This window comes from Momordica charantia, assembly GCF_013281855.1.
Source record: "Momordica charantia cultivar OHB3-1 chromosome 2 unlocalized genomic scaffold, Mcharantia_2.0 BLBB01000002.1, whole genome shotgun sequence".
Classification (NCBI taxonomy): domain Eukaryota; kingdom Viridiplantae; phylum Streptophyta; class Magnoliopsida; order Cucurbitales; family Cucurbitaceae; genus Momordica; species Momordica charantia.
Genome location: NW_028275160.1, coordinates 4,758,275 through 4,867,447, shown reverse-complemented (window position 1 = coordinate 4,867,447; position 109,173 = coordinate 4,758,275). Strand labels below are relative to the sequence as shown.

Below are 109,173 nucleotides of genomic sequence, written 5' to 3'. Positions count from 1 at the left end.
TGAGCTTTTAGTTATTCTCCATCTATTTTAGTTGCCCACCTGTTGTTGTATTAATTAAAAACAATTGGTTAAAAAAAAAACCATTTGTATAGGGTTCTACTTTATTGATTTTATTGTTTATTAAGTTTTTTTTGGAGTTAAAATTCAAATTTCCAACTTTTAGTCGATGAAATGTGTAATGCCTAAGCTATTTAAATATTATAAAAAACAACTAAAACCAAGAGAGTAGGCATAGTTAAAATTTAAGTTAGGTAAGGGTAGTGTCATTAATGCCATCAATATTTTAAAATTGGTAATTATTGAGTCATATGAATTAGGTTAAGTTAATTTGGTTTCATACCATCTAAAATGGAAAGATATTTAATTACTTGATTGATCTCATTTTTAGTTAATTTCAACTGGCTTGTTCATTTCATTTCATATCAACGAAATTGATATATACTTCTTTCTTTTAAAGATCGAATGTCCAAACTTCTATACCTCTAATTTTAATCGGAGTATAGGCAAATATACACTTCAATTTTCATAAATTTTTAATAAATAGCTTGACAAAATGTCAGTCCAACTTAACTAAAAGAATGATGTCAAACCGAACCGGCCTCGAGGAACCCATTACCTTTTGACCACACGATGAGGTCACCAAAACACTAACCTATCATTTTCATCCTGTTCCTAATGTAAAGGCGGCTTGTGAATATAAAGACTCTTCAAAAAAGTAGTTGGTTTACTCATCATTTGCTTACTTTGGAGCCTTTATTGTCGGCTTGTTGCATCAATAATTTGGTTCTGTAAATTAGTCCACTTTTAACAATATTTCTAAATTTCAACATTATCTGTTATAATACCAACAAAAACCTAAACCTCCTACGAACGAAGTACGGATATGGATACATGGTGTACAAGGATACATGGTGTACAAGGATACATGATATACAAATTTTGTACGGACACTTTAAAAAGGTTATACAATATTATGTTTAAAAAGATGAGTTCGAGGTATTTCACTCTCAAAATTTAATATTTTATCTTATTTTATCTTATATTACTATTTATATCTGTTTCCTTAAGGAGTGCAAGTGTTGATTCCATTTACATTGTACAACTGGCATGTAACATACATCCATTAAACTTACAAATATCAATACGTGTCCCAAGTGTCGGACATGGACTTGGTGACCTAAAATCAAGTGTATGTACCTCTTGCATATAATGGCCACACAAAAATTTCATTCCCTTCACAATTTGATATCTGAAGATCTATGAAGTAAAAATAATTTGAGACTAAATTTCAAATGAAAAATCTGCGGACTCCAAAACACTGTCCACCTTTAACAGAAATGAAGAGTAATAGTTCGTTAAAAAACATATGCAAATAAAATAGTCAAACATTACATAGCAATCTTCTCGAAAAATAAATTAGAACCTCTCAACTGCGAATCTATAAGCGCTTCTCAACAATTACGCAACCACACGAGGGATTTACAGCTTGTCCTCGAACTCAGACAATGGGGTCATTTGTTCCTTTAATCCCTTCCTCTTGCGGATATCTGCAACTAGCTGCGCAGCCTGGGAACCAGACTCCAATGGATCCGACGACATCATGTCCCAATGGTCAAAAACGCACTGTGGGAATGCCTGCCCGGAAGTTGCAGCCCTCAGCGTGCTCGAGAACCCAAAGGACTCAATAACGGGGAGATATGCCTTAATGTTGTAAAGAGGGGTGCCGGGCCTCTGCATCTCCTCGAAGACATGTCCACGCTTCTGGTTAAGAACACTGTAGATACCACCAAGAGCTTGCTCGGGAGCCTGAATTTCCACCAAGTAGACTGGCTCAAGAAGTCTGGGTTTGGCTGTGATCTGAGATGCGTATATTACCCTCCTGGCAGTGGGAATCACCTGACCACCACCTCTGTGGATGGCATCAGCATGGAGAACCACATCGCACACTTCAAAACAGATGCCTCTCATGTTTTCTTCAGCCAACGCACCTTCTTTCGACGCCCATTGGAAACCAGCAACCACGGAATCCTTGATTTCGTTCAGATATTGAACTCCCTTACACATATCAACCACCATATTAGGTCCAAGAGTCTCAGGGCCAAAGCACCAGATCTTCTTAGCAAGATCTTTATCCCAACCAAATTCCTCCGATAAAATTTTGGAACGCACTTTAGGATCATCTCGTGGGCCAATGCGGCCATCGTCAATAGCCTCTGCCAGTCCATCCTCCAAGGGGCGTGCTTCCATGTACAGACGATTGTGTTTGTTGGGGGATTTACTCATCACTGTGCGGCAGGACCTCTCAAGGACAGTTTCACGGAAAGAGACGACGGGATCAGATTTTATGATCTCAGCTCCACCCATGAAGTCGTCTTGCAAATCCTTGAGACAGATCTCAAGGTGAAGTTCTCCAGCACCGGCAACAATGTGCTCACCAGATTCCTCCATGGTACACACAACCATAGGGTCTGATTTCGCCAGACGTTTAAGGCCTTCCACTAGCTTGGGAAGATCAGATGCCACTTTGCACTGAACAGCCACACGAACAACAGGCGATACAGAAAATTTCATGGCTCGAATTGGATGAGCATCAACTTCCTTCTCGTTTGTCAGAGTGGCATTCTTGGTGATAAATTGGTCCAACCCAACCATGGCAACTGTGTTACCACAAGGCACGTCCTCCACCGTTTCTTGCCTCTTTCCCATCCAAATGACAGTTCTCTGGACACTCTTCACGTACAGGTCTTTCTTTTCTCCAGGAACATAGTTTGGACCCATGATTCTAACTTTCAAACCAGTTGAAACTTTCCCAGAAAAGACTCGACCAAAGGCAAAGAATCTACCCTTGTCTGATGCAGGAATCATTTTTGAGACATAAAGCATAAGAGGTCCCTCCGGATCACAATTTCTAATGGCACTAGCGTAAGCGTCATCTAGTGGACCCTCGTACAAATTCTCAACACGATATTTTTGGGCCTTTGCAGGGGAAGGAAGATGAAAGATCATCATTTCCAAGAGGGCGGTGCTAGCTGGAAGCCATGTTTGCATCACACGCTTCATTAGTGCTTTACCCATCAACTCCTTTTCATCGGACTTCATGACAACTCCAAGCTTCTGCAACATTGGCCATAGCTTATCCTTCTGATCATTCATGCAAGTTGCAATTATCTGCTTGATAGGTTCGTAGCAGAACTGGACAAATCCACGTTTGCATGTTCCAGAGCCAGTGTTCTTGCTGGTCCATTTCTTGGTCGCAGGATCGAAGAAATTCTCACCCCAAAGTCTCTCCATCATCTTTGACTCATCTACTCCAAACTTGGAGGCATACATCTTTGCGAAGTTAGTCAGGGTAAACGCCCAACCATGCAAACCAGCAGAGAAAGCTACTGTTCCTTTCTCTGGGTACACTTGCACGTCACCAAGAAGGGGATCTTCATATGTGGCCATAATCACATTAGCATTCTCTATAACCCTCTGGAATGTTTGGTAAGCCTCTTCTCCATCCACTTGAAGTTCAAGGAAGCACCTGTCCATCTTGTTAACAGTCAAGACAGGTCTAATCCTCTCTCCCAAAGCCTGACGAAGCACGGTCTCTGTTTGGACACAAACACCTTCAATGCAGTCCACCACAACAAGGGCACCATCAGTAATACGTAGAGCAGCTGTAACCTCAGATGAGAAGTCAACATGTCCAGGTGAATCAATAAGATTGATGAGATATTCATTTCCCTGTCTCTCTCCCTTGTAACTTTTCAATGATTCATCAGACATCTCATAATAGAGGGAGATGCCAGTAGATTTAATGGTGATACCACGCTCTGCCTCATCTTGGCGAGTGTCTGTCATCCGCACATCACCAGCAACTTCTTGTGCAATGATACCCGCAGCAGCCACAAGAGAATCTGTAAGTGTCGACTTTCCTGAAACTCAAAGAAAAAAGACAAAAAGAAAATAAGGACTGAACAAGATATATAATTGACAGTGCATAATTAGTTGGTAGGATCAAAAAAGGTTGTATTACAGTTTCAATCAGTTAATAACATGGTAATAGCCTTTCAATCAATGAAATCGATGAAAAATAAGAGAATAAAAGTCCAGGCATGTAAAAATATTGGCCAACGGTTATGCTGCATGAGAACCTCTCAACTAAAAATTATTTGGTGCGTAAGTGAACTAGTAAAGTTGGTGCGCAACTTGAATTTAACATATGAGATATCTCTCAACTACATATATTTGGTTGAGTATAAGTGGACTGGTATAGTTGGTCCGCAACTTGAATTTAATGTCCAGCAGAAGGATTTTTTTTATCGTGTGAACTAACATATGAGATATCTCAAAAAGTAGTCCAGAATATAAGATAAATGAATGAACAAAATGTCAATTCTCGAACAATAGTCGGCCATCAAAGAGTAAACTTGTAAATTACCATGATCGACATGAGCAATAACAGACATATTACGAATGTTATGCTTGTAGTCCATAATCCGACGAAGCTCCTCTGCTGTAAACTTCACCTGAACACACAGAATTTTTAAAATACATTAACTCATAAGAAAAATTATGAAAGTGAAGAAGCACTTAGGACATCACTCAATTAACATCCTCGCGAGGAGAGTATACTGACCATCTTGACAGGTCTTCAAACTTCACAACGTCCAATTATAAAAGATAATTAACTGCAGGGAAAAAAATTACTGTTAAAACGATCAAACAAGCAGATCAGCGTAGCTTCGAAATTTAAAAGTTATTTTCAACATAATATAAATAGAACGAATCTCAACACGTGCTTAGCTTCCTCGTCAGCTTAAACGCCATTGATTTAACGAATACAATTGTTTCGACACTTGAACGAAATGACTTTACTCATACCGTACAACAATATTTCTTCCGATTATTCAATCCATCGAATACTGGCGACTACTAAATAGATCTCGTAAGCATTAACCGAATATAAGTGAGTGAGAAAACAGATCTTAAAAGCGCGCGGGGACGACAATACACACGGCCACGGATAAATTCGGCGGAGAGAATGCTTACAAGATCAGAATCTACGGAAGAAAAAGAGTTAGAGATGAGAAGGAAGAAGAACCTGAGAGTCCAGAAGAGAGTTACAGGCAGGCACCGAAACAGCGTGCGGAAGAGGAGGAATAAGAGGTGGTGGGAAATGATAACAGCGCTTAATATGCGGTCTCAATGAGGTATTTCCCTCTGCGCCACCTAGGGTTTGCGTTTGGGCTGGGCCAAGTCAACGGACCTCGGATTTTGTCCACATTAATTGTAAAAGTAGCCTTCTTTTTTTTTTGAAGAGTAGCCTCCTGGAAATTATGTTTACACGTCTGATTTGAACGAAAAAAAGTAATAATAATTATAATTGAATACGGTTAAATTACAATTTTAGCTATCAACTTTTAAATTGATGTATAATATACTTTTTAAGTTTAAAATTCTTAAATAAATCTCTAAACTTTTGATTTCATGTATAATACTTCCTAACCTAATCAACTTTTGTTTTAAATAACAACTCTATTGAACATAAAAATAAAAAGAAAAAAGAAAAAATTATGTCTAATAGAATCTAAACTTTTAATTATGTATTTAATTGATAAACTAAAAGTCGAGTGACCTGTTAGACACAAAATTAAAAGTTCAATAATCTATTAAACACTTTTTAAATATAAACTTAAAAATTTAATGGTAATAATTGCTTTTGGGTATATTTAGTGACAAAATTAAAAGTTCAATAATCTATTAAACACTTTTTAAATATAAACTTAAAAATTTAATGGTAATCATTGCTTTTGGGTATGTTTAGTGACGGATCCAATAACTTGTTCATGGAGGCTTTATGTATATAATAAATATTTATTTCTTGCCAACTTGAATTTAACTCAACATATTTTGACATTTGTGATATAGGACTTGAACCCGGCCACCCACGGGCTTGGCGTCCTGATCCACTATTGAGTATTTTCAGACCGGCGAAAGTATGCTGTGAATTTCTTTGGGACGTATAATTAAATTGTTTATAAGATGATTTTACATTGAACCAATATACTTGTAATCCATGAACTGCCATATATATATTTCAAATACGATTCAGAGCTCTAAAGAATGATCCCGACAGGTAAATTAATTTGAAAATTGATATTAATAATCGCCAAGAAACTTCCACCATACTCCATAGTAATAAATTTCCATAGAATGAAGAATAACATGGAGAGAGGCAATCAAAACATTTGGTGAAAATAAAAAATTGAATCATCACCACACACTTACCCTTTGGAGTATGTTGGAGTCACTCAATTATTCTTGAAAAAAGAAATCAAATCAAATCAAGACTAACAGAGACAAATATGATACATCAAAATTGTTATTAAATAACGAAATAGACTAGAGGAGAAAAGCATAGTACATTTGCTCGAGTAGTTAGACATATAATGTCTTCGCTACTCTTAAGTTCAAATTCTCACCCTTCATTCTAAGGACTTTCAAGAAGCTTCGAACTTAAAAATCTAACCACTTGGTGTAGTACACGCATGTTCTAGGCGAAATGACGCCGTTTGGCGTACAATGACTAATCCGAGGACAGACTCCACAAGGAATGGAAGCCATGGCCCCCGTTTTTGGCTCCCCTTTGACACCTCCTTTGGCATAGCACTTATAACAGATCTTCCCAATAGGGATAAAATCAAATTCCCCTGATCCAGTGCTCTTCACCTCCATGACTTCATTGTCCAAAACCAGAGCATTTACAATCTCCTGAATTTGCTCTCTAGACAAGTCCACCTTGGACGCTCCACTCTTTTTGAAAGAGTCCACAATCCCTTCAATTGTAGCCACCTTCATCTTTTGTATCATTCTTCCACAGAATCCTTTAAGAGTATTGATGTATTCCCTGTCGAGCTTCCCCTCGCTATACCAATTACCGCCCGTTAGTTCTTTCGATGGCTCGAAATCTTTCGACAGGTAGAATTTCTTCCCTTTGTTCTGATAATGTTCAACCAGTTTTATCATGCCTTTGGCTTGGAGGGCTTTGAGTGATTTAGTTACTATACTGTCAGCATACTTTGTTTCTCTTTTAATGTCTCCAATCCAAATCCCCATGCTTTGTTTGCTGCAAATCAGATCATAGAGCACTTTTTCATGCTCGATCAGAGCTCCTCCAGAGCTTGAGTCTGGCCTTTTTCTTTTAAGTGATGAAGGTCCTTGTGATCTGCTCATTCCTATAACATTAAATGACATAAATATACACAATACAATTCACTACAGAAGATAATGCTTTCATAAGATTGATATTGAAATTTAAATTTTTGAAGAGATGTGAGGCCAACGTGGCTTGGAAAAAATGTCATGAGAAATAAGCAACATATCATCACTTTGTTCCAGCGATTCATAGGCATAACTGCATAAGACAAGTCAAAATGATATCGTTTTGCAAGCTAAAGAACTTTTCAAATCCAATGCCAGATCTCAGTGGCATGTGTCACTATGAACAATAATCCAAAAAAAATCATGGAGTTTAGTCTGCAGTACAAATTAATGGACCATTGCAATTTATTCTTCTAAAAGTGAGAGATGGATAAAGGGAGAGTATGTGAATTTTGATTGGCAGAACAACTCAATAAAAGGGCCTTAAGAAAAATGATTGATTGGTACACTATCAGAAAAAATGAACAAAATACTCAACCCCCCGCCCCTTATGTGTGAAAATCATCTATATTTACTTTGAGATACACTAAATAAATGAACCTCAGATTAAATACCCGAGTAAACCTATGGAGAAATCAAGCAAAATACCTGACCTGAAGGTCTACGAGAAGCGCACTAGAGGCTAGGGTTTAAGCAATCCGGAGGAAACCAACTTGAGAGACGGCGGAGATAGGGCGTGCCGGCGGAGACGTGAGAGGCCGAGCGGCGGCGATATTAGTTTTGATCGGAAAATAGAGAGGGGACGAGGGGAACCCTCAGTTTCTCTAGGCCGAAGGGGTGGTACTGATGCCTATTCCATTGGGTTTTTTTCCTTTACCCACGCTCGTGATGTAATTTCGAAAATGCCATTATGTTGGTAAACCGTAAATGCAGTATGTAACTTTTTTTCTTTCTTTTTTTAGGTTAGGTAGCCATTTCACCGTGTACTCAAAAAGAGTGTATATATATATATCTGAAATTATTTTTTTTAACTACAATATGTGGACGTGGATGGATATCTGAACTCTTTAACCTCATGATTTGATCCTATGTGATTTAACCCACTAAACTATGCTCTAGTTGGCTATACGTGTGTAAATTGTAAACTGTATTTACACGCATGTCAATTTAGTTTAACTATAACTTAACCTTAAAAATATAAATATATGAGTCGTTAAAATATATCACTGATGTTATTGCTTTTCAGCTCAAATAGATAGGGGGGAGAGGTCGAAGTTTAACTCAACAGTTGTTGGAGGCCAATTATCGACTATCACGTGTCAACATCAAATGCCACCTTGAGCAAAATAATGAGGAGAATCAATTACTCTTTTCATATTGATTCAAGACTTGACAGCTTGGCAAGTGGAGGACGAACCGAGCAATTTTCTACCTCTAGCCGACCTTGAAGAGCACCTGCATACGTGAAGACAACAAGGATGTTCACCAACGACGTGCCACATTTCTCAGGCAATCGGAGAGTCGTTGGAGAGCTATCAAAAATCCTGTCAGAAGCTCACCTTTATAAATAAAGACCCTCACCTCCCACGCAATGTACATGAAACTATTTATCTCTAGAGGAATAGATCGGACTGTGTACTGGCAAGAACGTCGGAGTGCTAACTTTGTTTTGTATGTACTTCGAACTTCGATTCACTTCATACGAGCTTCGCATATTCGAGTTTGGTTGATTTTTCAATTAGACATCTTGTTATTTCTCTAGATATAGGAGTTTCAATCATCTCCATCCCAACATTTGTCGTACTCGCCAATAAAAAAAATGTGGATATTTAAAAAATTGTAAAGTGTTTTAACTATGTGTTTTGTTCGTGTTGACATGGACATTGTTATTTTGACCTCAACATATTTTATTACAATTTACGACACAAGTTATTCCATATTGTTTTATAGTGCTTATTGTTGATATTTTCTGGTTATTATTTTAAGAAGTCTTAAGTGCATAATTATCTTATTTGTGGAATGACAAATAATTGCATTAGGGAATCTTCCTCCTTCATATTTCAATCTCGCATGTGTGAGGTGACATGGACAGATGATAGAATTAGTGTTACTTACTCAAATGGAACTTTTGACATATGTGCTAGATGTGCATGGATAAAAAATTACCATGATAATTTAACTAAATGAAACATTTATATAAAATGTCAACGACGACAATGTTTGTTTGTAAAGGATAAAATTGTTGTTTGTCGTTTGATCATTCATTTGAACACGGTACAGTAAAGATAAATGTGGATACAATTTATTACGAGCGAAGAGCACGTTTGAAATCACGAGTGGTCATTTGTGATCTTTAGGAGAACAAACTAGCCATTATAAATAAAAGCACGTGACATACCACTACTGTCTTTGCTTTGAGATTCTTGCAACTAAAGTGGGTATGAAACTTGAGACTCAATTGGATATTTCATCTATCTTGATTGGATTAAATTTTTGTAAAGTGAAAACTATGGATCGGAGGAGGAACCCACGTGGTTTTAATAAGATAAATGTTAATAATGTCGATATTAAATTATTTAGTTACTTCTATAATTCACAGGTAGAATTTAAACATTTGATATTTTGATAAATAAACCTATCAATTAATTACTCAAATATCTAAAATTGATTTACATATAAAATTTAACGTTTAATTAGATATAGTCGAAACACTTATTTCCGACCAACAAGTTATGAGTTGGAATCTCACTCATGCTATTAAAAAAAAAGTGTAGGCAAAAGTAGTTGTTCCAGAAAAGGAAAAGAGGGCAAAATAAACAAGACACATTCACTTCCATGGAAATATCATAATATAAACTGGGAAGTTTTTGTTTGTTATTGTAGTTTTCGGAACCTTTAAGAATACTTTTTTGTTTTTGTTTTTGTTCTTTTGGAACTACTGACAATTGTCAAGACGAGAAAAAAGTGAAGCATCGACGAACACAAAAGGAAAGGGAAGAGAATACGGATCTCTGCTTCTTTCCTCTCTGGATTCCTCCCACACAAACTACAGTTGAACTGTTGAACATACAAATTTCATACGAAATTAGGGCTACTCTATACCAAAGAACTTGTTCATCTCATAGACCGGATTCATCCAGGCAATGCAGTAGTAGCTTCGTATAGGTACTTGATCTGTTTATAGCATTTCATTTGTTTCTCTCAATTTTTAACGTCCAGAAAAAGCGAAGAAAATATCGTCAGGTTTTTTGCTGAATAGTTTGTTTTGACCAACTTTATGGTCGCATTAGATCTTAGCACATCACATTCACTCTGAAGTAACCAGTTGTGAGCTTCGATCTGTTTATGGTGATCGAAAGTTTTGGCTAACAGCTTCTATTTGAGTACTTGTGTGCTATGTTCATTCGGATATTGGCTGAGAACTGATGGTTAAACTGAAACCAATTATTCGACATGCTTAAAGGAGCTTCGTGTCGCAGGCATGTTGGCGACAGAAACATAACATAACATGTTTTGGAATAGAGTACAGGAGAAGCTTTTATTCGAGGAAAAGGCATGGGTGGATGATTTATATCCTGGATAATTAAATGGTTTTAATAATCTATAACTTTTCAGTACGGATTGAAGTGTTCTATCGATAAATATATTTTTGTTGTATACTTGCATTTTGCTCACCTGGTAAGAGCAATAATGCTATCAAGTTTAATGGGGTGGCTGTAAAAGTAGAATCGCGTCACCCCTGTAGTAACTTAATGTTAGTATGACTTAAGATTTTTCTTTATTGTGAAATTGACTGTTTATTTAACTCGTGAGGCCAGGTACCAGTTGTTTCTGCAGCTCAGGAGGACCATGTCGAACAAGTTAGCTATAATGACAGGGTTGTATTGTGGAACCTACGAAATGCAGACTTCTTAACTGACTTCGTACAAAGGAATGCCCAGTATGGATGTTGAGAAGTCTAATATTATGCGTGCCGAAGAAATTAAATGCCTAGCCAATGAAGCATTTACAGGTAACACATGCTACTTTGCTTAAATACATGGTGTATATTTTTTTATTTGTTCTTGTTGTTGTTGTTGATGATTGTTTAATTTTATTATATATATATTTTCTCATTTTCCTTTTGCTTTGACAAAGATAATAAGTGATGAGTGATTTGAACTCTGATTGAATTATCTATGCCAATTGTCAACTGATTTTTGTTAGTTAGGTTGTTATTAAGAGACATTTGTTTATAAATCCATACCATAATATATATATTTCAGTTCATGATGTTTTTGTAAAATGGACTTCCATTCATGACATAAATGAGAAAAAAAAATTGTCCTTACCCCAGACAACAGATTTTTCCCTCTTCAATGATATGATTGACAATAATGCACGTATACAGCATATATTATTTCTCACTCAATTAAGACTATTTCTTCAATAATTACATTTTGGTGATTTTATTGTAAATACGCTTTCTGTCGGTTGAGCTGTTCTAACCTTGTTTTGAATTCCAGCTCACAAATATGTTCAAGCTATTGATCTATATACGCAATCAATTGAACTCAACAACCAGAATGCTGTATATTGGGCAAATCGTGCATTTGCACACATTAAGCTAGAGGAATATGGCAGTGCGCTAGAGGATGCATCAAAAGCTATCGAAGTTGATCCTAGATATTCCAAGGCATAGTTTTAAGATTAAGCTTTAGTTATTTTTTATGCCCTTTTCTTTCACATTAATAATATTATTTGCATGTATTTTGAATATATACTTGTATATTGTAATGTCAGGGTTATTACAGGCGTGGTGCTTCTTATCTTGCCATGGGGAAGTTCAAAGAAGCACTTAAAGATTTTCAGCAGGTGCTTTTAATTAGGGTTCTTTTGAATATTGCAACAATATATTTCTGTCTGCTTTCCTTTCCACGAGCTGTTCAAAGTTTTTTTTTTTTTTTTTTTTTGAATCAAAGGTATTCAAAGTTGATCTTGTATGCTCAATTTTTGGATGTGCATGCTGCAGTACTTGAATTGTAACTTATACAAACTACCTGGTTTGTATCATTGATCAAGCCTTCAATATTAAATCATGCCACTTTTTACACGATAGTTTTATAATATTTTGTTGCAAGTTAGATGCATCTTTTTGTTCCATCATTATATTAATTATAAGTAGATCAGTTTGCATTCTTTCATAGAATGATTTTCTTTGATTTTCAGTTCTGCAAAGAATGATTTTATTTGATTTGCAGTTCCACAAAGGATGAGTTTCTTTGATTTGCAGTTCTGAAAAGGATCATTTATGATTCAGCATCAAGAATTACTTTGCTGTTATTTTATCTCTTTCTATTGTTGCATTCTTGTTCATGTATCTGTAACTTATTTTTTGAGTTGAAACCTTTGTTCTCATAGGAAAAGGTATCCATTGCATGTAAGCCTGAGATCTCCTTCCTAAACATCTTCCTTTTGACGTCTCATACGAAAATATATTAATCCGTGATATCAATTGTTCTAGCAGAATTTTGATTCGTCAGTTCCTATTAGCTACATTTATGCTATTTAGTTTTTTTTTTTTCATCACTTCCATTTATAGTTGCAATGATCAGAAAGTCTGGCAGGTGAAAAATGGAGAAAATTCATTCGAAGGTCTCTCTTGTTTGGCACTTGTTGTTTAGACATTTTAGCTCCTGGTTGTATTTTACCGGAAGCCATTAGTTCAGTCCCCGAGGCTTCTCAGATTTGTTGCATGCTGTGTGGAGGACTTCCTAATTTTTAAAGGCATACTTGAATTGCAGCATCCTGGAATTGACTTCTTTTTTGTTTTTTTTTTAATATTAATTTTTTATGAACTAAAGCTCAAGAAGATGTGCCCTAATGATCCTGACACTATCAAGAAGTTGAAGGAATGTGAGAAAGCGATTATGAAGCTTAAGTTTGAAGAAGCTATTGCTATTTCAGTTCCTCAAAGGGATGCCGTGGTCAATCCTATTGATTTCCACACTGTAGGTATAATTTTCATTCCCATATTTTTTAGTTTATTCTGCAATGCTTCAGAGTTTTTATCTTTATTTAACGAGCAATTCCACTGGAGCTAAGTTGAATATTGTTGCCATTGAATTTTATTTGATATTTGATCGTAGGATGAATTTTGGGGGTATCAACTAATTAGTCAATGACTTCTTTGAGAGGAATGTTGAGGAATTTCTTGGTGTAAGAAAAGATGACGACATACGACACATTGACAATACATTTCAGAAATTTTAAGTTAACGAATACTTCTTTTTAGTCAGCATCCTAGGTTTGCTGCTACCGTTCTATTTTGATTTTTTTAAAAGGAAAAATATTCGAAAACCTTTTTTAAATTTAATTAATTAATTTATTCTTATCAATATTAAGAATTGAGAACTCTGGCAGAAGACAGAATATCAAGTTCATTTGCGTTTAAAGTACAGAGCATCTCTATGATTATCCATGTTGGTTATACTTTTTTCTTTAATCCATCATTATAGGAGTGAGCCCAAGTTCATCATCATTTACTGTCCAAATGGCTATAGTAGCAGCAGCAGTAGCAATTACAGCAATTGCAATTGCAACTCTTAGCACAGAAGTTGCCGCAGTAGTAGCTGCAATAGCAGTGGTGGTGCTGGTAATCCTGGTCACACGATGGTGGGGTGGCAGTGAAGTCAGTACCAATGCAATGACTCTAGGTTTTTTCTCTTAGAACTGTCAGAATCTCTTGAGTTTTAGAATTCATTAACTTGATTTGAAAACTGATGAGCTCATGTTTTAGTAATGCACTTCTAATCGAAGACTTTATTCTAGACTATATTCTTAACTTTTTCAAAATTTATTTTAGTGATCAAGTTACAATGTAGTAGAAGTTCGCCTATTTTTTAATATATATATTTAATAATTATTATAAATTTATTGCACCAAGAATTGTTGTTTTATGCATTTCAGTGAGTGGTGAGAAGTAGGTTAGTTCTATTAATGGATTTTTATCTCATATTCAAAAAGCAGTCAAAGAGGTATAGAATTAACTAATTAATGCATCAATAGTATTTGCATTATTTGATTTGCCTTTACTGCTTGTTAATATTAATTCTTCTTGTAAGAGTTCATCATGTGTAGAGGATTTATTAGTTGCCTTCTTCCCTAGGCACCAACTATAGTTCCATCTTTTTTCCTTAAGTGTAGATGTTGATCCTCAATATTCTGGAGCAAGAATAGAGGGAGATGTCATAACATTGGATTTTGTGAAGAAAATGATGGATGATTTTAAGAACCAGAAATCCTTACACAAGCGGTATGTGTTGCCCCTCCAATAATAGGTAATAATTACTCTATTTAGTATGCCTAGTGCGCTGTGTTGTTTTAATGATACATTTTTCTTTAGATATGTATTCCAGATTCTGCAGCAAACAAAAGAAATAATGAAAGCTCTTCCATCTTTAGTTGATATAACTGTTCCTGAGGGTGAGGGCAAACATCTCACAGTTTGTGGTGATGTGCATGGTCAGGTCAGTAGTACCTTCTTTTAGAAATGCATATTCGATTCTTAGGTTTAATGTCAATTTGAACACACAAACCTAAGAAGGGACATCTTGTCCCTTGGTCCCCTAGTTTGTTGTCCCTGCTTTGGGGTTTTTTGAATGGAAGTGTTGCTCTGCTTTGAATAAAAAAATAATAAAAAAATTGAACACACTAACAACTCTTTATGGCCTAGGCAACTGGGCCTTGACCTATGACCTAGATGGCGATTCTCCATAATCACAATTAACGGCTTAATTTTTTTTTTGGAGCTTTTCTGAACAAACTTTTAGGTAACCTCTATGCATGTTTCATTGACACAAAAATAGAATTATGGATTCTTGCATTCTGCAGTTGGCGAGCAGTCAAACACATATTACTGTAATTAGAGTCATATAAGTGCAGTCAAAAGATCCTATCCAAAAAAAAAAAAAAAAGTGCAGTCAAAACAGTTTTGTAATTATTATCTCTTTTTAATCCATGCCAGTTGGATCCTTATTCGTAATTTCCTTTGGGCTTGTAGGGTGTTAGTGAAAGTGCTGGTTTTGTTTTCTTATCATTTTCTGTAATAAGTTGCATCTCTTGATAACGGAATTATCACGACCTTTTTAATTCCTGATAATGATGTCTTGCAGTAATCTCCTCCACCATAGATGTGGTACTTGAACGGTCTGTTTGTTCTAACAATTGAATTGTTCTAAGAGCAACTCCAACAATTTTATTCGCATCAACTTTTTCTTTCGTTCTTCTGTCTGCATGTTTTTAGACATTGGCCTCCCTCATGCTTTCATCTTTTAATTCTTGCAGTTTTATGATCTCTTAAATATTTTTGAGCTGAACGGTCTGCCCTCGAAAGATAATCCATATCTGTTCAATGGTGACTTCGTGGATAGGGGATCATTTTCTTTGGAGGTCATCCTCACCTTGTTCGCATTTAAATGCATGTCTCCATGTGGTAAATTGAATACAATCCCTATTGTTCTGAGCCTCCATATTTTGTATTTGAGGTTGGACTCTGCATATTTACTCTTATAGCAGATATTATATGATCATGAGGTTTGCATCAACCAGTCATATTGTTTACTTTATATAAACTATGTCTGGGATTTGCGTGTTTTTGAGTTCAATATAGCAAGTTTCTTTAGTCTGAAATAAGTTAAGGGAGTTGCGCAGTATAAGATAATCTACTTTTAGTTGTCAAAGCGTTTCTGGTGCTTTTATTTCGTGATAATAACTATTCCCGACATTTTCTTTTATGCTCACTCTTTTAAGAATGACTCAGCAAATTCCACCATCTAATTGATCCTGTTTGTCTTACTCAGCAATACATCTCACTAGAGGAAATCATGAGAGCAAGAGCATGAACAAAATGTATGGTTTTGAAGGCGAGGTTATGATGAAGCTGAATGAAACATTTGTGGAACTGTTTGCAGAAGTATTCTGTTGTCTGCCTTTGGCTTATGTCTTGAATGAGAAGGTTTTTGTAGTTCATGGAGGCCTTTGTGGTGTTGATGGGGTAAAACTCTCTGACATTAGAGCAATAAACCGTTTTTGCGAACCTCCCGAGGAAGGTAAGTTGATCAATTGGTATCCTTTTATGCGGTTCCTTCCATTTATGTTTTAATTATGTTGAGATGGAACTGGTAATCATATTTTTGCCGAAAATATTTCTGCTGTATCATACTTGGTAGTTTATTCCATCAGTGTTTGATAGCACTTCCATTTCCTTTGTTGGCGGTCTTTGCATAACCTTTGCTACTTACTCTTATCAAGGCAAAGGCTCTGTAATACAAGAGCCTTACGTTCTCCGTATTGAAGTAATGGATTACTAATTTCCTTGTCCATTTTCACTTAAGGATTAATGTGTGAATTGCTATGGAGTGATCCACAACCTTATCCTGGACGAGGCCCTAGTAAACGTGGTGTAGGTATTTCCTTTGGCCCAGATGTAACTAAAAGATTTTTGCAGGAAAATAATTTAGGTAATTATGGCTTAATTTTATGGTTTAGCTTGTCTATTTAATGACTTCGCATACTACATTCATTTTATAACTTGAGGATCCTTCACTGAAACCAGACTTAGTCGTGCGATCTCACGAGGTGAAGGAAGAAGGCTATGAAGTTGAGCATGATGGTAAACTCATCACCATATTTTCTGCTCCAAATTATTGTGATCAGGTAAGTCGTTTTCTTTAAAATATGTGAATGTTATAATAGGTAAATACAGTAAAAATTAAAATAACTTGGATCTGATCACTCCACTTGTTAGCCTTGGATTGCTAACCGTGGGACTGAAAGTTAGAGCCACATTGGAGTATTTTGTTATGTCTCGGTTTTCCATACTATTTAATGCTTTATTTTAATATCTAAAAATGCAAAACGGCAATAGGATTAATAGGTTTAAATCTTATTTTGATTCTATTTTTCTCCTAATATCTTGGAATGTTATTTTCTAACATGATGCAAGATTTTGTAAATGCACAACAGAAATTGAACGACAAAGGATCAAAATGGAGTTTTTATACAAAAATCAGGGTTCAAAGTTTCATTTGGAAGTATTAGAATCCAAATGAAATAAATTTAAGAGTTTAGGGATTAAGTTAGTATTTGAATCCTGCTGTTCAAGGATTTAATCTGGTTGGCCCTACATCTGTCTAACTCTTCTAGTTCTTTTTTATTTTTATTTTTATTATTTTTTTAATAATGAAACACTAACTATTAGAAGAGAAAAAGAGAGAGGTAGATGAAGTATGTCCCAAGCCAACCAAGGAGTAACGAAAGGGTTCCCCAGGTTTGAATGACTAAGTTAGAATAATTACAGGTTATTTTCTCTTTCTTTATAGAACATACCAAGAAGAAGCAACATAAGTCACTAATTCCCATAATTCAGACCAACCCCTATACTTTCTTGGAATGTTCCTCCTCGACTTAGGGAACTCAGGGCATGTTTGAGACTGATTTTAGTATAGCTAAAATCAAATTTGTCATTTTCTAAAGTTTGTTGTATATCATTTTAAAAATTACAAAATTTAAGTGGAAATGATTTTGACAATGATGAAAAGTGATTTTAGTCGTGCTAAAATTGCTTCCAAACATACCCTAATGTCAGACATATAAGTAAATGACAAAAGTGAGTCTAGCGATGCCAAAAGCTCTCCCAAATATATTCTTTGGTATAAGAGGGGTTTGCACATGTTAAATCATGGAGCATTCCATGGCCTCTGATGACTGATCACAGTAGCTTATGATTGCTTTCTGCCGTAGAAGTTAAAATGATCATCCCTCTCATATTCTCGGGAGATGCTGCTGCTGCTGCCATATTTGACTATTATATGTGAGAGCATGATGATCCATAGTTTGGTTGACATTGATAAGCTATCTTCATATGGCAGATGGGTAACAAAGGTGCTTTTATTCGATTCAAAGCACCCGATTTGAAGCCAAACTTCGTGACGTTCTCAGCTGTGGTCAGTTTCTCCATCCTCCTTCGTATTCTCCTCTAGCTTTCTTTCTCAACTCGGCATTTTCTTAAGGGTAACGTGATTTGACTGTTGATTTTCTTTGGTCCAGCCACATCCTGACGTGAAGCCTATGACATATACAAACTTCCTCCAGTTCTTTCAATAGCTGACTTTAACTGCTTTTACACCCAGATTTTATGTTCTACACAGGAACCCTAGAAGAAGCTGGTGCCAAAATGGCAAATTCAGTACAATCTATTGATTCTTTTACATACATTAGTTTTTAATTGTTTTACTTCTGACTTGTAGTTCGGGGTTTCCCTTTATTTTCTGGCCGAGTTGGGTTTTCCCTTCATTTTCTGTCATTCCTTTGAATATCACAATCTTGTGACTTGTCCTATGATATTGACGGCAGTTTATTTAGTTACAAAGTTCAGGAGTTGGTTTGCAATTTTGCCTGCCGAAGAAAGTCATCTTTGTATTGTATTGAGTTATTATCATATATTACATATGTCTGTAATGTATTTTATTATTGATGATAATAGAAGATGGTGAAATCTTGAAGCCTCTCCCTGACTGGACCAACCTCTTTCTCATCAGCTCAGCACGTCCCTACGATCAAAATATCATCTTATCATCTGCTCTATCTTTTGTTTCAAATCGTTTGTTTTCGTCTCAGTACATTAAACTTCAGTTTATTTTAGTTCTTGTATTTTTAAAATGTCTATTATGGTCCCTATATTTAAAAGTGATCAATTTAGTCTCTATTTGCTTAACACAAATTTTATATACAATAAAATAATTAGTACAAATTTTTAATTATATTTCAATAAATTTAATAAGTAAAGCGTCGTGTTAAAATTACGATCAAATGAACCAAAATAGTATTTAACTTTTCAAAGCATATAGAACTCTTTTTGCAGGCAAAACTTAGGGTGGTCGGTCTACCATAATTTAATAGTTGGTTAATGTATCTCAACTATCCTTGAATGCAAGTTTGGTTTTTTATTTTTGTACTTGTGTTGCAATATATATATTTCTTTTAAATGAGAAGTGCTTCTAATTTTGCATTATTGACTAACATAATTGATTTTAGTAAACCATTTTACCATCATAAAAAATTAGAGGTCTATTCCTTACACTTTTCACCATTTCAATTCAATTCCATCAGTGTTACATGAGAATCTATTTTGGTCCATAAATCTTATGATATTACATGACAAGCATTTATTTTATTGAATTCAATGAAAAACAATTTAATAATAATGATCAGACAAATTTTATATAGATTTTTTGTAATACAACAAATTTTATATAGATGGATCAATGATAAGACATTTCAACATATGATAAAAATGAAATAAGTATGAATGTGGGTGCACTAATATAAGATTTAAACATACTATATAATTTTTAAAGAGATAATTTTGTAACAAGGTAACGTGAAATTTCATTAGAAGTAGCTCTCTTCACATAAATAAATCAGTTTCACATAACTAAAATTATCAATTGTGGGTTTCTTTAAACAATTATATTAAAAAAAAAAAACCCCCGGAAAGTTTGCATTTGCTGAAAATTAAACAGAAATATTGCTAGAGCAAAATAAAAAGGGGTTACACGCTTCTGACTCTGCCACGTGGCCATTCCCACCCACGAAAACGGCATATATTAAAAAAAAAAAAAAAGTGAAATTAGAATTTAGAAATTTTAGAAATTAGAAATTAGAATTTAGAATAGTATTCTTATACAGTCGTTATCCAGGCTCCTACGACGTTGTCCTCGTCGTTTCGAGGGTTTTTTCTTTTTTCCATTCGGTGCGAGGTCGTCTCCGTCGTCGTTTTGGGGTTACTTCAGCAGCCAGCCAGGTTCCAACGCCTTCCCTCCCTTTTTTTTATGCTTCCTTTAATTTTCCACACCATTTATATTCTCTGCCTCTGCGTCACTCCTCCCACCTAGGGTTTCCTTCCCTCTCGATTTCTCCCTTTCTTCCCTTCGATTCATCTCTTGCAATTCTGCGCGCCAAACCCAGTTATAAATTGTTAAGGAACGTCTATAGAGATCCAATTCCGAGGATGTTGCGTTTGCGTATTTGTCGTCGAATACTGAATGAAGCTCCACTTCCACTGGTGAATGTTTTGGCCAGTCCTGATTCCCAGGCAGACGCTCTGGGATCTTTTAGTTATGTGTTGGTTGTCTTGGTATTATTTATAATGTTGATCAGGTCTCAGGCGCGTTGTTCTTTGCAGTATTTTAATCTTGCTCCGTTAGTTTATGTTAAAGGATTGAATGAACCGAGCGCATTAATATGTTCCCCATGCGTATTTGTACAAAATATGATCAAGCTGGGATTTTGGTTAGTTCTTTCTGTCTTTCTAGCTGTGTGGTGTGGTCGTACTTAGTGTCGTGTGAAATTGTTGATAGTTGGACTTTAGTTAAATGGTTGGTGTTTTTCTTTCATTTTGCTGGTTCGATTAGTGGCAACGATGGAGGTATCATTAATGGATCCTTATGGGACCAATCCCGGACCAATTGAGAGCTTGGTGCTATATGACCAAGAGAAGCATGTTTCTTCAGCGGTTTGGGATGGGCAGGTGCAGTTTATTATCAGATAAGCTTTATAATTGTTATTTGAATTTGCCATTTGTTCGTGGTACTTCTTATTTTAGTTTTGAAGATTATAAATAATTTTTCAGTCAAACTAATACGTGTACAGGAGCGTGGTGCACTTAGGTGTCATGAGCACACTTCCAAGCTTGATCAGTGGACACTTACGGCCAAACAAATTGAATTAGTAGAGAGAGCTGGATTTGGGTACTTGAGATTGATTCCTGCAATTAGTCTGGATAATCCACTCATCTCCGCTTTGGTTGAGAGGTGGAGAAGAGAAACAAATACCTTCCACTTGAATGTTGGGGAAATGACTGTAACCCTGAAAGATGTCGTTCTCTTACTGGGACTAGAAATTGATGGAGATCCTGTTATTGGTCTAACATATACAACCTGCCACTCTGTCTGCGAAAGGTATCTAGGCAGAGCACCGGATCCTGGCTATACAAGTGGTGGAATGGTGAAGCTTAGTTGGTTGAAAGAGTTCTTTTCTCGGTGCCATGAAGATGCTCCAATGGAAATTGTCGAACGCCATACGCGTGCTTACCTTCTTTACCTCGTAGGAAGTACAATATTTTCCACCACAACTGGGAATAAAGTACCTGTCATGTACCTTCCTTTGTTTGAGAGTTTTGACCAGTGTGGGAAGTTTGCTTGGGGAGCAGCTGCACTAGCATTTTTGTATAGAGCTCTTGGGAACGCTTCCTTAAGATCACAAAGTACCATCAGCGGTTGCTTAACCTTATTACAGGTTATCTGAAATGATTGGTTCCCTCCTCCCAATCCCCTACTTCGTTATGTGATTTGTTTAACTTTTTTAGCTGCATTATCCTTTATAACTGAATGTTATCTTTTTTGTTTTGTACTTCTCAGTGTTGGAGTTACTTTCACCTTAATATTGGGCGTCCGAAGCTAAATCAAGATCCAATGCATAATCGCTTTCCATTTGTGCTTAGATGGAAGGGCAAACAAAGTGGTCCAACAGCAAACCGTGATGTAGTATTTTATCGCAAGGCTTTAGATTCCCTGAAACCATGTGACGTAATTTCTATATCATTCCTTCTGTAATTCTAGATTCAGATACCACTATTTGTAATCCACAAAGTGTGACCAGATTTGTATTGGTTTTGTCCTATAGGTGGAGTGGCTACCTTATAGAAACATGGACAGTATGCTAATTCCAGAAGATATTAAAAGTTCTTTGATACTTGGGAGGGCGAAGACAATGTTGATTTCTTTTGATAAGGCAGAGAGGCATCTTCCTAACCGTTGTTTAAGGCAGTATGGTATGCATCAGGCAATTCCAGAAGATGTACTGCGGTGGGAGAGAAAGAGCCGGGGTGTTGATGGAGGGGTTGACTTGTCAGCGAAGATGGAAGTTGAGCTTAACGAATGGAAGGAACGTAGACTCCAGATTGTTGATGGTGATGATAGTGTAGATGAGAATGAATACATGCAATGGTATCTGAAGATTACTCGTAGGTTTGTTGGGAGGCCTATATCTCTCTCATCTGAGTTTCAGAGGACGGTAAGACCATAATTCTTAGATTATTATGCAACTTGCTTGAATTTGTTGTTTAGTTTTAATCTTTTTTAAGCTTTAACAGAATGCTGGTTTGAGGGATATTGCACACATAGCAGATACTTTCTCAACCAAAGGGTTGGATCAGCAACAAATTGATTTGATTTCAAGGATAAGATACATTGCCCATGAATGTTTAAGAGACCAAGTCGGAGGCCCAATTATTTTGTCCTCCACCCCCCAAATTGAACTTGGGAAACGGGTTAGGGGAAAGGAGAGAGTCAGAAGAAAAGGTACTGGAAAGCGTGGAAGGAAGGAGGATCAATTGCAATACAACGCAGTTAGTGAGGACGAACAATCTCATTTTTGTGATTCTGCCATTGAGGTTGATCAATTACAACTGCATCACATGGATAGAGAGATGGAGCATCCAGAGTTATGTTCTGTTGATACGGAGGTCAATCATTTACCGCTGATTCATGAAGTTGACGAGGACGAGAACATGCAATTATGTGATGGCAATTTAGGGGTTGACCATTCTGACATGATCCATAACGCAGCTGGTGGAAATATGGCCGAGTTAAGCCATGCTGATATTAAACTCGATGAAGCAGAACTATGTGATGCACATAAGGAGGTCGATGTCCTGCATTTACCTGATACAATCAGTGAAGTTACAGATGCCCAGATTTGTAGTGCAATGGAGGCTAGTAATCCACATCATTTCCCTACATCTAAGGAAGCCAAGGACTCACAGATTTATCATTCAACCGAGGAAGTTAATGTGCCAAAGTTTCCTGACACAGCTAACAAGGTTGAAAATTCAGAGCTTTACCATGGCTCTATTAAGAGCTCTCCACATACAGGTGAACTGGTTGCTGAAATTGTTTCAGAGTCATCTTTTGTACCTCATGAGGATATAGTGCAGAAAGGAAATAACAATGTTTATATAAAACAGAGGTATTATTATTTTGACAAGCTTTGGTCCGTAAAATTTGCAGTCCTAGTATGCTGGTTGACTTTGTGATGAACTGTATGTGATGCTGATACAATCGTGGTGTATTCAATTTCTTTCCTTTTATTTTATGGGGTCCTCCTTCGGTCAAAGTTAAATCTGCTTTCATTTTCTTTTCTGACAGATGAATGTGCAGCCCAAAGCTAATGCATAAACTTCACGATGGATGATAGGCTTGGTCATCTGAAGCTGTCCATTTGATGACTTCTGGATGTAAATTTTTATATTGCATATTTATAGGTTAAAATATTTTGATTTGCCCCATTATTCAAGTGACATTTAATCTTTGTTTTACTTTTTTTATTTTTTAAAGTTTGGTTTCATGATAAAATATAATAACCATTGAATTGACAAGTAACTTCAAACTTTCCCTTGTTACAGAGCACGCTTGGAAGTACGTGAAGCAAGTAGGGTAGCCCGAAATGAAACAATCGTTTGCTACCACTGCCGGTGAGCAAATTTTTCCTAAAGAAGCAATAGTTTTCATCTTATAGTCACTGTATGCAATATCTAGTTGAAATTATTTTCTGCTCCTATTGCCGAATGTTTTCTGAAGAGCTGCAATAAACAGCTGGTCCAGTTGAGTTATGGCAATCTCTGCCCAATTTTGCTGTTCATTCCAGAAGTTTGATTCCCTTTGTTGGCTTCCTAATATTTCACCTCAATAAATATTTAAATATATATACATATATAAATAATACATTCATGGCTTTCATATTTGATTCTTCTGGTTTTCACTTGTCTTTGTATGACTTTAGACCAGGAAAAAGTTAAGACCAAAGGGACCCACGCATAAATCTGATTGCAAAAGGATTCTCAGTGTCTGATTTATTTCTTGGTCAGATTGTAATAACCCTGAATTAATTTTGCATCTGTTTGAGGCAAGTTCTCTTCAAAAGACCAATCATGTTTTTTCTCTATCCTGTTCTCTATGTTGTCCTTTCACTCTCCAAGAAATGCGGTAATAATTCTTAGCCATCCGTGTTCTTCTCTCTCAGACCGAATTCTGCATGTTTTTCTTTTTCAAACCAAGGTGTATTTGCTTGAGCCTTCTGCTCTAATAAGCTAAAAGTTCGTGGCCCACTATCTTACTGTAAATAAGATCTGAAATGTTGACGCATAAAATTATGTAAGATTTTCTCACTGTTCCAAGTAAGCAATTTATGTCATTTGAATATCGACCCTTTAATTATCAAAATTTAATAATATATCATTCTTTAGTTATTTATGTTCAAATTCTGAATATGAACTCGGATATTCATTAATTTCTCATGCCTTTACTGAGCTGCATGAAATTTGAAATACAGCTTTTCATTTTTATATTAATGACCATGATTTTCTGTGATGTTTTAGGAATTTTTTAGTGGGATTTGGAACTTGAGGTGAAGAAGAGACAAAAATCACAATTAACTTTTAAGGGGGTAAAGTTCCAATGTGTTGGATGCTGCCAGTTGACATGAATGCCCCTTTCTATGGTGAATCCAAGAGTGGACTCAAAAGGGCAGTGAGGGAAGAAATGACCAGAAAAAGAAATGAAAACGAGGCGTCTGCCGTCTGTCTTGATTATTGGGGCAAATTTCTAATGCTCTGTTTCTTGGAACTACAATAAAACTAATCATGATTATTATTAGTATGAATATTTTTCACATGATTAATCAGATTATAATGATGTTTATTTGATCTGAAGTCTAGTGAAAAAAGGTCAGTGACATAAATTGCTTACTTGGAACAGTGAGAAAATCTTACATAATTTTATGCGTCAACATTTCAGATCTTATTTAGTGAAAAAAGTCATAAATCTTTGACGAAATTTAGTGAAAAAAGGGTGTTTCACTCACGAACTGAGTTTATAGAATCTGAAATGAGGCTATTGAGTCTATATTATTTAGTATGGGGATTTCTTTATCTTAAGCTGTGTTTGCAGATTTTATAGAATTAGTAGGGGAATGGCAAATTGATCAAGTAGGTTGTGTGTAATGTTAAGAAATATTGTTCATTTTATCCTTCTAGTTTTTCCATGGCTAGGATTTCAAAGATCTATTGTAACTTACAAATCAAACACTTCACATAAAATTAAGTTTTTGTAACACAATAACTTTTGAATTCATTATCTCTTTGATCGGAGATAGGTGTTTTAACCAGTTGAGTTATGTTCAGATCGACTGTAACACAATAATTTATACAATCTAAATACATTACATAAATTAGGACATTTCAATCAATTCTATACTACACAAACTCAAATTTATGGAGTAATATCACTTTGGTTTAGTTTGAACTCCTTTTTAATCTGATAAAAGTTTAAACAAGAAAAGAAATTTGTGTCCAAAAAGCTGAACACACATGTTATTCTCTCTCTCATCTTCTGTTCTTGTGGTGAAGACCCCACCTTATTTTCATATTCCCAATCAAAATGGATGTCACAAAACACTAATTACCACTACCCCACCAATCACTTCAATCACATCTTCTCCTCAGCCCCCACTCCCTCCCCTCGTAGACAACCATTTGAAATGAAATCATTTTCCATAACCAACCAAACAACTCCCTCTCCCACAATGTACTGTTTCTTCCCACTCTTTCTGCTTCTTCCTTCTCTGCTCTCACTTCCCTCTGTCACTGCCATGTTCATGCCCCCCTTTGAAGCTGAGACCCTCTTCAAGATCATGGATTCCATGTCCTCTGATCAAAATTGGAGGCTCTCTCATCCCAATCCTTGCAAACCAGGCTCCTCTTGGCCTGGACTGGAGTGCAAACCAGCTCCCAATGACAATAGTCTTCTTCATGTCTCAAGGCTTGACTTTGGAACCTCCCCAAATCCCTCTTGCAACCCCACTGCCACATTCCCTTCATTGATTTTTGATCTTCCTCACCTTCAATCTGCCTTCTTCTTCACTTGCTTCACTCACACCAAGACCACTCTCTCTGTTCCCCCCACAGCCATCTCAAATTTTTCCTCACTGCAGCAGCTTAGCCTTCGGTCGAACCCGGCACTGACCGGTCCGATCCCACCTCGAATTTCTTCCCTCAAGTCCTTGAAGATCCTCACATTGTCTCAAAACCGCCTCGAGGGCGCGATTCCGCCCGAGATTTTCGGCTTGGTGTCCTTGGTGCACCTTGACTTGAGCTACAATTTGCTCACAGGCAGCATACCAATTCAGTTGGGGAACCTCAGGAGCCTTGAAGGCCTGGATTTGAGCTATAATTCGCTCTCTAGATCAATCCCAAGCACAATTGGCCAGTTGGGTCTGCTTCAGAAACTTGACTTGAGCTCCAATTCGCTCACAGACAACATCCCTGATAGCATTGAGAAGCTGAATTCCTTGGTTTTTTTGGCCTTCAGCAGCAACCAACTTGGTGGGCACTTCCCAAAAGGCTTGGAAAAGTTGCAGAATTTGCAGTATTTCATAATGGATGACAATCCCATGCAAATCTCTCTGCCTCTGGCATTTGGAAAACTAGTGAAACTACAAGAACTCAGGCTTGCTAGTTCTGGCTATTCCGGCACCATTCCATCAAGCTTCTCACAGCTAAAAAACTTGACCACTTTATCTCTACAAAACAACCATTTGACTGGAGAAATCCCAGTTGGATTCAGTGGTCTTTCTCGCATATATCACTTGAATCTCAGCAGAAACTCCCTGAGTGGCACTGTGCCTTTCAACTCAAGTTTCTTGAAGAGGATGGGCCAAAACTTGGATCTCAGTGGAAACCCAGGTCTTTGCTTGAGCCCTTCTGAAGCAACCGGCCAAAAGTTTGGAGTAAATGTCTGTGGAACTGATGAAGAAGGTGCCTCATTCTTCCAACCAATGAACAAATCTCCACCTAAATCAAGTTTCTGTTATCTATTTGCTTTCCTTCCTTGTTTGGTAATGCATCGTATATTGTTCCACTATGATCTCATTCTTGTTTAAATTGATTCAATCTTTTTGCTTCTGTATTGATTTTGCTTTAAAAGGAATCAGTAGTTTGGTCCTAAAATTTTTAACCTGTGCCTATTAAATAGGTTTTAAACTTTTAATATTATAATTAAAAGTGGGTCAAAGTTGGAATATGCGAAGGACAGTAGAGGGAAAGAGTAGCTCTCAAAATCCCAGTTCCAGTTCCAGTTTCACCATAGTGATAAAGCCAGTGTTGATTTCAAAACGACATGTCGCTCTCAGTGCCATTATTGAAGATGGTGCAAAGGGAAACACCCTCTGACAATTCATTTGAACACACACACACACGCCTGGAGCTTTCCCAATTCAAGTTTCTGTGATACGACATCGTTTCGTCTTTTATCTTATGAACATCAGGTAATGTAGTTATATGACACAAAATGCAATCTGCTTAATGGTAACTTTGATGACGTAAATCTACTATTCTGTTAACATATGTACTTTCATTTTGAAGCGAGGAAATCAAGGAACTTAACGAGGTTCATAAGTGTGACGCCCGACATCCGAGTAAAAAGAAGGGGTAACATGAATGTACCAATACCACATCTGAATGAGAAAGATCATGAGATCATGGAAAACATGATTAAGAAAAATTTAAAAGAATTGATAGTTACTACTAATACTAACAAAATGCACTTTCCTTTTCGGTGGTTCAATTATAAGAACTCCGAAGTTAAGCGTACTTGACTTTGAGCAATCTTCAATTGGATGGTTTCGTAGTCCATATTATGAAGCATGTGAATGAGGATAAATCATGTAAAAAGAACTCGTGTTGGTCTGTAGGAAAAGTCTTTACTCTTCTAAGTAGTTTAGATAAAGACACTGTTGCAGCGGAACAACGAGACAATTAGGTGCCAATTTCAAATTCCGAATCTTGGGCCTGCGGTGTTACAATAAGCTACTTCTCTCATTGCAAATTGATTTTGTAGGTAGTAATAAGATCATATGTTATAAGCTTTTAAATTACACAAAAGAAAGAACAGGGTTAAGAGGGGGAGAAACAGAGAAAAAGAGAACTTGAAAACAATTGAAAAAGCAAACAAGTGGGGACAGAAACAGTAGAGGTGATGAAACAAGACCATCAGAAAAAAGGGGAAAAAAAACTGACCCCAAAAGGACACTTGAAATACTGTAAGAGCTGGAAAGCACCCACCAAACTCAAAACAAAATTTACTTTAACATTTCAATTTTCACAACAGTTGTAAAAGAATAGTGCCATATTCCACTGCTACTCCTCCACTGTAGTTTTCTTTTTTACTTTCTGAAAGTTACCTCTTTTTTCCAGCAGAATTTTCTTTTGCTTTTATATACCATGTGCCCAAAATCCCATTTTTATTCATTTGGGTTTTGATATTGTTGAAAAGTTACCTTCTTTCTTTCCATGGCTATGGAATACGAGTAATATGACGGTGAATTGATTTTTCATATTCATAGCATTTTGATGGGTGCTGTTCAAAGAAAAGGAAAAAAAAACAGTTTTCTTTGTGTTTTTCCCCTGTACTTGTTTGTTCTTGTCTTGTTCAACAGAAGCAGATGACATTTCAAACATTTTTCCACTAAATACTTTATGTTATTTTGTTGCTTCTCAAATGAAACTGCCACTTTTTTTTGGCCTTCCAAGAAAGTACATTGGAAAAATGATGAATAAAATTATTTTATTTTTATAACTCTCTGAGCATATCTCACTTTTAACGGGAAAAAAATATTGCTTTTGTAACTGTTTGAATGACCAACAAAAATATATGTACGTAGGATTATGCTCTTTCTTTTTTCTTTATGATTACTTATTCCTCGATTAGCGTGCTGTGTTCATAAAAGCTATATTAATCCATTTGATTTCTTAAACTAATAAATCAGTACCTAAATATAGTTTAAAAGAAAATGATAAAATAATAGTTGTTGATGCATAAAATGGGTCATCCCGCGCTAATCTTTTTTAAGAGAGGCATGGAACTTGGAAAATAATGAGATTGTACATCATCCACGCTTCAATACTTAAGTTATAATCGAGTCTGTTTGTGTAGTAAGAGACCTCTTATTTACACAGAGAAACTCTAAAATCTTCTCGATTCCAGAGACCTCCACTAAAGAGCTAGACAATTTAGTTTAGAAGATCACGCTAGCTATGCACTCACTTGACCACTAGAGCTTAGCTTTTGGGTCTTCCTTGGCCTATTCGTCCTCGGCAATTTTGCCCAATGGTTCATGCCTCGCCTTTGCCTAACAAGGCTCGACTTATGTATTAGTTCTTGAGAGATTCGTGTTCAAGGACTCGACTCTTGAATCATCCTTTAGCCGAGGGACATAATAAGATACTTTTTCCTATCTATAATAATAGTAATAGATATTTTAGATCAAATAATACATATAGCATTTCGGTTCACTCATATCTAACCTTTTAAAAGACAAAATTATTGGTGGTTCCTTTTTAACTATTAATAGAGGGAACACAAATGGCTTTGAAGAAACCAACTTTTTGCCCATGTTTGTTTTGTGTGATTGGTTTTGCTGTTTTAAAGCTGAGTCCTTCAAACAAAAAAAATGCAGTATTTGAGACCACTGTGAAGAAGAATCAGTAGGCAAAGAGAAAAATCTACCAATTTTTGGAAGAAGAGAACAAGCAAGAGAATCCAAGGGGGCATCCATTATTATAGATATTAACCCCACAGAAATCCCCAAAAAGGGAAAGCAAAAGGAAATTCACTTTTTCCATCAGTCACAGATCATTTTGCATATATAGAGATATAGAGAGCTAAGGCTGAGCCCATTTATGAACCACTTTGATAAATTAGAGCCTCTTCCACTGTGCTTTCTTCCTCAATAAGGAGTAGGAATAGGATATAATAGGTAGTTGCTTTCCAAATATACAAGAGCGGAGTGAAGAAGAAATAAGACGTCGCCTTAGTTGTCTAACGTTACAAAATAATTATCTAGACAAATTAAGATTTTAATGTTTAGAATAGGAAGATTATACGTATAAACGGTTGGAAGGTAAGATTTTAGCCCCTGTTTTGAAAATATTTTGTAGTTCAAGCACAAAGCAAAAGGGATTACTTTTCTTCGTACGTTAAAGATAACATATTTTAGTTTCTTTAGAACAATAAATGGATTTGAACTTCTGACGGGAAGAGGATGAATAGATACTTTAGCTGTTAAGCTATATTAATATTGGTTTGTTAAGAATTCAGGTGAGGGGCGATAGAGAAAAGCCATTTTGATGAACTTTAAGAGATGTTGGTAAATGAAAAGCATTACAATAGTGGAGAGAAATTCTCTAAGATCAAAATGGTATACTTGTGTCATTGGTTGAAAATTACCTAATATGTAGATGCGTAAATAACTCTATACCGTGGTTGTATAAACGACAACAACGATCTATATATCAATGATCCATTTACTACCAACTTAATTGTTTCTCATTTTAAAAAAGTAATAATATTACATCGGGTTAAAAATTAAAATCTATATGAAAAGGGCGAAGGAAAAATTATATTGCATTATATTTGTTAACATCTCTCGTTGTTATTGAGATGCAAAATGATACTTTAAAGTGGTTTTTTTTTTCAATACAGCACAAATTGTTTCAATCATAGTAAAGATGTCAATTTTTTTAAAAGACAAGGAAAATGAGTTAGGGGATGAACAATTATTTACTATGGAACTTCAATTAATAATAGAGTTTAATTCATTGAAATAGTAGATAACATGTGATGGAAAAAAAGGTTAAATGATTGACCTCGTGGACCCTATGATATTGAATTTATCCTTATTATTAGAGTACTTAGAAGAAATAATACAGTAGTAACAATCTCCATATATGCATCCCACGTACAAGTTTGGCAGCGTTTGGTACGTTAGGTTGAAATGGGGTGGGGTTGGCCTCGGGTAGTCCACCGCCACTTTCCTCTTATTCTTAACAATTACTCATTTTCGTACGTATACACCATGAGTATGGCTCAACGATTAAAACATTTTATTTATTCTTTTGAGTTTGTAGGTTGAATCTTCCATCTCCATATATTAGAAAAAGAATTACCTCTTTCTGTCATCTATCTGCTCGTCTCTACTAATCTCACAACTTCCCTTTTGTGCCCAATTATTCTCCCTGAACAATCACATTCTCACCAAAATTGTTAAATAAAAAAAATGTAAGATTATATTGAATGGTTCGCTAAACAATTAAAAATAAAGCTATCGAAATCTAGGCTATAGGCCCCAAACAAAGGCTTATGTTACACAAATCAGGATACACGACTCCCTTAGACTTAACATTTCCAAGCCAAACACCTTCCCCAGATATCCGTTAATGTTTTGTCAAAGTGAGATATTATCTCACAAATTTTCACTGAAGAATAGATGAAAGGAGACATGTTTTCGCAGCAATATTTTTTTAGTACAACATGTGAGTTGAAAAATCGAATTTACAACCTCTTGGTTTGAGATATATGTCAATTACCGTTGAACTGACTCGTTTTGACAAAAAAAAAGATCGATTCAATTTGTCCACTTAATTATGCTAGGATTGATGATAGATGAACCATTTAGGACTTTGATTACATGAGGCATTTCAATGAGAAATATTGACAAATCTCTAAATACAAAAGATATAAAAAATAAAAAATAAAAAGATTAAGCTTCAGAGATGTTCAATATACACCGCAACACTAATTTTTACCTGTCATCTAATTACAATATAGTTAATAAATACAGTTCTAATTTTAGGGAAATCCATTTCGGAAAACAGTTTTAATTGTCGGTTTAGCTTCGGTTCGATTCTAAAATCGAGCCGATTACACCCCTGTGGTCGTGGCGGGAGGCGAGGAGAAAAGTGAAGTAAATTTGTTATTTCAAGATGGTATGAGGGGTATTTTAGTAAATGTAGAGGGTACTGTTACCATATTAATTATTATCAACAAATGACAAAATGCCTTAATCTTTAATGAATAAGGTTATTTCCCCCCAAAAACATCCCCTTCCGGTTTCTCTCATGGCTTCCAATTTCCGCATCAACCTGCTCCGAGCTCTGTGCTCCACCGTCTACCATGGCATCGGTAATTCTCATTACCTAAATGCAAATCGAGCTCCGCAAGCTCTGTACCATTTCAGGCACTTCTCTGATGCACCGTCTCCGACGATCGCTACCGCCGGCTCTTCTTCTGCACCGCCTCAGAATGCAGCGGTGCAAAGTACGGCTCGACCTAAGGAAATAGTCAGAAACGCTTCTGCTGCCTCGTCTGTGAATCAGCTCGAGCTTGCTAAATTCTCCGCCATTGCCGACACCTGGTCATCTTCGAATTCTTTGAGAAAATAGAAAAAAAAAACGCATTGGTTAGATGATTTCTGTTGATTGAATTCTTTTCAGTTTTCAGTCGGGATGGTTTCTGAGGAAATTAGGGTTGGGGTAGGGCTCGATTTTTTTAGCAAATTTATGGAGCATGATGTTTAGATAGTTGGAGATGTTTTGAGGTTCCTCTCCTTCATTTTCCTGGAAATTAATCCTTCCTTACTTTGTATATCTCTGTGCAACGAAACTTCCACACCTTTTATCACTAACTGTCGAATCGACATGCTCGAAGGTTCTATGTAGATGACGTATATAACTTTTATCAAGGCTTACTCTCATATATATAATTCAAGTCGAGACTTCTAATAAAAAGGAAAAAGAAACCAATTCACATAGAGCCCTTTGTTCTGCAAATGTTTTCATGCAAGTGCCTAAGAATGAAATTTTGGTGGCTATCCAATAGATACACCGTTTGAATTGGTATACATTGGTATGGTCGCGTGTGCTTTTTTTTGGAGTGTATCTTGGTCGTGCATTCCTTTGATATTCAGTGTGTCTCAGTCTCTAGCCTGGAGAAGTAGGAAAAAGTATACGATGGTTTTCAGTTATTTTATTTGTATTAGGCGTCATATATGTGAAATATCTCACCTGCCGAAATAATATGTGAATTTTCATGGTGTGCAGCATATGGATTTTTGTGAATTGTGTCTAGTATCATCTATGTCTTGCTATCATTTTTGTTCATGGTCAGTGCCCTTTGAGTACTCATTCTAGAGTGTAGTTCATGCCATAGTAAGGATTACAGCACTCGGTAAATTTATAAAGACTGAAGCTGTGGTTTTCAGGTGGGACTCAGAAGGGCCATTTAAGCCATTACATGTGATGAATCCTACAAGACTCTCCTTCATCAGATCCACTCTTTGCCGGCATTTTAGGTACCCCCCACCAAATTTTATGTTGGGTCTTTCAGGCACGTATAAATGTTGGTTCCAGTAACTATCATACTGGCTGACTCCTGATTCTACATTGAACTCTTTTCGTTTTACCCCAGCTATCTAGATATGCAACCCTTTTTGGACGAACTAACTACCATTCTATATTGCTGGATAGTCAGTAATTTTAATTAATAATAAGGCAATTGTATGGATAGCAATGCAAATTCCTATACTCCGAGGCTGATTACATTATTTTAATTGGATACATTATTTGTAGGAATGTACTTGTTATTAAATGCATTAGTTATTTCTAAAATGAAAGATTTTCCTCAAGATTATAAGACTATCCATTTTAAACATGTTAGTAGTATTCAAAATCTGATTGCGTGTTGATGGTTCTGGTTCTTTTAGAGTTATGTAGAAATTATGAACCAGAGATCCTCCTAGAATTCTTATAGTGAAATTATATGTTTAAGTAGTATTGAGCTGCAGTTGGTGACAACAAAAAAAAAAGAAAAAAAAAAAGTATCGAGCTGCAGTTGAGACGTGATATGATATTCATTCTGGTATAACATTTAGCATGTTGTTGGTTCCTGGAATGTAAAGTTTACAATTCAGTGCAATACTAGCGAGATGAATTTTTTTCACTTGATATGTTCTAGGAATTTTGAAATCTTTGTTTGATTAAATATCTACAGGAGAGACCCTTATTCAGTTAGACCTTTTGAAGGACTGAATATTGCTGACGTTGGTTGTGGCGGTGGAATTCTCTCTGAGGTATGTAGTTTTCCTTTTTGGGTCTTGTTGCACTCTTATTAGGAAGTGAAATGTTTACTGCCAGGTGCAACTTGCATGCTTTCTTTTCTTCATAAATACCATTTGTCATGTTCGCTGAGTCTGAAATTTTCCAAAATGATTTCTACCTTAAATCTTTTTTCAACTTATTAGCTCAAAAGGCACACAATTTCTTAGTGTTCTAAAATCATAGGATCAAACAGGTAGTATAGAACTTGCACATCATATCTACCGAAGAAGCGCAATTTTTTTTTCTCCTCTATACCTAGGGGCACCTGCGCTGGCCTAAGCCCAGACCCCGAAGACATCAAGGGTTTTTGGTATTAAGCTCATCGGAAGGTTCGGACTTGAGACCTTTAAGCCAATATGATCAAGAGACTCCAAGCCTTTGTCAACTAGGCTGACCGTTGGGGCAAAGAAGCGTAATTTTTAAAGCCATTCCATTCCTTATTTCTCCTTTTTGGTCAAGGAATTAGATGATTATAAAGTCCAGTAATGTAGCACGGGAGAGAATGACGCCATCCTGAATAAGCCCTCTTGTCTTATAGAGTTGCAAGCAGTCAAATAAGTAGAGCACAAAAGCTTTCTAATTTAATAATTTATTGATATACAGCAGAGTTCGGTGGTAAAGAACCTTATATGTCATTTCTGTCAACATAGATCATCTACGACGTCCTTCCCCCTTTTCCCTTTTTTGTCAATTATAGGGACACAATTGATGTCCCCCACATTCAATTGAGGTTACAGGAGAGCGAGCAATACAATGTGTGAGCCATAAAATGATATTCGCCCTCTATACTAACTTCTAAGAAGCTCCAGTCATGTAGAAAGAAGATAGCCAAGTCGTCCCATATATTTAAGAGAAAGAAATGCAGTCAAGAGTGCAGTTCAATCATTAACCTGTGCACTAATTTGGTGCAGTTCAATCACTGACCTGTGCATTAATTTGTAGGCTTGAAACCATACTTTATAAGGCCATTCTGCTCTCTTTGATTAAATTATTTTTCTTAGTTCATGTAAACTTTTGGAAGATGTTCTTAATCTAATGTTCACTAGCTTTCTCTCTGTTCTTGTAGCCTTTAGCTAGAATGGGTGCGAATGTGACGGGAATTGATGCCGTGGAGAAAAATATCAAGATTGCACGTCTGCATGCTGTATGGTTATTATTCTTGAAGTCAAACAAATCGTTTATTTGGAAAGATCTATGCAGAATTTAACTTGGTGGTCTGGACATGCTTGTATATGCAGGACCTGGACCCTGTGACATCAACAATTGAATATTGTTGTACCACAGCTGGTACATGCAAAAACTTGATTTTTCCTGCACCATCAAACCTCTGTTATTTTGCACCTATTATGTCCAACTTCAAATGTGCTTTACGTGTGGTTTTACATTTGAAAAATTCAACAAAAATCTATTCTACTCCCTTGGAGAGTGCTATAAAGTATTCCAGCTGCCTATATTTTGGTTGACTACCTCCAATCTACTTGTTCTGCGCATTTCAAATTTGCATTACACTTTCTTAAAAAGAAAAAATAAAAGGGGGCAAAAGAAGTGCATTACATTCTTCTTATAAGGGGAAAAAAGGTGCCTATGCTCTTTTTCGAGATACACTTTTTTTCCCACCTTGTTTGCTGTATGCTCAAAAATATTTTTTCCGTCGGAAATACTTTATTTTTGCCATGAAAAATTCAATGCTTATTTATTCTTAAATATTGAATATTCATACGATACTACTTTGTCACAGAAAAGCTGGTGGAGCAGGAAAAGAAGTTCGATGCTGTCATAGCTTTAGAGGTTTGTTCTCACTCTCACCGATGTCTGGTTTCAAAATGAAATTATAATGCGAGTCATTTCACTTTGGAGGTAACTTCTATTTGTTAGCCTGATCATACCAATCGACTGAAACCGAACTGTTAGATTTTTGTCCAAGCTCTTATAAGCAAAACATTTCACTAGGTAATTGAGCATGTGGCGGATCCTGCTGGATTTTGCCAGTCCTTAGCAGCATTGACGGTGCCAAATGGAGCTACAATTATTTCTACGATCAACCGTTCTATGAGGGCATTTGCAACTGCCATTGTTGCAGCAGAATACATTCTCCATTGGGTATGCCAGATCATACAACTGCTCTTATTTGACTGGATACTTCAAATAGAGAAGTCAGTGATTCAGTTGAGTCTTTACTATTTTCTCAATTCTTACAGCTCCCTAAAGGTACGCATCAGTGGTCAAGCTTCCTTACCCCTGAAGAATTGGTTCTGATTCTACAACGCTCCTCTATTTCAGTAAGACCAATGCATAAATATCCATGTTCTTATGTTTTTTCTAATCCCTTTTTCCAATGGGCACTGTCTTCTCTTGTTGTAATGTAATGGCCGCTCTTTTCTTCTCTGTTTCAGGTGGAAGAGATGGCGGGATTTGTGTACAATCCCTTAACCGGCCAATGGTCCGTTTCAGATGACACCAGTGTAAATTACATCGCCTTCGGTACCAAGAGTAGCCAGCAAACAGAGTAACAGAGGTGTAATCTTAATTCTCACTAATTTTGCCCCGAAAACTGAATAGTTACACTCTCAACACCCCCTAAAACTTGTTTTTCTTTGTGGGATATAAGGCTTTCCAATCTCATATACTTGGAGCAAATTTGCTTTGAGCTTTATGATCTTGGCCGACTCCACTTTCATCTTACTTTCTTCAATAATTCTTTATTTTGCCCTCGAAAGGTAAGAAAACATGGTTCTGAATTTCATATCACTCTTAATTATTACCATGAATTATTTGGTTTGGCATGGATATTGAGTACTGGATGGGAGTTGGAATCTGGTTTCTATACTTTTTAAGTTTTGTTTATTTTAGTCTTGAATTTTCGGAAGGTTCATTTTGGTCCAAGTACTTTAATATAGTGACAATTTTGATCGATTCATTTTTTCTTACCTTATTTATTTCAATAAAAAAGTTTAACATGACATTTATTAAATTTCTTGAAATTGAGTTATAAATTTGAATTAAATAGTTTTCATGGGTATAAAATCTGGATTAAAATTTTGTAAGTAAGAATTAAAATGGTTAATTTCAAAAGTATAGGAATTAAAACATATATTTTGAAAATATATGCATTAAAATAAATAAAGAGTTCAATATGATTAAAAGTTGAAAATAAGGAGACGGTAAACATTTTGGTAAGGATTAAAATAATTGTATTTAACCCATGGAATTATATTACGTTATCATCTTGTTGAGTTTCCCAAGATTATTATCAGCGGACCCCACTTCTTTCAAGAGATAGCTCCTCGGGCTTCGGACAACATCAGGACCGTTGGTTAGCTAGTTGATCATGTTTCCATCCGAAAGATCGGCCAATCACAACCGTTCATAGGTAGTAAGAAAATGACCTCGTTATTCGGTTACCACTTGCCGCGTCTTTCTTATGGCAACAGGTTCCTCTTGCGGCTTGCTCATATCTTTTCTTAGCCAAATATATAATTAATACTAAATTAACATAATTATCAATAATAATAAGTTGAGGTGTGTAAAATATTTGTTGATTAATTCAATTCTTTTTATTAAGTTTCTTGGTTTTTTAACAATACTTTTAGAACTATTGGTCAATGTCAAATGTTTATTAATATTATTATGGGCATTTTTACAACATTGAGATTTTGATATTTTTGTATTGTCCAGAAGTTACGTGTTTGACTTGCTTAATAAATTGCACAGCCGGAAATTATTTGGATCCCGTTTGTAGAAAGCAATTTCCCAACGATTGTATTTTATGTAAAGTTTAATTATTTCATATGCTAGGTAATTTATAAATGTTTAGGGTTTAATTAAAAATCGAGAATTTTATCCCATCAATCGCTATAATGGATCTAAGATCTTAATTTCGTGTTTGGATGCCGAGAAAATGAAGGACGAAAATTATTGATTTACCATTAAAAAAGAGGAAAATTTGTCTTGTAAGCGACCGAAGGAAAGTACACGTGGCATGGGCTTACAGTTATCCGATTGCTAATTTGTTGCAATTAGCTAGAGGTTTCTTACCTCTTTAAAACGTGAGCCATTTTCAGCGAAAGGGCGGGGAAGAAGACGAAGATCTTCCGTGAGAGAAATTGTATCGCCTTTCTTTTGACAAGGCAATTAGCAAAATTCAGGGAAGCTACGACTCTGAATTCTCGTTAGATTATTTGTTCGCTGTTCTTCTCTTGTTTGGTTGTAATCTCGATCGTTTAGAATCTCAATTCCATCGATCGGAAAGGGAAGTAGATGCCGACCGACATGGAAGTGTCGCCGTCGATCGTTGCCCGTGGCCGCTTGGCCGTACTGGCAGCACATCTGGCCGCGGCGACCTTGGAACCGCCGGAGATGGCTTCGTCCCTCTTGCCTCACTGCGTGTCGTCTCGGAGCATGGTTCAGCCTCCTGAAATGCTGAAGGGCTCGTTGAAGGTCGTGGATGAGAGGACTGGGAAGAGGTACCAGGTACAGGTATCTGAAGAAGGCACGATAAAGGCCACTGACTTGAAGAAGGTACACGAATTAATGGAACTGTAACATATTTGACAATATTGAATCGGTTTATTCGTTTATTTCACATTATTGCTTTAACTTAGGCTCGTTGGATTGCTTGATGTGGCTTTTGTTGTTAATCGTGGATACCGATTTTAGTCTGATGGACTTGATCGGTGATATTTGCAGATAACCACTGGACCAAATGACAAGGGGCTTAAGCTGTACGATCCAGGCTATCTCAACACGGCGCCGGTTCGGTCATCGATCAGTTATATTGATGGTGATGAGGGAATTCTCAGGTATAGAGGCTACCCGATTGAGGAATTGGCTGAGAGTAGTACCTATGTGGAAGTTGCGTACCTCTTGAGTAAGTTTTCGAGGAGCAATCATTGTATCAATTCTGTTAGTCTAGAATCACTATGGTGGTGTATGGTATTTATCTTCTGGTCATTGATATGATGTCTGATTTGTTCCAGTGTATGGGAATTTGCCTTCTCAGAGTCAATTGGCAGACTGGGAATTTGCTATTTCTCAACATTCCGCTGTACCACAGGGAATTTTGGTGCGATTGCGTTGTCATATTACTATCTTTTTGTGTAAACTTCAATAATTCTGAAACAGACTTCTTACTTATAGAGTCGATCCTCTCTCTATCAATAGGATATCATTCAAGCAATGCCTCATGATGCACATCCAATGGGTGTGCTTGTTAGTGCAATGAGCGCTCTATCTGTCTTTCATCCTGATGCCAATCCTGCCCTTAGGGTAAGTTTATGTTTTCGGTTCTCAGTTGTTTTTTATGGCATACTGCAGCGAATGTGGCAAAAGTTCCAGTTTTTACTTCCTGTTGCAATGAACACTTATTGTGTTCATTTTATTTCCTATTTGCTTTAACTGCATATCACTTACTAATACTAGTACGCCTCATACTACTTTCATTATCTTTCGATAAAGCATATTTTTTTAAAAAAAATGGCAAACGATATCTATCCCAAAGAAGAAAAAAACCTTCATTTAAGGAAATTTTATAGATTCATTGAGTTTGGCTTTGTATAGCATTGCAAGAAAAGTGGCAGTACTAGATGAAAGCTTCAGTATTCAATTTTTCAACTTCATTGTTACTACATGCATCTGTCTTTTTGGGCTTTGTGACTGATGTGAAAGGACTTTTTATTTAGTTGTGCATCATTGTTTTGTTGTAGGGACAAGATCTTTACCGGTCTAAGCAAGTGAGAGACAAACAAATAGTACGTATTATAGGGAAGGTATGCTTTCTATGACCATTTTGCCGGTAAAGATTATTTTATTATTGTTCTTATGTTGTGTTACTTTATTGCTTGCTTGCCAATTTAATTCTGTGTAATGCTCATTATAGTTTGAGACTTCCAGTACTTCCATCTAGATATATGAAACTACTGACTAATTTTATGGTGTTTTCTCTTAATTAATAGGCTCCCACCATTGCAGCCGCAGCTTATCTTAGATTGGCTGGAAGACCTCCAGTTCTCCCTTCCAGCAACCTTTCTTATTCAGAGAATTTCCTCTACATGCTTGATTCATTGTAAGTTGCCTAGATATCTTTTGTTTTCAATAATATATGATATGACTCAGGACAGGTTTTAGTTTCTATTTGAAATGCTATCTTCTTTACCTAGCTAAATTGATACATGTGCGAGTTGGATAGCCTTGTATTCACCATCATATTTCAAGAGAAAATATAAACTGAATTTATAAAGTATGAGAACCAAGGCTTTGGGCCTGAAAAAGAACGATACTATTTGCAGAGGTAATAGGTCTTATAAACCCAATCCTCGGCTTGCTCGAGTCCTAGACATTCTATTCGTCCTTCATGCAGAACATGAAATGAACTGCTCTACAGCTGCTGGTCGCCATCTAGCATCAAGGTAGACAGCATAGTACCAATGACCTGACTTAATTTTTGCAACTCTTATCCCTGTCTCATCCTGGTCTTTTTGGCTTTTCAGTGGTGTTGATGTGTTTACTGCACTTTCCGGAGCTGTTGGAGCACTGTATGGGCCTCTTCATGGAGGTGCCAATGAGGTATACAAACAGCAATTTTTCCCTTGAGCCAGCTTCCAAAATGACTTTATTACGAGACACGACCACTGGGCTCTTTTATGGGCATTATGGATTTGTTTGGTTCCTTTCTTTTATTTTCCTGATGATTGTAAGCTGTGATTAAAATTCTTCCTTCCTTTGCTTTTTCCCTGATTGTAGGCTGTGCTTAAGATGCTGAGCGAAATTGGAACTGTTGAGAACATTCCAGAATTCATCGAGGGTGTTAAAAACAGGTAATTACAACTTTGTTCCAATATGTTAAATTTTTACTTGGTTGATCTCTTACTGTAGTTAGAAAGAACAGCTGAATGAATTTCGTTCCAAGACATTTTGTTTGAATTAAGAATGCTAGTTAGATTGCTCACATCACTTTGTTCTCCAGGAAAAGGAAGATGTCAGGTTTTGGCCATAGGGTGTACAAGAATTACGATCCTAGAGCTAAGGTCATAAGAAAACTGGCCGAGGAAGTGTTTTCCATTGTTGGTCGGGATCCTCTCATTGAGGTATCTGTCTTGCAACTGTTTCCAAGTGAACGTGCAATTGATCCACACCTTCTTAGATCATTGCTACGGTTCCAGTTTGAAAATTATTTAACAATAATTCTCATGCCATATAGGTGGCTGTTGCTTTGGAGAAGGCTGCTCTTTCAGATGAGTACTTCGTCAAGAGGAAGTTATATCCTAATGTTGACTTTTACTCCGGATTAATATACAGGTAGGAAGGTGGATGTTTCCTATTGAAGAGGTGTGCATGTTTTTCCTCTCGAGGAGATAACTGATGGATGTGTTTGATCAGGGCTATGGGATTTCCAACAGAATTTTTCCCCGTATTGTTTGCAATCCCCCGAATGGCTGGATACTTGGCACATTGGCGAGAATCCCTGGATGATCCTGACACAAAGATAATTAGACCGCAACAGGTTAGTTCTCTTCTCCACGCCACCCGGGAAGCCGGGACCTCTGTTTTAAGTTGGGTTAAAGTCTATCTGTACACTTACTTTTCTCAGTCTGAAAGATTGGTCTGCATCCCTTCTTTAGATAGCATGAAACTTCATATAATGCTAGCAATTAGTTTGGTTAACTGTATCTTGGTGCATTCATGGAACTCAGGTCTACACTGGGGAATGGCTGCGGCATTATATTCCACCCAAAGAACGACTTGTACCGGTTAAATCAGACAGGCTCGGTCAGGTTTCCGTTTCGAATGCCTCCAAGCGCCGACTGTCTGGATCCGGGATCTAGACTATTTGGATCACATAAATCAAATGCAGGTAAATAAAATTATGCAAGTTTGCAAGGAAGCGAAACTTGTTTGTTGCATGGTCCAGTCGCTGCCAGAATATGGACAAAGTTGCAAAGTAGAATGTTAGAGAAACAAGATAGACCCTCCATAAAGAATAAAGGATTCGTCGCCATTTGCATACAGTGTGCAAGTTTCTTGTTTTATTAGGATGTGATATTGTAACTTCCAGTACTCTGGATGAATTTATGTTGTACCCAATATCATATTTTCATTCTTCTTTCCAGTTGTAAGATGAAAAATGGTTCTAAACTTCAGTTTAAGGCTGCAGATAACAACAAATTCTGAGCTGAATTTAAGGCAATATCCCTCTTTGTAAACATACCTTCTCTGCGAATTTTTCATCAGCAGAGCTGCAACCTGCTCTCAATTTCCTTCTTGTAGCCCTGTGTCTTCTTCAAACTGAAGAAATTTTCCCTCCAATTCCCCCTTAATGTAACTAATCGTGTTCTCCAGCCTCGGTTTCACGACATTCTCCAGACTCCAGAGCCTTAACTCTTCATTTTTTGGTCTTGATTGCCTCATCAAGTGTCGAAAAACGATGTCTGGAGAGAAGCAAGCTCAACAAGAACCTCAACCGCCTTCACCCACACAAGCACTTCGACATAGTTGAACTTGCTACCCACCTCTGGCCAATCCAGTAAGGTCATTCTTAGTTTCACCATCGGCAAAGTGCTCGATTCTCTTGCTGCTATCGAACTTTAAGAGATGTGTTTTGGATGTTCTCGAGAACTATATGTCTCACATTCTCTCCTGCAACGTACCTGGCTTCAGTCGGATCAAATGAAGAGGATTTCAAGACCTCTCCCATTGATTCCTTTGTAGAAATAATCTTCTTTAGAATCTAACTAAACTGTACAGTCAAAGCATCACTCGCCTTCTTCTCGTGGCTCCAACACGACGTGCTCTCATAACTCCGAGCATTGTCACCGTCAGAACTACATTCAAACACCGGCTTTGGCCAGGCATAAAAAAATAAAAGGATTGTTTGTGGCATTATATTGTATGATCTTAATGAAAAATCGTAAGGAACAGAAGTTACAGCACTTATAAAGTTCTGCCGGCCAAAAAATCAACGGAAATCATAAACATGCAATCAATTGTTGCCACAACTCGACCAGAAGGTTGAGTACAGAGTGCATGGAAAGGAAAATTCTGATCAAACCGCAATGCAAATGAGAAGTATAACCCAAAAGGAATCAAAATATTTTGTCCTAGGAAGAACATTTCTTCCAGAAAAATGAAAAATTCTTCATAGATAAGAGATAGATCAAAAAGGGAAAGAGGAAGAAGAAAACGACACAAAAAAATGGCAATAATTCAATTTGTGGTATATGAATGCGATGATGATTAATTTGTTGAGCGGTGTCGTCAAAGCTCCAATCGATCTTCCCGCTTTATCTTTAACCTTAAAATTTTCTCCATTTTCAATTTGAATTATATTTTCATTTTTGGTATCTTTAACTATTGCCAAATCAAATAATTCACCTTTAAGTTCAATGTTTAAATTTCTACCCCACGATTTTGTTATATTATTAAAGAAAATAATAAAACTTTAGTTTTAACTTGACCTTAAAAATTCAATGAGTATTATCAATTACACCCAAAAAGAGATCAGCTCTAACCCTTTTTCAGGTTGAAACATAGCCCTATGACATCACAAAGTTCATTAGATAGCTTACCAAACAATATTGTATGCATTAAAGGTGAGTGGGGAGAACAGATCCTTGTATAAGAAACAACATTTCATCATGATAAGGGAAAACAACTATAAATTATTCATATATGCATCATAATGCATATAGCGTTTATGAACAGGGGCTGGCTTTTCAGAAGTGTCCTCTGGACGGGGGAGGGGGGAAGAAGCAAATTATCAAACCATGTACTAACTAAGTAGAAGATAAGACAGAGCCTTGGCGCTGAGTGGGGAGAACAGATCCTTGTTTTTGGTAAAAGAGCAAAGCCAGTGGAAGTGCTACTATCTTCTGGCCATATGAGTGGTAGTATGTTTAGAAGTTGAAGCAGATTCCCTTCCAGCAAACATTGGCTTCTTTGTGGAAGAGACACTGCAGAAGAAAGGGACAAAGTGAACGTCAACGTCGAGGTCGTGAATAGGTGGTTCCGAGAGCACTGAGAACAACACTGCAAACAAATGTAACTTACCCAGGACCCTTTTGCACTGCGTTTCTCCGCCAGGCTTTTATATTTTTCATCTCTTGACTGTTCAAGAATAGGAAGGTATCAGTACTGGAGCCATTTCATTGAACACACATGAAAAAGGGCTTTGCTTCAGGCATGGAGAGGTAGTAGATACAGTTTATGAAAGAAATTAGAAGAGAGTAACTAGAAATTGTCGGGTTGGGTTCTGAAGAATATGAGGAAGGGTCTATATAGACATGCTTCCATGATTAAATTACAAATCACCCAGTTATAAGGACCAACTATTTGCTTCTGTTCTGAAGCACACAAAAGAAATGCTCAAGAATTCTATTGATAAAGAAGAGCTTTAAAATAGATGGGAAAAGCCATCTCATTTATTAATTTACTTGAAAGTGATTCCGTGATTAATTTATTTAATCTGTGCTCATGCATCAGATTCTAAGCGGAAAAAGGTCCAACTTTAGGTGCTCTCGTGTATAATTTTCATTTAAGGCATATTAGATTTTAGGCAATGTCTCTTAGTTAGCAACAAGCCATCAATTGTATGAGACCATTTTGTCAATCATAGCTATGCACAATATTTTCAGACTGGCCACTCTCAGGCATCAATTTAATAGTTATACCTCTGAAGCACTTCTATCTTTGCCTTTTTCAGCAAGTTGTTCTTAGTGTTGGACACATTGTAGCCAAACCCGGTTCCTAGGGAAAATCAAGAGAAAAATAACATGTAAATCATTTTTCTTTGCAGAGGGTGCCGGCTGCAGTATTTCCAGAATTAGAATCTATTGCCCAAAACAATTGTAAGGAGCAATAAAGTTTACCTCCAAAGCTTCTCTTATTGCTCGAAGGGGGAACCTTATTACAGATCTGTATTTGACGCTTTTGTTTTCCTGAAAATTCATGACTATCTTCAGAATCTTATATACTAAAAAAAATCTCTGCTTGAATTAACAAAAATATTATCAATACCATCTACACATAAGGATAAGAATAATACATTGGTGGGAATGGGAAATAATTTCCAGATAACATACATCATATGATCTAGCTATTTGTAAGTTTAAATTTAAAATTATGCCGAAATCCAATAGATAGTATGAACAGTATAATAGAACATACGAGCATCTTCATTTTTGTAGCATTGTTTAATTCTATCTGCAACTATGCTCTCATTCTTTTCTAGATCCTCCAACTTCGCCTGAAAGTAGATAGCTTCAGTTTAATGGTAATTTCTCAGAGAAATCATTATCATGCTAAGAAGTAAAATGAAATCCACCTCATATAATTGCAACCATCTAAATGACACTTTTTTCTGCTGCATCCTCGCAATTACAGCATTAGTACTATCTTTACCAAACTGTCTTTCGTAGAACTTTTTCCACAATTTATCAGTTACTGGAGTCAGATCTCTTCCCTAAAAGAAGTTCATATTTAATTTAGCATATACAATAAAGTGAAACCAGATAGTATAATAAGAAGCAAATCCATCTGATCTTACTTTTGAACTTTTCTCCACATGCATCAACTGGTCAAGAGTGCAATGTGGCAAAATACGCTCTAGAAGGTGTATATCAGTTTCGCCAACATCCCCAAGAAACCTCAGATTGTCTATAGCCGTGTTCACACAAAGATCAACCAGCGACGGAATTTTTCTTGCACGAAACATGTTTGTTGATCTCTTCTTTCTCAGGTTGCCACGCTATGAACAAAGAAGAAAAAGACCATTCAATTCAAACAACTGCGACATCTTTGAACAGCAGACAAAATACTAATTTGATAAATCAACTGGTATATATAGCTTAAGGTAACCAATTGCTCTACAAGAAAAATCAGGTGTCTCACATTCAAGCACTTCTTTCACCAAAAATTGACCCAGAGGTAACTAAATTCAAGACACTTCAAAAAAAAAAAAAAAAAGTCATGAATCTACAGCATCTTACGTAGTTCTTAGGTTTGAGCTACCAATCAAAATATAAGAGAGTGAAATAATTCCCCTAGGGTTTCACAAAAACAATAATTCCAAACTTTTCTTCTCAGCTAAATCATTTTGTAATTCAGGACAATAAAAAATAAGCATCGAGTTCAACAACTCCAGAAAAAGCTCGACATCAATGCAGACAATCCTAAATTCATTCAATAGATATTATAACGGAATAAGGAAGCAGATCGGATAAATTACAGAACTCATGATTAGAGAAATCATATTCGATCGTCCTATACAGAAAACAAAAATTAAAAAGAAATAATAACCCAAAGGAAGAAATCGATTCCATCTCTATACAATACGATCTGAGATAGATCGAGAAATTTAAGATCTTGATTGAGGAGCTTACCAACAGTCTGAGAAGACGGAGACGAGAATCGTTGAACCAGAGCGATCGATGAACTAGTTACCGATGCAATGGCCTGCAATCTTCATCCGAACACCTTATTTTATTTTAATTTCTTTTTCCTTTTCCTTTTCCTTTTCCATTTCCTTTTCTCTTTCTTGTTTCTTCTATGTTGCGGTGTTCATCTACAAGAGGCTATATTGCGCCGTTAATTACAAAAATCCTATAGATAAAATAAATAAATAAATAAATATGAAGAGATTCATTTTTTACTGCTTATTTAATTTAAATTTAATTCATTTATTTCAACTTTAAAATTTCCAGCTGTGGATTTGGGTAGGTGATTATATTTTGATAAGACTTTAAATTATAGCGTTTCATATTAACTAACCAATATATTAATGCTGTGTTTCCAAATGTATTTTTCAACAGTGAAAATCTAATTAAGGAAAATAGAAGTATATGCCAATGCTAATTAAAGGAAAAAAAACATAAAACAAATATAAAATGAGCTTCCTTTATAATCCCTTTGTTTTTTTTTTTTTAAATTAAGCTTAGAGATATCCTATCTGTTTTTTTATATAATTTTTATTCTTTTTAAAATCTAGACAAATTTTAAAAAGGAAAAAGTGATTTTCAAAATTTACTTTTGATTTTAAAATTTGAATCAAAGTTCAAATATATTTTATAGATAAGTTAGAAACTTATTAATAAAATTATAAAAATAAACAAACATAATTTTTAAAAACATAAAATTAAAAGCAGAATATTCATCAAACGACACCTAAGCAAAAATTAAAATAATTCCATCAATAGTTTACATAGAAACCAATGTCAACAAAAAAATAATAATAATAATAATAGAAATACGCCAAGGTATTGCCATAGAAACAAAAATACCTCAAAGTTTTGACTTTGATATGGCCTTATTTTAACCAGTGAATTAGAGAGAGTAATTTTTTTAAAACAAATTTGTACTACATTTAGAGTTTATTTTATTTGATATTATTTTTTGTGAGTAACAATTAGTAATTTAATTCAAGAACATATTATAATTAGTTGCGCAGTTAAACTTTCATATAAGCCAAGGTATTGCCATAAAAATTCAAAGAACACAAAAAATTCTGATAATTTATATGGAGTCAAAATAAGTTTATATGTTTTAATTAGTTGTAAATTTATTATTATTAATTTTTTTACAACAACAAATATTCAAACTACAACCCTAAATAAACAATTGAATTGTACTCATGTGGTCAATTTTAATAAAAGAAATAAACAATATAAGTTGATGATAAATTTGTATACAAAATTGATCATAAATTTTATTAACAACGTCTATTAGATTCAGAATTTCTGTTTATTACCCTAACAACTAGTTAAGTTTTCATGTTAAATAATTTCTTACACTTTTTTTCTAGAATAGTTTTCGGAAAAATGTCACGTGCAAGGTCTTGTGATAATATGATTTTACGGTAATATGGTTTTAAGATAATAATACTTTTGTTTCATATAATAATAATAATAATATATATATATTTTGGGATAAATGTCCAGTTTTTTATTTTTTATTTTTTTTTAAAGTCCAATCCATCAAATTTTCGTAGTAGTATATACCTTTTTTATTGAACTCGACCAATTAGTATCTCAATTTCAAAAGCAATGTCAATTACGAATCACTAAATATATAAAACAAATTTGTATTAAATATTGAATTGAACATGAAAATTTTCTAATCCCACATGGATGGGATTGAATCAGTCAAAGAAAAAGGTGTCTTATAATAATATATTTGGAAAAACTAAATAATATTTTTAACATAAAAAAAAAGGGAAAAAACCGTCTACCTAGCTATGTTATATATAAATAGGTTCATAATAGGTGATAGACTTTGCCATTTTATTTTTTTAAAACTCTATCCTGATTTTGCACTTTTATATATATGTGTATATGTGTAATATATACATATGAATTATGCATATGTGTGATGTGTGTAAAGGGTTACAGGAAATTTTATCTCTCAATTTTGTCATTTTATTTATTATTTTTATTCTTGAATTAAATAAATTTATTTACCAAAATTAATTTATGCAACCTTCCTGTTTGGAAAAAAATAATGAGGAGAAAAGACAAGAGCTTAATTAATTTTTACAACTTTCAATTTCATTAAATTGTATCTTAAACTTGAATAAACATTACAGTCTTCACTCTGAACTTTTAAATAATGTTGCACTTATACGTGCAAATGAATTATAAAACATTTAATTACTATTAAATTGATAGAATTCAAACAAAAATTACATTAGATTGATTTTTTTAATTTAAATTTGTAAGTATTGACAAGGTTATATAATGGTTTTGGTGCACCGTTCCAACTTAATTTTGTGCAAAACTTACTTTCCATTAAATTAGTAAGTTATTGAAGTTTTCTATTTTTTTTCTTTTCAAATTAGTAGTTGAATTAATGGAAACGAAGTAAAGGATAAAAACTGCACCACTTATCTAAAGTTAGAATTAAATTTACTGAAATTAGAAAGTTGATAGTAAAAATGGATAATAGTGGTCAAATTGAGAAGTAAAAATAATTTTCACAAAATAATAAATAAGGAAGAAAAGGTTTGAACTTACGCGACCGATGGAAAAGACTGTTTAACTCTGACTATCACAATCCGCAATTTTATTCAACAAGAAAAGTCAAAAGCTCAGCCTTATTGTCGTCTTTTCTTTTTAATTATTTGCTTCAATTATTTTTAGCTGCTCAAACTCCATCCAAAACCATCATTCAAAAATAAATTTAAAAAGTGCTCCATTATTTTTTTTTACAAACAATACAGAGATGGAGAATTGAGCCACAACTCTTAAAAAAATTAGTAAAATAGGTTGAACTAAATTTATGTTTTTTTTGAAGCAACTAAATTTACGTTGACAAAACTATTTCATTCTATTATTGAGTTTATAAACATGTTAGATGTTAACTCGATTGTTTGTTCTGTTTACCATCTAAATTATATTTAGTTAAAGTAATTGACCGAATCTAATTTAATCATTTAATTTGAATTAATTTAAATTGTTCTAATAATTTATATTAAACGAAATTGTTATCCCGATAAAGAAAGTTAAATTGAGTATAATTATTAGTTAAAACATTGGTAGTCTTGAACAATATAGAAGTTCAAACTTTGCATCCACACATTTGCGACGTTGTATTCTAAATATAAATAAAATATTGTAAAATAAAAATTGGTAATATTCTAACTAAAATATTTATTATTTTCAACTCGAAGCATAATTTAGTGGACTTTTTTTTTCTTTTCTAAATATTACTAAAAATAAACTATTTTTTAAACTGCTGTGAACTCTAAACTAATTTTTAAAGTAATTTTCTACCCATATGTGACAATTCGCGTCACGTATGTTGAGGTGACATGTATTATGTATTAGAGTTATAAAAAAATAGCATAATTTAAAAAAAAATAAAAAAAGAACTTTTATTTTTAATAATATTAAAGTATTCTTAAAAGAAATTACAAACTTTTTAAATATAATCTCCACCTGTGGTTAACGGAGATTCCCGTCGGGCGCCGCCCCAGGACAGCCGTGCGACGCGACGGAGTCCCTTTTCCAATACGTTGTGCGCTTACGTCGCCCATCGTTATATTACGTAATAATTAAATTTTCAAGTAGATTTCAATAAAAAAGGAAAAATTAATTGGTCTTTTTTTTTTTCTTGTTAATGAATCCAGTCAAATTGACCTAAATTCATTCAAAGATCCCAAATAAAAACATAAAATAGAGAAACATACGACTTTATCCTGAGAGTTGAAAATTCATCCTCCACAGCCAGCCTCTGGTCAACCCCTTTTTGAGCCTCTCTTTTCCTGACTTTTTCCACCACCGCGTCTATAAATCCCCCCTCCCCATTTCTTCATTTTTCAGCACAATCAAAATTCAAATCCTTCTGCTCATCAAAGATCTCAATAATTTTTTTTCTTTCTTTTTCTTCGAGTTCTGGTTTTGTTTCTGATCGCATCCAACTCTGATTTCTGTTCACTGAATTCTGAGAAACCCAGCGGCGACGACGGCGGCGCCGGAAATGGACAGTTCAGAGGTAAGCTCCGGCGCACCGCCGCCATTTTTGACTAAAACATACGAGATGGTGGACGACCCATCGACAAACGCCGTCGTATCGTGGAGTCAAAGCGGTTTCAGCTTCGTGGTTTGGAACCCACCGGAATTCGCCAAAGAATTGCTCCCAATATATTTCAAGCACAACAATTTCTCCAGCTTCGTTCGCCAATTGAACACTTACGTGAGTTCGAATCAGACATCAAATTTCACAACCCCATCGTCGTTTTCCCCTGTTTTTTTTCCTAACATTAATCAATTCCTCTGTTTTTAGTTAAAATCCTGAGAGCAAAATTGTGGTATCTCTGTTTAGGGGTTCAGGAAGATCGATCGAGAGCAATGGGAATTCGCAAACGAGGGATTTGTAAGAGGACGAACCCATCTTCTAAGAACCATCCACCGACGGAAACCAATCTACAGCCACAGCCAGAACCAGAGCCATAGCCAGAACCAGGGCCAGAGCCATAGCCAGAGCTCCAATGGATTTCCATTTTCGGAACCAGAGAGGCAGGAGCTGGAGAACAAAATCAAGATCCTGAATCAAGAAAACACCCAACTTCAATCACAGCTGCAGAAGCACGAAAGAGAGAAAGAAGAAATCGAGCGCCAAATTCAGTCGCTCTGTAACCAATTATGGAGAATGGGGAATGAGCAGAAGCAGCTAATTACCATGCTGACGGCTCAATTGCAGAAGCAGCATCCGAGCAAAAAGAGGAGACTGTGGAAACTGAACGACTTATTGCTGGAAGACCCATCGGAGTGGGAGAAAGAGGAGAAGAATGGTTGGAAGAGCGTGATGATTCCGCCATTGGAGCTGATGGGGAAGCTTGAATCGTCGTTGGGGTTGTGCGAGGAGTTGCTGTGCAGCGTGGCGAAGGTGGTCGGAGAAGAATCGAAGGTGGTCGGAGAAGTCAAGGTTGTGGGGTCGAAGGAGGGGGATGTGAGAAATGGAGCGAATGATGTGTTTTGGGAACAGTTTCTGACGGAGATTCCAGGCTCTTCCAATGCAGGGGAAGTGATCTATTTGAATAGAAGGAATAATGTTGTAAATTAGAGAGAATTTAGATGTTGTAAATGATTCATTTCTGTAGCCTTTTTGCTCTTTAGGATTCTAATTGAACGTGGAAGTTTTGTTTTTGTTTTTTTTTTTTTAGAAAATGTGAAACCTTTGTTCGAACTTCCGACTTAGAGAATGGACAAGATGTCTCTTGAATTGCTTATATTCGTGTAAATTTTAATCTTGAACTTCGATGAAAATCAATTTTAACTTGAAAAAAAACTATGAACTTGAATAATTCTAATAAAGTTAATTGATGCGTTAGTCAACTAATGAAAGGATCGATGATGTGGTCGTTATTATTAATTGGACTAGGATCGACAAAATATATTAATTTGATATTACTTTTTTGATTAGACATGCGAGGTGGCAAAATGTTGATTATTTGAGAGCAAATTTGGCTAATTGTTGAAAGCTACCAGTCAACTCCAGCTGGACAATTGGACTTGTCAAAGAGCCACATCAGCATCCTTTTATGCCATCTCACCATTTTTTCATTGTTGAATCTTCATGGGTCGGGTTTTCTTTAAACGGGTTATGTTATGAACCTGAAGTTAGTTAGAATTCTTCTCTGTACATGTCAGTTACAGAGAGAGGGGAGCATTTTGAGAGTGGGTGTAAGAGAGAGAGGGAGGGTTCTTCTTCTTCCCTGAAAATGTACTCTGATAAATTAGGGTTTTAGAGTTTTCCGTGTATGAGAGCTGAACTTTGCAGCTGATTTATGCGCCTGAGGATTTCTGCGCCTCTGTTCCGTAGGAGGAGCGGTTCCTTGCTCTGAATCGATTAAGTGAATGATCCAACCGCTATAATCTTGTGTGTTATTCTTCTCTCCCTTTACTCACTGTTACGTTTAATTTCATATTACTTGATCAACAATAGATTAATATTTCGGTTGGGCTGCTGCTGTTTTTGAAGCATATTAGTTAAGTCTTGTGCTGGTTGGTGTATCTGTTAGCTCATTTATTTTATCAGATTGCTATTAGAACTTGTTTTATACTCATTTAAGTTCTTTGAGACTTGTAAATATTGTTCATTCATGGCTCCTCATTTGAGGTTGAAAGATTTTATGGTAAAGGAGATTTTGCTTTGTGGAAAAAGAAAATGAGAGCCCTCCTTCTTCAGCTTCAGTCTCTAAAGCACTTGACGATCCAAAGACTTGGTCTACTCTGAAAGAAGATGAGACTGAAGAGATGAATTAGGATATTGCTTTTAGTTCAATTATTTTTTATCTTGCAGATAATGTGTCCTTCGAAAAGGTTCACGAGGCAAAAACTGCTCTAGAAATATGTACTAAGTTGGATTCTATTTAGAGACCTCAGGAAAGTCTTTTACCACTAAGCTATGTTATACGTCAAAATGGATGTGACCAAAGACCTTGAGCAGAATCTTGATGAATTCAACCCAATTGTAATTTGTGCTAGATTTAAGTAATATTGATCAAGTAATGTCGGATGAAAACAAGGTTATTATATTGTTAAATTAAATACACTCCCAGGTTCATGGGATGAGATAAAATCAGAAATCAAATATGGGAGGGATAGCCTTAGTTTAGACATTGGTAGTGTTGAGATATTGTGGGTATCGTCTTAAAAAGAAAGAGAAAAAAAAAAGTCTTTGATGCATGAGTGTGACTTGTGGGTATCTCTTTTCTTTTCTTTTTTACCCGATGTATTCCCGTACGAGAGTTCAAACCTCTGATCTCTTCAATTACCACCTAGTTATGTTCATGTTGAGTATTTTTGTTTATATCTACTGGTAATGGAATGCTTTGACAAGTTATCAAATTAATATTATTCATTACTTGAATTTTAAGATTTTTTAAAAGATATTTGATGCTAGCCGTAACTTTTGTTTTTTTATCGGTCGAAAATTATTTTTGTAGGTATTGATTTCTTTGATATGTTAATAGGTTTTTACATATTTGAACATCAATGGCATGATTTTCTATTTAGATTTAATCCTGAAATAATGATTTTGTATTCAGATTTTCACTTAAAATACATTTGAAACCATAGCATTTTCATTTATCCTAAACAAAGCAAAATTTTAATTTTCTTTAGTTTTTAAGTTGAGAATTATTTTGGGCGTAGGTTAGAGAACATAGAAAGACGGTCAGATGTCCCAACCTTTAGTCAATAGACAGCCCAAAACAGAGAGTTCAAAGAATAGACTATTGCTCCTTTGAGAGAACCTAATGAATTAACAAAATGTCCTTCACACTTCGCCTTCTACTGCTATAAACCAAAGAAAAATCTTTTCTATTGCTTTCCTCTGTCCTTAAAAAAAAAACAGAGGAGAGTTCAAATCAACCCCTAACATTCCATCAATTATGGGTTGAAAAGCTTCCAAAGATGTATAAGAAAGAGCCCCTGATAATTCGTTATTAGAAAGCCAAATAGTAGAGTGAAATACTTTATCCTCAAAATTTGTGACGAAGAGACATCTAAAACTTTGTGACGAATCTTCCTCCATGTAAGAAAATAACTCAATGAAATCGTTTCTAATTTTAAACAAACTCATCGGTCTTGGATAATTAGTCCAACAACCACGATGTTTGGTTTCTTGCATTTCGCTTTTTATACCTAATCTTTTCTTCTATTGCAAGGAAATTAATGTAGTTGCTTTAATTTGGCATCACAGACTCACTCAGTTTGAAAGCTCTATATACGTCGGAAAGTATGGAAACACGATCGCGTCGATTAAAGAGACTGATGAGAGAAGAAGAACGAGTTGATAGGATTAGCCAACTTCCCCATTCTATTCGTGTTCTCATTCTCTCATTTTTACCCACTAAGGAGGTTGTGAAGATGATACTTGTTCCACCATTCAGGGATGTGTGGACTCGCAGTCGCAATCTCACCTTCGATCAGAATGAGTTTCATGACAGTAATAGTCGTATTCCTGATGCTCCACATTACAACACGAGGTTCGTGAACTTTATCCGAAACATGTTGAGGGTTCATGTAGGTGAAACTATTGATGAGTTTCATCTCATATTCTGGTTAAATTTGATTTACGAGGAACATACTACGCATTCTCATTCAAGTTATCTGAAAGTGAAATCTATGGAAAGTGAAATAACTCACTGGATAAAATTTGCTGTGCGCAAGAGCGTTAAAGTTCTGAACCTCAACTTATTAGCTTCACGAGGGGGTCGTGTAATTAAGTATGAACTGCCTGATCTTGTTTTTAGGTGTAATGATCTCAGGGAGTTTATGTTAGCTGGCTGTGTAATCAGGAAGCCTTTGGTTACTCAACTCAACTCACTTAGAAAGCTATCCCTTAGGGATATAGAGTTGAGTGACAATATTATGAACAGCATCGTGGAAGGGTGCTCGGTGCTCGAAGAACTTTCTTTCCTCAGTTGTTCTGGGGTTCGTATGCTTAGGTTGGCTAATCCTCGTGTTAAAAGACTGATTATTTCCATTGGATGGTTTGAGGAAAAGTTGGTAAAGAAGAAGTTGGAGATTATCTGCCCTCATGTCACATCACTGGAAATCTCAGGAGCGATACCGCTTGTGGATTTAAAGAATTCATCTTCTGTCCTTGATGCTTCCCTTCGCTATGACACCATTTTCTTCAAATGTGCACCAAAAAAAATATGAAAAGATGCGAACACTCCTCGAGCAGTTAACTCAAACTGGTGTTCTTGTGATGTGCAGTAAAATGATTTTGGTACAACTTTCCCTCCTCATTTACCTTGTTTAGATTGTAAATTTCATAAAAACTCTAATGTTTTCTAATTGCACTTTCAGGTCTTTACCACATGGGCATTGAGAAACATGCCTTTCCCTGTCTTCAGTTCACGATCTCTTACCTTAGAGCTTCAATTTTCAAAATGGCTTCTCCCCGGAATACGTGGCATACTCAGAAATTCATCTCATTTGGAGACACTGACTATTTACATCCACTCTGAACCACTGCCGAACCGTATTATGGAGGTACAAGAAGTTAGAAGTTAGTTTATCTTTTCCCATTTGAATGTTTTAGATTAGGAGTAATGTGTTGTTTTATTTTCTTTGAATTATCAGAGCAACCAAGCGTTGTGGATGTGGGAGCATCATGATTTCGATGATGGGGATTACTGGAAGTCTCGGGAACCCGATGTTGCTTTGGGTATGCTCAAGACCATAAAAATATATGGTTATATAATAGAGCCATCAGTTTTGCCCATTATAGGATTTCTAATGAAGAAAGCATTGGTCTTGGAGGAGATGGTTATTTCTAATTCTGCCACAGTGTTCGAAGCGGTAGATATCGATACTGATGAACTGTTTGAACTTTGTAAGAATTTGTTGAAACTTCCCAGGGCCTCCCCCTCTGCAGTAATCAACTTCTGTTGATTTTTTGAATTCATAGCGAAATGACTTCATCTAATTTGCTTGTCTTCAATTTTGAATCTTGATTCAATAGTGAATACTTTGTAGCATTTTTTCTACAGTACCATCAATAACCTTACTCTGGGATATGCTAAAGGAAAACTAACTTGTTTTCTTGCTGGTGTTATTAATTCAATCATTTATTTGGTGAGATGAATGTGATTTCTTTTCTAATAATTATTCCTCTCTTGAGGGTTAGAATCTACGTATGATATATCTTGGAATTGAATAGAAAAAATTGACCTTTAGAGAAATGCAGATACCTGCAGATATGGTGTAAATACAACATTTTTTATTTGGCTAATGTTGCCTAAATCAGACAGGCTCAGTCAGGTTTCGGTTTCGAATGCCTCCAAGAGCTGTTAACCCATAAGGCTGGTCTCATCTCTTCACAAGGTAATACTTCTCTTACTTAAATGTTTCTTTTAGTATAACATGTGAGGTGGAGAATTGAACTTGCAATCTTTTGGTTTGAGATATATGTCAGTTACCGTTTTGATTTTGATTTAAATGTTATTCCATATTCTTTATGATTTTTCCTTGTATATCAGTATATATTTGTCTGTAATCTTTGGCTTTAATTGTTACCAAAGATTGAGCTATTTCCTTTCTCGTAACATTGACTATTTTATAATAAAGGGTCTTCTCTAGCTAAATATATAAGGCAGAGAGCTTTTATTCCAGAAAATACAGTAGCTCCAGACCTGGATCCGGGATTCTAGACTATTTTAATCAAATTCAGGTAAATATAATTATGCAAGTTTGCAAGGAAACAAAACTTGTTCAGAATGTGGACAAAGTTGCAAAGTAGAATGTTAGAGGAGCAAGATATTGACCCCCCATAAAGAATAAAGGATACTTGGCGGTTGGTATGCAGTGTGCAAGTTTCTTGTTTTACTTGGATGTGATATTGTAACTTCCAGTACTTTGGAGGAATTTATGTTGTACCCTTATCATATATTCATTCTTCTTTCCCGTTGTAAGATGGAAAAATGGTTCTAAAGCTATAATTATAAAGCCTTTCAAACTTCTCTCTATCTTAAAAAAACTCTCTCTTCTTGCGTACTTTGCCCAAATTCCAATTCTGATCATTTTACAAAACATTTGAAGATTTTTCCAGATGGATCAAAATGTAAGCTTTTGTTCCACATTTTTCTTTCCTTCCGCTACTTTGAATAACCATTCTAATTTTAGTCTTCTGTTTTTTTCTTACCATTTCTTTGATACGCAAAATTTAACTTTTTTTTTTAACCTTCTTCTTATTATTATTTTGTTGTAAATGATTTTAAAAAAGTAAATGATAAAATAAGGAAACACAGGGGTAAAATTAGTGTTTATATATATATATGTTATAATTAAAATTAAAATTATTATTATTATCCATAAAAGTCTAAACTTTTTCCTCTCATCTCTTGTAAAAGCAGCATTATTAGATGCAGGAGAAGAATAAAGCCATCTACTTCATTCTCTTTAAATTAGACTAATGTTTGATGTTTATGAATGACTTGTTTCCTCCCATATTTTTACTTCAATGCAACACAATGAATCAAGATTTATCAATATTGTTAATTTGAACATAGTTTAACTAGTTGATAAGTATTTTTGACAAAAAAAAAAAGTTGGAATCTTGAAGCAAAACAAACAAACAACTTTTCTGTAAAAAACGATCAGTCTTTGTGTTCGGTCTAAATAAATTTTAAACAAATAAAGATAAAAAGCTATGAAATTTACCTAAAACAAAAGGTCAAACCTACGATTGTCAAACATTCACAAAGTATTGCTCTTCTCATCTTACAAGTATACATGGGTTAATTTATCACTTTTTTTTTTTTTTTTGAGATAAGTTTATTTTATCACTTTTGGTGCTGCTCATTTTCTAACTATAAAATATATAATTCTTACTAAAAGGACTAGCAGCTTATAAATTCGTCATTGATCTAATCAAATCCATTAAAAAAAAGCATAAACTCGATTTTTTAATCTTAAATTAGAGTAATAATTTTATAATTGAACAAGACTTACCTACGAGAATAGAAGTCGATCACACTAACATCTCTAAACTATTAAGAATACGAGAAATTGAAAAGTCAATAAGATCTCATTTGAATAGGTATGTAAGTAAATATTTGTCTTTATTGATTTATACAATTCAATAAATATGAAATATCGATTTTCCTATCATATTTAGATTTAGTTTGGGATTGTTGTACCTTTTCAACTAAATTAATATTTGTTAAATTTCATTTTTAAATATAGAAACAACAGTTCACAGTGTTTGGTAAATCCTAATATTGTGTTTAATATTTAATTTTAGGTTAACATACTGTATTGGTATTTTTATACATTTGGCTTTATTCATTTGGGTCTCTATACTCTCAACAACTTTAGTTCATTTTAGTCTTTGCACTCTCAAAATATTCATTTTGATCTCCATACTTTTAAAAAGTTACCATTTTAGTCATTGTTTACAAAATTTTAATACGAATTCTACTCGGAACGAAATTCCTTTAGTATAAAGTCATGATTACATTTTGTTATTAAGGATAGGGGTGTAGATGTAGGAGACCTGAATGGCTCCACGTGGCGGTTGAGACCAATCTCACGGAAGAAAACAACCTAGAAAGGAGGTAGTCGAGAAATTAATATCTTGGTCGGTTATCATTTTATATAGGGGATTTGTAATGTGTAGCATATAAGTTTTCTATATTTAACAAAATAGCATGTTTTTTTTTATATTTTCAAATATAGTATTTTTCTGAAAATACTAATTTTAAAATTTTCAGTATTCCCAAATTACCCTTTTCAGTTATCGCGCATAAACTTTCCCAATTTCTTTTCGTTATTATATATCAAACATATATCGCATATATATCAAGAGTATATCTGACAACATTAGTATATCAGAAGTAAATCAATAGTATATCAGAAGTCAATCAGTTATATATCAGTTGTATAATAGTAAATCACTATTTTACCTACTTTAACCCTTTGTCTTGTATTTTTTCTTATCAATTAGAAATCAGTAGATATTGGCATGTATGGAAAATGAGAAAAAATTTGATACTTACTGAAAATGAGAAAGGAAACTTGAAAGGAACGTGAATTACTGTGAATGAGAAATCGAAGGGAAGAAGATGAATGAGCAATCAATTAGAGATTAGAGGTAAATAGAAATTTAGGGTTTTTCTGTATATCAATAATATATCAGTGATATATCAAGTATACATCGTACATATATCAGTAGTACAATTAAGTTTTATTTAAAGTTTTAAAGATCAAAACGAAATCAGCAACAATGTCATTCTTAAAAGATTTAAACATCATTCTTGGGTATCAACATCAACATCAAATTAGCAGCAAAGTCCTTCAACGAAAAACTTAAAGGTTTAACATCAAAACGAACCAGTAGCATAAACAAAAAGTAGACTAACAATGTCATTCTTAAAATTCTATAAAAGAAGAAGCGTAAGTTCCAACAGTCTAGAAAAGCGTAAGTTTCATTCTTGTATAATCTTTAGGTAAAAGCTTGGGACATCAATCTTCGGTGATTGTCGTGTCTTCAGAGATAATATCTTTGAAACTTTCTGTTTTTCCATAGACAACACTTTTGGCGTTGGTTTACGTTGTCTTTTGGGACGAACGACATCAACATTTTCGACGATGTTATTTTATTTCATTTTTTGTGTTTGTACCATTGCTTTTATCTGGAAAAAAAATTATTTCATATATTAATAGTATCTCAGAAAACATATTAGAGGTAATATGTTCAAAATAATTGGTAGATATCATAGTTATATCAGAAGTAAATCAATTTCATATCATATGTATATCAAACGTATATCACATATATATCAATAGTATATCTGCGAATCATAGTTATATTAGAAGTAAATCAATAGTATATCAGAAGTCAATTAGTCTATATCACCTATAGTAGTAGATATCATAGTTATATCAGAAGTAAATCAATTTCAAAACAGATGTATATGAAACATATATCACATAAATATCAGGAGTATATCTGTCAATCATAGTTATATCATAAATAAATCAATAGTATATCAGAAATCAATCAATTATATGTCACCTATAGTAGTAGATATCATAGTTATATTAGAAGTAAATCAATTTCAAACCATATGTATATCAAACATATATCACATATATATCAGGAGTATATCTATCAATCATTAGTATATCAGAAGTAATTTATTGTTGGTTCGAACATGCAGGGTATACTTGTAATTTAGAACGTGGGCCTCCGTTTTTTTGCAAAAAAGATGCTATATTTGAAAAACTCAAACCTTGTTGCTATTTTGCTTATTTTCCTAACTTTTTTGCCATATCTCAAGTTGTCTCTTTTATACATAAACATTTTATATTTATAAATGATTAGTGATTCTATTTAAATTAATAAACAAATTGGTTCTACCAAATTATTTGTAAGGCCTACAAAATCAATTTCAAGCCTTTTACCAATAAAATAATTGTAACACTCGAGTAGAGAGAAGGGGTACAATGATCCATTGTCAAATTATACCATTCTTTTTTTTTTTAAATTCAACATGTAGGGTGAGTAATCGAACTTACAATCTCTTAGTTAGAAATATATGTCAATTACCGTTAAACTATACCTGCTTTGACATGTAATAATATATTTTCAAACATAATAATAAATATAATAGAATGACAGGCAGTTTTTTTTAAATAAATCTTAACAATCTAAATTTATAAATATTAAAAAAATAATATTTATGAAATATTTGGTTGTATGACCCACTGGACACCATTTTCGTAATATTTTGTAATTTTTGGATCAACAAATGGTTTCGTTTCGGTGTTCGTGTTCGGGCCGCCGTGGGGTTTTTTGGGCCATAGTCGAATCCATTAACATTCGTCCCGTAATCGTCTCTAAAATTGGTGGCGAACCCTGTATTTCCCTCTGCAATTTCACCGTTGCTTTGGGAAAACTTTCGTTTGGTAATCTTCAGTTTCACTTTACGATTTTTCTACTGGCTACTCCGTGGTCGATACATAATTGTTCCATAAGTGGTTTCTGTCGTATTCCTGAGATAGCGAAACGACGTGATTGTTTGAATTCGTGTTTTGTAATCGTCTCCTCCTTTTTCCTATTGAGTACTGAGTTATTTTGCTAGAGGCAGAGCCGAGCAGTTCTGTGAATTTTCTTATGGAAGGAACTAACGACCCAACAATGGTGCGTAGTTCAAAGTGGGTGAAGGTTTTAGAGGGTCAAAACGATTGGATTGGCCTGCTTCCGGAGTCTGTTCTTGTCGACATTCTTCCATATTTGCCACAAAGGATGCTGTAAATATGGCGTTGGTTCCCAGATTCAGGAAGCTCTGGACCTTTATTCGTTGCCTCTCCTTCGATCAGTGTGCATTCCACGACCACGACCACGACCACGATTGTGGTGACAATTATTACGATGGTCCAAACTATGATGAGAGATTCTTACGATGGTCCAAACTATGATGAGAGATTCTTAAATCTGATTCGCCATGTCTTGATACTTCATGAACGTACTACAATCGATGAGTTTCACCTCAAATTTGCTTTCAATTTGTTCAATGTTATTCATGATGATCCTGAACATCCTGATTATGCATTTAAGGAGAAACGAATGGCAAGTGAGCTTACTACATGGGTTAAATTTGCTTTGAGGAAACAAGTCAAGGTTCTTGATCTTGATTTGTTGGGATGTGGTTTGCACGAGGGCCCAGTTATGAGTTGCCTAATAGTGTTCTAGTCAGTAACTGTCTCAAGGAGCTCAGTTTGACTGGCTGTGGAATCAAGAAACGAGGGCCCATTCAGCTTAAGTCACTCACAAAGCTATCCCTCGTGGAAATAATGTTAAGTGATAAGATTATGGATGAAATCTGTGAAGGATGCCCAATGCTTGAAGACCTTTCTCTCAATGGTTGCTGTGGTCTTTCTAAGCTGAAGTTGACTAATCCTAATATCAAGAGGTTGAATATTTTCATTGGATGGAGAGATGAAATGGCAAATTCGAGCTTCCATATAAGCTGTCCTAGTGTCAAATCATTAGAAATTTCTGGGTCACTACAGCTTGCACGTTTGAAGCTTTCATCTTCTTTTTCTGATGCTGCCCTTTGTTTTAGCCGCAACTTCAAGTGCGAACGCAGGATATATGGAAGCATCCAAATGCTGCTGTTGAAGGTAGCTGAAGCCAATGTTTTCAGACCATGCACATGGACCACTTTGGTACTTCCTATCTCTATGTTTATGCATGCTTTTAATTTAAGCTTTTTTATTGCAATACTTTGTTTAGAAGGCCTTTGTTTAATAGTTATTTTATCCCATAACTGATAAATTGCAGAAATAAATTAATCAAGGGTGGGTAGATGCCTACAGCATGGAATTTAAACCCATTCCCCAACGTCTCTTTACTTTTTAAGTTTGGCATGACTTTTAAAACAACAGTGGAAAGTGATCTCTTAGCTAATTAAAAGCAACATTTAAAACCACTTATTAAGTTCTTAATTAGTGTTTTTCTTTTCATAAGTACTTAATAGAAAAAATATTTCACCTAGAAACACTACTCTCAATGTCATCTCATCCCCACCTTGACTAAATTACAAAATTTAGGATTCCTAGGTTTCTCCCTGATTCTGTGTCCTGTGGCATTAATGTGAATGATTAGTGACTAACCAAGATCATTAAGTGGGAATATGTTTTGTGGTTGATACCTTATTATTTATATGATATGGGCTGCATGCCAATTCTTTATCTTATGCTTGCCCATATCTCTTTTAACCCTCTTTAATAAACTGTGATTGAGTTCTGGAATGCAGTTGGAATTTGTCAAAACATGTCTTTTTACTATGTTTTATCAATTAACCAATTCCCATTTTTAAAAAAATAATTTTGGTGTGTCTTTAGGTCTTCACCATATGGAACTTGACACATGTGCCAACTCCTGCCACTGGTTGGAAGTCTGTACAGTTCAGACTTCTTTTCACAAAGTGGCACCTGCCTGGAATATGCAGCATTCTCGGGACTTCACGTTGGTTGGAGACACTGACTTTTTACATTTACCCTGGATCCCACTTCACATTCATGGTACAAAAATACTTCACAACATGACAAACATTAGCTAGCTATTTTTACACTGTTTGACTCTGCTACCTCTTTATGCATAATCTGAACTTTGCCTTTTCTGCAACTCTCAGCAGGAGGAAGCAAAGTGGATGGAAGAAGTCACAGAAAGACCCTTTCCTTTGCCTCACAAAGCACCTCAAGTCTGTTATGATATACGGGTACGTGACTGAGCCATATGTGTCTGAGCTTATAGAATTTTTACTGAAAAAGGCCTTGGTCTTGGAGAAAATGGTCATTTCTACTAATAGGACCCTCCGTCGCATTCATCCATACGAGTTTTTAGACGCTGAGAAACAGAAGGCTCATTTAGCTTCTAAGGAACTGCTTGAGTTCTCTCAGAAATTGTTGACCTTAGAAAAAAAACGTTACCAAATGAGTCCTTAATTTCTTCAATTTCTCTTTTAACTTTTAAGGTGTGTTTAATAGGTGTTTTGAACCTTAAAAGCTGGATAACAAATTTCAAGAAATTTTAAATTTTGTGTCAAATAGATCTTTAACCTATTCAACATCTTCAAAATTCATAGGACGGAAAATTAAATCTTGTATTTAATAGAAGCATGAGTAAATAAATTTTCGAATATGTGGGAATTTATTGGACACAAAATAAAAATTTTGGAGACCTATCAAACCTTATAAAATTTAGAGACCTATCGGACACTATGTTGAAAGTTCGGGACGATGTAAAATAACTGAATTAGCCCTTAAGCACTGCCCCTGACGGCTGTGTTCCATACTTCCATTGCAGGTGCGCAGGAATGAGGGGAGGGTTTCTTTGTTAGCTCTTATACTGAAAGCGTAAGAATGAAATAATGGTATAGCAAGGAATAAAATTATGATCCACATGTAGATTTTTTTGTCGTCAACTTGAAAGAGAGACAAAATAAAACATTTGATGAGGATTTATGGGACTGCCTTTTTTTTCTTTTTTTTTATGCTAATGTTTTGATTAAGTCAAATCACTCGATAATCATATGGTTACTGAGTGATGGATTATAGGCCAGCCAAATTTATTTTATAGGAACGTGAGATAGTTATCTCAAGATGCTAGCTAGAGTATCTTAAGGTATTTTAGATGTCTTCTCTGAACCTAGTTTTTTAAGATTCTCACGTCGATGGCATTCTCTCGTTACATTTTCACTCTTTATTCTCTTTTCATCCATTTTTTCCTTTTTTTTTTATTTTACCTGTACAGTTCATATTTTCTACCATAAGAGCATTTCTATCGCCTAGCCCAACGAATTAAAATTGGCCTGTAATTTTTTTTTTGGCACCCAAAAAGATTAATATTTTTGAAAAAGCCTAAATGGTTAAAAATTATCCGAAGAGAATTTAATACTTTTTAATTTGTTAAATCTATTTTTTCATTTTTTAGTACAAAATGTGAGGTGGGATTTGAACCCATGACCTTTTGATTGGGATATATATCTTAACACTGAGTTAAAGTACAATTTATTAGATCGGATTAAAACTAGTAGAAAAAAGAAGAAGAAGAAAATCTTATGCACTCTACTTGAAAATGTTATTTTAATTGAATAAAGAATTAGAGTTTGAATATCCAACCAAGAGAGAGATATTTTCATCTTGAAATATTTATACAAAGAAATTGAAATTAAAAAAAATAGCATAGAAAGTGAAGATTTGCTCCCGCAGGGGAAATAATTTAATAATTCAGAGTAAGCTATTACTACATATTACAAAGGGCTTGAGCCTGCCTGGGCAACAATAAATCTGCCCCTGCTTGTCAATGTCATAAAAAAAAACAACAATTTTTTTGATGTTTTTACAGACTTTATTCAAATATTCATGAAAAAAGTAAAGAAAAAAAAACATAATACATGTACTATAACGAAGCTGTGACGTGAATTTAAACCTTAATATTGTATTGTAGAGGGTGAACAGGATTTTTATCTTCTTCAATCTTTTTTGAGACATCTGCTGCTTCAGCTTCAGTGATCCCGCTACTTGGATCATGTAATTTACAAAGATCAAGATGTTCAGGATCACACCTGGTATTTACAATATTTGTATTTTGATCATCAGGAAGAAGGTTAACAGAATTCAAAGGAAGGTCTCTCACTGCATTTGTAGTTTCAACCAAGTTTATGCCATACACGAGAACACAAACAAAGATGAGCATGATGCTTCCCTTCCACACCGCCATAATCGATAATGAATGTAAATATGATGGAATTTGAAACTACTACAATTTTTTGTTATGACAAAAATTTTGAAATTGTGTGGATATTTATATGTTTTTATAGGCCTTTTTTTGACATGAGTTGGTTCTAACTGCTTCTTTAAAAAGGGTTGAAAAAGTAAACAACCCCAACAGAGAGAAAAAAAAAAAAAAGGATTTGAGATGTGGGGTTAATATTTTTACACATTTTCTATTTTTACATATTTTCTACAATAAGGGCATCGCTATTTCTAGCTCGTGCAACGAATTAGACCTGTAATTTTATTTCATTTTTTAACGGTTAATATTTATGAAAAATACAATATGGTAAAAATTATCCAATGAGATTTTAATGGATTTTAATTCGTTAAATTTGGACTAGTAGACGAAAAGAGAGAAAAAAATCTTATCACACACTCTCTAATTGAGAATGGCATTATAATTTAGATGCATTTATCTTCTAAATGGATAGTAGATTAATAAAACAAATTGATCAACGTTGTCATGAACAAATTAAAATAAAAAATTTTGCAACCATCAATTAACATTATTGAATTATAACTATAGTAATGGATTATCACTACTGGATATCACCTTTAAGAGGATCTTGTTGTATTTGCTTTTTTGATGAGGTTCATATCATGCCAATCATAAGAAAACTAATAAAAATGAACTTGATTTGTCTCCAGATAACCATAATTGATAATGAAAGTAGATATGATAAGGTGTGAATAACCAACTCCTATTAAAAATGATTGATTTTACAGTGTGGGGTTGGCATTTTGCCAGCTCCAATTTGTCTCTATTTTTACATGTCTTGTTTATATTTTCCATAACAAATCATCTTCGTTGTGTTGAATTTAGACCTAAAGCGTTTCTAAATTTTGGATGTTATATTAAAATTGGGAGGCATTTCTGTAATATTCTACCTCACGGCCCACGTGCTGACTGGATGCCGGCCCGGCCCAAGAAGGTAACCTCACGTGCTGACGGGATGACTGCAAAAAAAAAAAAAAAAACATTCAAAATGTTGAGAGTGGGATTTGAACCCACGCCCTTTCGGACCAGAACCTTAATCTGGCGCCTTAGACCAACTCGGCCATCTCAACATTTTGATTATAAATATTATGTAATTTTATTTTATTTTTATTTGTAAAAACATTATGAAACATTCTACGCCTTTCGAGGAGCAAAATTATACCATCAAAATTTTATTTTTCATATTTATAGTTTGAAAAATCAGATATGACAAATTGAAAGGGAAAAGTTTAAAATTTTAAATAGATATATTGTGCCCCTCCTTTGACCCATCCTTGGGTTTTTTTTCATTATTTTCTTTTTTAATGGTTGAGCAAAGACCTAGGATTATCATAATTGTGAGTTCAGATGTTTTGGAGACAAAGTACTATTCTCAAATTATTGATAATAAAAGTAAATACACAGTAATGAGCTGAGATGGTAATAATGACTTAGATTGATGAAAGAAGTTTATAAAACTTAGAAATTTATATTGAGCTAGCTATTTCTTTCCTACATCGTACCTTTTAAGATACCGTCAAATACAAAATCTTTCAATGTGGATTTAAATCATACTATGAAGTCTACCCTCCATATTGAAAGCTATTTTGAGTCGCATAAATGTTGAAAGTACGACCCCAACATTTGTTGTGCTAAAGAAAACAAACAACCCCTAACAAAAGCAAATTTATTTTTGAATTAATGTCAAGTAGTTAGTTTTTAGTAAATATAATAAGGGTTTGTCCCTATTTATAAGTATAATAACATGACACATACATGAGCATGCACAAAGGGATCAAATGCTTTCCATGGAGTAGAGGGCTATAATGGGGATGAATTTGTTCATCCAAAACCTTAGGAGATGAAAAAAGCTACTTTAAAAATTGGTATGTATTTGTAAACGTAAACAATCTTTAAATGGTGCCTAAAATTGATTAGTCAATATTTTTTTTAATGTGATAACCGCTGATATGCAGCCCTCATCTCATCTTAGCCGCAACAATAATCAATGAATCAAAATTTGTGTAAAATGGAATCTCAACAGTAAGTTCCAATTTGGACTGAAGAACTTACCAGCTTCTTCCACAAATGAGATCCATAAGGATAGGCATAGAGTAATCAGTCTGTTCTACGCAACAGAAGCGAAGAGTAGGGACGCGTTTGTTCCCCCAAAGCCAAAGGAGTTCGATAAAGCAACTCTAATCGGCATCTGTCTCGACGAGGTTAAAGGCATGAAGTTCTCGTTAAATATTGGATCTGGTTCCTTGAGATTAAGGGAGGGTGGTGCTACTCCCTGCAACAAAACAACACAAAGCAGCCATTAGTCATGATTCAAATGCCTTAAAGGATACTGCCATTTAATTAGTTTGGCATAACAAGAAATGATGCTAATCCAGAGCTCTGGTAATTATAGATGTCCAAGAAAACAACTATAAGAGAGACTAAAATAAACAACATATTTAGAGGAAATTATTTCATCGTCTGTAAAATTGTCCCTCCCTGTCCAGCAAGTAGCTGGTTTCATGTTCATTTGTTGACATGAAATTGTCCGAGGAATTTCCCTCTTTTGGGGAAGTTTATAATTACTGGCACTACTAGTACGCTCTCGTCATAACCTTCCCCAAATGACAACGTTCCAGTAACTCGAAAAGTTGAAAGAGCAAAATTTGCTTACAGTGTGTATGGCTAAAACAGAAAAAATAGCCTCAACCGCACCAGCTGCTCCAAGAAGATGACCAATTGCACCCTGAAATCCGATTTTCATTTGTGCGTATATGTGGTTAACATTCACAAAAGATAAATTTGTATAAAGATTGCACTAAATGGAGTGGTCGTTGTGTCCATAAAGGTGTGCTCAGAATAGCCATAAGGGTTATAAATGAACCTTTTCCACAAGTGTTGGATAATTTGTAAGAATGATTAACGCCTCCCAGATCATCAGGTATCTTATTAAGTAAAATAACAATCCTTTAGTTTAAATTCAAAATTTTCTCATTAATATATCTCATAAATGCATGGTTTTTAGACAGGTAAATGCTCTTGCTCTGATTACACCATTGTTTCAAAAGGCATTCAGTTTGTAGGTTTTTTTTCCCCTATATTTTCTCAGAAAATAGGTTGGATACCTCTGTCAACTATCATTACATGGTTAATCTAACAATTACAAGACGCACGGACGTCTAGGAAATATAAACAGTGAAATTAGACCAAGAAACCAAATGAAAAATAACATTAAACATAAAAATTACCTTTGTGGAGGAAAAAGCCAAAGCACCTGATAATGCATGGTCAGTGAATACAGATTTTATAGCAGTGGCTTCTACTGCATCACCTAAGTAAAAACCCAGAAACATAGATTACATATATAAAACAACATTGGCACATTTCTCTAGTTACAAAAATCACACCTAGGCAACCTGTAAAAGAATGAAATTTTTACCCAAAGGTGTAGATGTCGCATGTGCATTTAGGTAATCCACTTGGCAGGGATGAAATCCAGACTGCAATTGACCAGAGAGAAAAAAGACAGCATGCATGTTACAAATTCATATCAGACCCAGTGTTTTCAAAGCACTAGGCAAAGGTAAGGGTGAGGCACAACTTTTGGGAGATGTTGAATGCTTTATTGTCTAAATGAAGCTCTCTTTGTAAACTATATTGTTATCATCCCTTTTTTTATTTATTTATGCCAGCCAATTAGAGTGCTTTCTTGCGGGTTCTTAGTTAGTTATGAGGATCTCTTGTCCTCCCCGTTAGCATTCTTTGATTTTCAACGGAAGGTTATTCTTATCAAAAGTAAATAAGTACAATAGAAAAAAGAATGCTCGTATACTAAAATGAAATAAATAAGGAATTAAAAGCCATCATTAATTTTTTAACCTGTTTTAGAGCACATGTCATGGCTAGGGCTGCACCTCTTCCGCTGGCATGTGGTTGAGTAATGTGATGGGCATCACCTAAAGAGAATCATTATTTTTAAAACCATACAACACTTTTAAGACATTGCCCCTAGAAAAATCTACAATGTTGAGCAGACTCAGCACATTGAAATTAAATAAAACCTGAAGTCCCATAGCCACGGACTTCCGCATATATTCTAGCTCCACGTTTTAAGGCATGGTCAAGTTCCTATATAAGAAATGGATCACTAACCTTATAGCAAAGAAAACTCAATCAAACAATAGAATAAAGGAAGTGAAACTAAAACATAAAGTTGTCAGATTAAGTATAGTATTCCAACTGACCTCCAGCACCATGACACCAGAACCTTCCCCTATACTGAGAATGAGGGTTAGAAGGAGAGGGGCAGAAGTGAGAGTAAGAAAAGATTGGATATAAAAATAAAAAATAACCAATAAAATGTACGCACACAAACCCATCTCGACCACAATCAAAAGGGCGAGAAGCATCTTGGGGAGCTGAATTGTACTTTGTACACAAAGCCCTTGATCTGAAAATAACAAAATCAATAAAATATGATCAGAACTCTAAAAGTAGTCATATAAAGCAAAAATAGTTTAGTCCAAAGGCCTAAGATTCGGTATTTTAATCACCTGCAAAATCCTGCTATTGATAAAGCATCAATGCTAGACTCTGTACCTCCAGCCACCATGACGTCAGAGTCTCCAAACTGAATCATCCGAACAGCATCACCAATAGAGTGCGCTCCAGTTGCACAAGCTGTCACTGCAGCATGGTTTGGACCCTATAAGGCCACATTAGACAGCTTCAATTGAAAGATAGTGTTAAGAAGTTCTACAAACTATATTAAAAGGCCGAGTTTATTATAATTCAACAGACAGAAACAGAGAAATGTATGAGCACTTGCTAATAACACTGACACTTTCATGTTGATATTGTGTAATATCTGGCCTGATATCAGCCTAAGTTTCCCATTTGTACTAAAAACATCACATATTCTAAAATCTAAACTAAATTGAACCAAGATATCTGATGCAACCTAGCATCTAAGAGATAGAACTCCAATAACTCTCAACAAAAGTGTTTATTGTGATTCAAGAAGTCTTGCAAAGACAAGAGATTAACTCTCATTTTATAGAGGTTGTTAACCCACTAAGTAAACCAATTATTAACAAAATAACCAACTAACGACCCAACTGCTAAAACCAATTAACAACTAGAAACTAATTAACAAACTCAACTACAACTACAAGTTTACCCCTAATCACACTGCACCAGTATCTCACTTTGATTCAGCTTCATACTCATGATTTAAGAAATATTGAATACTAAATAGCTACAAACAAGGATCTCTCTAAAATTTTCAGACATGGACAACTAGCATCATGAATTGAAGTACAGCATAAGTGTCCTGAATCCTGATTAATCTCATAGCACAGCAACTTAATAATCTTAGAATCTACTGCACCTGAAATCCATATTTCATGCTCACATGACCAGAGGCCATGTTGATTAATATCCGCGGGATAAAAAATGGACTAAGGCGACGTAGTTTCTGCAAAAAAAAAGAAAAGAAAAATAGAAAATCCACATTCAAGTTAATTGTGTATTCTTCAATTTTATATTGAAAACCCCCAATATGAGCAGGGAGAGAGAAATTATGTTCTCTTTGTATATATTTGAGTGCAATAAACTCATAAACTAACCTTGTCACAAATTAGTTGTGCTGCATCTAACACATCACTGATGCTTCCAATTCCGCCACCAATAGAGACTCCCTGGCGTTTTCAAGTTAAACATTGATATTTTCCTGAATAATCAAGGGAAAAATGTTATGGATATCAATATATAAAGAATCATACTGTCTTTTCCTTCTGTTCCTGCAAAGATGGCACCCAATTTGCATCTTTTAAGGCTTCATCAGCAGCACATAAAGCATAGCCTATAAACCTTGCAATTGAACGGTGCTCCTGATAATTCCAATAATCTTTAACATGATTATTTAAAAATAATTTTCCAATGCTGATATCTCCAACGCTCAGAAAATCAATAGTATAATAGAGAATGATACAAAAAAATGGCAGGTACAGAGAGAAGAGGAATTTGTCTTGCAACTCATATCTTAAAGGTCTTTACCATCCTACGAAGCACAAAGAGAGAATGGAATTTCCACCTAAGGACCACAAATAACTTAACTATAGCAACATGTCAACAGGACCTTTTTATCAATTAGTGGGTTTACTTCACCCACGAGGATTTTAATATTTCATACACCATAATCAATCAGGTTACATCAGTCGGGATGGTATATCTTAAAAGCTAAGATGATCAGCCAGTATAGTATATTAGTTATGTATACAAATTACAGAGTAAATATGCTACTGCCAAAACTTTGAGCAGTAGCTGGAGAAGTACCTGCTACTCCTATCAAAGATGTTCGCAAAAATCATCTCAAGAATCTGTTAAGGAACTACACAACTAATAATTTTCACTAATTCAGATACCACATTGAATAACCAGATCTTGCCTAGCAAAAGCTATATGTCAACCTTCCAGCAGATCAGACCATCACGCCATATCCTATGTTCAAGGTAAAATAGATGAGCAGAAAAACTCAACCCATGTAAAAGGTAGTGATCAACGCACATTTTGTTTCAGATAATAGCTAATTCACAAAGTAAAGAGAACCCGGAGGTCAATAAGGAAGTTCCTCTTTGACCTTAGAATTAAGCCACAATTCCTCGTTAAATTCACCAGGCTTTGTACCACAAGGGACAACTGCAGCGACTTTCGATGCCAATTGGTCGAATGTGTACAACCGTGTTTCTGGATCAAAAGCACTCATTTGGATATCTTCTGGGGATAACTCCCTAATCCCACATCTCCCTTCTACTAGACGCTTCCAAGTAGATTCTACACCACAACCAAGTGGAGTCACCATTCCTAAGCCTGAAATGGAATGTCAAATATGTAAGAGACGGTAAGGTACAAAATATATGCATATACATTAACAAATATTACAAACTACTCCAACACAACCATAAGAGAAATATAAGGGAAAATTGATTCTTGCTGCCTATCAGCAAAGTGGCAGCCAGAACAAACTATTTGAAATTGAGATAAATAGACAAAAAATCAAAAAAGTTCAACCGACTACGACCATAGAAATAGCTGCTCTCTCGGTGAAACGCTGAAGTTTGCAGAAAACGCGACTGTTAATCAAGCTCGACTCTATTGGAAGCTGCAAATTTCCTTTGAAAACCATGATAAGCGTGCTTAGTATATTACTGATTTAATAAGGAGAGTATTTACCAGTAACAACTACTCTTCGAGTACGAACAACAGGCGGGGGATCAAAAGCTTCACTCGCCGAAGAAGATGAAGAAGAAACATGGCGACCGAGTCGGAAACGAGATTTGAAAATTAAGCGACGGAGAGAAGGAAGTACCATCGCCGCTTAATAAACAGCTTCACTGTGGATTGCTTCAAAGATGGTGGAAGTTCGAGTTCGAACTTCGAAGGAAGGAGCTATGGAGGCTGGCACTGCCAGTGCACCACTTCAATTCTTTTTTTTTTTTTTTCCCTTCCTATGGGCTAAAATGCTAAATCATGCAAAATAGACCAGCGAAATAGATTAAATAGTATTTTTGAAACATTTTGAAAGGTAATTGAAACTTAAAAAAAAAACGGTATTTTTTAAATGAGGTATTTTAACATAATTTAACTTTTCCCGGTCATTCCCCGCAGGGGTGAGCATATGTTGGCGGAGTCGGTTTTTTGCCGAAACTGACTAGGTTCTATTTGTCGAAAATCGATAAACAGCAGCACTGTTTTTTGGTTTATCGGTTCGATCGGTCGGTTTTTTCGTTCGCTTTTTAAATCCATAGTGAAAAATTGGAACCTCAAATCTATGGGAAGAACCGAACAATAAGATGGAGAACAAGGGGTCGGGGGAGTTCCGACTACTGTAAAGGGGAGTAAGAGGCGGAGGGCACGACGGCGGTGGATGAAGGTGAAGCGGCACAAGTGGCGACACTGCGAGAAGGGGGAGAAGGAAAGATCGTGGGCGGGCCGCGCACGAAGATGGAGAATAAATTTTAAGTAGTATTTAGTTTTTAGGGCTCCAGTTTGTATAATATTAAGATACTTGAAATAATATAATATTAAAATACTTAAAATAATATAATACTCGATTAACTGTACATTCTTTAAATTAAATTAAAATTTTGCCCAAAAAAATGATATTATCTATTCACTTCATGAATCATCTCATCCCTCTGACAATCGCCTCATCGACTGTATTTCAATGCCAAAGAAACTCGTAAATTATCAAATATTAAATGGATAACAACCATGAATTCAACCTCTAGAAGCTAAAACATGAATTCCAATCTTTTAAGAGAACTGTCTGTATTAATATCTCGTTGAAGTCTGACAATTGAACAAGTGCCGGAGAATCCATTCAGAAACAACCATACACCATTTCCAACCTCCTTATTTGCGCAACGTACTTCTGTAGACTACATCCCTGTTTGAATTCCGGGTTGTCTAGTATAACACAATAAACCACAACTTGTATACAGTATTATAGTACATGTTTGACTGTTAAATGTTCTTCAATCTACAAGGCATTGCATGTTTCAAGGGTGGATTTGGCAAGCCACAACAAGCCGGGATCGTTTCGCTTCAGTACAAGAAATGTCTCTGTCTTGCCGATTTCGTCCAGCAGTACATCTTCAATGAATCCTATCAAGAAGAGGATCTCCAATGCAGCTGCATTTAGAAACAGAGAAGAATCGGTACCACGGATCGTAGTAATTTAAAGTAAAATTCTTAGTTGGATTTCTTTCTTTTGTTGCTTTGAGTATAATGGATATGGATGCATACAAAACTAACCTTTATAGTTTGCAACATTCTTCTGGATGGTGGGATTAGCCTGCAATGCTTCGTTTATTAGCTCCAGGGAACAAATTTAGTTCAAAAAGAATGAGAGAATAGTGCATGAAAGGGAGTGAAAGAGAGGAGGAAGGATAATAGACTTGCCTTGCGAAGCTTTCTGTATTTCATTTCATCGGGGTGTTCAATCAGATTCCTGAAGAAGGGAGGAATTTCAATCAACGATGCATTATTGAAGATTAAATCATAATGACCAGTTGCAAAAAAATAGCAGAGGTAGCAGTCATAATAAGAACAAGCGGACAAGTATATCCACCAGAACTGAGACTTGAGAGCACAAGTGGAAAGGAATCCTAGAACTTACCTAACAATCTTGAACAGAGTTTGAAAAACTGCTGAAGATTCAGAAGGTTTAACTTCAGCTAGCAGCTTTGCAATAGCCTCACGCAATCGATTGCAAACAAGAGAAACAGAGTCTTGAATTCTTTGAATTTCTTGATCATCAGGATCAGGCTCGTCCACAAGCAGTTTAGATAATTTCACCTGCTGTACCAAATTTTCATCAGGGTCAGGCTCTATCTGCATAGGTTCATCTCCTTGAGAAGTATCGTGCTTTCTACAATTTACGCTTAAAAGGGTTTGATCTGTCACTAAGTCAGATTCTAGACAATTGGCCTCATTGTGTTCAGTAGCATTTCCACAACCCAACGTGTTCTGTTTCTCTCCCAAGTCATCTGGATCAGGTTCAACAGCCATTATTTGGCAACTGTTGCCATCCAGGTTTTGCATTTCTCGAGAGAACTGGTCTGGACCAGTTATTTTACCGTTTGAAGAGCTGCCCATATCATCAGGATCTGGTTCTCCAGACAAATTTGAGTCTTCCAGCAATCTACTGTTAGTAGGAGGCAAAGGCTGCACTTCCTTGTTGCTCAACTCTGTTTGAACTATTATGCTCCTATTGGATCTTGGTTTACATTCAGATTCTAAAATTCTGCTCCCTGTAGAATCATCAGGATCAGGCTCGAACACGTTTTTATAATTAGAATTGTTGTCGGGATCAGGCTCAAGCTTATTTTCATAATTAGCACTGTCATCAGGATCAGGCTCCAGCTTGTTTTGGTAATTAGAACTGTCGTCAGGATCAGGTTCACGATGAGAATTTTTCAGGGCTTTGTTCAGACTATGAAATGGCACTTTTGCTTCCTCCTTGCAGTTCAAGGGATCTAATCGGCTCGGAATCAAATCACAATGATCTGGCTCTCCACTTACTTTAGACACTCCACTGAAATCAGAAGTGTCTGTCAAACGGTGATAAGCAGCAGCAACCGAAGAAGCACGAGCATTAACAAGCTGATGCGACATACTTCCACCAAGCTTCTGTGGAACACTGATGTCATCTTGGACATTGTAGATTTCTTCTTCATGATGTCGGGAATGCTTAATTCCAGTCAACGTGTGGCCTTGTGATCTTGTCCAGTCTAAAGAGGCAGCCTCCTCATTAAGCTAAGAAATATCAAATTAAAAGAACAGATTAATTGAGGAATAATGATGAACTCAGTGGGAATTGTCAATATGGACATAAATGAGAAGAAATTCATAATCAAAAAAAATTATTACCTGCTTGTCCAAAGCATAGAAGTTGGCATCATGCTCTGAATAGACCATGTGTGCCTAGTTATAAATCACATTTAGGTTTAGAGATTCATTCGAGAATAATTTACAATGTATTAGTCTTCTGCATGCATAAAAAACAGAACAAAAAGAGCTCACAAGTTCATGGAGTAATGTTTTCTTAATGCTTTCGTATTTTCTGAAGCCCTTCAGGTCATCTGTACGAAGTCGCAGGGATATCTCCTCTCCACAGTTCTGATCAGAAACTATAGTCAACAATAAAATTTGGAGAATAATATTCTAAAATTTTCCACCACATTAAAGTAGACATACCTTATTAAAGCCAAGAAGACATTTAGGGCTCACACCAACATAGCCAACGGGGGCCATCTCAGTCATAATTCCCACGCGCCAATGGTGCTAAAAAAAAGACCAATCATTAGGTTATTTATAACTAATCACATATTAAATACAGATTTAGACATTCCTTTACCTTGTTCATAATTGCGACAATTCCAGGATCAGCAGCAAGCATATGCATTCTTTTCAAAGCTTCTGAAGCTGGAGGGTTCAACTATAGCCAATGAAAGAATGAGCCATTCAACACCAGTCACCAGTTAAAGATATGTAGATTATTGTAATTCTCAACAGCAAAAGGAAAGCTTAAAAGAAATACAGATCAAAACAAATATTTACGAGTAAACCTATATCCATTTTAAAGGACATAAGCCCTGCAAAATGCAATCCTGCTGGCGATATTTATTCATGCAATATAAAATCATTAAATAACACTGAAGAGCACCTCAATTCCAGGAATTTGAAGTGTCCGAAATTCACAAAATACATAAGGTCCTTCTGGTAGTTTCAACAAGGCCTGAGACTTATTTGACATTCGTTGTTTCAGTCTCTTCTCTTCTTCATCAAATCCAGCAATTCTTTCATTTTTCTTTGCATTTTTCAAAACTTCGTCTACCTCATTCTTAGACACTCCCATCATTCTGATAGGCTTGTTGTCCTGAAGCAGTCAAAGCTGTGAGTCAGTAACCTAACAGTACTATAATGGTTTCCAGTAACTTTGGAAGTGAAAGAAACAGTTCTTGGAATGTAACTGGACCAGCAGAGAAAAAAATTGTTCCATACAGATTGAAACATCAAACTTTATATTCAGAACTTCATGTGCATCACAAGTGCCTGCTATAACTGGTAGTGCATCAAATTAAAAACCAACATGTGGCTGTGGCACACGAACTAAATCAAATCAGCTTTATAAAATAAGTTAATGAATTGTACCTTAAAATTTGAGATCTTTTCCAAATCCAAGTATCCATCTTCATCAGAAAAAGGATGTAACATTTTAGAGCTTTTGCTGGAAATTTGTGGGACTATGAGTCGCATAGTATCTGCTTTAACTTCAGTTAATTTTAGCAGCTTTTGACCGAGGTCCCTAAGAGTAGAATCTGAACTGATTTCCACCATATACTTCGTTCCCCTCCATGAGACGGGTATACTATATATGCTGTTGACATGTTGCTGCTCCATGTTCTCCTGCAATAGATAACAAGCTTTTATTAGGACACCCGGTATCCTTCGCATTAAAAATTAAGATTTCCAAAACTGCAGCTGCTCGTGCTCATATTCATGAGAACCTGGTAGTATGAGATAAATATTTAAACTGATAACATTAGTTTGCACAAAAACCAAAATGGATTTTGTGAAGATCTCAGAAGGAAACTTCATGTCATTCCCACCAGCTGAAAACTGTTTGCCGGTAGGAATCTTTCATGGTGCTGCCAATAAACAGTTCGCTAATAAATTCAGACTGCAGCAAATATGGTTGCTATAAACGATCCAACAAACTAGAGGCAATTGAATCTAAAGTAAAGCACACAGCCAAGACTATTAAATCACCCCCTTAACCCAAAAGCCTAAGCCCATGGATTACAGTAAATTTAAGTCATATTCTTAACAAAGATTATAATATACAAATTCCGAACGCTGAGCTATTAGATAATTGAAGAGATATTAGTTAAGGAAGTTCCTCATTGATTTATCCCGACGCTACTTATACAAAAATAACCGAAAGTAAATCTTCCTCCCCCTATGCGAAGCGGAGTAAAATACGATAGCTCTCTTTCTTCGATTACCGATGATCTCGTGAAAAAAAATTGACAATTAAGCCTCTGATATCCTTAACAGCTGAACAATCAGATCGTTTCCAAAGCAAATGGCGCCCAGCTACGAAGAATACAGTTTCCACAAAACCGAAAATCAATTGAATTCCGTTCAAGCATAACGAAATCAAGCCACGGTCTCGAAATTTATGCTAGGAAAATCGAAACCCAGATTAGAGATCCGTGGATAACTTACCAGAAGTTGGCCTGTCTTCTCCAGCGCGGAAGGAATTCTCGATATGTACCCAAAAACTGCTTCGATGGAGAAAAGATCGCAGAGATTTATAAGCGTTGAAGGATGAAAATGGAGCTCCCACTTTCTTTTACAGTGCAGAGGGCGGCAATTTCATCGATGGACATTGGAAGGCGAATGACGACGACGACGCCCATTTTTACGGTGGTTCCAAGATTACGTGTGTGCTGGCGTATGATCCCAAGGAATGTACCAGAAATTTTTATCATAAATAAAAATATTTTTCTTTTAAAAAAAAAAAATTTTTTCTGAAAAATTAAAAATATTTTTTTCTTGATTTGAAGTTTGAACACGTTTTGTATTTTTGATTTTTTAAATATTTTAGTCCCTCAAGTTTGTCATATTTTAATTTGGAAATCCTACATTAAATGGTTTATTTATTTATTTTTCATCACATAAAAATAAAAACAAACATACCAATTCATGAAAAAATGTTGTATTGAGTATTTTTATGTTTGAGTTTAAGCATCTCTTTGTATATTTAGTTGATTGAATTTTGTAAGATCGGTTGATCAACAATTTTCAAAATTGTTCTGGGAAGATATAAATAATAAATGTAGTGTTTTTAAATATTGAAATTTTTAAGTAAAAAATAATAGGGGTAAAATGGAACTTTCCTCTTTTTGTTGTTTTTTTATGAAAAGAAAAGGTATCACTAAAATCAAAACAAAAATCTATAGCTTTGCTTTTTATAGGATTATTGATAAAGATTACTCAGTTAAAAACCTATGTTCCATTAGAACTCTTCCACTCTAATTATTTTTGATAGATTCTTTTAGTGGAAGAACAATAAATTTTAATACATTTAAAATAAAATTAAGAAATAAATTAATAATTAAACAAAATTGTTATTAATAATTGAGAATTTTACATGGTATTTATATAAAAAGCAATTATTATGACTTTTTCAACCATTTTCCAACCTAAAAAAAATTCATTTTTGTTTTTATTGTATTTTTTTTTCCAAAGATGTTGACTGTAACAAAAGTGGGCAGTGGGAACGTAATTGACCAAAAATATTATATTTTAGAACATCTACTTTGGGGTCCAATCTTTCAACCATATACAATCTAGAATTTCTTCTGTAAGAAATTATAATTATGAGTTGAGTAAGTTTTAACTAGGAGCAATGAAAAATCAGAACTACGGTAAGAAACCAATGTGGATATAGAATTTTTACAGAATAAGTGCTTTTTTTCCCTTAGAAATCAACATATTTATATTTATACAAATAAAATTTTCTTTTTATATATATTTTTTAAGACTAATTCACCATTTTTAAAAGTTAAACATCTATCCCCGAAAACGACACAACATTTTTTATTAACAAGATAGAACATAAAATAATTATTAAACATATTTATGTTTTATTTAAAAATTTAGAAACAAAATCAATAAAAAGAAAATGGAAAAAGAAAACAAGCTTTAATCTTAAAAAGAGAAATTATTAAATTGAATTGAGTTAAGGTCCAAATTATTGAAGGGAGTAACACAAAACAATATCGAAATAGCTTAAAATTTAGGCTATGAAGAAGATATAACTAAAAAAAAATTTAGGATCAAAATTAATCACCATGGACTTTTTTTTTTTCTTTTTTAATGAAATTTGCAGCCACGAAATGACCCATACGAACCACATGCAATTTATTCAAAACTTAAATTAAGAAAATAAAAAAAGAGAGAGAAAAAAAATCACATTGGGGTTTAATTCAATATCATCATCACCAATAAAAAACCAACCACAAATAACATTTTTTTCCTCCCCACTTAATTTTCTAATTTAAGATACGATCTAAAAACAAAAATTTAATTAACTAGCTCGATGCGCACGTCGATCCGCAGGGCATGCACATGTTCTTATGCATCTGTCACTCGATCCCCTTCACGAAGCCATTCTGCTGACAAAAACCAAAAGAAGAAGAAGAAACCAAGACACACACGAATCACGATAATAAAATTGCGAATTTAAAAACAAAAAACAATATTAAGACATTTAATTTTCTTTTTTCTTTTTTAACGATTTGAACGGATCAGTGGAGTGATTCCTCAGTGGCCGAGTATGGAGAGGTTATTGCCGAGTTCTTCCTCGGAGGCGGGAGCCTGGTCCGATTCCTCGGCCTCTTTTAGAATCTTGCCGGCCGCCGATAGAGACAGGGGAATGTTGTTGACGATCTTGTAGGTGTCGTCGAAATCGTCGTCTCCGACGATGTCGTTTTCCTCCCTGCATTGGTCGCCTTTGTCCTGCTGATCCGATTTGCAGTCGTCGAGGGCGGCGCCGGAGTTGGAGGAGTGCCGGACGGTGTGGATGTCGTCGCCGTAGTCGGAATCGGAGGCCGCGGCTCCGGCGAAGAGGAAACAGAGGAGGATTGTTCCGAGGCAGAGAAGAGCCGCCCGTCTGAAAACAGCCATATTATGGATCGTGCGGGGAATAAGGGTGAGGATCGTTAGAGTTTGGTATTTGGGTGAAATTCCGAGGCTGATGCTGCTGCTAATGGGATTCAAGGGCGCTGTGGCTACCCAATATTTATATTCATATCGTGATCGCGAAACCCGTTTTTGGTTTAACATTCGCCGATGGATTCATTTGTTTGTTTAATTAATTAATTGTTTTAATTTGTTTTTTTCGTTGAGGAGGTTGTGTTGAATTGAGCTGGTCTTAAGGCAGGATATTGTGCATGCGTGTCAACCGCCAAATGGTGAAACCTGGCTTCGATTGTGTGACCAGAGAAATTAATTCACTGAAGTTATTAATATAATGTATGGTTAAATTACATTTTTGTCACGGTTCTGTACCTTTAGGTGTGGCCTATTTTAGTATCGATTTTGGTCCCGACCTTTGTGATAACTTTTTTTTTTTAAAATATTGTCATAATTTTATATTAAATGATCATTAGTATTGGGATTTTTAAAATGAGGACTCAAAACAGTCACTTTTTTTAGAGTATGAAGATCAAAATTGATGTTTAAATGAAGACTTAAAATACAATAATCTGAAAATAGATAAAAGTTAAAAGTAAAATAATCTCATTTTAACCTATAATAATTAATAATTATAATTCTGAAAGAAAAAACCTTCACATTTTGAAAATATGATTTATTTATAATAATTAAAATTAACGAATGATGATACTTGACCAACTATTAAGTTACTGATATATTTCACGTTGATTATATTTCAATTTGATCATTTATATAATTGGACCAACTATATCAAATGCAAGCGGCAAACAATCCATTTCAAAATTTCTTAATCAATTTGGATAACTCAACTGATTAAAGTATATATCTCCAACCAAATGTGAGTTCAAATCCCCACTCTACAGGTTTTCATATTTCTCACCTTTTACCTTTCAAATTTGAATTCAAACCCATAACAATTTTCAAATGATATGACTAAAACCCATCCCACTAATGATTTATTTGTATTTGAAGTATTTCCTCAAAAGAAACACAATTCCAACAATATCGTTCACAATGAAAAGAACACTACAAAATTGATACCAGTCTTCACAGCTAAAAGAATGCCTGATTCCAACTGACATCTTGGGTCCTCTCAGAGTACAATATGGTAGATGCTGCTATCATGCTGGGTGTGCGGATGGGAGATGTGCATTCCGTACCCTCCTGTGCCAAACTCTTCATATTTCCTTCTGAAGGAGACAGGAGTCTAAGAACCTGTTCTGCGGCAACGATCTGTTTATCGCGCAGGCCATCGTCATGCATTAATTCCCTGAAATGATAAACAAACCAAATTACGCAACAATATGTGAACTGAAACTTGTTTGTTCTGATAAAATGGTTAGATAATGTTTTGTTCTTTAATGGAGACGAAAGTTGGCATCAAGAAAATGTGGTTGTGGTGTTGGTGCAAAATCCTGTTTACTTGAGCATTGATTGTAGTCTTCCTGGAGTGCATTCTTGAAACAGTGCCTCTGGAATAACAGGTGAATTCAAGAGAATATTGGGAAGGGAGATGAATGATACATTCGCCTTGCATCGAATCAACCATTCTGTTAATAAATGAGCTCTGTAAGCAACTATACAAGGTAACCGAGCAAGCTGCAACTCCATGGCGACTGTTCCAGAAGTACATAATGCAACCTTACTGGCCTGCAAGTAGTTTGGTGTTAGGAGATAAAATTTTCACAAAAGTTTCATTGCATTAATGGACAAAAAGGAAACTTAAAATCCACCACAAGATCATAAAGAATGTGAATGGAGACTTGAATACACCTCAAAAGGAACATAATTTCCATTTATGAGAAAGCAAGTTTTCATTGAGAAAGATGAAAGAAATAATGGAAACATATGTTACTACAGATTATTCAGATAACAATGATTTCAACAGCAGCAATAGTAGTCAGCCATAAAATTAACCCCAATAAGCATGACTTGAGGGATCGGAACAGATAATTCTGCATATAATAGTTGCTGCAGTGCACAAGCGTGGATATTCTTAAAATATGGCAAAAGTTGGGAGTTTAGAGTTGCACCAAAAAACAAAAACACCTCAAAATCATTTGACCTTCCTATCACCCTCAAGACAAAAGACTACCTCATCGTAGAGACAAAAGGCCATGAAATTATCTACTCTAATAGATTGCAAGAGGTTTTGAGATTTAAACACAAGTGCATCTTGGTTTGATTTATGGTATCATAATCGTTATATGCAAGCATTGAGGTTCAAGTTTGCATAGGTGGGAGTAGGGAGTGGGAGTAGGGAGTGGGAATCTTTGCTTTGAGTTCTATAACAAAAAACCAATAATTTTTCTAATATTAGTTCCATAGTTAGTAGACTGAAAGGACTTACACTGAATGCATCATATTTTGCTTGTGGTGATCCTCCTGCAACCAATCTGGCAGGCACAGGCCACTTATGAAGGACTCCACTAATATAGTCTTGAACATGCTGATTTGGAGCAACATGGATGACTGTTATCAGTTCTGGGAAGGATTCTTTCAATAACTCCATCGTACTTGCATAGATTGGAACCATTCTGCTGACTTCCTGTAATCTACTTCCGGGAAGCAAGGAGATGATTGTCGCATCTTCAAAAACAAAATTCCCTCAAATAATCACTTGGAATTTTGAACCGTTTGGTACAAAAACCAGATTTTAAGCATCATCTTTAACAAATATATAAATTTTACAAAATGTAAGAATTTATAGAAGTAGAGCACACATACATGAACAAACAACTTATGACTACAGAGTGAGTATATATCTTTTTAAGGTTTTACTCAATAAATTTAGGTTAAAAATTTTGAAAAAGTACTAATGATGGGATATCATGAGACTACAAGCTTAAACTGCTAAAGAATGAGAAAACTGTTTACTACAAATTAAAACTGTTTGAACAGAATATTCAAGTAGTTTGGGACAGCCATATTTACCAGCAGGAATGCCATTTCTAATTAGAAAATCTTTGCAATTTCCCTGTATTTTCAGCTCCTGCAATGAGGCATCCTTTCCCTAAATCACAATGCATTAGTGTGTCATACGTTAAACAGAATCAATTAGAGTAAGATAAAAAGAGCAGGAATGCAGCCCACTTCTACAAGAATATAATTCAAAGAGGATAATTTTGTACACTCTGCAGGAACCAGAATTAAGACATAAGACATAACTAACCACATTCAATTGTAACGTATCCTCCAGAATGGGGTGCCCCACAAAGGTCGCTGCCAATCCATTTGATTTGCAAACTTCATCTTCATTTGGAAGTATGCATAAAATGTGGTCAACCAATTCAATGAGTCCTTTGAGCCTTTTTTCCCCCCCTTTCCAAGCCCAGAATGATGGTGCTACGTAATGGAAATGTACCGGACCATCCAATTTCTCATGTCTGTATCTAGCTGCAAAACCACCCCCATTGTTCCCATGCGGTTCAAATTGTATAAGCAAGTAACAAAACTCAACAGTCTCCAAGATGCTTGTGCAAATTACCACGTATCTGCTTTAGGAGACGAAAAGAGAACCCTTTAGAGTCCACTGTTACAACGACGTGTGGTTGAAACATAATAGCAGCCTCAACTGTCATTTTAAGATTTTCCTGGTATTACCAAAAATTCACATTAAAAAAGTGCAGGCCAAGAAACGGCATTCATATAAAGCCAAGCTTACAAATTAATAAGCAATCATTCTTATTGTTGATTTGCACATATACTTAGTTGGAAATAACCCATGGAACCTTTGAAGACAAAATGAGATAGTGAAAATGATTTACGAAAGCTCATCAAATTCTTGGGATCTACTTAGCGTGCTATCTCCAAGCTTTTCATAATTGTAATATTTTTCGTTCATCATTGAAGTAGTTCTTAAGCTCTTTTAACATACTTCCCCTTTTTACTTTTGTATTTTTCATAATTTCTGATTAAACTTCTTGTCACCTTTTGTATGAGAAAGATAAGCAATTAAACTAAATATATTATGTACTGTATTACTCACTCTAATCTTCTTTAGATGGGGAAATAGCTCCCATATTCCCATTACTGCAATATCCTCCATGGGGAATAGAGACTTCAATCCTTTCTTGGACATCATGGGGCTGAAACGACACAGAGGTGAATGGGAAATTAATAAAAAGAAAATCAGTGATTGCCTAGAAAGACTTCAACTAAAACGAAATTAATAATTGTACAGCATTTCAACAGACAGCGTTCAAAACACTGAAGAGACTAAAATGGCAAAAATCTCAATAATTCGCTGCTTCAACCATAAAAATTCACAATGTGAACCCACAAGAATATGATTACAAGTCGAGACTAAAACTACTACTGGCATTTAATACGAACATCAATGACCCAAGTCTAAGTATATGAAAAGGAGAGAGAGAAATTTCCTATGAATAGACGATTCTGACAATTTACTAAAGTAACAGCTTACCCTCCGACGCCGGAGAAACGAACAGGAACAGGAGACAGCGTCCTCAAAGATGTCATGAGACGAGAACCGATGGTGTCTCCTGAGACTTCTCCGGCGACAATGAAAACCCTCAATTCGCCGTGTTTTGCAGCCATCTCGACGGCATTAGCAGCTATTCTAGAGTTCGAAGCGTACCTTTTCATATCGTTGAGAAAACTCCGCATCACTCGCCATCGTTCTGAGCAGAGCTTCCCGTACATCCATAACATCGACGGTACAGAAAAACACCGCCGCTGATCAGCGTTTGTTTCCCGCGAAACCGTTTGCGGTGATGTAAAGCGGCAAATGACCTTACACACGAATCCGGTTGACTTGGTCAATCGGACGGAAGGTCCTATAGCTAGGGCTTTTACATAATTGATTAAAAAAAATATATAAAAAAAATACAAATTATGTGATTTTTCTCTCTCCCCTCTCTTTACAGAATTGGTGAAAATAATTACAAATTTATCGTTAAAAGAATAATTAATTTCAAAATTTTAAAATAATTGTCGCTGACTCTGACTCCTTATTATATCAAGGTAATCTTCTCAAAAGTTAAAATCGAATGAAAGATCATTTAATTATGTCAATGTCATTTATCTTATCATTTGACATGTGCGATAAAATTTAAATGGGTTTAAATAGTTAAAATGCAATTGGTTGTTTTGTAAATTTTTTATTATAATTATTTTCTCTAATTTTAGGAGTGCAAATTAAAAATATTAATTATCTAGTGTTAATGCCAATGTTAACTCTAACACTACAGGAGTACAGAAGCAACTATTTAAGATTTTGGTAATAAAAAGGTTGCACTATTCTTGATAATGAAATTTTGTTGCTTTTTTTATCATAAACAAAAATTAAGAAAGGAATTCGACCTTCTCACTCCTGAATAGGTAAGGAGTGCTTTTATCAAAGAAACTATATTGATATCTATAATAAAATTGTAATTATTTGAGATATATCAACTCGAGCATAGTTCTTAAGCTTGATCAAAATGTCATTTCTTCGAATTTTCGCTCCTACGTATTTTATTAAAAGAATAAATTGAGATATTATTTTTATTAAAGTTTCTTGGTTAAAGTCCTCCCTCATCCCTCGATATTTATGAGTAATATTTTTAAAGAAAATGAATTACGACACGTCGTCGTTTATTTTGATTCGACATGTAGCTAGATGACAAAATAAACATTTCATGTCCCGGGCCGGGCTCAACTAGGAACATCCGCAATCTGCATGAAAATTGGGATTTTCTGCCCCCAAACTTTTTGAGATTGGACTTTTGACCCATTTTCAAAATTTTTATTTTTCTGACCCTTCAACATGTTTGGTTATTTTTAACTCTTTTTAATTTTTGGCGTAAAGACTAAAATACCTCTAGTTAAAAAAAAAATAATGCCACTCCAACTTAAAAAATTGCCGGAAGTAATCCAAGTTTAATCAAAGTTTAGAGGGCTTAAAGACTTCTAGTTTCACTTTTTAGAGTGCTAGAACTTTTGAGCAGTGAAAAGACATTATTGCCCTTCTAAAAAATTTCCCAAAATCTTCCAAATTTGAAATCCCACTCGATTGTTCACCCCAACAATTCCAATCGCACTCCCCTCCCTACTCGACGGCGACGGCTGTTCAGGCGACTCCCACCGCGAACTGAAGCGACGACGGTGACGGCGGCGAACTCTCACGGCGAATTCTGAGGCGACAATTTCTCCACTCTTCTCGATTTTGAAACCTATTAAGCAACCCTCATCGAAAATATTTCCATTCCGAAACGCCTGTATCCAGCTCCAGCGGCACAGTTCTTCAAATTTCCGGCAACCGCTTATTTCAACGTCCATCGAATTCAGACATGGAGGCCTTATTCGGTTCGATCGATATACGGGAACTCCTCTCGGCCCAGGACATCTCCGATCCGACGGCGCCCCTCTCCGCCCCTGATCTCCGCCTTCTCGTCAACCGCCTCGAGTCCCACTCCCTCCAGATTAAGACCAGGATACGCGCCTACTTACTTTCTCACCATCAAGACTTCTTGGACCTCTTCTCCCTCTGCAATGATGCCGTTTGCCAGTATCAAGAAATCTCCAAGGACGTGTCAAATGTGCTGGAGTTGACTACTGGCCGCCCGATTGAAGCCAAGACGCGTGAGATTATCGATGACATGAAGGAAAAGACCAGGGGCGTGAGGGAGAAGAGGGAATTGTTAGGGTTGGTGAAGGTAATTGTGGAGTTGGACGACAGGTTGAAGGGTGTAAGAGAAGCAACAAGGAAAGGAATGCTCAAATTTGCCGCCGAGGAAGTGAGAGAGCTGAAGAACGCTCTACTGATTTACAATGACGATGACTGTAAAGATGGAGAGCCCTTGGTTTACGGGCTGCTGAGAAGGGAGTGGTACCAGTGCTTTGAGGAGGTGAGGAAACATCTTTGGTATTTGAAAGATGTTTAAGGAAACTACACGAACTTCTCTACATATTGGGTTGACTTAGAATACGAATTGAGTATGACCTGAACTTGTTGAGATGTTGTGTTCTCTCCTTGTAACTTTTAATGATTCGAAACGTGAGTTTTCGTTTTCATGGAAATCTAACAGCTAAAACATGTATGGACCTCAAGACGATTATAATCTTCTTATAGTTTTCGTAGTGTAGATTTCACCATTGTAAGAGACTTCAATTCTTTAAGTTAAATTGTCAGAGTGAACATTTATTTGAACTTCAATTAAATGATCTTAGGTCAGTCATTTTTGGTCAGTTCTGTTTGATACTACGGTGGTTCTGTTATTCAAATTAATTTGTCTTTTTTATCTTTTTGAGGTTTTGCATTTGGGTTTCTAGATTCAAGACTTGCTTGTAAAAATCCTGGAACATGCAGTAAGGTTTGATCAGCAATCAATTATGGTTCAAGTGAAACACTGGTCAAAAATTGACGAAATTGATGGGATTGAGCTTAGCACAGTTTTGGAAGCAATGGATGTGAGCCTCGTTTCCCTTATACTTCCTTATTTCCGCTCTAGATTTACTAGATTTATATCTTCCTGAATTAGACGGCCTTTGTTAATTATGTAATTGCAGCTTTCACATTTTAAGATCTTCGAAACTTCAGTATTTTCTGTTACATGAATATTTTAAAGTAAATTTTCTTCTTGAAATGTATTAATTTTTTTTTCTGTTTTTGATCGAATCAACAATGGAGCCTCTCATTCTAATTTTTTTGGTTTGCCTCTAACTCTTTGAAGTCCTTACTTTTGTATTTTCATTATGCTTAATGAAATGAAGATAATTAACTCAGTTAAAGGCTTCATAACAGGTTGTTGGTATTCTAGATTATGGCCTCGCTAAAGTAGCTGATTTGATTATTAAGTTTGTGGTCTCTCCGGCCTTAACTTGCAGCTCACCAATAACATATGTAGAAGAAATAAATCAAGATGCCGAAGGAAATAATGTAGCGGTACTGAAGATAGTGCCTTCTCTAGGAAAGGTTAGTTATCTTCCACCATTGGCTACTTTTTTGTTGCTTGGTGTTTCTTCCTTAATTTGTCATACAGAACTAATTCAGGGATTCGAGAGAGCTAATTCATTTATCAAGTGTATAGACATAATTTTGAAATTATATAACCAATCAACTAATACCCAGATTTTTCGAGACAAAAACTTACATTAAGCCTCATCTTCTAACATGAGGTAGAATGAGGGGGAATCAAAGTAAGATTTTCTATATTGTGTTTACTAAAAGTATTTTGTAATTGGGATCAGAAGAAAAGAATGACCCTTGATATCGTTCACCAATGTTGGGAAAGAATCAAATTTGGGTCGACGTGGAACCAAAAAAAAAATGTAAGGAGAAAGGAAAAAGAAAGTAATGGCTGGGTCCTGATTTTGATGTTAGTCCCACAAATTTGAAATCATACTTCATTTATTGTTTACTTTGGTAAATAATGAGAATGCCAAAATAAGCATAGTCTCCGAGGGGCAGTCCCATTGGCAAGGGCATAGGGCTTTGTGATATCACCTACCATGAGATCTTGCGTTTAAACTTTTGGGTGAGCTTAATTAAAAAAATCCTTGATGTCTCTTGGGTTTGAGCCTTGGGGCAAGATCGATGCCACTAGTTAAATGGGTAAAAAACTAAAGAGCTATAAATTCTGGGTTATAAAAAAACAAAATAAAGATATCTCAACTAGTTAAGGTATATATCTTCGATCAAAATGTTGGAGGTTCGAATCTCCGTCTCACGTATTGTTAAACTTAATGGGGATGTGGGTGAATGATTCTCATTCTCTATTCTCCCATTTCTTGCTCTCTTTAACTAGAGTTGACTGGTTGAACAAATCAACTTCTGTATAACTAGACTAAGGTCTTCAAACTTTTTTACTTTTGGTCTCTTGTTTATTCAGAATGTAGTTTCCCGACACCAAATATTGTAGGGTCATTGTGCCGTGAGATTAGTCGAAGTGCGCGTAAGCTGGTTTGGACACTCACGGATATTAAACAAAAAAAGTTTATTTAGAAAGTTAACTTCTCTGTCTCCTTATCTTCAGGTTGAGAACGTTGATGGAGAAACCCTATACTCGGGGATAGTTCATATTGTTAAGTTTATCTACAGACACATATGTTATCAAAATAGTTCTTGGATTCAACGTTTTGGGAGATTAACATGGCCTCGGATGTCAGAACTGATTATTTCAGGGTTTCTTTCGAAGGTTTGTTCTTGTAATTCTTTAGCATGAAGCAATGATTCCACATGTTTCTGTTCTAAAATTTCTATGTTGATGCATATTTCTTGATTGTAGTGGGACTCATGATGTAAATACTTTTATACAAGACCTCACAATATGTATGAATAGCAAGTTGGATGTGGTTGGTTATGACATAATTTACCATTTGTATTATGCAGAAACTTAGAAACCGATTTATTTGGAGGAGCTGATTAGAATATATTTTAGGCTAGAGACTGATGGGCTACAATTTCTTGTGCTCACATGTTATGACCCTCTTCCTCCTATTTTCTCAGCTTTTAACACGGGAATGCACTAAATAGGAACGTAATAATAATGGTGAATATTATAGCATCATAAAGTTAACAGAAGTAGTGAGCAGTTAGATTGTTCAGGTTAGAGAGAGATAAGAGAGATTCTTAAGCTAGAATCTAATATCTTTTTTCCTTTCTCAGGTAGTACCTAAAGATGCTTCAAAGCTTGCTGGATTTCAGAAGATTGTTGAAAGTACATCCAAATTTGAGGGTGCATTGAAGGAATTGATGTTTATCTCTCCAGCCGATGCAAAAGATGAAAGGCTGAGTAATTTTGCTGAAAATGTTGAGGTTCACTTTGCTTCTGGGAAGAGGAAAGAAATCTTAGCAAAGGCCAGAAATTTACTTTTAAAATGCGACTTTTCTGTCCCTGAAGTGAGTTTATAGGACATAATTATATTCCCTTGTAAATATTGTGGTATGTCCCGATTTATGAGACAAATACGAATACAGGAGTTCACAATCAAAGGTGGTAAGCAAAAGGGCAACGAAGTAGCTAAAATTTCTTCAAATCAGGTTGTTGACTTACTTTTCATATCCGAGAGATGTGTGGTATCTGAAGCTGCCGCCGAACTGATGGAGCTAGTGCATCAAACGCTGCAGGTTATCTTATATCCTTCAAAGGCGAATTTCATTATTGTTATGGAACTTGGTATTTATTTATTTTTAGCTTTTTTTAAAACAACTTATTTATGATCCGGTTAGTGTCTGAATTCTGAGAGCATGGTAATGGGAGAAGTGAGGAGACCTGATGTAGAGGGAAATCTTAATCTATAACTGAAAGTGCCTAGACTGTATTAAGCAGAGGGCCACATAGAAATATAGTTAAGGATTCAACACTGCTTTCGAGGAATAGAGAAATAATAACCCATTCCGGCATTATTAGAGAAGATAAAGCCCGCTTCGAATGAATAATACATATATATATGTTTGCGCTTACTTACCTATCTGCTTATTAACAAACATATATATATATGTGTGTGTGTGTGTGTGTGTGTGTGTGTGTGTGTGTGTGTGTGTGTGTGTGTATTTTTATGAAGAATCAATTTCATTGGTAATATGAAATTATAAATACAAAAGAGGGAGAAGATCTGTATCTAAGGGAGTTACAAAAAACCTTTCCAATCGGATATCAAAGTGGAATGAATAATAGGAAATCAAGCATGGAAGTATAAGCATGAAATAACGTAAAACATTATTACAAAAATATTAATCATCTCATATTATTTGCATCATGGTACTTTGTAAAGTTGACTTTGACAGGGTTTTCTGGATTTATGTTATCTCTGATTGTGTACAAGTATTTCCAAAGGTCTTTTGTAGTAATTGGGCATGTATTTTGGCTATTGAGATTCTGATCATGTAGTGATGAAAAGTATGCAATTTCGATTGTAGGATGTCTGTTTGTCATCCACCAGAGTTGCTTTGGAATTTTATCATGCTGCTAGGGATGCCATACTCCTCTATGAAGTTGTTGTTCCAGTCAAGGTGAGCATTTGATGCAGTGGCATCAGAACAGTTCGCTGTTGGTAACTGGTTTCAATAAAAGATCTTGATTGTATTTGCGTCATAAATTTTCTTCGAATGTTAACCATCACATTCACCACTATATAATTACCTTTGCTATTTGTGAAGCTAGAAAGACAGCTCGATGCAGTAAATCATGTTGCAGTTCTCATGCACAATGACTGCCTTTATTTATCTCAGGAGATACTTGGACTTGCATTTGAGGTACTATATGTAATCATGACATGCTTAGGTGTAAATGCCTTCTTAAAGATTGTCGAATCCTCTCCCCCTCCTTCCTACACAAACTTAAGTTCAAATCCAGCCTTCGAGTGAACTGAAAGTTCCCTTTTTCTTGATTTTCGATAGTTCTGATTTTGGTTTAAATTCTTCGTGAGGAAAATAATTCCCGATCTTAGGTCTGAAATAGGTCCAAAAGTTTTCTGGACTGGAAATTACAGATCTGATTTACCTCATGTTTCAGTATCGGTTAGACTTCCCAGATTTCCTAAAAGAACATGCTGTCTTTGTTGACATGGCTCCGAGGTTCCATGAGATGGCAGAAGAAATCATGCATAAGCAGCTTCAGCTTATAACCTGTAACTTGAACGAGGTTAGCTAATGGAAACTCATGTTCTAAAATTGTGGTTGGATCTTCTGATTAAAACATTAATATATTTCTTTGCTGCTTTATGAACTTGTTTCCCCTGGTATAGGCTATAGATGGTGCAGATGGATTTCATAATACACATAGAAGGCAACAATTTGAATCTGCAAAGTTCAGCATAGATCAGGTAGAACAAACATTGCTGCCGCTCTCTTTATATTAGATTCTCCCCCACCCATGGGGCGAGACTCAAAGTGCCTTTAAATTACTCCATGGGGAGAGATTCAAATTTTAGAAGAAAATTTTATTCCATTGGAGAAGTAGCAAGTTTTTTCAGTTAACCTGCAAAGTTTTGATTGAAGTGACCTTGTTTCTGAAGGTTTTTCTGGCATCACTAAAGTCTGTTGCAGTTACCTTTTTAGTGCCCATGGTTTTGGAAGATATTGTAACACAATTCTCAAGTATGAAGTAATTCTGTAAACAAAAATTTTAATTGAGCTATAAAATTTAATATTTTTTGTCCTCATGTGAATCACATAGATTCGCTATCAAAATTCAATAATGAGTTATAAAATTTGGAGCTTATTGATGAGAACGGACATACCAATCTACTATGCTTCAAGGAACCCATCGGTTGCTTTTGCAGTTGTCTTTATCCATTTTAACAAGATGAAAGTTGTGGATCAGGTTGTGTTCATTCTGGAGAAAGTACATATTATCTGGGAGCCACTCTTGTTACCTTCCAGATACAAAAGATGCATGTCTGCAATCTTAGAGTTGGTTTTATCTAGAATCACAAAAGACATACTCCTTTTGGATGACATAGCTGTAGAAGAAACATTAGAGGTACAGATATGCATTACCACTTTTAGCTTTTACCTCTTGTATTTCAATGAAGCTGAAGATAACCTACCTAATGAATAATTTTCTTTTTGTAGCTTCAAAGACTCATTCATTTGGTGTTAGACAACATATCAACTTTATTGGAGTCCCTGACTGCAAAACACCAAGAGAAGTTGGAGGAGAGTCCCTTGTACAGTCTTGATGTTTTTGTACCATCTCTCAGGAAACTCCGTAAACTTGCAGGCATGCTTTCTCCTTCTGGTGATCAGTTTTTATGACAAGCGTAAAATTCAATGTTTGAAATTAACAACTACTTTTGTTTTTTGTTATATTTACAGAGTTATTAGATATGCCTCTGGTATCCATTACAACTGAATGGGAAACTGGAGAACTTCGCAGCTCCGGGTTTAGCACATCTGAGGTAAGTGGCCAGATGAAGTCATGGCACGGCTTTTCATTTTATCATTTTGACATATAGTTTACCCAATGAACGTAGCTTTTATATTGCCTTGGAGAATCTAAACCATTTTTACAAAGATAGTCTGTGAATCTAATCGTGTTATGTTGAATCTAATCATGTTATGTCGCGATGAAAATTTGAACATGAAACATCCATTATTGAATGTTTATAATGTATAAGTCTTCACTTTTACAGATCGAGGATTTCATCAAGGCCATATTTGCTGATTCCCCCCTGAGGAAAGAATGCTTATGGAGGATAGAAAGTACAAGCTCTTAATTATTCAAAGAACGCAACGGAGAGCTATCTTAAGATTTTACTTCAGCTGTAGTTTACATGGCAATGTGAGAATGTGAACTGTTGTTAGCGCATCATTTGTTGGTTCCTATCTTTTATTTTTCCCCTTTTTTTCCCCTTTTTTTCCCTCTTTTTCCTTCTCGATGAAGATAGAGGATTGAATCTTCTATATTTAAGTAATTTATATCTTATTCATTTTACTTTGGAGGGTCGATTCAGAAATTTCCTCCATATAGTCATGGGTTTTTGGAGTCAATTGTGGACAAAAATGCGAAACAAAATGATGTAATTAAAATCAATTAAAAGTAGTTTAGGGCACGACCTGAATGTTAACAGAATATAATTTTAATTAATCTTCATAGATCTATCTTTTTAAAATAAAAACTTTAGGTATGAAATTGTCAATCATGGTCACAGCTCCCGATTTGGAAAAAAAAATGATGTGGGTCAGTGTGAACGAAAAGGCAGGTAGTACAATTGAAAATTCCACAATATTGCTATTGATAATAAAATAAATATCAATAAAATATTTCTAATTTAGACAATTCAAAATATATATATATATATATATATATATATATATAACGGTGAAATCTTTATTTGTTATGAATTTTTTACTTTTATATTTTCTTTTAGAAATAACGATTAACATTCACATTTTATTAATGTTTACATCATCAACATTTCTATTCTCCAGTGGTTTGAATGAAAAGAGCACGTAGTACAACATTACGAGGCAATTGAAAATTCCATAATATTACTATTGATAATAAAATAAATACCAATAAAATATTTCTAATTTAGGTTCAAAACACACATATATTAACAACAGTGAAATGTTTATTCCTTATGAATTTTTTACTTTATATTTCTTTTTGGAAATAACGATTCATATTCACATTTTATCAATATTTCCATCATCAACGAGCGTTTAAAACTTGGTAGTACGTGAGTATTAGAAAATTTCCAGTAAACTTTTTGACAGAGATCAGTGGGAAGTAAGAAAGTCTGGTAAAAAAGCACCTCAAGCTTGAAAGAAACGTCCTTTTAATTTAACATTACGAAGACAAACAGAAAACTGTCTTAGTAACCTCAAAAATCAAATTTTAAGTCGACGTTCTCCCCTTATGCTAGGCTTGGATTTGTTCATAGTTCATCCTTAGTTACAGCGTCTTCTGCACCACCCATAAGCTCTTCAAGCGAAAACTCGTCCTCTTCAATTACTTCCCCATCTTTGCCATCCCATGGTTCTGTCTTGACAATCTCAGGGGAGCTTTCCAAAGGCAAATTGCCCTTTCCTCCACGACCAGCTTCTTTCACAAACTCACTGCATAAAAGACCATTTCATAGCGATTCAACACATTTCTGAAGGTGGGGAGGAAGAGATTAAAAGTTATAGCTTACATTATATGGTCGAGCTCAAATGCACTCTTAAGGGGAGCATATGCTCCTTTCTTCACATTCAAAGCTACCAAAGCTGGGTATCCATATCCACCAACTCCTACACGGTTTTCAAGATCGGGTTGCTTGCCGGCAGCTGCCCAGACATAGCTGCAGAATAATATACAAAGTTATTTTAGATTCCTAGTGTCTCTAAAATTTAGTACATTAGACGATATGGTATCCAGCCCAGGAGTGAAGAATTTGACATGAAAGAATGCGGTAGTGATATGGTATGTGTTCTTGGATACTTGCCTGTAAGGACTTCTTTTGAACTTCTCTGCAACTGATAACAATTGCTGGAGGTACTTGTTCCTTCCTTCAGCCTTGGTATCCAAAATGTCAGGCAGGAAAGCAACAAAACATATGGCAGCCGTGGCACATTTCTCTTGCATAACGTCCTATAGGAGTGAGGTAATAAGTTACAAACTCCCAAGCGTAGAATAAAATATTTAAAAAACCAAAAATAGCATGTCAAGCAAGCAGCTTACAGGGCCAGTCAGCTCGGTCACTTCTGGGGGTGCAACATTTGTGTCTAGCTGCTCTAAAGCAAATGACTCAATGGCTGACGCAGTTCTTGCACCCTCATAAGGAATCGGGCTGTCCTTGTCAGAACCGAATACCAAGATGGTGGGGAATCCTTGAACATTGAACCTGCTCATTAGGGACTGGTAATCCCATTGCCGATTAGATCCCGCAGATTAATCAATAGTATATCAAGTAAAGAAGGTTCAGATTGAAGGTGGAAAGAATGAAAAATAGAAAAGGGGGTTGTTAAACCATTTAAATGAATCAAGTGACTCATAATTCGAGTTGCTGTCGAAATTATCACTTCCAAATTCAAATTCATGACTTTCAAAGGAAGAATAAGTTCAACTACTTTTAACAGTAGGTCACCCAAAAAACAAATGAAAGCAAATGAAAACAAAGAAAGACTTTTTAAGAATAGTCGCCTAATATGTGTTCACTTAATTTTTGTTATAAAGAAACAAAGAAACATTTTTCTGAATACACTTAGAAGATTTGGATGATAGATTTTTAAATGTACACTTTTAAATAGTTACCCAACAATTAGAGAAGGAAACAGCATCAGGCTGCAGGTAATCAAAATAAGATAATAGACAAAACGATAATTCAAGTAATCACAAAAACCCAATAAGGCAAACCAGTCTGTACACAAATTTGAACCACATGATCTCCATATAAATCAACAATTAGCTGACGATCAACATTGACATTTGGCAGGTTACATTTTATTTTGCATCAAACTTTGGTATACACAAGACAGATTCAATAAAATTTCAGATAATTTCTAGCTCAAATACCTAAAAGGTGAATTTCAACTAACCTTCTCAGCATCACAGTCAACATGACCCAATTTCAGCTTCCCCTTCAAATTATTCGCAGCCTTTTTCCACTCTGGAGCCAATCGTTTACAGTGTCCACACCTTAAGAGACAAATCAGGAAAATAAAAGTTAGCACCCTGAAAAATGTAGAATATAATCAAGGTCTAATGCACGAAAACAATAAAATACTGACCAAGGAGCAAAGAACTCCACAATCCAAAGATCTTTACTTTTTACCACTAACTCATCAAAGTTGCGAGAATTCAATTCTTCTGAAGCATTAGGCTCTGATTTCTCATTTGATCCTCCTGTTGTCTTGCCACTTAGACGTTCCTTTAAAAGAGCCTTTACCTGAAAAGAAGAATATGAATGCAATGTATTAAATGCACGTCTAAAAATAAAAATGAAACAATTTCACAATAGCATGATGATGCCGATGTTCTCTGGCTAATAGCAAAGGCCCCGGGGGGGTGTGTGGGTGGGGTGGGTGGTGGTGTGGTTAGGTAATGCTCTAGAGGACTAGATGGCCATTCCCCAACAAGTTATCGAATACAAACCTGTTGCAAAGCAAATTCTGCAATGGGTTTGGCATCCCGAGCTCCTAGGTAGTCTACTGGAGGCTTTCCAGGTGCAAATACTTTTATGGTTGGAAATCCTTTAATGCCATATTCCTGTATAAATGACCAACGACACAATGATTATAAGGGAACTCAGGGGAACACAGTGAACAAGAAGTGTTTCATAATTAGAAGAATTTGATATGAAAAGACATGAGAAGTAAAAGTATGGTCCTCGAGCAGAGAAGACAAGACAGAGTTTCTCAATTGCCATATCTAAACTCTGCCAAAATTTTAAACATCAATGCAAGGGTGTCATTTAAGAAAGAAAAGATGCACGTTGATACACAAAGCAGATGACAAAATGACCACTTTAAAATCTAAGCAGTTATTTTCATCTAGAGAACCCTGGCATCTTATTCACGGTCAAAGCATCGAAACAATAATTACCATGTGCAAATAGATCAAGCTGAAAATTCAAAGAACATCATGGAACATGCAGTATCCGACTTTGCCTTCCCTTTCTTCATTGGCCTTTTCCTCTTTCCAGGAAAGCCATTGATATGGAAAGACTGGACTGGTAAAGAAACACAAAACTAAGTCTATCCCAAACAATAACAGTGATAATTACAGTAAGTGGTTCCACTTAAAAAGTGTAGCAACCGACTTCGAATTACAGACATTTTATAAGGAATAATTAACTATCGCAAGTTTGTAAGGAAGTTGACTGATGAAAGATGGCAAGCGAAACAGATTTTGAAATAACTGCTGAATGGCGTTGAATACAATATTAATAATAAACCTGAGCGAGTGACTTGTGCGCGTCTGCATCAAGAGCTGCCACCGTAACAACTCCTTTCAAAACAGTAGCGGCCTTCTCCCATGCAGGCGTGAGCGCTTGACAATGACCGCACCAAGGCGCAAAAAACTCGACAAGAACGATGCCATTGGAGTTCAGAACCTATTACATCGCAAAAATTTACATTCTAAAGTTCAATTCTGCAAGACAGGACATATAATTTTGAAAACTGAAACGATTTTCACAATTATGACATAGACTACAGTAGAAATTAGGAACTGGAGGGGAATAAAAAAAAAGAAAAAGAACTGCATCTAGCAAAATAGTGGAAATCTGTCGCTACAAACGATTTCATAAAACCTTATCTCGTACAAATAACATTCGCATCCGATTCCAAAAGGTATCAGTGTATCACATTAAACATTGCAACGTAAGAAATCAATTAACGCATAAAATATTGAGATCGTCCAAAACGTGAAAGTAGTAAGCACTGAAGAAAAGCATAAAATATTTCCGGACCTCACTAATACCATATACCACTCGAAACAAGACTCCAATTGCTATTCCTCCATTAGAGGAATCAAGAAGCAAAAAAAAAAAAATCAAAATACTAGATAAAATACAATTCACTAGAACATTTGATAATTAGAAACAGACCTTCGACTTGAAGTTGGAAGGAGTTAGTTGAACAACTGGAGATGATGGCCCATACAGCGCATCACTGAAATCGAAACCAATGAAGAATATGAGAACAAAAACCGCTAAAATCGGCGATCTATTCCTTCTCATTCTCTCTCGCTCTTTTTCTGGATCAAGGCAGCAACCTTTCGATGAACCCGCGCGCTGAGGCTGATAAACCCTCCAGAATTATTTAATTAAGAGCTTTTTTTTTTTTTTCCCCTTCTGGGTTTGGCAGAACGAGTGTTACGTGTGGCAGCCAATGAGTGATTTACAAGTCAGCATTGTATATTTCAAAATTTTATTAAAATTTTATTTTCGAAGCTGCAGTTTTAAGTACGTGTAATGTTTTGATAGGCTATAGTTGCGTTTGCATCACCCTGCCTAGTCAGATTTTCTTCTCTCTCTCTTCCATTTTGCAATATATTTAATTTTCGGATTGTAATAAACTTTCTTTTTTATTTTTGTATTTTGGTCTTTTGGTTTTTAATAACTTAATTTTAATTGCTCAACCAACATTAAACATTACAAAATTAAATTTTAAAAAGTTCGAAAAGACTAACATAAAATATAGTTAAATAAATAAAATATAGTTAAATAGTTTAGACCAATATTGAAAAGTTAAAACTTTCTAAACCAAAATATAAATTTAGTAAAATTGATGATTAAAACCCATATTTGTATATAATAGATCAAAATTGTGAGTGACACCCTTACACTTTAACCCATGTTAAAATTTTATCTCTACATTTTCTTAGTACAGACAAAGTATCATCCTTGCAGAGATGTTATACATTTAATTAAACTATGATATATATATATATATATATATATATATATATATATATATATAAAAAGCAAAAGTTCCTGTATTTTCTAATATCTATATTGTTATTTCCTCCTCATTTAATATTGATTTTCATGTATTGTCATTTCTATTTTCAAGACAAGTTACACACACCTCGATTGATCTAATGAAATAAATAAATTGATCTAATGAAATAAATAAATGGACTTGGAATATCACATGCAGTGGAGACCTTACAACATATACTGTTATTGAAAAATACTTTCCAGAATTTTATCCCAAAAAGGTAGAAACTCCTATATAATGGTGTGTTTTTTTTCGTATTACTTCATGTTTCTCTATATTAAAAAGAAATAATAATAATTATAAATTATAAAAAAAAAAAACCAAATGAGAATATAAATATCACACGCATTAGAGGTTGCTTTTAGGAATAGTTCCAAAGTGTATCCATATCCTTAAATAATGTTATCATACATTTAGTTAAAAGAGAAAACAAGCTAATATTTCAAAAGCTTCCATTCCTTAAATAGATTTTCTATGCTAAATCACTCACCAAACCGAGTTTCTGCATCTCTCCAAGCAAACTATATAGTTTAAAATATTCCCAATTATCTTAAATTTAATGACTATATATGTAGTTTTTTAACTTTAAGAAGCTCAAGCAATCCAAAACTTAAATCACAAGTTTCATAAAGTACTCTCCAAGTTCCATGCCACACAAGCTGTGAGTTTCTAAAAGCAAGAAAAGGACAAGTCTATTAGGTACTTGTTCATTCATGCATGAAGTAACTACTTGGAAGCAAAACCACCACAAATTCTATGTGATTGGCACACAATAAATTGAGTTACAAATACAACCGAACAAGCCAGCCAACCAGTGTGGTGAGAATGAAGAAGCTTGTGAAGTGTTTAAGGAAACTGAAGAAAATGTTGGTGTCCTTACAGTGTAAGAAACCCGAGCAAGGGACTTTGGCCTCACCTCGGTGCGCAATTTTCTGTGAAGAGCTCTTCCTGCCATCGAAAAGGAAAAAGTGTTACGGTGCAGTTAGCTACAGTGTCGATCGTGATCCTTTCGTTGCAGCTCACCTTGCAGCACAGAATCACTTCGGTATCAGGCCAAACATCTATCTTTGAGGAAGAAAAAGAGGTCATGTTCCTTTCTGAATGAATGATGCTGCTGTTTTTAACTCTTGTATTTCCCATGATATAGAAGAAACCTTGTTTGTGTGCCAATATTTTGCTAAATCCATTCGGTTTGCTTCATTCTCTTGCCGAACGATAATGAAGCGTCGTTGGTTCATTGTTCGAAGACGCCATTCTTTATTCCCTGACTATCATCCAGTTCCCTTTTCCAACATACTGTCAATACAATCAAATCTCAAAGCTGAAAATTCAGGCTGAACATATTGGAGCATTGTATGGCTGGATAGAACCTAATACTAACAGCAAAAATCCATTCACAAAATATTGGTATAAGAGTTTCTTTTCCTTTTGCATCATTCTTTATATAGTTACACATGAAGTTACAAACAAGGTAGAAACCACCCGTAAGCTTTGTTGACCATTGTGATATTCCCTACAAGGCCTTGTTCTACATGTTCGTGGACACCGACAACTAAATGCACTTAGATGTTTAGTTATAGACATGATATTCACATAACATCAATATCTTCACTGAAGCTTCAAGAAAGCCATCAGGGGATCATACACAACTTGCTTAGCGTTTTCACCCATGACAAAATCAGCATGTGCATAATCTTCTCTAAACTGAACTACAAGCTTATCTCCATCATGGTCTTTGAGGCTATTCAACAAGAGCTGCACATCATTGACATCAGACAGGGCATCAGCCCCTCCATAGCTAAGAAAGAGAGGGAAGTCATTTGGAATGCTCGTCATATTGTACTCTGGAGGAGTTGGTTGCCCGTAGTGTTTCATGTTTTCAATCACGTCAACATAATCATACATTGCTATGGTTCCGCTTCTGATCACTGCCCATAATTGCCAAAACGACATTGAGACAGCACAAATTTTGCAGTTATTAGTATACTTTTTTGAGTTCAAAACTTACAACAACACAAAAATTCAAGTATACTCAAAGCCACATTACATATTCATATAGCATTTGGACTGGATAAATCAGTCTGGATTTTTTCTAATAAGAAATTTAGTCCTTACTCTGAGCCAGATGAATCATGTTCCTTGTTGCTGTTGGCTGAGGCTCATGGGTTAGGAAGATTTGTGTAACAGAGGGATTGAGGCAGCAGTTCTGGCCTATAATTGTAACAAAAAATTATATTATCCAAGTCGAGCAAAAAGTCTTTCTCCGAGAGCTAGGTCAGGAAATAAAATAATGAACAACATAATATTGCAACCTGTGAAAGAGGTCAACAAGTTGATGCAATCAACACCTGGTTTTGCACAAACATCCACAAGAAGTTGGACTGCAGCCTTCCTATTTGTTCATTCGAAGTAAGTCAAAATCTCTTGCCCATATGAATCATCAAACAAGAGAATGTGCAAAAGAAGAACTAAATGAACTAGTTATTTCACTGATCTAAAAGTTTCCTTAGCAGAGGAGAAAAAGAAATGTTGCATATTTACCCTCTGGGATCAAACTCTTTGACACCCAACCAGAACAAAACCTGTTTACGATAAATTAAAAGAATTGGTAATGCACCTTATAATTCGATCAGTAACATACGGGGGAGGAATGGATATTTATACCTCACCAAGAAAGTTATCTGCAGCATTTATCGCAATTGGCGAGGTTATTTTACCCAAATGGGCAATTGGGCTAATCAAAGCAGCTGACCTCAACATGTTTAGCAATTGGTGTTTGGAAAATGCAGCAAGAGCAATTAGTGTTCCCTTCAAACCAATAACTTCTCCATCTCAGTTACAGATAAGACACTTTTACAAGTCAATAAATATGCAACAGTAACACTTATACTAACCAATGAATGTCCAACATAGTGCATCTTCTGCCCAGTATGGTTATGAACATACTGGAGAGTGGCAGGTAGATCAAGAGCTACCAGTTCATCCCATGACCAGTCCCAGAAACTCTAAATAACAACTCAATGTTACTTTTAGAAACGTATAAATGAAACTGAGAACTAGTGAATTAAGTAATTACAGGATCATCAGGGCCGAGTGATGTGTGTCCTTGGCTAAATTTTGTTCCACGGGTGTTCGCAAGCCACACATCAAACCCTTTATCTGCCAAAATGAAGGCCAAAGAACTTTCTGGAGGAAGCATCAGCCATGTAACCGCATCCTACCACCCATCCACATAGTTTGTAAGAGCAATCTCTAAGGCCATCATTCTCACTCTTAGAATCAAAATTTCAGGCCATAAACATAAAATGACACCAAAATCAGAACTACCAACCATTAGAAGCCCGTGCTGTAGCAGAACTGGTGGCCCATTGGCTGAGCTCGTCCGCCCTGATGGAATCCTCTGCATGCTGAGAATGAACCCATCGTTCGTTATCACCTGAAACCCAAATGAAGATCATTCTGTGAATCAATTGGGTATTGAAGAAGAAGAAGAAGAAGAACTTTTCGCCAAATTACCAGATGTTCTTCGCAAGCATAATCGTGTGGCTCCACTAACGATTTACATATACCATCGACAGACCCGGGTTCCAATGCAGAAACTCTTCTGATCCCAAATGCGGAGCCATAGAACAGAAGTAGAAGAACGATCGAAGTGAAGGGATTGGGCGAGTTCATTTTGATTCATGGTGCGACACAGGGGTTTTGGAATTTTATATCGACGCAGAAGAAGACCAGATAAAAACAGAAATTGAGTAATCACATGAATTGCCATCCGCTCCCGCTCATCAAAAGCCATTGATCGAGGGTACCTGGTGGGGCCGACACGTCTTCCCACTGTCAAACTCAAAATAACATTACGCTCAAGGAAAAGCTTAGCGTTCGTCGCCTACAAGATTCCACACTCGAACAAGAAATTTCCTAGGATGCTTCGATGATGATTACATCAATGCCAATTTCTGCTGCAGGTCGATTTCAAGTGAACGCCATCGTCGATACAGCGATATGAAGATCACAAAATTTGTTCGTCAATTAGGAAATGCATCGCTGCGCTATGATAATTGAAATGTATATTTGGATATTGCATGATACCAACCTGTAAATTGAGTCATGACTCGATTGAGCTTGCTCTTATCATTTTGATTCATTCATCTACACCGATCACAATTTAGCGCCATAAATGCCTCCATACATAGTTTTTTCCAAATTTCTTAACCTTCCCTTTGGCATCAAGGTTAAAAAATTCTTGTACTCAAAAAAAAAAAAAAAAAGGTTAAAAAATTCTTTAAATGTAATCAAATTCAAAATATTCTCATAGCTTTATGCTTTGTAGATGCTTTGAAAAATGGGAACGACTTTGTAAAAATATTGATATTTTTCAGTTAATACTTGTTATGAATCTTTGAGATTTTAAAATATTTTGCAAATTATACATTAAAAAAATGCTAAATATACGTTTTTAGTTCATGATATTTGAAAAATTTTCAATTTGGTCAATATTATTTAAAAAAAATTAATTTCATCCCTTATATTTTTACATTTTTTGATTTAGACTTTGAGCAAGGTAAATGTTAAAATTGTTCGATGGTCAACTTAACTAACATGATATGAAAATTTATAGGAAGAAAAATGTCATCTAATTTTAATTCCTCCCTCAAATTTTTAAAGAATTGGTAGGATTTTTCAATGATTGACCAATTTTAACATTCACCGACCGTAGACTAAATTGAAAAAATACTCAAAGACTAGCACATGTATTTAGCCCATTAAAAATGTTCATCATTCAAATCATTTTTCTTGTAATTCTTTTTAGATAGAATCAAAAAACACAATAGATAATTAAGAAAGAAAAAAAACAAAGTAGTAGACATTTTTTTTTTTTACATGAAAACTCATTGTTTTTCAAAATACATTCAAAATGAATGATTTGATTTGATTTACAACTCACAAATAGGCACAACTCTATGAGTTCTGTGATTGTGGTGTTATAACTTTTTGTAATTTTTTAAAACACAGAATATATATTTTCATAATATGCCACATGAACTAAAGTATAAAAAATAACATAATATCCATAAATATTTATATTTTATTTTATAATTTTAAAAGTTAGAAACGAGATAGAGGTCGAGAGTGAAGTAAAAAATGAATGTATTCTCCATCCAAAAACTTTTTTTTGATGCATACAAATGAAATAAAGCTTCCTCCCAAAATCACAAAATTGTGAATTAATCACGAAACTTTACAAGTTATCAATCACATTCACAATTTTTAGAAACAAATTTCAAAAACAAATTCATATTTCCTTCATATTTGTACTTGACAAAGAAGAATATGAGACTTTACCGGCAAACAGCTAGCTCCCTGATTATGGTTACAAAAAGCAAAAATCAAGACATTGCCATTTTTCTTCATGATGCTATTGAGACTGGCCACTTTCTCCTGCTGCCGCTGCTCTTGTGGGTGCAGCTGCAGCATCTTTTGGAACTCTGTCCCGCGTTTGGCTGCTGCCGCTTTCCGGCATCCCAGCTTTTCCCGATGACCTCCTGAATGGAAATTTCAGCCCTTCAGATTTTAGCCTCGTCAGCAGTTGCCATCTAGGTTTCATCTCCCCCAACAACTTCATCTGCTCTCTTCTAAATTGCCTGTTCGCATACCGTCTTCCACCTCGCCATCCCAAGCCATATCTGCACAGGCGACACACGATGATAAGGATAGCATTAGAAGATGAAGCATCGATGATGATAAAGTTCAGATGGTAGTGTATTGAAGGAGCAACGGAGTAACGAAATTAGAAAACTCTGTGTCTCTTAACCTCGTGTGAGGAAGGGAAAGAAAGGTTTATGAAACGAATCACATCGATCTTGTAAGTCACAAAATGATTTCAATGCACGAATTATATGGGCAAACTAAAGAGAAATAAATGGCACTCAGTGTCACAGGGGAGGGAGGGAGGAGTTGTTTCATTTTAACTTCGATGATCATCTTTCATCACAGAGAGGATTGTATACTTCTCTGCATTTTAGTGGCCCCAAAAGTGAGACTATCCATCCCAAAGAGTTTTTAGAGCCCACGCGAAACAGATCATAATCACAACATAGAAAGGAACTTAGCAAGCAGAATCAGACCCAACAATTAAAGAAGTTCCAGCAGTTGCAATGCAAGCAGGAGCACTGAAATTTCCTGGATTAACAACCTCTGTAAGTTGAGAATGCTCGAGTTGGTGCTTTTTTCTCATCTGCCACAAAACAAAAACGAAAACATGAATCTAACCACTATTAAGGGAGAAGGCATAATGTGTTAAGTGCACTCGTGTGTAAAAGAAAGAAGGGGCACAAAAGTAGCAGCAGCACACTAATTCGTTTAGTTTTGTATGTTTTATATGTCGGATTAAGGCTTAAATTTCTTTTCCAAATTTTTAGTAATTAAAACAACACATAACTAAGCATATATTGGGAGAGAGAGAAAAAAAAAGGAAGAAGCGCATGGTTGTGCCTAGTTGCCATAGACTTCATTGTAACGAAAGAGAAAATATCTTCAAAATGGCAGTTGGCATGCAATTATGGTTGGACTTCATACAAATAATTAAATCAACAGATTGATGCAAGAAAATTTGCTTACAACTTCTTCGATAGATTCAAGCCTTCTATCAACTTGGACATCATGGTAGTGGCGTAAACTGTACCCTGGATCAGAATTAGTAAGACCTTAACTTTCACTAAAATTTCAAGCACTCGTGAACACACAATTTACTGAATCCAACATACAAAACCAAATACTTTATCATAATGCTCCTTTTTGGCATGCATAAACTAAACCAACAATTACGATAAGCACAAAAATTAAAGCTTTGACATCCACAATGCATGAAAACTCATTGCCCATTGACAAAGAAAAACCATTTCAACATAAAAAACAACAAAAAAACTAAATCAAACATAATAAAGGATTCATTTATTGTAACCAAGCATCACCCATTTGTTCAATTCCTGATTCATAACTCAAAAGTTTCTGTGGCCATTTGCTAAGAGAGGCTAAAACTTAAAAAATTAGAAATGCCAAAATAGGAATTAGAAATACACATAATATTTTCAATCGAAGGATGTCAATCGTTTCTCACTCATTTTGTTTGAATGTGGAATAGAGTCATAGACTATAATCTGAAGGCATTGCCTGCTTGACAAAATTTTTCAACGTGTATCCATTACAACTTTCAGCGGGAATAGGCTTGCTTCTTATTCAGGGAGTAAACACTTCAATTTGAATGTATATGTTAAAGAATGAATTGAAAAGATTAAATTTATCATAATCTGATCACTTAAGCTCTAAGGTCTATCGATTATCTAACAGTATTAAGAATAATCCAATGGGAAACTAAAAGGAACAACAGCAAGGGAAATTATCACATTATAACACTGAACTCACCAATCCAGGCAGTAGCGACCGATGCAATAGAAGTCCCTACCGTAAAAACCACCCTGTGCCTTTCAAATATATCCTGAAAACACACAAGAAAACAGAATCACAATCAAAACAATGGAGAAGCAAAGAGAATATAAAAACCTTGATTACACCGTTCAGATTCTATTAAACAGAGAACACCCGATGAAAACAAAGATACTTGGAAGCTTCTACCATTCAGAACATAAAATTTCAATAATCAACAAACAATACCAAAATCAAAACCCGAAAATTCTCTCACCTTGGTGGAAAAGAAGGTATCCTGAACCGCAGTCCATGAATTCACAGCCTTCTTCTTCAACCTAGGAACTGCAATCGAGTCAATAATCGAAGTTCCTGAGCCCCTTAATCTCTGCATGGTGCATTCTAAACAATTCGAGGTTCAGATTTCCAGATTGAATACTCTGAATTTTGCCCAGGAATTCTAGGGAACCAACCACGCAGCGGAAATTCGAGGTTACGAAGACGAATCCAGAACAAGAAGACGTCGATTCTCCTGTGCGTGGATACTGCCTTCGTCTACAAGAATCCTATTCCGTTTTCCCTTAAACTAGGTACCAAAAGTCGAAACCTTGTAAAAAATTTGGGCTAATTTGCAACTTTAGCCCATTAAACGAAACGAATTTGATTGGATTATGACCTTCGATTATGAGTAAGATTTTCATATTATAAGCTATCATATGAGTGTATAAATTAGTTTAAGTTATGATAATTGTAAATAAAATATCATAATATAATATTGTTTTTTTTCTAGAAAATTAATAGGATGTTGTTCTTAATAAAATTATTTTGTTTTATTTCATCCAAATGTGGGGATGGAAGGTTGAATTACTTTTAAGGAAGGAACAAACGCCTTAACCGCTAGTTAAGTTCATGTTAGCAATAAAGTTATTAAGATGCAAAACATATATAAATTTTAATTATGATGTATGGGTCACATTTTAATGAAAGTTGCAAGTCAATTATGATATTGTCCTCTAGATTGGGTTTTTAGCTAACTCTAGTCGATACAATAGTTCATAAATTTTTTTATTAAGAATGGTCCGTGAATTAATTTCACCTATTCGACTGATGAACCAATTACTCAATATTTTATGAACTATTAATTAGGCTAAGAACTCTCAAATCTTAATCCATTGTCTTTCTCCAACCTAATTAAGAAACCAATATCTATATCTAATTTTAATAATAAGTAAAGATTTTATTGAATAAAACTTTTAACGACCTCTAAATACTTCTAAATCTTGATCTTAAAACATCTTTAGGTATGCATGTAAGTTTTAACTTTGATGCTACATTCCGTCGAGCTCACAGGTCAGCCACATGCTAACAGGGACGAGCTACTAAGGTGCGATCTCAAGTGAAACTTGCATAGAGAACAAACACTCTGACATCCAAGTTAGTGTGAGCTCGAGCTGTAGTAGGTTGTTCTTGGAGGAAATTGTGTACCTGATCAGTGAGGTGGAGTGTCCCCTTTGTAGACAGGTGGGGAGGCAAGGCTGTTGTAGTCGTTCAGACCGACAGTTGCAGCTGTCGGGTCCCCAGGTCAGTGGTTAGGTCTGAGGTTGGCGAATATGGTTTATCCATCTCAGCTTGGCATGGATCAGGTCGGTAGGTACGGATGATCTGTTTTCTACCTTTTGATGACTTCGAATTGAGTTGGTGCGCACACGTATCCCTTCTGATTTTTTACCACCAACAAACTCTAAACTACATTTTCATGTGTGGGATTTTTTTTTCTTTTTTAGGAAATTCATTTGTAGGACTTCAAGTCTAATATCAATTAATCAAGTATAGAAATATATATATAAAAATTTAAATTCAATATAGTCATAGTTGTTACAATACTTAATTAACCAGAAATGCAACTCTTTCCAAAAATTTAGATAATCCATTTAAAATATTTGTGAAAATAATGTATGACGTACGTAACAAATATATTTAAATTAACTCAGAAATTTACGGGGAAAAAAAACGAATAAAAGGACACGCTATTAATTTCCAAGATAGTATCTTTTGGGGACTG

General features: G+C 35.3%; 17 protein-coding genes, 1 non-coding gene and 2 pseudogenes across 35 annotated transcripts; 9 read left to right on the top strand and 11 right to left on the bottom strand.

Moving 5' to 3' along the window:
- Positions 1 to 1,265: 1,265 nt before the first annotated feature.
- Positions 1,266 to 5,222, bottom strand: LOC111017983 (elongation factor 2). Of its 3 annotated transcripts, none has more exons than XM_088120884.1 (4): positions 5,090 to 5,222; positions 4,625 to 4,676; positions 4,427 to 4,514; positions 1,266 to 3,926 (listed from the first exon to the last, which is right to left on the bottom strand). In XM_088120884.1, exons 2-4 carry the CDS (start codon positions 4,625 to 4,627, stop codon positions 1,480 to 1,482), a joined length of 2,538 nt encoding a protein of 845 aa, XP_087977010.1. In that variant the 5' UTR covers positions 4,628 to 4,676; positions 5,090 to 5,222; the 3' UTR covers positions 1,266 to 1,479. The 3 variants fall into 3 exon arrangements, with proteins under 3 accessions (XP_087977010.1, XP_022149593.2, XP_087977011.1); XM_022293901.2 differs by having other exon boundaries at positions 1,266 to 3,920; positions 5,090 to 5,221; XM_088120885.1 differs by lacking the exon at positions 5,090 to 5,222 and adding an exon at positions 4,870 to 4,885.
- Positions 5,223 to 6,357: 1,135 nt separating this feature from the next.
- LOC111017972 (DNA binding / DNA-directed RNA polymerase) lies at positions 6,358 to 8,015 on the bottom strand. 2 transcript variants are annotated; one of them, XM_022293879.2, is made up of 2 exons: positions 7,798 to 8,015; positions 6,358 to 7,223 (listed from the first exon to the last, which is right to left on the bottom strand). In XM_022293879.2, exon 2 carries the CDS (start codon positions 7,219 to 7,221, stop codon positions 6,505 to 6,507), a length of 717 nt encoding a protein of 238 aa, XP_022149571.1. In that variant the 5' UTR covers positions 7,222 to 7,223; positions 7,798 to 8,015; the 3' UTR covers positions 6,358 to 6,504. The 2 variants fall into 2 exon arrangements, with proteins under 2 accessions (XP_022149571.1, XP_022149572.1); XM_022293880.2 differs by having other exon boundaries at positions 7,803 to 8,015.
- Positions 8,016 to 10,028: 2,013 nt separating this feature from the next.
- On the top strand, positions 10,029 to 18,695 carry LOC111018106 (serine/threonine-protein phosphatase 5). The gene is made up of 14 exons (XM_022294058.2): positions 10,029 to 10,314; positions 10,968 to 11,161; positions 11,655 to 11,824; positions 11,932 to 12,003; positions 12,993 to 13,143; positions 13,647 to 13,844; positions 14,335 to 14,443; positions 14,534 to 14,657; positions 15,475 to 15,622; positions 15,990 to 16,238; positions 16,524 to 16,649; positions 16,745 to 16,845; positions 18,060 to 18,134; positions 18,238 to 18,695. Exons 2-14 carry the CDS (start codon positions 11,083 to 11,085, stop codon positions 18,292 to 18,294), a joined length of 1,659 nt encoding a protein of 552 aa, XP_022149750.1. The 5' UTR covers positions 10,029 to 10,314; positions 10,968 to 11,082; the 3' UTR covers positions 18,295 to 18,695.
- A 1,156-nt stretch (positions 18,696 to 19,851) lies between these two features.
- LOC111018038 (protein MAIN-LIKE 2) lies at positions 19,852 to 24,952 on the top strand. Of its 9 annotated transcripts, none has more exons than XM_088120875.1 (9): positions 19,852 to 19,993; positions 20,604 to 20,719; positions 20,842 to 21,486; positions 21,609 to 21,776; positions 21,874 to 22,263; positions 22,343 to 23,290; positions 23,397 to 23,485; positions 23,654 to 23,722; positions 24,626 to 24,952. In XM_088120875.1, the coding sequence occupies exons 2-6, from the start codon at positions 20,612 to 20,614 to the stop codon at positions 23,282 to 23,284; spliced, it is 2,253 nt and encodes a 750-aa protein (XP_087977001.1). In that variant the 5' UTR covers positions 19,852 to 19,993; positions 20,604 to 20,611; the 3' UTR covers positions 23,285 to 23,290; positions 23,397 to 23,485; positions 23,654 to 23,722; positions 24,626 to 24,952. The 9 variants fall into 9 exon arrangements, with proteins under 9 accessions (XP_087977001.1, XP_087977002.1, XP_022149665.1 ...); XM_088120876.1 differs by lacking the exon at positions 19,852 to 19,993 and adding an exon at positions 20,011 to 20,481; XM_022293973.2 differs by lacking the exon at positions 19,852 to 19,993 and having other exon boundaries at positions 20,011 to 20,719; positions 22,343 to 23,123.
- Positions 24,953 to 25,543: 591 nt separating this feature from the next.
- On the top strand, positions 25,544 to 27,208 carry RLP29 (receptor like protein 29). Its single transcript, XM_022293940.2, has one exon. The coding sequence runs from the start codon at positions 25,690 to 25,692 to the stop codon at positions 27,184 to 27,186; it is 1,497 nt and encodes a 498-aa protein (XP_022149632.2). The 5' UTR covers positions 25,544 to 25,689; the 3' UTR covers positions 27,187 to 27,208.
- Positions 27,209 to 32,153: 4,945 nt separating this feature from the next.
- COQ3 (coenzyme Q 3) lies at positions 32,154 to 37,024 on the top strand. Its single transcript, XM_022294080.2, has 9 exons — positions 32,154 to 32,496; positions 33,343 to 33,432; positions 34,131 to 34,209; positions 35,304 to 35,381; positions 35,476 to 35,524; positions 35,976 to 36,025; positions 36,188 to 36,337; positions 36,436 to 36,516; positions 36,631 to 37,024. Exons 1-9 carry the CDS (start codon positions 32,201 to 32,203, stop codon positions 36,745 to 36,747), a joined length of 990 nt encoding a protein of 329 aa, XP_022149772.1. The 5' UTR covers positions 32,154 to 32,200; the 3' UTR covers positions 36,748 to 37,024.
- A 1,242-nt stretch (positions 37,025 to 38,266) lies between these two features.
- Positions 38,267 to 42,435, top strand: LOC111018056 (citrate synthase, glyoxysomal). Its single transcript, XM_022293999.2, has 13 exons — positions 38,267 to 38,755; positions 38,924 to 39,104; positions 39,214 to 39,299; positions 39,398 to 39,502; positions 39,940 to 40,002; positions 40,189 to 40,298; positions 40,522 to 40,641; positions 40,723 to 40,798; positions 40,976 to 41,049; positions 41,199 to 41,319; positions 41,433 to 41,530; positions 41,612 to 41,735; positions 41,926 to 42,435. Exons 1-13 carry the CDS (start codon positions 38,495 to 38,497, stop codon positions 42,055 to 42,057), a joined length of 1,551 nt encoding a protein of 516 aa, XP_022149691.1. The 5' UTR covers positions 38,267 to 38,494; the 3' UTR covers positions 42,058 to 42,435.
- Positions 42,370 to 43,668, bottom strand: LOC111018057 (V-type proton ATPase subunit D pseudogene; annotated as a pseudogene).
- A 174-nt stretch (positions 43,669 to 43,842) lies between these two features.
- On the bottom strand, positions 43,843 to 46,790 carry LOC111018119 (transcription elongation factor B polypeptide). The gene is made up of 8 exons (XM_022294077.2): positions 46,609 to 46,790; positions 45,774 to 45,974; positions 45,552 to 45,689; positions 45,395 to 45,473; positions 45,097 to 45,165; positions 44,899 to 44,974; positions 44,279 to 44,335; positions 43,843 to 44,181 (listed from the first exon to the last, which is right to left on the bottom strand). The coding sequence occupies exons 2-8, from the start codon at positions 45,939 to 45,941 to the stop codon at positions 44,094 to 44,096; spliced, it is 675 nt and encodes a 224-aa protein (XP_022149769.1). The 5' UTR covers positions 45,942 to 45,974; positions 46,609 to 46,790; the 3' UTR covers positions 43,843 to 44,093.
- A 3,652-nt stretch (positions 46,791 to 50,442) lies between these two features.
- Positions 50,443 to 51,948, top strand: LOC111018080 (heat stress transcription factor A-4c). The gene is made up of 2 exons (XM_022294032.2): positions 50,443 to 50,914; positions 51,044 to 51,948. The coding sequence occupies exons 1-2, from the start codon at positions 50,699 to 50,701 to the stop codon at positions 51,782 to 51,784; spliced, it is 957 nt and encodes a 318-aa protein (XP_022149724.1). The 5' UTR covers positions 50,443 to 50,698; the 3' UTR covers positions 51,785 to 51,948.
- A 439-nt stretch (positions 51,949 to 52,387) lies between these two features.
- LOC111018085 (FBD-associated F-box protein At1g66310-like) lies at positions 52,388 to 56,281 on the top strand. Its single transcript, XM_022294035.2, has 4 exons — positions 52,388 to 52,600; positions 54,428 to 55,462; positions 55,543 to 55,728; positions 55,819 to 56,281. The coding sequence occupies exon 2, from the start codon at positions 54,466 to 54,468 to the stop codon at positions 55,390 to 55,392; it is 927 nt and encodes a 308-aa protein (XP_022149727.2). The 5' UTR covers positions 52,388 to 52,600; positions 54,428 to 54,465; the 3' UTR covers positions 55,393 to 55,462; positions 55,543 to 55,728; positions 55,819 to 56,281.
- A 4,724-nt stretch (positions 56,282 to 61,005) lies between these two features.
- LOC111017965 (putative F-box/LRR-repeat protein At3g18150) lies at positions 61,006 to 65,550 on the top strand (annotated as a pseudogene). The gene is made up of 4 exons (XR_015789246.1): positions 61,006 to 62,409; positions 63,088 to 63,267; positions 63,381 to 63,464; positions 64,052 to 65,550. The product of XR_015789246.1 is annotated as a putative F-box/LRR-repeat protein At3g18150 (transcript).
- Positions 65,551 to 66,510: 960 nt separating this feature from the next.
- Positions 66,511 to 66,591, bottom strand: TRNAL-AAG (transfer RNA leucine (anticodon AAG)). Its single transcript has one exon. It is a non-coding gene; the product is annotated as a tRNA-Leu (tRNA).
- Positions 66,592 to 66,977: 386 nt separating this feature from the next.
- Positions 66,978 to 73,043, bottom strand: LOC111018117 (Beta-ketoacyl synthase). Of its 3 annotated transcripts, XR_015789315.1 has the most exons (15): positions 72,734 to 73,040; positions 72,141 to 72,370; positions 71,284 to 71,391; positions 71,128 to 71,199; positions 70,890 to 70,976; positions 70,054 to 70,205; positions 69,870 to 69,950; positions 69,745 to 69,778; positions 69,562 to 69,628; positions 69,380 to 69,456; positions 68,940 to 69,000; positions 68,749 to 68,831; positions 68,175 to 68,246; positions 67,574 to 67,793; positions 66,978 to 67,172 (listed from the first exon to the last, which is right to left on the bottom strand). XR_015789315.1 is itself a non-coding variant. In XM_022294073.2 (14 exons), the coding sequence occupies exons 1-14, from the start codon at positions 72,870 to 72,872 to the stop codon at positions 67,629 to 67,631; spliced, it is 1,419 nt and encodes a 472-aa protein (XP_022149765.1). In that variant the 5' UTR covers positions 72,873 to 73,043; the 3' UTR covers positions 67,363 to 67,628. The 3 variants fall into 3 exon arrangements, 2 of the variants coding, with proteins under 2 accessions (XP_022149765.1, XP_022149764.1); XM_022294073.2 differs by lacking the exon at positions 66,978 to 67,172 and having other exon boundaries at positions 67,363 to 67,793; positions 68,749 to 68,822; positions 72,734 to 73,043; XM_022294072.2 differs by lacking the exon at positions 66,978 to 67,172 and having other exon boundaries at positions 67,363 to 67,793.
- Positions 73,044 to 73,802: 759 nt separating this feature from the next.
- Positions 73,803 to 78,532, bottom strand: LOC111018052 (zinc metalloproteinase-like protein). 2 transcript variants are annotated; one of them, XM_088120778.1, is made up of 12 exons: positions 78,296 to 78,532; positions 78,073 to 78,163; positions 77,219 to 77,473; positions 76,731 to 76,943; positions 76,422 to 76,502; positions 76,262 to 76,348; positions 76,088 to 76,183; positions 75,935 to 75,988; positions 74,682 to 75,820; positions 74,465 to 74,513; positions 74,318 to 74,357; positions 73,803 to 74,194 (listed from the first exon to the last, which is right to left on the bottom strand). In XM_088120778.1, exons 3-12 carry the CDS (start codon positions 77,465 to 77,467, stop codon positions 74,043 to 74,045), a joined length of 2,160 nt encoding a protein of 719 aa, XP_087976904.1. In that variant the 5' UTR covers positions 77,468 to 77,473; positions 78,073 to 78,163; positions 78,296 to 78,532; the 3' UTR covers positions 73,803 to 74,042. The 2 variants fall into 2 exon arrangements, with proteins under 2 accessions (XP_087976904.1, XP_022149685.1); XM_022293993.2 differs by lacking the exon at positions 78,073 to 78,163.
- Positions 78,533 to 81,742: 3,210 nt separating this feature from the next.
- On the bottom strand, positions 81,743 to 85,617 carry LPXB (lipid-A-disaccharide synthase B). 2 transcript variants are annotated; one of them, XM_022294061.2, is made up of 8 exons: positions 85,413 to 85,617; positions 84,801 to 84,900; positions 84,300 to 84,405; positions 83,985 to 84,208; positions 83,747 to 83,825; positions 83,163 to 83,401; positions 82,236 to 82,462; positions 81,743 to 82,082 (listed from the first exon to the last, which is right to left on the bottom strand). In XM_022294061.2, exons 1-8 carry the CDS (start codon positions 85,484 to 85,486, stop codon positions 81,866 to 81,868), a joined length of 1,266 nt encoding a protein of 421 aa, XP_022149753.1. In that variant the 5' UTR covers positions 85,487 to 85,617; the 3' UTR covers positions 81,743 to 81,865. The 2 variants fall into 2 exon arrangements, with proteins under 2 accessions (XP_022149753.1, XP_022149752.1); XM_022294060.2 differs by having other exon boundaries at positions 85,239 to 85,616.
- A 1,202-nt stretch (positions 85,618 to 86,819) lies between these two features.
- ATZW10 (centromere/kinetochore protein, putative (ZW10)) lies at positions 86,820 to 94,194 on the top strand. Its single transcript, XM_022294016.2, has 14 exons — positions 86,820 to 87,663; positions 88,088 to 88,225; positions 88,560 to 88,730; positions 89,791 to 89,952; positions 90,423 to 90,656; positions 90,735 to 90,884; positions 91,677 to 91,769; positions 91,917 to 92,012; positions 92,272 to 92,400; positions 92,504 to 92,581; positions 93,082 to 93,240; positions 93,333 to 93,480; positions 93,576 to 93,658; positions 93,893 to 94,194. The coding sequence occupies exons 1-14, from the start codon at positions 87,106 to 87,108 to the stop codon at positions 93,974 to 93,976; spliced, it is 2,283 nt and encodes a 760-aa protein (XP_022149708.1). The 5' UTR covers positions 86,820 to 87,105; the 3' UTR covers positions 93,977 to 94,194.
- Positions 94,195 to 95,024: 830 nt separating this feature from the next.
- On the bottom strand, positions 95,025 to 99,003 carry PDIL2-2 (PDI-like 2-2). The gene is made up of 9 exons (XM_088121280.1): positions 98,795 to 99,003; positions 98,141 to 98,299; positions 97,339 to 97,452; positions 96,975 to 97,132; positions 96,783 to 96,882; positions 95,926 to 96,102; positions 95,690 to 95,835; positions 95,399 to 95,545; positions 95,025 to 95,321 (listed from the first exon to the last, which is right to left on the bottom strand). Exons 1-9 carry the CDS (start codon positions 98,924 to 98,926, stop codon positions 95,141 to 95,143), a joined length of 1,314 nt encoding a protein of 437 aa, XP_087977406.1. The 5' UTR covers positions 98,927 to 99,003; the 3' UTR covers positions 95,025 to 95,140.
- Positions 99,004 to 101,060: 2,057 nt separating this feature from the next.
- Positions 101,061 to 103,908, bottom strand: LOC111018074 (triacylglycerol lipase 2). Of its 2 annotated transcripts, none has more exons than XM_088120918.1 (10): positions 103,783 to 103,908; positions 103,206 to 103,645; positions 103,021 to 103,125; positions 102,766 to 102,906; positions 102,584 to 102,694; positions 102,354 to 102,497; positions 102,231 to 102,271; positions 102,002 to 102,081; positions 101,805 to 101,900; positions 101,061 to 101,617 (listed from the first exon to the last, which is right to left on the bottom strand). In XM_088120918.1, the coding sequence occupies exons 2-10, from the start codon at positions 103,362 to 103,364 to the stop codon at positions 101,298 to 101,300; spliced, it is 1,197 nt and encodes a 398-aa protein (XP_087977044.1). In that variant the 5' UTR covers positions 103,365 to 103,645; positions 103,783 to 103,908; the 3' UTR covers positions 101,061 to 101,297. The 2 variants fall into 2 exon arrangements, with proteins under 2 accessions (XP_087977044.1, XP_087977045.1); XM_088120919.1 differs by having other exon boundaries at positions 103,206 to 103,648; positions 103,783 to 103,902.
- Positions 103,909 to 104,887: 979 nt separating this feature from the next.
- On the bottom strand, positions 104,888 to 107,707 carry LOC148212700 (triacylglycerol lipase-like protein). Its single transcript, XM_088120920.1, has 5 exons — positions 107,389 to 107,707; positions 107,112 to 107,184; positions 106,308 to 106,372; positions 105,815 to 105,924; positions 104,888 to 105,373 (listed from the first exon to the last, which is right to left on the bottom strand). The coding sequence occupies exons 1-5, from the start codon at positions 107,503 to 107,505 to the stop codon at positions 105,106 to 105,108; spliced, it is 633 nt and encodes a 210-aa protein (XP_087977046.1). The 5' UTR covers positions 107,506 to 107,707; the 3' UTR covers positions 104,888 to 105,105.
- Positions 107,708 to 109,173: the final 1,466 nt, after the last annotated feature.

What these genes read in the sequence shown, in the direction of transcription:
- LOC111017983 (XM_088120884.1), bottom strand. An exon ending in TATTGCTCATGTCGATCATG is followed by an intron (nt 3,927 to 4,426) that starts GTAATTTACAAG and finishes TTTTTCTTTGAG; the next exon opens with TTTCAGGAAAGTCGACACTT.
- LOC111017972 (XM_022293879.2), bottom strand. Translation starts at nt 7,221, where the DNA reads ATGAGCAGATCACAAGGACCTTCATCACTTAAAAGAAAAAGGCCAGAC.
- LOC111018106 (XM_022294058.2), top strand. Translation starts at nt 11,083, where the DNA reads ATGCCCAGTATGGATGTTGAGAAGTCTAATATTATGCGTGCCGAAGAA. An exon ending in TATTGATTTCCACACTGTAG is followed by an intron (nt 13,144 to 13,646) that starts GTATAATTTTCA and finishes CCATCATTATAG; the next exon opens with GAGTGAGCCCAAGTTCATCA. An exon ending in TAAATGCATGTCTCCATGTG is followed by an intron (nt 15,623 to 15,989) that starts GTAAATTGAATA and finishes TGTCTTACTCAG; the next exon opens with CAATACATCTCACTAGAGGA.
- LOC111018038 (XM_088120875.1), top strand. Translation starts at nt 20,612, where the DNA reads ATGGAGGTATCATTAATGGATCCTTATGGGACCAATCCCGGACCAATT. An exon ending in ATTCCCTGAAACCATGTGAC is followed by an intron (nt 21,777 to 21,873) that starts GTAATTTCTATA and finishes TTTGTCCTATAG; the next exon opens with GTGGAGTGGCTACCTTATAG. An exon ending in CATCTGAGTTTCAGAGGACG is followed by an intron (nt 22,264 to 22,342) that starts GTAAGACCATAA and finishes AAGCTTTAACAG; the next exon opens with AATGCTGGTTTGAGGGATAT.
- RLP29 (XM_022293940.2), top strand. Translation starts at nt 25,690, where the DNA reads ATGTCACAAAACACTAATTACCACTACCCCACCAATCACTTCAATCAC.
- COQ3 (XM_022294080.2), top strand. Translation starts at nt 32,201, where the DNA reads ATGGCTTCCAATTTCCGCATCAACCTGCTCCGAGCTCTGTGCTCCACC. An exon ending in ACTCTTTGCCGGCATTTTAG is followed by an intron (nt 33,433 to 34,130) that starts GTACCCCCCACC and finishes AAATATCTACAG; the next exon opens with GAGAGACCCTTATTCAGTTA. An exon ending in ATATTGTTGTACCACAGCTG is followed by an intron (nt 35,525 to 35,975) that starts GTACATGCAAAA and finishes ACTTTGTCACAG; the next exon opens with AAAAGCTGGTGGAGCAGGAA.
- LOC111018056 (XM_022293999.2), top strand. Translation starts at nt 38,495, where the DNA reads ATGCCGACCGACATGGAAGTGTCGCCGTCGATCGTTGCCCGTGGCCGC. An exon ending in ATGCCAATCCTGCCCTTAGG is followed by an intron (nt 39,503 to 39,939) that starts GTAAGTTTATGT and finishes GTTTTGTTGTAG; the next exon opens with GGACAAGATCTTTACCGGTC. An exon ending in AGATAATTAGACCGCAACAG is followed by an intron (nt 41,736 to 41,925) that starts GTTAGTTCTCTT and finishes CATGGAACTCAG; the next exon opens with GTCTACACTGGGGAATGGCT.
- LOC111018119 (XM_022294077.2), bottom strand. Translation starts at nt 45,941, where the DNA reads ATGTTTCGTGCAAGAAAAATTCCGTCGCTGGTTGATCTTTGTGTGAAC. An exon ending in ATGTGGAGAAAAGTTCAAAA is followed by an intron (nt 45,690 to 45,773) that starts GTAAGATCAGAT and finishes AACTTCTTTTAG; the next exon opens with GGAAGAGATCTGACTCCAGT. An exon ending in AAGATAGAAGTGCTTCAGAG is followed by an intron (nt 44,336 to 44,898) that starts GTATAACTATTA and finishes ATTCTTGAACAG; the next exon opens with TCAAGAGATGAAAAATATAA.
- LOC111018080 (XM_022294032.2), top strand. Translation starts at nt 50,699, where the DNA reads ATGGACAGTTCAGAGGTAAGCTCCGGCGCACCGCCGCCATTTTTGACT. An exon ending in TTCGCCAATTGAACACTTAC is followed by an intron (nt 50,915 to 51,043) that starts GTGAGTTCGAAT and finishes ATCTCTGTTTAG; the next exon opens with GGGTTCAGGAAGATCGATCG.
- LOC111018085 (XM_022294035.2), top strand. Translation starts at nt 54,466, where the DNA reads ATGGAAACACGATCGCGTCGATTAAAGAGACTGATGAGAGAAGAAGAA.
- LOC111018117 (XM_022294072.2), bottom strand. Translation starts at nt 72,872, where the DNA reads ATGGTACTTCCTTCTCTCCGTCGCTTAATTTTCAAATCTCGTTTCCGA. An exon ending in AGGAACAGAAGGAAAAGACA is followed by an intron (nt 71,200 to 71,283) that starts GTATGATTCTTT and finishes TGAAAACGCCAG; the next exon opens with GGAGTCTCTATTGGTGGCGG. An exon ending in GCATGAAATATGGATTTCAG is followed by an intron (nt 70,206 to 70,889) that starts GTGCAGTAGATT and finishes GTGGCCTTATAG; the next exon opens with GGTCCAAACCATGCTGCAGT.
- LOC111018052 (XM_088120778.1), bottom strand. Translation starts at nt 77,467, where the DNA reads ATGGAGCAGCAACATGTCAACAGCATATATAGTATACCCGTCTCATGG. An exon ending in AAAAGATCTCAAATTTTAAG is followed by an intron (nt 76,944 to 77,218) that starts GTACAATTCATT and finishes TGACTGCTTCAG; the next exon opens with GACAACAAGCCTATCAGAAT. An exon ending in ACTCTGTTCAAGATTGTTAG is followed by an intron (nt 74,514 to 74,681) that starts GTAAGTTCTAGG and finishes TCCCTTCTTCAG; the next exon opens with GAATCTGATTGAACACCCCG.
- LPXB (XM_022294060.2), bottom strand. Translation starts at nt 85,486, where the DNA reads ATGTTATGGATGTACGGGAAGCTCTGCTCAGAACGATGGCGAGTGATG. An exon ending in TCTCCTAAAGCAGATACGTG is followed by an intron (nt 84,209 to 84,299) that starts GTAATTTGCACA and finishes GTGGTTTTGCAG; the next exon opens with CTAGATACAGACATGAGAAA. An exon ending in TAGAAATGGCATTCCTGCTG is followed by an intron (nt 83,402 to 83,746) that starts GTAAATATGGCT and finishes TTGTTTTTGAAG; the next exon opens with ATGCGACAATCATCTCCTTG.
- ATZW10 (XM_022294016.2), top strand. Translation starts at nt 87,106, where the DNA reads ATGGAGGCCTTATTCGGTTCGATCGATATACGGGAACTCCTCTCGGCC. An exon ending in AAGTTGTTGTTCCAGTCAAG is followed by an intron (nt 91,770 to 91,916) that starts GTGAGCATTTGA and finishes CTATTTGTGAAG; the next exon opens with CTAGAAAGACAGCTCGATGC. An exon ending in CCGGGTTTAGCACATCTGAG is followed by an intron (nt 93,659 to 93,892) that starts GTAAGTGGCCAG and finishes TCACTTTTACAG; the next exon opens with ATCGAGGATTTCATCAAGGC.
- PDIL2-2 (XM_088121280.1), bottom strand. Translation starts at nt 98,926, where the DNA reads ATGAGAAGGAATAGATCGCCGATTTTAGCGGTTTTTGTTCTCATATTC. An exon ending in GTGGAGTTCTTTGCTCCTTG is followed by an intron (nt 96,883 to 96,974) that starts GTCAGTATTTTA and finishes TTGTCTCTTAAG; the next exon opens with GTGTGGACACTGTAAACGAT. An exon ending in TTTGAGCTCGACCATATAAT is followed by an intron (nt 95,322 to 95,398) that starts GTAAGCTATAAC and finishes TCTTTTATGCAG; the next exon opens with TGAGTTTGTGAAAGAAGCTG.
- LOC111018074 (XM_088120918.1), bottom strand. Translation starts at nt 103,364, where the DNA reads ATGAACTCGCCCAATCCCTTCACTTCGATCGTTCTTCTACTTCTGTTC. An exon ending in CAGATAACTTTCTTGGTGAG is followed by an intron (nt 102,272 to 102,353) that starts GTATAAATATCC and finishes TATCGTAAACAG; the next exon opens with GTTTTGTTCTGGTTGGGTGT. An exon ending in CTTGTTGACCTCTTTCACAG is followed by an intron (nt 101,901 to 102,001) that starts GTTGCAATATTA and finishes TTACAATTATAG; the next exon opens with GCCAGAACTGCTGCCTCAAT.
- LOC148212700 (XM_088120920.1), bottom strand. Translation starts at nt 107,505, where the DNA reads ATGCAGAGATTAAGGGGCTCAGGAACTTCGATTATTGACTCGATTGCA. An exon ending in GGTCGCTACTGCCTGGATTG is followed by an intron (nt 106,373 to 107,111) that starts GTGAGTTCAGTG and finishes ATTCTGATCCAG; the next exon opens with GGTACAGTTTACGCCACTAC. An exon ending in TTGAATCTATCGAAGAAGTT is followed by an intron (nt 105,925 to 106,307) that starts GTAAGCAAATTT and finishes GTTTTGTGGCAG; the next exon opens with ATGAGAAAAAAGCACCAACT.